The 129097-nt window shown below is 45.7% G+C and overlaps 5 protein-coding genes across 7 annotated transcripts; 3 read left to right on the top strand and 2 right to left on the bottom strand.

Moving 5' to 3' along the window:
* Positions 1–10462: 10462 nt before the first annotated feature.
* DHCR24 (24-dehydrocholesterol reductase) lies at positions 10463–19062 on the bottom strand (the record flags this gene model as incomplete). Its single annotated transcript, XM_080623350.1, has 9 exons — positions 10463–10886; positions 12991–13169; positions 13967–14164; positions 15126–15269; positions 16061–16324; positions 16415–16533; positions 16815–16920; positions 17436–17591; positions 18832–19062. 9 exons carry the CDS (start codon positions 19060–19062, stop codon positions 10733–10735), a joined length of 1551 nt encoding a protein of 516 aa, XP_080479476.1. The 3' UTR covers positions 10463–10732.
* A 17036-nt stretch (positions 19063–36098) lies between these two features.
* TMEM61 (transmembrane protein 61) lies at positions 36099–39277 on the top strand (the record flags this gene model as incomplete). The annotated part of the gene is made up of 2 exons (XM_080623269.1): positions 36099–36448; positions 38989–39277. 2 exons carry the CDS (start codon positions 36099–36101, stop codon positions 39275–39277), a joined length of 639 nt encoding a protein of 212 aa, XP_080479395.1.
* Positions 39278–41735: 2458 nt separating this feature from the next.
* Positions 41736–44627, top strand: BSND (barttin CLCNK type accessory subunit beta; the record flags this gene model as incomplete). Its single annotated transcript, XM_080623160.1, has 4 exons — positions 41736–41912; positions 42939–43018; positions 43417–43644; positions 44366–44627. 4 exons carry the CDS (start codon positions 41736–41738, stop codon positions 44625–44627), a joined length of 747 nt encoding a protein of 248 aa, XP_080479286.1.
* Positions 44628–48556: 3929 nt separating this feature from the next.
* On the top strand, positions 48557–52937 carry PCSK9 (proprotein convertase subtilisin/kexin type 9; the record flags this gene model as incomplete). The annotated part of the gene is made up of 12 exons (XM_080623026.1): positions 48557–48718; positions 48809–48997; positions 49089–49212; positions 49349–49482; positions 49984–50125; positions 50201–50397; positions 50547–50730; positions 50994–51164; positions 51447–51595; positions 51693–51858; positions 52082–52263; positions 52770–52937. 12 exons carry the CDS (start codon positions 48557–48559, stop codon positions 52935–52937), a joined length of 1968 nt encoding a protein of 655 aa, XP_080479152.1.
* Positions 52938–55030: 2093 nt separating this feature from the next.
* USP24 (ubiquitin specific peptidase 24) lies at positions 55031–122289 on the bottom strand. Of its 3 annotated transcripts, none has more exons than XM_080623325.1 (67): positions 121880–122289; positions 108922–109087; positions 107889–107956; positions 106269–106412; positions 105305–105427; positions 104401–104436; positions 103764–103829; positions 102224–102289; positions 101339–101413; positions 100434–100592; positions 99413–99527; positions 98789–98892; positions 97558–97665; positions 96401–96496; positions 96138–96299; positions 94203–94310; positions 93421–93570; positions 92590–92721; positions 91686–91797; positions 91357–91433; positions 90082–90222; positions 89876–89929; positions 89572–89687; positions 88859–88925; positions 88580–88690; positions 88079–88177; positions 87827–87997; positions 87119–87204; positions 86877–86970; positions 86466–86621; positions 84069–84166; positions 82555–82650; positions 82171–82399; positions 81134–81293; positions 80711–80866; positions 80111–80181; positions 79234–79394; positions 77992–78053; positions 77463–77654; positions 77054–77171; positions 75583–75727; positions 75075–75194; positions 74716–74841; positions 74408–74506; positions 74124–74206; positions 73786–73927; positions 73251–73370; positions 72644–72864; positions 72099–72223; positions 71319–71460; positions 70854–71004; positions 69031–69126; positions 68281–68384; positions 67563–67676; positions 66708–66804; positions 65884–66000; positions 65165–65257; positions 64728–64830; positions 63835–63956; positions 63210–63323; positions 62859–62924; positions 62519–62585; positions 60408–60486; positions 59737–59812; positions 58597–58683; positions 58166–58276; positions 55031–57997 (listed from the first exon to the last, which is right to left on the bottom strand). In XM_080623325.1, the coding sequence occupies exons 1-67, from the start codon at positions 122186–122188 to the stop codon at positions 57935–57937; spliced, it is 7797 nt and encodes a 2598-aa protein (XP_080479451.1). In that variant the 5' UTR covers positions 122189–122289; the 3' UTR covers positions 55031–57934. The 3 variants fall into 3 exon arrangements, with proteins under 3 accessions (XP_080479451.1, XP_080479452.1, XP_080479453.1); XM_080623326.1 differs by having other exon boundaries at positions 63835–63936; positions 64732–64830; XM_080623327.1 differs by lacking the exon at positions 88079–88177.
* Between the last annotated feature and the right edge of the window lie 6808 nt (positions 122290–129097).

Genomic DNA, 129097 nt, shown 5'->3' with positions numbered 1-129097 from the left:
CATAGAATCATATTGTGGTTAGGGTTGGAAAGGACCTTAAGATCACACCTTTGTAATTGTTAGGGAACTCACAGATTACATTCCAGTGGGGAGGTTGTGACAGGGCAGCCCTTCACTACAGCTGACTGGTGAGTGTGCAGAGCTTACAGACTTCTTTATGGACACCTGTGATGAGAAGAACTGTTTATGAAGGGGACTGGTTGGGCTGACACTGATTATAGCATCATAGAATCATAGAACAGTTTGGGTTGGAAAAGACCTGAAGATCATCCAGTTCGAACCCCCTGCCATGCATCTTCTCCTCGCTCCCCTTCAATATAAGCTCAGTTTGGGTAAGATATATCACATTGCTCTACCAGTCACCAAGGGGTGACAGAGCTGGTGCACAGGAGGGTTTCCCAAACCTGAGCACCCTCAGGGAGCCGGGAGAGCTGCCAGGAGCCATCAGCTTGTGCCACAGCATCTGATGGCACCTGGGCAGGGCAGCAGCAACGGCACCCCTGCACCTATAAAAGAAGCCCCCAGGGCACACCGGTGGCCAGGAGCCCCACCAACAGAGCGGGCAACCAGGGCGCGGTGCTGCGGTTGACACCAGCTCGACCGGGAGCCATGGTGCTCACCCAGCAGAAAGCCACGGCTGCTCCAAGCTCTGCACCCACCACAGCTGATGCAGCTGCCCTGGCAGAGGTCCAGTTGAAACGCGTTCGCATCACGGTGCCAAGGTGTGCCTGGCTCCTGTGCCAGGATCAGAGGGCAGCAGTGAGTGCTCCTATGGCAGGTGCACCCAGGAGAGGGGCTCCTCTGCTTTGGAATAGAGCTCTGGGAAAAGGAAGGCTGAGGAGTATCAAGGGAGTGCAAGAGAGAGATAAACATCACTGACAATGGTGATGTCTCTGTGATCACCCCACCTGCCCACATGCCCTCACATAGTAGCTACGAGGCTCTGTTAGTGGAACTGAACAAGGACAATGGTTTATCTAGCTTGGAGGTGCAAAACTGCTTCCATAGGGAAACAAAAGATGGGTTGTTGTCATAGGAGGCTCCTCTTCTGAAAGGAACAGAAGACCCAGTATGCAGACTGGACCTGCTCAGGGAAGTCTGCTGCCTCCCTGGGGCCCTGGTTAAGGGTGTGAGGAGAAGACTTCCCACCCTGGTATGGCCATTAGATTATTATCCATTATTGATCTGTGAGATAGACAGCTATGAAGTTGCAACACGAAGTCCAAAGGCAATCCAGAGACACTTCAGGGCCTTGGGATAACTGTTAAGGGATCCGAAGCTCAAGCAGTATTCTCATCTCTTTCCAGTTGCAGGGAATGACGAGGGAAGAAGCAGGAAGAGCCAGCAGATCAATACCTGACTCTGAGCATGGTGTCACCGGCAGAATTTTGGGGGTGTTTGATCATGGGTTGGTTTACACAACACCAGGCGTGCTGGTGATGGATGGGGTATCCCTGTTTGGAAGGGGAAGAAGGATCTTTGACAGCAGTTAGCAGGGCTTATTGGAAGAGCTTTAAACTAGGTTTGAAGGGGAAAGGGAGAAACCCAGGATCCTTATGGATAAGCGCAGGGGCAGCACATCAGTGCTTGAGGGACGGTGGGCTAGTGAAGTCCTTTAGTCTGCTGTCTCAGTGGAGGTACGGGACGGAGATCCATGTGGCAGCAAAGCCTCAAGGGTTACTGGTGTGTTAGAAACCATGGAAGCACCTGGGAGTGATCCCATAGGAATTAGGGCTTCTCCCCTGCAAAGAGGTAGTGGGATCAACAGCCCAGCTGAAGTGCATCTGCACCAATGCATGGGCAACAAACAGGAGGAGCTGGAGCCTTTTCCCTGAAAGGGTGGTCAGGCACTGGAACAGGCTGCACAGGGATGTGGTGGAGTCAGCATTCCTGGAAGTGTTCAAAAACCATGTAGATGAGGCCCTCAGTGACATGGGTTAGTGGTGGTCTTGGCAGTGCTGAGGAGCAGTTGGACTTGATGATATTAAATGTCTTTTCCAACCCAGATGATTCTGTGGTTCTATGATGTTTTGCAACTGAAGGCCTGGCCATGCCCAGGCACCACCTGGTTTTGCCCCGCTCACATCCCCTATGCTGCCTATGGATGGGGAAGCACATGAGACCTTTTCCTTTCAGAACCCTGTAGGCGTTGGTTGCTACGAGACCTCCAAGCATGAAAAATACCCTCAGAAGATAAGATACCAGTCCCTGTACCAGTGTGATGCCCAGCGGTACCTGAGCGACCTGAAGCAGGACGCCTACTTGCTGTAAGTCTGATAGACAAGGGGCTGTAAGTGGTTTCACATTGGCTTATAGGTAAATCATCTTGAGCAGCTCTGGGGAGACTCTCAGACAGTACAACTGATGTGAGATGGGATGATCATGTAGTTAAATCATGGATTGGGACTGAGAAATGCTCACCAGCCCCACCACAGGGTCCACCTGTGGACAGGGAGGTTGGTATTGCTGCACCTCTCCCCTCCCTTTGTGCTTCCTCATTGCATAGGGATTTGGGGAGGGTTAAAGAACTGGATCTTGAGACACTAGAGAGATGCTGAGGTGGTTTTTGTATCTTGTGAAATGCAATTTGCCTGTGGCAGAGGTGTACGCTAGTAGTTTTCATTGGGTTAGAGAAGGCAGCCTGGGAAGGACTGGATGGGCCCAAGTTAGTAGGCCAGGTCTACTGGGGGCTGGTGGAGCTGATCTGGCAAAGAAGAGGGAGAGTGGTTTTGGTAGGAGGCTTGCCAGGCTGGTCAAGGTTTCTTTAAACTAGATGTGTTGGGGGAGAGGAGCATCGTTTCATCCCATCACACCCAGTCAGTTGCCAGCACCTACAATAAATGCTTGGAGCGATACAGAGATATTCCAGCTGCTCCAGCCAATGAGCCGGCTTCATTTGGAGCTCGGCTCAGATGCCTCTATACAAACGCCCGTAGCATGGGAAACAAACAAGAGGAATTAGAGATGTGTGCATGACTACGGGAGTATGATATAGTAGGCATCACAGAAACATGGTGGGATGGCTCCTACGACTGGAGTGTTGGAATGGAAGGTTACAGGCTCTTTAGAAAAGACAGGCCTGGCAGGTAGGGAGGGGAAGTTGCTATTTATGTTAGGGATAGGCTGGAGAGTATGGAACTCTGTCTGGGGACGGGTGAGCAGTCGACAGAGAGTTTGTGGATCGGGGTTAAAGGGAGAACAGCGATGGGGGACATCACTGTGGGGATCTGTTACAGACCACCTGATCAAGAGGAATCTGTGGATGAAGTGCTCTATAGACAGATAGGAACAGCCTCATGCTCACAGGCCCTTGTTCTCATGGGGGACTTCAACCACCCTGACATCTGTGGGAGTGAAGGTACGGCCCGGCACAAGCAATCCAGGAGGTTCCTCGATTGTGTGGAAGACAACTTCCTTCTGCAAGTAATAGAGGAGCCGACAAGGAGAGGTGCCATGCTTGACCTCGTGCTCACCAACAGGGAAGGGCTGGTTGGAAATGTGATGCTCCAGGGCAGCCTTGGATGCAGCGACCACGAGATGGTCGAATTCGAGATCCTCAGGACAGTGAGAAGAGCGTGCAGCAAGGTCGCTGCCCTGGACTTCAAGAGAGCAGATTTTGGCCTCTTCAGGAGCCTGCTTAGTAAGGTTCCATGGGATACAGCCCTAGAGGGCAAGCGGGCCCAAGACTCTTGGTTGTTACTCAAGGATCACCTGCTCCAAGTTCAGGAGTGTTGCATCCCAACTAGAAGGGTCAGGAGACCTCCTTGGATGGATAAGGAGGAAAATTCAAAGGAAAAAAGAGGCTTATAGAAGGTGGAAGCAGGGACAGGCGGCCTGGGAAGAATACAGGGATGTTGTCCAGGAAGCTAGGGACCAGGTTAGGAAAGCTAAGGCCCAGTTAGAATTGAACTTGGCTAGGGATGTGAAGGATAACAGGAAGGGATTCTATAGGTACGTAGCGAATAAAAGACAGACTAGGGACAACGTAGGCCCCCTTCGGAAGCTATCAGGACAACTGGCTACCCTGGATTTGGAGAAGGCTGAGGTTCTTAATGACTTCTTTGCCTCAGTCTTCACTGGCAAAGGCTCTGACTGCACCACCCAAGTCTTGGAAGGCGGACGCAGGGACTGTAAGAATGAAGACCCTAGGCCCACTGTAGGAGAGGATCTGGTTCGAGACCATCTTAAAAACCTAAACGTACAAAAGTCCATGGGACCTGACGAAATCCATCTGCGGGTCCTGAAGGAGCTGGTGAATGAAGTTGCTAAGCCACTGTCCATCATATTTGAAAGATCATGGCAGTCAGGTGAAGTTCCCGACGACTGGAAAAAGGGAAATATAACCCCCATTTTCAAGGAGGGGAAAATGGATGACCCGGGGAATTACAGACCAGTCAGTCTCACCTCTGTGCCTGGCAAACTCTTGGAGCAGATTCTCCTGGAAGGCATGCTAAGGCACATGAAAAACAAGGAGGAGCTTGGTGACAGCCAGCATGGCTTCACTAAGGGGAAATCCTGCCTGACCAATTTGGTGGCCTTCTATGATGGGGCTACGAAACTGATGGACAGGGACAGAGCAGTTGATGTCATCTACCTGGACTTGTGCAAAGCGTTTGACACTGTCCCACATGACATCCTTGTCTCTAAATTGGAGAGACATCAATTTGATGGGTGGACCACTCGGTGGATAAAGAACTGGCTGGATGGCCGCACGCAAAGAGTTGTGGTCAATGGCTCGATGTCTGGCTGGAGACCGGTAACGAGTGGTGTCCCTCAGGGATCGGTGTTGGGACCGGTCTTGTTCAACATCTTTGTTGGTGACATGGACAGTGGGATTGAGTGCGCCCTCAGCAAGTTTGCCGATGACACCAAGCTGTGTGGTTCGGTTGATACGCCGGAGGGAAGGGATGCCATCCAGAGGGATCTCGACACGCTTGTGAGGTGGGCTGATGCCAACCTGATGAAGTTTAACCATGCCAAGTGCAAGGTCCTACACCTGGGTCAGAGCAATCCCAGGCACAGCTGCAGGTTGGGCAGAGAAGAGATTCAGAGCAGCCCTGCAGAGAAGGACTTGGAGGTGTTGGTCGATGAGAAAATGAACATGAGCCGGCTGCAGTGTGCACTCACAGCCCAGAAAGCAACCGTATCCTGGGCTGCATTAAAAGGAGCGTGACCAGCAGGTCAAAGGAGGTGATCCTGCCCCTCTACTCTGCTCTCGTGAGACCTCACTTGGAGCATTGTGTGCAGTTCTGGTGTCCTCAACATAAAAAGGACATGGAACTGTTGGAACAAGTGCAGAGGAGGCCAAGAGGATGATCAGGGGACTGGAGCACCTCCTGTATGAAGAGAGGCCGAGAAAGTTGGGGCTGTTCAGCCTGGAGAAGAGAAGCTGCGTGGAGACCTCAGAGCAGCTTCCAGTATCTGAAGGGGGCCTACAAGGATGCTGGGGAGGGACTCTTCATCAGGGACTGTAGTGACAGGACAAGGGGTAACGGGTTCAAACTGAAACAGGGGAAGTTTAGATTGGATCTAAGGAAGAAATTCTTTACTGAGAGGGTGGTGAGGCACTGGAATGGGTTGCCCAGGGAGGTTGTGAATGCTCCATCCTTGGCGGTGTTCAAGGCCAAGTTGGATGAGGCCTTGGGTGACATGGTTTAGTGTGAGGTGTCCCAGCCCATGGCAGGGGGGTTGGAACTGGATGATCTTAATGTCCTTTCCAACTCTAACTATTCTATGATTCTATGATTCTATAATTAGGCTGCCTGGACTCGTTCCCAGTGCAGGCACTGGACTGCTCCACAGCCCTGAACAGAAATCACCTTCTCAGGCTGTGCCTTGATTTACCCATGTGAGGAGGGAAGATAACACACCTCACTTGCACCACAAAGGACTTTGAAACTGCTAGTGTGATAGCCCGGTGAAGCAGGCAGGAAGGACACTAATGAGAGGCCTCAGGGTAGCCGTCTGCTCTCACCTTCACTTATGGCCAAGATCAGCAAGTTGCTTTGGTGGCACTGGCAGCTCTGCAGAGGTTTTTCTTCACCTCCAGAGAGTAGGTAGAAATCAGTCTTGGCTGAATATAACTTGACAGCTTTCAGTGGAGCAACCAGAAATCAGCTGTTCTGTGATGGAGGAGGCAGAATGGAGTCTAGCCTTCAATATTGCCCAGCTTTGTTCATCTTGCAGCTGGAATAAAAGAATATGTGAACAGTGAGCAGGACTTGGAATTCAACTGCATCTCTGACCAAATAGCACCAGCTTCAGAACCACTCTTCAGATTACATCAAGTTACAGCTGTGCTTTTAAGGGGGTAGTCAGACTTTTGAGAGCTCTGTTCATCCCTGTGCTCGTTAAGACTAATGAACCATGGACTGGTTTGGGTTGGAAGGGACCTTAAAGCTCATCCAGTTCCAACCCCCTGCCATGGGCAGGGACACCTTCCACTAGAGCAGCTTGCTCCAAGCCCTGTCCAACCTGGCCTTAAACACTGCCAGGGATGGGGCAGCCACAGCTTCTCTGGGCACCCTGTGCCAGCGCCTCAGCACCCTCACAGGGAGGAACTTCTGCCTAAGAGCTCATCTCAGTCTCCCCTCTGGCAGGTTAAAGCCATTGCCCTTGTCCTGTCCCTACAGGCCCTTGTCCCAAGCCCCTCTCCAGGTTTCCTGCAGCCCCTTTAGGCACTGGAGCTGCTCTAAGGTCTCCCCTTCAGGAGCCTTCTCTTCTCGAGGCTGACCCAGCCCAGCTCTCTCAGCCTGGCTCCAGAGCAGAGCTGCTCCAGCCCTCGCAGCATCTCCATGGCCTCCTCTGGCCTCAAGATAAATAAGATTAATCCAGCCAGTAATCTGAGCCCACTGAATCACATCTTCTTCCCACAGCAAGCGGCTCAAGCCTGTTGCTAAAATCAACTGGTGTGATTTGATTTCTGCTCCACGTTGTCCAGATACCTCTGAAGAAATCACTTTTCCAAAAGTAAGATGGTGCTGGAAAGCCCAAATCAGTGAGTAAACAGCAGACATGGCAGCAGGGGAGACAGGGTAGATGAAAATGCTTACAGCTGTTGGCACACAAGTCAAGAGATCGGAAACAGCTCAAGTTTTGCCCTGTGCTAATAAAACACTCAGACAAGGAACAGTCTTTTCTGTCAGTAATTATTTCCACCTTGGGCTTTGTAAAAGTGACAGGCTTCAGAAGAGGGTGACAGATACTGCCTGTCCTCTGAAGTATGGTCTGCTGGCACTTCACGGCTCATTGTGTTGAACACTTGTGCTCAAACGATGCTACTTAAAGAAGCCGCAGGTACCTGTGATACCACAGCTGGACCACCAACACAACTCGGGGGAGAGCTGTGGCTGCAAATGCACTGCTGTAGAGTAGCAGGGTAGTAACTGGCCCTTAGTAACTGCCTGTATGTTCTGTGCTGCCTTTAATGTGGCTGCATGCAGGGATCTTCATCCCAAGCTGCAATGTACAGCTTCACTTGAATTAACAATGCAAAGGTTTTATAGAGTCATGGGATTGTTTAGGTTGGATGGGACCTTAAAGCTCAGCCAGTTCCAACCCCCTGCCATGGGCAGGAACACCTTCCACTAGAGCAGGTTGCTCCAAGCCTCGTCCAATCTGGCCTTGAACACTGCCAGGGAGGGAACTGGGGGGAATTTAATGTCATCATTCCACATTTTTTGGGATATTAAATCCTAGACGTGATGGAGAAAGTAAAAGGAACAGAGTTGTGTCAGTGGCAAAGGAGGATGGCCATAAAAATGCACTGAGAGTATATTGGTTCACTTAAGAGTTAAGCTTTATGAAGTCTCACACTAGTGTTTAGACCAGACTGGAATAATTAAATTGAGGTGTAATTATATGTTAGTTGTGGCTAATTAAATATGCTAATTAACCTGCATTATCCTTTGGTGGGGGAAGATAACTGAGCACAGGTAGAACTGCACAGAGTTAAGGAAATCCTGATGATTGTTGTGGAGAGGCAGAGGAAGGAGGTCCCTGATAGGCAACGTCTGAGCAGGGATGTGGGTGAGTGCTTGCTCCAGAGATACTGCTGGGGCAGCAGAAGAGGCTTGTGACACACAGCGGGTCAAGGCCAGCATGGAATGTGATTAAACGAAGGTGGTTTCAGCTGGCCTGAGGCATTTAGCAGCCTGGATTTCAGAAAGAAGCCTGGAGCTGCCTTCTGGAAAGGGAATGAAAAGCTGTGACCACCAGAGGGGCAGAAACACCTCTGACAGCCCACACAGCTGCTGTGAGGGCATTTTCCAAGGCAAGAGATGTGGATATGAAACTCCTCAGGCTAAAGAGTGCCCTGAATCTTCATCCTCCCTTCTGTGGCTGCTCATTCAAACAAGGGATTAGATTTATTAGTGTGAAGGGAGAAGAATAAAGTAGCTATCAACAGCTGTAGCACCTAAATCCAACAGGGAAAGAATGAAGTGAAAGAAGGGGAGATCACGGTAACTGGAATCATGAGGCTACGTGGTGTTAGTGGGGCATCACTGAAGGGTTAAGGCTCAGCTGTATGGTGTTTGTTTTGTACAGTGTGTCTTGGGGCAGAGATAAGTGTTGACTCACAGACTTCAAAGCCATTCCTTCACTGTCTGCAGCACCAGGGTCCTCCCCTCCCCAGTAGCAATGCTTCCTCACCAGCAGCATTCCTCAGTGATGACCAACCATTTGAAACAGGACAGTAAGCAGGAAAAATGACCTTGGCAGCTGTTGAAAAGTAAGCGATTACGAAAGGACACCCCTGTGAGCGGTATGCTGGCTAGATCTTTATTTTAAACAGCCCAGACAACCAAAAAGTAAGAGCAATTATGCATGTGCATGTGTGGGACTGATAGAGTTACAGTACCCAGTATCATTCAAAGTTTGCCAATAAATTAAGGAGTGAAAACCCAAATACAGTGCATACCTAAAGATCATCAGCACGTAGGTGAGAGAAACACAGCCTAAAGAAAAGTATTTGCATATCCTCTAGCTGTTTTAACATGGCCCTTTAAAAGCTAACCAAACCCAATCTTGCTCTGTGCAGGTTATCTTACAAACACTGGGCTAAATGGTAGCTTTGCCCCAGGGACAAGGGGCAGGAAGGCTGGTTACACCCTGAGCATCAGCCTTTGCCTTCCCCTGCACCCCGGGACGGTGTAGCAGACACTCTTGGATCACTGACACAGCTCCTGCCCTGCTCTGCATGGGCTGTGTCTCCCCATGGAAGGCTGCCCCTGCTACCAGTCCCCTGCACTGGGTTTTGATCATAAGGGGTACCTTATCTGCACACAAGCTGCCCAGCACACAGTGTGAGTACCAGGCCAACCTGATTCTTGTTACTGCTTTATCATTGGTTTCATCTGGACAGTAAACATCCATCTATCAATAAATAAAATCATTGGTTTAGCACACATAGAAATTAAGCCTCCCACTGGTAACTGTTTAAGAAGTTCCTCATGTTACCCTCTACACAAGAAAATGACTTTCTTCTCCCTCAAGCTCAGTAAGGTTTCAAGTAATAAGTTTAAATACTGCTTGGGCAAGACACGGGCTTGGTTTGGAACCCAAAAGCAGCAGACGGGGGGACTGAGCAGTACTTGCTGCTGATTTCCTCTAAAGGTGACTGAAACAGTCCTTTTACAAAGCCTATCAACCTAATCCAGCTAAAACAAAAAGCAAAAATGGGACTCGAGTCAGAACCAAGGCCTGTGTGTGTCAAGACTCACAACCACAGTTGTTCTTATCCACAGCCACTTGCTCTAACAAACCTCATGTAAAGAAAGCCTGGACTTCCTCTTCCTACTGGCCAGGCCAGAATGGTCTGAAATAACCCACATCTTCCTCCAACCAAGTATTCATAAGGCACTAAAATAAAGCAATGACCAAAACCCCCCAAAAAACCCAAAACAACCCCAAAAAATCCACATAAAGTGACCCACAATGAATAAAACCTGAAATCAAAACCTGGCTATATGAAATAGCAGCAATTTCTTCAGTAGTCTGCAAAGCCAGAACACAGATACTCGTGGGGCAACCCCCCAATGCACTGTTAGCCAACTACAAAGCACCTAAACCCTACATCCACTTACGCTTTACAATCAAAACTGATCTGATAGGCACAAGTAAAAAGCGTTTTATTCACACCTCAACGCTTCGTTTTGAAACTGAAGCCCCTGCCAGAGAGTTTTCACTGCTCTGCTGACACGACAGCACAGTACAACCCATGTGGCACAGCACCACAGAGCAGCTGGAAGGTTATGGTACCACTGCTGAGGTGGTCTACCAGTTACCAACCGGGGGCAAACGGTTTTCAACATCATGATCAATGTGACAACGTGTTCAGCTTTGGCACCTCTTTCTGCACCCTCCCTACTGTTTTCAGAAGTCATGTTAAATCAAGCTATAGCACACAGCTGGTGTGACTCCAGCATCTTCATCCTTTCCAACTGTTCTTCTTATGCTCGGAAATAGGTGAATCCACCCATGTCACATTAGATACAAAGGCTAGCACTTGGAAGAGCTCTTCAAAACAATCACTTTGAATTTGGAAAATCCATTTGAAAACATACAAAGAAATACTAAACATAAAGTCATAAAGCAGGAATTCATATCTTTAAACATCAACAAGAATGAGCTTATTTGGACAGCAATAAAGCTTTTTTTGTTTTTAAAGGATATACTGACTAGCTATAGGTAAATTCATCTTTCCCTGATTGCTTGGTTAGACTATCCAGGCTCAGTGCCTTGCAGCCTTGCAGATTTTGTCATACACTTCTGGAAAGGCATCCTTGCAATTCATCTGCTCCCGGAGCTTGTGGTATAAGGAACCATCAAACATATCCCAGAACTCCTCACGGGTCATGTAGCAATCTGCATACAGCATCTGGAAACTGGAGAGGAGGGGAAAATAAACCAGGGACAATATTAATTGTGCCAGAAGATATATCAAGTATAAAGAAAAATGTCAGGGCAGCAAATATTCAACCAAAAAACCCCATTAAAAATACTTTTAAAAGGCAGGCAAATATAATTGCTCACATGGATTATGCTGCAACACTCAGCCAATTGTGTTTTGTGGATTTAACATTACCATGATCTCTTTTCCTTAAGGAAATAACATGTAATGGTGAAAACAGCAGAATACTGCTAGAGTCGTTTTAGTGAAGGGGAAGATGGGAAAAGAAAGCAGTTAAAATAACTGTTGCTTTTACAATATGGTTCAGAACCCTTCTTTAGCCATCAATGTACCGATGCTTGCATTAGTTTTGTTACTACAAAAAGAAGGACCAACAAATGTGTATAAAACAGTGGTTCACGTTAGAGATTCTGACCACGTGCAGCCAAATCTTCTGACAACTTGTATGCTAACAGCTTGTGTTCACAGAAACACAAGTCTGGAGAGAACCAGAAGTTCCCTCAAATCAAGAGTTTGGCCCCTTGCACTGAAACGCTCACATAACCTAAATTATCCCTGGCAGATACTTTTCTAACTGCTCTTGAAAGCCTGTTTGCCTTTTCTTCCATTCAAACCCTTTCAATCCCAGCTTCAGAAAAAGGAATTGCTTTTTCTGCACGCTTTCTTATGATCCATGGAGGTGCAATCATGGCATCTTGTATTAGTCTGTGTTACAAAATGCATTCAAGGCAGATGTAGCAACGTGTTCTTTGACTTTTTAGCTTCTCTGAACTGCACATTGAGAATATACCAGGCTGAGGAGACAAAGTTATAGTGTAAATGAAGCAGAGTGTAACAAAGGTTCATTTACAAAACTAAATGAAACGCTTCTTTAGCTGTGGGCAACTCCCCGCTTTCATCCTGTGCTCTCCAAAATGCAGCAGTAAAACACAAATTGTTACATGAAAGCTCTCTGGTTGTGTGTGATTATGAAACTGTGAGATTAAGCATTTATCCCTTGTTCGTTTCCCAGGGACAGGTAGAGAAAAGACAAAACTTTGTTAGTAAAGGGCTTTAAATTAAAAGCTTGATTTCCAGTTAATTAAAAAAAAGCTTAAAATTAGCTTTCAGTTGCTTTGTTCTCTGGCAGATCACTTAGAGCAGCTAAAAGTCATTTACACTCTTCAAATCATCTTGAAGCAGACTCACCACTGGTACTGAGCCACATGGGAGACAATCACTGTTAGACTGAGAAGTAGGTCAAAATAGAATTGGGGATAAATCATACTGATGGTGTAAAAATGCCATGTAGTTGTTTTTTGTTCCTGAGAAACAAGCCTGGAACTGCTTCTCCACTGACACTACTACAGCAAATGAGGCTGGCAGGAGTCTGTGACAGATGGTGGGCACGTATCTCACGCCTACTGTGGCCCTGTGTAATAGCAATCAGGGCAAGGAAAAGGAAGCTATGGAAGTACAAGTTGTGAGGGAGGAAAGGCTCCCACCACTGCACAAAGACGAGTCAAGGCTGGCCTCCCTCTGCAAGGACATGCCAGCACAAGGACGGGGCAGAGCCGCAGCATGACGCTGCAGGGAGCACAACAGTCCCAAGGGCAGGGAAGCAGGGAAGCTGCCCAAACCTTGACAGCCTCTGGCATTCCTGAAGGGACTGAAGCCAAAACAGCACTTGCTCTGCTCCCGCTCTGAACCAGCTGAAAGACATCAGCCCCCATACAGGCAGCTCAGTGGCTGGCTTCCTGAGGGCAGGGCTAACAGCTGTGCTGAGAGCTGCTTACGGGCAGCAACTGCTTTGTGTACAGTCAGTACAAATCTGCCAAGGCCTCTCTTCACCTGAGTGGCTGCATGGATGAGTTTTGTTGCAGCAGAGACTCCACTCCCAGCCAGTGGTTTGGTTTTGCAATAAAGTCATAAAAGTGAATCATATTTCCAAATCATAACATCAAAATTACTAATTAAAATCAGTTCTCTGGTGGTTAAATTATTGCAATATTTAAGTGCTGTGGGATTAAATAACTGTTTAAACCACAAGGGTGTAAATTCTATGGCATTATTACTATTCTAAGGAGTGGGATCCTTACCCATGCACACTTCTTACAAACTTTTCCATTTGCCTCATCGAAGCTCTGGCTTCAAATTGTTTCCTTTTGGGCTCTCCATAAGCTCCTATATCCACGTAGAGTTCCGCTTCATCACCTTTTGGATGGACCATACCAGGATTATTGGGCAGTATGAAAGGACATAGCCAAAGAGGGTACACCTGCAGAGGCAAGAAAACACTTTTTCGCTTATCTTTAACAAACAACCCTTTAAGCTATCTCTTAATAAAGGTGACAAATGAAGAGTTGCAGAATTCTTCCCAATTTGGGATTGAAACGTGCACAGCTCTTCCTTTCCAATTGTCTTGCTGTGGTTGTTAGCTGCACTTGCTAATGACCGCAACAGAAATAGACTGAGATGCTCAGAATACACACTGTGTCCTAGAATTACATCTCCTCCCCCTCAGATATGTGAAACGAAACAAAACCGAACCATCCCTCATCCCAAAGCAACAACTTGAATACACACTCTGAGCAAAGAGAATGAAGAGTTTTCGTTTCCAGGCCAGTGTAAAATTGAAATTGCTAGGTTTGTACTTCTTACACTAACTGAATTCAGCAATAAAAGCAAGAAAGGGAAATTAGTTCCTGCAGGTGGGGTTTAGTGAGACCACCAGTCATTTTAGAATCATAGAATGGTTTGGGTTGGCAAGGAACTTACGAACATCCAGTTCCAACTCCCTGCCTCACACTAGGCCATGTCACCCAAGGCTCAAAGTTCAAGTTTCACTAAGTGATAAAATCTTTCAGAAGTGCTGGCCTTCTGCTAAAGTTTGAACCTCGCTTGCTCACTGTGTTCATTTCTTCTGCAGCCTTGCAAAAAGGCAAAGCACAGCACTCCCTGGGATACAATCATGACCTTCTACACAAGCCCCCTATTGTGCCTTATGATCAACAGTCACAGCTCTTATCACAAACAGTCCGCGATTTGCTACATTTTAAACCCATGTGTTCTTACATTAAGGTCATCATGGAAGGTCTGGATAGATTTTTCAAGGCTCTTCATTGGCACCAGCATGTCCTGTACAACATGGTGTTGCTCATATAGCTTTCGAATAGCTTCTCCTTGGGTGAGTTTCAACAAGGAGATTTTGGGAGGAACCATCCAGCCAAACACATAACGGAAAACAGGGTTATTGCCAAAGGGGATGATATCCTTGAAAGAGGAAAGGAAAGAAGTTTTACTTAAGAATGTGTAAGTGAACCAAAAAACAATGCTTCAGAATCCTCACAGCAATATTAAACCAGATTTTCAATAAATTTAACTGATGATACTTTTGCTAAACTCCTGTAATGCAAATATGAACAAATAAGAGAGGCCTGGACTGAGCTTAGCTACACAGCCCAGCCTGAAGCCCTCTCTAATTACGATGATTGATTTTCAGTCATATGAATCACAACTTACTCAGCCCCAAATCTCTTCAGAGAATGAAGTTCAGAGAACAGTAAGAGATTATCTTAAAACATCTAAGGAAGGAGTGCATAAGAAGCTAAACTCATAGAACTCTTCCAAGAATAAACACACACAAGGTAAGTTCTTTAAAAGAATTCTAAAGCTATAAAATGTTAAGTACTTCCTGCATAGGCAGCTGCTGCTTTAACTTCTCCAGGAGCTGAAAAGATCCAGTATCTCACTCCAGAGATTCAAAAGGTAGCAATGGAACTCTTTCAAAATGCCACACAAAGTTTTGTGTAAATGCACATCTCAACAAAGTAATGACCAGTCAAAGTAACGGCCTTACTGCATAATTACTATTCATAGTTTAGACAGGGAAGATTTTCAGCCCTGATTTCAGTCATGTTTTTCCCACCGTGTGTCTTTGAAAATCACTTTGTAGGCATAAAAGTTTAATGCTGAGCTATGTACTTTAGGTCTAAATTCAGAAAAGCACTAAACAGAAATTAGGAGGTTATGATCTAACACCATATATATAAAAAAGTACCTTTGGATTTGTTTTGCCCAAATGCAGGACTTTTAAATTTGCCATAAACTTCATTACTTTTAATGCCATGAAAGGCAGAAGCGTTGCCAAGGAGAAGGTACATTGTACCCACACTGGGAAAGAGCATGGTACCTTCCTGCAGGTGTTATTTTTTAATTCTAGAACTGGTCTTACCTGCAGCTCCCAGAAGATACTGCGCGTATGTCTATGGTAATAATGTCTTGCAGGAACGTATTCTGTTCCAGTCGTATCATCTTTCAAATACTTCTCCACATGCTTAAAGAACCACGGCTTGTAGTAGTTGCCAATTCTGTTTATCTGCAAGAAAATACGCATTCCTTAGCAAACACCAACACAGAAAACAGTAACACCTTACTAGACAACATTAAGTATGTCCCCAAGTTCCTTTACTGTGACGAATCAATGCTACACCCTCTGTGACAGCGTGAACGAGACTGTCACCAAAGATCCAGGCAGCCTTCAGTTCTCCACACGCATGGCTGCTGCTTTCCTTTCTTGCCACTAAGGTTTAATTCAGATAAGGGTTGCTAAGGCTTGGCTGTTACCAGTTAATTAAGAGACCATGAATGTGACAGAACTGGATTCCTAAAATACCAGTCTCTCAACTCATTGTTAACTGAAAGTCTCATATAGCAGAGGAGAAAGATCCAGGTGGAGGACAGCAGTGAGCAGCTGGCATGTCCCTCCTGTAAACGTCCCTGATGTGTTTTACCAACATGAGCTGTATTAAAAGCTTGCTGAGGAAAGAATTACCCTGAATAACTGCACTATAAAGCAGCCTTGTTCTGCATATGAGAGAAGACACTTGTCTTCCTCCTTAGGTGCTGCAATGACAAGGCTGTAGATTAAATTATTAGCTGGAATAATGAAATGAGTGGATCATTTAATTCTCAGATGAAGAGATTTAGAGTAAAGACTGTTGTAGCAGCAAAGAGCTGTAGTTTAAAATATTATAATGGATGGATCTCACTTTTAGTCCCATGCTAAGAGAGTGTTCCTAATGATTCTGGGTTTATACTGGCATGTAGTACAGCTTCAGTTAAACTTTGGGGGTATTTTTATTCTGTGAGTAACTTCCCCTTACTTACCTTGCTCGGCTCAGCTTCATCAGTCAGGACTCCCGTCATGATGACTGCTTCTTCCAAAGAATATACAAGTCCTTCCACAAAACTATTCTCCTTTTTCTTAGACTCTTCAGTAAACTTCTCACAGATGTTCTGCAGTCCTCTCACAGGCTTATAATGAATTTTGACATATTTCTTGGCAGGAATCATTTTTATTTCCGCTGCAACCAGGAAACCCAGAGTACCACAAGACCAAGGCACTGCATAAAATAGGTCTGAGTTTTCAGTCTGCAAAAAGTATGTCATACTCAATCATATATCCACACTGAAAACTGTCAACGACATTGTAAATGATATCAAAAGAACAGTTTGTCTTACTGGTGAACATCTCACAAGGCTTCCATCAGCAAGAACAAGTTCATAGGCCACACAGGTGTGTTGAAAAAGTCCATAGATGTGGGATGAAGACTCAATGCCAGTTCCCATGATCAGGCCACCTTATCAAGAGAGCACATAACGAATCAAATGAAACACATTGAGAAATGAAGGTGATTTATGAGAACAAAACCCCACTGTCAAGCTCTGAGCATGCTTTGAAGACTATTTAAAAACTAAATATAACGGGAGTGCTTACAACATAAATACCACAACAGACATCAGGTTCAACAGAGTATTCTGGAACCTTCAAAATAATGCAACATGTTACTGCATAAAAAGCAGTGACATGTTGCATTATCAACAAAATCAGTGAGTCTCCTGTCGTCAAAACAACCCTTACCTACTGTAAGATCATCAAGCTCTGGTACCACAGGAATAGTCCAGCCCATGGGATTCAGGTATGCAGTCAACTGGCCCATGGTCACCAAAGGTTCCACACGAACAACCTAAAAAGCAAAAAAATCCCAATCCAATTGCCCCCACCAAACATGAATTAAGTGTTCAGCATTAAGGATGACAAAACACAGCCAACTAGATTGTGCTTCCATCTGTTATCAGAATTCAGAGACTTACTTTCCTAAGAGCACTACTAAAAATAGTTGAAACTGTTTAGTGATTCCTCCTCTGCCTCAACATCTTGTTGCTCAGTCCCCCAAACCACAAATCAATCTGGTCTTTTAGACTTCAGCACAGAAAAGCTAAGCAATTCCATATGCTGGGGTTTTTTTGATAGAATGATACAAGCACACACTGTAAAGCCTGGTGGATCTACTGCTATAAAAATCCTTTGTTCTTTATGGTGTCCCTGCTCATGGAAGGGGCGTTGGAACTAGATGATCTTAAGGTCCTTTCCAACCCCAACTATTCTATGATTCTATGAATCGAATCTCTTCAGCTACAAATGTAGTTTAAAAAACCTGCAAACTTCATTATTACAAAAGCTTTGTGATGAATTTGTTACCTGTCTTTCACTGTCCACTTCCAGAACATCCATTAAGTTGATCATGATGTTCTTATGAGTCTTCTTATATTTCCCAACACGCAGTGATACAGTCAACCAGCCAGGCCGGCCAGTGCACATATATCTTTTGCTGCCTTCATCTTTCCACTCCCGAACCTGCAAGAGGTAACAACTGAGGTGATGCTCTGAGGCATACATGTGCCATCAATAACGTGTACCAGAAACATTTTCCCTCTCTGTGGAATAGTGTTACTCCTCTACGTGCATGTTACCTGCAAGTAACAAAGCCTGGATGTCTCTATGTTGAGAAGGGATACTTTGGAAGTCTCTGCAGACCTCTGAACCTCTAAATAAAATACCACCATAAAAGTCAAGTTATGGAGAGAAAGCATTTCTCTACATGTATATACCCATACATATACTCCATAGCTTTGGGGGTTTGGAGAGGGGGGTCAGAAAACTTAGCAAAGAACTAACAAGGAGTTTTCAAACAGGAAACCTTATCCTCTGAGGGAGGTATTATCACTGCCATAAATAATCTAATCTTAGTTCTGTGAAGCTTAATGAAGCAATTCCTCCTCCTAAACACACCAAAAAATGGTCTGAGCCTGCAAATGAACAAGCAAAGGGAGAAAAGTTGAGAAGGGAAATGTGTAAACCACACATTTGATCCATGAATTCTGCAAACCCACAGTGGTTAACATCTGGAGAACAACCATCAAGAGTAGCATTCTCTTCAAAGCCCAACTGCTACTACAGCTGGTGATAGAAAACCCAGCCTCAAACTCTTCAAGAATAACTCCGTGCACATTAATATCGATCTGTATCTGCAATGAACATGAAAGTCAAGGGAGAAAACAGCAGCAGACGTGACAGAAATGCTAGAGAGCACAGACGCATTAGAGACATCTGCATTTATGGGTGGAAGAAGTTGTTTCCCCTTCAATCACCTCTTGGAACTAACAACATCGAGAAGCAGGATGAAGTGGTAATAAACCACAGCATTAAGGCAGCATTCAGAGACTGACATTTCCATGTTACACAAGTACGTGCCTAACCCATGTGAGCACACAGGGACACTACAGCACGTCTCTGAGGATGCCAGCGACAGCAGCCGGCCAGACACATCTGGACTTGCCAGATGTTGATGCCGCAACTTCACGAGGAGTTTCAGACAGGGGAAAACCCGTAACACAGGGGCAGAAACACCCCTGGCTGGCTTTTATTCCTCTGCTTTCTCCCTTCCGGCTGCCGCAACCGGATTCACGGCCCCGTTTAGGAGAGGAAACGGGAAGGGGAGGGCTGCTCGCCGTGGGGCCCCGGCCAGCGCCGGAGAGCAGAGGGCCGGGGATGGGGGGGGAAGCTCTCTCCTGTCAGAGCCCGGGGGGGTCCTCACCTGAGCCTGGATGTGGCGGACCCGCTGTGCGTGCAGCCTCGGGGCGCTGTGGAGGCGCCAGACGGCCCATGCGCGCAGCTGGTAGTAGACGTCGAAGAGGATGGAGAGCGGCAGGAGGAAGAGGCAGACGAAGATCCAGCGGTGGTGCACCAGCACGGCCTCCAGCCCGCGGTGCCTCACCCACAGCAGCAGCAGGAGCAGCCCGGCTCCCAGCGACCACACCGGCGACATGGCGGCCGCCGCTCTGCACGCGCTCCCTCACGGCCGCCGGGACCCCGCCATACCGCGCCCGCCGCTCGCGCCCTCGCCGCCCGGCCACGCCCCTCTCCCCCGCGCGCCCGCGCCCCATTGGCCGCCGCCGGCCTCCTCCGTGAGGAGAGGGGAGGAGAGCGGCCAATGAGAGAGCTCCGGGGAGATCGGACCAGGCGCTGAGGGCGCCGATTGGCTGAGCGCGGCGGGCCCCGCTCTGCCCTCATGGTTCGCGGCGGCCGCTGGCCCCGGCCCCGCTGTGGGGGATCCCCCCCGCCATGGGGCAGCGGGGACGGGGAGGCGGACCCGGACAGGGCTGGGAGCGGCGTAGAGCGGGATCGGAGCCCCGGTCTGAGGCCTGAGGCAGGGGCAGAGCTGGGGATAGGTCCTGAGGTGGGGACAGAGGCTCGGGGGTTGTGGGGAAGGGGATAGGGGCTGAGGCAGAGGGGACCTCCTCGCCAGTCAGGGCTGCGGGGTTCTGGCTCTGGGGACAGGCCTCTGGCAGCTCGGTGGTGGAGGTGCTGAGGTGGTCAGTGTACCTCGGGCAAGGGGCGCACCCTGGTGCCTTTGGGTTGGGGGACGGGAGTAAAACGCCTCCTGCACGCCTCTCATGCTCCTTTGTGGTGTTTTAGGTGTCAGTGCACCTGACAGTGCAGGAATCTCCCACAGAAAGAAGTGCTGTGCCATCCACTTCCTGGCAGGAAGAAGGAGATACCCCCCTCCGAAGCACTGCTTGCTCTCCAAACCCCTGGCAGAAAAATCCTCTCCGCGATGGAACAGGGAGGATATATAAAGTCTGTAAGGGAGATACAACCTGTTTATAAGCTAAACCCCATTACATCCCTCAATAGGTCTGCTGTTTGAGAGGGCAGTGGCAGATGCGCCCCAACAGCAGTGACCACCCCAGGACACGCAGCACAGACCCAAGAGAGCCAGAGGCGCCTTGCCACAGCACTGCTGGGTTCCAAGAGAGACGTGGCATGGAGGTGTTTGGTGAGGACACTGCCATGGTGACACAGCACACCAGCACGTCAGGCGTTTCCTCCTCTTTGCCAGCAGGACAAATACTCACTGTTACCTTTAGCTGCCACAGGAGATACTTGGGAGCACTGAACTGAGAGGGACAGCGGCATTGAGGCTCAGAGCTGTGCTATGGCAGGCAACCACACCTTACAGCCTCCTTCAGACAACTCAGAGGCTTTGCTTTGTCCCACTGCTCTTGTTGAAAGACTGCTCTGAACCTTCACAGCTCTGATATTTGGAAACGGTCTCCCAGTTCCAGCTTTAATTTATTCCCAGGCAAATTACAATCATTGCGCTTGTGCCTACTCTGCCCACTAGCTCTTTTCCTTCTTACATGCAAGCTGATGTTACCTGCTTTAATTTACCAATTCATCTGCTGACTGAAATTATGCGTGGAAAAGAAGTTTCCCATGCCCCAAGAGAGGTTATTGTAACCTCTCTGAAGGAGCTAAATAATTCTTCTCGGTCTGAATGTGATCAAGTGCAGGGCTTACTGGATAACAGCATCATTTATTCATAAGGGGATATTTATACCTGCAGAGCAAACAGCGTTTTGAATTTGTTTTTATGAAGACCTGTTAAAAGTCTTTACAATGTTTTCCATGTCCTGCTCTTCTTTTTGTGAAGCCCTAGGCAGCAAGTAGGTGAGCTCAGAGACCGCGATGTGAAACTGTGCTTTGAAAACAGAGGAGCAAGTGAATCACCATTAAGATGATGGTGAAATTGCCTGTGAACCTAGCAGTGCCAGTCATAGGAAACACAGGAGTCAGAAAGGAATGAGGGAAGGGGAGACGCATGTTTTAAATGCTCTCAGTTTTAGCTATTTTAGGTGTGAGCAAAACATCCTCCAACAATCTATGTGGGCTTAGAAAACATCATGTGTAAATCTGGTTGGAAAAGCTCAGATTCCCTCGGTACCTTTGCAAGGCTAAAATCCCTGCTCTCTTCAGTGAAATTATCATTTTAAGTGTGTTTAAGCTGTTGGTGCTTCTTAAAAAAGCAGCTCCCTTCCTCTTCTCCCTCTCCTGCCATCCCACCCACCCACTTGTGCTGTTCTGGGCACGCTGTGCGGTACAAGTGCTGCTGCTGTCACTCAGTGGAACAGGTTGGGAACTGATCTGACTGAAGAACTGAACTGGGGTTTAGAGCAGTGCTTGTTCCTGCCTGGATCAGCTCTCTGGTGGAATTCGTGTAGGTGCATGGAGTGGAGCAGGGGTCTCTCACTGACTGCCAGAGCTGCCCATCTCCTCATGAGATGCCAGTACTGTGCAGGACTCCATTCATCACCACTCAGGACTTTGTAATAAAGGCTTTTAGACAAGGAAAGAATGAAAAGATGCAGCTGTTTGCCTAAGGAGACAGCTAAAAGGGCAATGATAGTAACATACAGAGCATTTGACATGCAGACAAAAGTTAGCTACAGACTTCTGTCTCCATAAGAGACAGTGGAAGCAAAGGCAGGCGTTGAAAAGCATTAGAAAGCCCTTTTATTCACTCAGGCTCTCACAGCCTGGGCACTGGCTGCCACAGAGCCGCTGTTGAGTGGTACCAGGCTCTCACAAGCACAGGCCTTTTAATAGTAGTAGTTATGAAAACTAATAAGGAATTTGGGAAGGCTGCGAGCCGCCTTAATTCAATAACCAAACCAACACATGGTTACTAAGGGTTAGGACTACATTTCCCTAATCACCTACCTGCAGGTTTGCTTGGCACAGACGTGGTGCTGCCGGAAAAGGGACGTGGTTTCAGAGGGCTGGAGGAAGGTGGTGATCAAACTGATGGGTGAGAAGCTCCCTCTACTGAGGAAACCGAAGTATAATCTGTCGCCTTGAAGGAAAAGCCTGTTGGGGGATGTAGCATGGAGCAGGGCTTCAGTGGGACATCGGCAGATTGAGGCCTGTTGTTCTGGGTATGGGCTGAATGAATCTGGAGTGCTTTTGTGCATCTAGTGAGTGAGGACAAATGTCAGACTTCAGCTTAAGGGCTTCAAGGGAAAAATACAGGGGGATGTTATCAGCTGTTTCATAGAGTGACGGTATCAGAACCATTGACAGAATATTCCAGAGGGATAATACACACTTATCTGTTTCCTCTGAAAGGACAAAGTTGCTTTGTGACACAGCAAGATTCAAAGCCAGCCTGGTCTGGGGAGTGCTCTGTGCTCTCCAAAGCAGGGCTGCACCAGGAGAAGCCCAAACCCCACCTAACACCACATAACCACATGCAGGAATAGGGGGTTTGAAGGCAGCAGAACACTGCTAAATCCTTTAGATACTGTGAACTTAGAAGGAAAATAGCTGATGTGATGATCCTACTTGTCTGAAGAGCAGGAACTTTGGCAATGGAGTGGTTCTGTGTGGCCTTTCTCCACCTGGACGCACATTTGCAAGGCCCAGGAGGTTTCAAAAGACAGCAGAGACATTTCTACTGATGTTTGATTTGTCAAACCTGCTTTCTGCACCTTATAAAACATTCTCTTTGGAGGGTGATGGGAAGAATGTGGTTCGCCTTATGTTACTCAATTGCCTGGCTTCCAGATGGTGTTTTCTGAAAGGTATTTTATCAATAGAACATCCATTATCTAGGATCCACTTTTTGAGTTTCACAAATGTTTCATGTGATGGAGCAGAAATATGTGATGGCTTGAGGAGGAGGAAGGCAGAGGGTTTAGTACAACAGCAGGAGCTATGTTGGCTGTTGAAAAATGCATCCTAGAGGGACTACAGGATTATAGTTACTTTAGAAACTTCCAGGTAGCTCTCAGGGAAAGTGAACCACTGTCTGAAGGCTTAGACAAGGATTTTAGGATGATTAGGCTATTTTAGGTGTAGGTGGATCTAATCTAAAGAGGAAGGACTCGTTCAACTTCTGTGATTGGTCAGGGTCTCCACGTCTAATCCTCAGGGTGACTTTGCTTTTTCTTCCTTCCCTTCCCCTTGTCCTCTCAAGGCTGCAGTCACCCCATTTGCACTGGGAAGGGCTTCACCAAAGAAGGAGTAACTCTGGTGCTGCAAGATGGGACAAAGAACCAAGGATGCTTGGGCTCTACCCTATGTGCTTGCATACTGGCCATGTTGTGTGGCCCCACTCCTCCTAAAATGAGTTACTGCTAGGCGGCTGGTGGGACCCCAGTACATCAGCTTGGGAGGAAGCAGATGTAGGGTGTGAAGTGAAATCTGGAATTTTAGTGATGGCAGAATGGGACCCATCCTTTGGTGGCCATGCACTGCGTTAGGAGGCAAGGTCAGATTCTGGTCAGCACGTTCACAGAGCCACCAAAACCCCCCATGCTGCAGAACGTGCCAGAGCTTTCGTATATTCCCTGTGCCATGTATTAAATCCAGCTTTACAACTGCCTGTGAAAGGACATGCTGTCTGGGGTTTATAAAAAGAATCACTTGTCAAAACAGAGAGCCAGGCTGGGAAAGGAATTCAGCCCTCCCCTCATTGTCACTGGGGCAAGTGTCCTCAGCAGCAAAAATGAACTGACTGTGGCAAGGTTGTGGGCACGATGAGCTGGTTACTGAGGGACCTGGGCTTCCAGCAGTGAAACTACAAACTGAAGGAGGCTGCACTCTTCATGGGTGAGCAGTGAAGGAGAGCAAGCTCATGGGCAACCGTCAGTTGGCTTCATGGCTCTGCAGGGCATGAGGCTGCTTGAAGGTGCAGTTCGGGAAGCAGCAGTGGTCCTGTCTCCTTCTGTCAGTGAGATCCTGGGGACACCAACAGTGATGGGCATCAGAAAAGAGCTGCAATCACTGGAAGGCAATAAACACATTATTTTGGACTCATGGGATAATGGATATATGTACCAGTGGCCTCCAAGGTGCTCAGGGTGAACTTTGCTGTGAAGACAGCTGTGAAGGGACTCCAGGGTACCCTCTCCATCATTTGCCTCTGGCCTCCTCTCGCCTGGAGTGGCAGATGCTGTGGGAACATGCAAAGAGCATTCAGGGCTAATGTGATGGTGAAAGCTTGCCAATGTCACCAAAGGAGAGCACTGGAAGCTATTTTTCTGTACAGTCCAAATTTTCCCGCTGTTCTCAGCTCCCAGCAAATCCATGTGTGTGTGTTTGGCCTCCTGGTACCAGATGTACTCACAGGCCCTTTTCCTTGAAATAAAGCTAAGACTTTCACTGCCTTGGCCGTTGCCATTCTCTCCCCTGGTGCTGTCACTCTGTCACCTGTCTGCTTTCATTTAGTTCAACGTTTAGAACATTTCACTGGCCCAGTCCCAGATGATGTAAACTGATAAAACTCCAGGCCGTGCTCCAAAACCAGCAGTGTAACTGTAGGATCTAGCCCTTACCTACGCCAAAGAGAAACAGAAAAGCTGTAAGCATAGTGAAAAAGGGAAAGAACGACTGAAAAACCCGAAGTTTAATGTTGGTTATGTAAGAATCATACAGCTCTTACACCCAGCAAATCCTTTTCATAAGGGAAGCGATTGCAGCCAGATAAGTTAATAATTAAGGGTGACAAAAATACACCATTGTTGCAATCATAAGGAATCACATTGGTCTTATTGAAGATAAATGGAGGCGTATTTAATATGGTTCAGTGCCGTGCTGATAGGCTTTTTCACTAGAAAACTCAGTATAAAATCAGGTCAAAAGCTGACTGCTGCTGTCTGTTAAGCCAATTTACTTCCCTCTGAGCTTCTCGCCTCCTTCTCGTGGCAGATGTGCCTTGGTGACAATCCATGTTGGGAAGCGACTCCCACGTATATGGAGCTGAGCAGAAGGAAGCCGGAGGCTTTGAGAAGAGGTTCCTGCCCCTTTCTATGGAGAGTGACAAGACGTGCTCCTGCCTATGGAGCATCTCACGGAGATACGGAACCGTCTCAGGCTGAGGACTGAATAAATAGATTGGTCCTCACCCCTGCAAAGAAGTGATTGGCAAAGGTGCCTGTGAGGGAAGGTGATGAGGGTGTGATTGCTCAGTCTCCTTTGATACAAGAGATTCCTGTCAAATTCATTTTGGCAGCCTTGGTTGTAGCAGTACCTGGTAAAACAAGACAGCAATTTCAGTACCTCCTGGCACAACAACCCCAAACTTCTTCATACCTCTAGCACAGAAATGTGATGGCTGCAAAACTGTGCTGACAGGGAGCAGTGGCCTTTCTGTACCCACACACAGGAATCCTGTGACTCTCAGAATAGATTGGAGAAGGGGTAAACACACAGATCCTGTCTCACGTTGAAACCTAGGCACGCTTCCCAACACTTTCTGTCTCCTTCTGCCCTCCCCATCCTCAGCGCTTTACAAAATGCTTAAGGAAAGCATCTGGAGATCAGCCAGCTATAAACCATTGTCATCCCAGGGTGATTAATTACCATTATCTCCAGGATCAGCCAAGAGCCTGTAATAAGCTCTGAACTTCTGTTTCACTGAGGTGTCCATTCTCATCCAGACTAATGCAGATTATAGGGGTGGGATGAGCTCTCCGTCACGCTGGAAGTGGTGCAGTGAGTCACGGAGGGAGGAGAGTTCCATCTCTCTGCATGGAAAGAGTCACCCGCCAGTGCGAGTTGTCAGTTTTCTAGCACAGGAGTCTTCACACCTCCAGAGAAGTGAAACTACGCTCGTTCAGATGAGTAGCCAGACTAGCTCCTAGCTATGGGAAGGAGAGGGTGTATTTTGGGGAGAAAGATTAACTCTCTGGGTCCTGGGTGACTTTAGTGGGAGGTCAAGCAAGGGAAGCCTGTGCTCTCCATCAGGGGTGCCAGGTCTCTGTTTCAGGGGTGAGATGCTGACAGTAACTGGATATGGGAGATAGAGACCTGTTTTTCAGTCTGAAGGTAAGTGATTTAGGTGATGTCTTCCATCTGTTTCTTCACATGAATCTTGTTAAATGTCTGTTACTCACTTTCACATCCTTCCCCTGCTTGCAGACCAGTATGAGGTCTGTTTCTCTGACTCACTGAGGGAACAGATAGGAGCAACCTGCTCTGACACCTCCATAGGAGAAACCATCCACTACTGCTGTTTCTTTCAGGAGTAAACGAGGAGAACACGTTGGGAGTGGAGTCTCCAGAAAGCCTGGAACTACAGAGCTAACCAGAGTGTGAGCCGAATTCACCTCTGAGAGAGCTGGGGCATTGCCCTTGGCTTCACTGGAGATCGGTGATATCCTCAGCCTGACACTTTTCATGCCATTAAGGAGAAGTCACAGCCCGTTATTTCCCAAACTCACCTCTGTCATTGTTTCAGGACTTTGTCTCCAGCTATCTACAAACTCAGGTAGGAAGATGCAAATGTCCCGGGTTAGAAGTGCGGCAAGATGTGCAGGCAGAAATAACAGCTTTACTTGGTCAGCAGACAACATTGCAGGCGAGCTTTGCAGAGAGCAGGCAAGCCTTTGGGCACAGCTGTACAGCCAGAGCAACATCACTGCTGCTGGAAGGAAGAGAAAGACGTTTGCTGTTTGAAATAGGATCATAGAATAGTTAGGGTTGGAAAGGACCTTGAGATCATCCAGTTCCAACCCCCCTGCCATGGGCAGGGACACCTCACACTAAACCATGTCACCCAAGGCCTCATCCAACCTGGCCTTGAACACCGCCAAGGATGGAGCATTCACAACCTCCCTGGGCAACCCATTCCAGTGCCTCACCACCCTCACAGTAAAGAATTTCTTCCTTAGATCCAATCTAAACTTCCCCTGTTTCAGTTTGAACCCGTTACCCCTTGTCCTGTCACTACAGTCCCTGATGAAGAGTCCATCCCCAGCATCCTTGTAGGCCCCCTTCAGATACTGGAAGGCTGCTCTGAGGTCTCCACGCAGCCTTCTCTTCTCCAGGCTGAACAGCCCCAACTTTCTCAGCCTGTCTCCATACGGGAGGTGCTCCAGTCCCCTGATCATCCTCGTGGCCTCCTCTGGACTTGTTCCAACAGTTCCATGTCCTTTTTATGATGAGGACACCAGAACTGCACACAATGCTCCAAGTGAGGTCTCACGAGAGCAGAGTAGATACCCCATGGCATGAAGTAAAGAGAACCAAGCTAAATAACATTACTCCTAAGCTGATCAAGTAACACAGCACCTTTCCCACCACCTATAACCTTCAGAGACCAGATATTCTGACCTGCAAAGGGATTTTGTGCCTGAAAGTGTGTTTGCTTTTTCCCAGCTATATATCTCTTGGGATAACAAAAGGTGCTCCCTTTCCTTTCAGCCGTACCTTGCGTATCTCCTCATGGTTCCAACAGAAGTTTCGCAAGGTTTGCTGGCAGCATAATACCCATCAGCAACCTCCCAGCACAGCACACTGATGTAACCAAGTGCTCATGGGCAGCCCAATGCCAAGCCAGACAGTGAGATAATACAGAGGCACTGGGAGAGGAAACCAGCTGGATCATCTGGATCGGGGTGTGTTGGACACTTGGGCTTCTTTGTGGCTCCACACATGAGCTCCTGAGACAAGCAGGATGGCTGCTCCATCCTTTTCCTAGAAATCATCATTAATGCTGCTTTTAAGCTTCTCTTTTGCATTTCTGTGCTGAAAAAAGCCCCAAACCAACCCATTATCTACTCCCTTGAGACCACTGTAGTAGCTGAGTGCTGCAGAGACATGAAGACTGCACAGGGGCTCGGGGATGTCGGGGTAGTTCATCCTATGTGCAATGCTGAGTTCACTGGAAAGCAAATTAGCCAGTTTTGTCTTTGATTATAAGCTTTTTGAGCACCAGCATTTGGAATCATGGATACACAAAGAGCTTCAGCCTTAGATATTCAATGCATGGAGTGAAGCTGTGTTTCAGCAAGCCAGTGCACATCTTGGCTCGCTCGCTGTGCTCAGGTGTGATGGATGCACTCATGACCAGCATCGAGCTTGACTGGGGAGCCTGCAGGGCTGAAAATCAATGTTCCTTCACCGCGAGCCAAGCGGCAGCTCATGCTCAAGCAGAGCAGCAACATCTGCAGCATGTAAAACACACGGGTGGTGGGGTACGCACGTGTTAGCACAGCGGCAGTGCCTCTTCCCTGAGAGAGGAGCTCACATCTGAGACACACACAGCACATGGGGCCTCCCTGAGCCTAAAACCTCCAGGAGAGCAAGAGAAGTTGTGCCTGACTGAAGACTGAGAGGAGGGAGACTCCTTCATTCCACGCTCCTTCGTAGGCCAGTTCCGAATCCTTTGCAGATTCTGGAGGAAAGCTCTTAGGAACCTCTTCCTGCCCCCATTTGCAACACAGAAACTCCCCTTATAGGGAACTCACAGCTTTATCTTGCCCATTTATCTACATGACAGCCTCAATGGGAGGTGTCACATCAGTCTGAAGCTCCTGTACTAACACAAGTCCTGAATGGAGAGCAGAAGGTGCTTGAAATCACTGCTCCTCCATAAAGCTCTCTGTGGACAAGTCCACTCTCTGTGGACTTCTCTATTTCCAGGACTTTCCACCATAGCCATGCTCGTCAGCATGGTGCAGCTTTGCAAACTGCTGGTTAGGACACTTATTTAAGCTTTAAAACACTCAAGAGGTTTTGGTTCCAGAGGTTTGTTAGATGGTGGCTATAGCCAGTGCAGAAACCACTTCAGAAACTGATATTAAGCAGTGACTGAGATGAATGTGGTTTACACACCTCTTGCTCTTCTGTTACCATTCAAATCCACTAAAAGCCACTGGAACTAAATAATAAGATATATTATGTGCAGAATGTTCCTCTGCAGTTAGTAAAGGCTCAGGGCAAAACCATAGTATAGGAAGAGTACTTTGTGGTGAGTTTGACCAAACCAAGCAAACACCACTTGTGGTCATGGGAATGATCCCTTCTCACATCCAAACATGAGGCTTTTCCTGCTGGAGAGAAAGAATGAGGAGTCCCAAACCCCATACAGCAGAACCACCAATAGGGATCTATGGCCAGCTGCAGGTTCAACCCCAAATAAGCCCTCTGGTGAACATTGCATCACTTGAAGATGTAGGACAAATGTTTCCAAAGCCTGGATTTACCGCTTGGATTAGGCAGGAGTGCCTGAGCCAGTATGTCAACTAACACAACTAATTAGGCATTTTAAGCAGATGCAAATGAAGGCACAGATAAACAGGAGGAGGTTTTCCCCTTGCTTTACATTGCTGGGTGCAGGAATTCCTTCCCATCTACACATCCCAGATGCGCTGCAGCCCCTTAGCAGGCTGCACACACCTCTGCTCTGCCCAATGGCCTGTGCCAAGGGGAAATCCAAAGTGTGCTGGCCCCTTGGGAATGGCTTCTCTATGGATCTAGACAACGTGGGCACCTTCTGCCTGCAGAGATGTGTCCGCTAAAGCCTCTTCAGTGGCTCTTTAGTGGCTCCATCGTGGTGGCAGCACCCTGCTGAGTGCTTGCTGGTGGCAATGGGGCATGGGAGTGTGGCCTGGATACCACATCACCAATGGAGACCTGTGACCTGTCCCAGTGTGCAGGTATGAGGGCCCTGGAAGGGAGCCTGGGCTCCTCACCGTGCCCTGGTGCACCCAGATTCACTCTTGGTGCTCTGCTATCAACCACCTTGTGATGGGGCAGAAAGTGCATGTGCACACACACACAGAGAGGTATGGAGAAAGCTGACTTATTTAGCCTGATTATACAGTGAAATACACTATTTTACATGTGGTTTGCTGCAGCAGCAAAATGAGGTGAACAGTGAATCAAAAAGCAGCACTTCTCCGTGCCAGCAGCGTTGATCAGGCAGCATCCTTACCTGGGGGAGGCAATTACTGGAACAATCTCTTTGCACGTTCCTCCTTTGTTCCTGTTCTTGCAGGGGCTGTAACTGTCTTTTATATCTTCTGGTTTTCCTTGCTGCAGTTTCACTGTGCATGGGATGTTTTACACATGTTGCACAGATATTCTGTCTTTATTCTGGAGAAGCCCTTTCCCTGTGCCCTGTGTGTTGCTGCTCCTTGTGCACCAGCAGGCAAGTTCCCAGAGGGGGATAATGCCCTTTGGCCAAGGTGCTGCTAAGCAGAGGTGCTGGCACCACTCAGCACTTACAGCCTTTGCCTTGATGTGAGATATCTGCCAGGGGTTTGTGGCCACCTAAAGGCCACCACTCTGGGGAGAACAAAAGATTGCACATGGTTGGGGGGCTGGAGGACCCAATGCATCGGCATGGAGCCACCTCACTCTGCAGCCCTGTACTAGGATGAGCACACACAGGCTAACACCACCTACAAGTGCTTTAGGAGCCATTTGACAAGCAAATTTCAGTCAAGTATAATATCAGAACAGGTAATGAGCAGAAGAAGATGTCTCATTGTCCCTTAATAGGGGAGCTGGTGATTCACATCACTGCCTGCATCACTCGTGGATGATAATGTGAGTGCCCTGCAATGGCGTATCTGCGACAGAGGAATGCAGGTGTTCACCCCTGGCATCTCGGGGGACAAATTCCATCCTGCCAAGGAGTAAGGACCATAGTGTTTGGATATATTGTCAGGGATTGCTGCATCCCAGCCCAGTGGGGTGAAACCATGCTGGGGATGAGTGGCGTGAGTGAGGCTGAGTGACCCCTACCCCATGGTGTCTGTGGTGGAGACTCAAACCTGCTGCATGTGAACCAGCCCTCCTCATGCCTCAGTTTACCATTTGTAAACCTCCACAGTGTCTGCAGGTGAAAGGGGCTGCCCCTCAGCTGTGCTGGGTGGCTGCTGAGCACACATGAAGCAGATATGAATCCCATGATGAGGCTTTGCATCAGTCCCTGCAAGCCTGTGCAGATAAACCCTGAGCTGTTTTGGATCCAGCAAGGTGAGGAGCTGCAAGCAGCACAGGAGGAGTAGCCCAGCATTCAGCTACTTTGTCTGTGATGCTCAGCTGTAGCTCGAGAGCATTGCAACAGACCCGTGAGGGTGCACAGCAGTAGCACAGCGTGGCGTGACTGTTGATCAAACAGGTCTGTGATGAGGAAGTGTGCCTGAATCCAGATGCCAGTCACACGAACCACCCTGAACCACGGATCAGAGCGTTCTCAGGTTGTTTGTTATCCAGGTACTCTCATGAGTGCTGCAGGGTGAAAAGATCCAGCTGGAATAGCGAAAGGAGCAATACTGGTGTTCGACAGAGAGGTGAGGAGAACTGAAGTGGTCACAAAACAAGCTTGTGGCTGAGATTATTCAATCCCAGACAGGTTTGTGTTGGAAGGGACCTTAAAGCTCCTCCAGTTCCAACCCCCTGCCACGGGCAGGGACACCTTCCACTGGAGCAGCTTGCTCCAAGCCCCTGTGTCCAACCTGGCCTTGGACACTGCCAGGGATGGGGCAGCCACAGCTTCTCTGGGCACCCTGTGCCAGCGCCTCAGCACCCTCACAGGGAAGACTTTCACAGTAAAGAATTCCTTCCCCCTGTGCTGCAGCATGGGCTCAGAGCAGCAGTGTCCCACCTATGGGGTAGTGATGACCACCACGCAGTGGTGTCCTACCCGTGTGGTGGTGGCGTCCACCGGGTACAAGTGTCCCATGCACGGGATACCTCTCATGGGCTCTGAACCTGATGGTCTCTCCAGGCCCCTTGTCCTCTGGGCCCCGAGTGACCTGGCTCTGGGCTGCCCGACCCTGAGGAGTCCCCACCTGAATCCACCCAGCCGGGGCACGTCCGTGCTCACAGACCCGCTCCCGGCGCTCGCACCGGGAAGCCGCCTCCCGCACAAGCCGCCGGCAGCCGCACGCTGCCTGCGGGGCGGGGAGGGAGCTGCCTTTGACTTCTTCTCCCTCTCTATTCACTACCTTTGTATTCCCCCAGGACCGGCAGCGGGACGGGACCGCGACCGCGCTCCGACGAGCCGGGAGCAACGCGGGGCCGCCGCCCCGACGGGACCGATGGGCGCATCCCGCCTCCCGCCCCGCACCGCCTCCGGCTCCGCCCGCCCCGCGGGCCGGGCTCCGCGGGAGCCGCCGCTCGGCCGGAGCGGGGCTGGCGGCGGCGGGTGAGTACGGCGGCGGGTCCGCGGGTGACCGGACACGGACACGGGCAGCCCCCGATGGCTTTGCCCGAGGGGAGGGAGGTGGCGGGGGCAGCGCAGCCCCGGGCCCGGGGGTGACACCGGATGATGGGCACGGCTCTAGAGGGGATGCGGGGTTCACATCGCCGCCGTCGGGGCGGGAGAGGCGGGGACTGGACCTGATGGAGCACGGGGTGGGGTGCATGTGCTTTGTCCTGCGAGGGGTCCCTTCCATCAGAACCTGCCTTTGGGAGGTGGTGGCACAGTGCGTCTCGGATGCTCCTCTGAAAGCATCGTTATTACTGTGGTCTGGATGGGTACCAATCCCCTGATTAATAATAGTAATATAGTAGTAGTAGTAGTAATAATAACAACAATAATACCACCAAATTTAGGTAGAGGCAGGAAGGAATCTCCTTAATGACACCCTCATGCTTCTCTGTGTCTCTCCCTGGTGTTCCTTTTGGCACACTTCATGTCTTCATCCACATGGCGTGCGGCAGGACAGGCTGTCAGCGCCGTGGAGGGACACGGGCTATGGAGGTGGGTTTTGTCTTGGTGGCACTGGGGGAGATTCAAAACTCTTTTCGTTTTCTCTTGTAGCTGGAGAAGAGTGTTTTTCTGAGTAATGCTTAGTAGACCCTATGAATCACCATCTGCATAACTTTATATGGGGGATGCTATTCTCAGCATCTTAGTAGAACTATGTAAACTATTAACATACGTAGTTGTTTGTACATGCAACACACAAGTCTATTTCCTTGGAAAGGCTATTCCAAAGCAGGTCAAAGGAGGAGACAGGAGAGAACAAAACGTTGGAGTGGCTCAGCAGGTAGAGATGGGTGTTTGGGAGCTGTCTTTGGAGGGGCAGCCCCTCCTCGGAAACCTCACTGGGATGCTGAGTGTCCCAGGAGTGGAGCCAGGGTCAGGCTCAGGGAGCAGAAACTCAGGTCCTGCCTTGGTCTCACATCTCGCTTCCTGCTCTTTTGCCCTGTTCTCCCAAAGGCTGTTGTGCTAAGGAAAAACGTGATGGCTCTTGGAAGGAGGCTCAGGAGAGCTGTGCCAGCCCTGGCAAGGGGCAATGTCACCCTGCACGGAGGAGCCACCTCTGCACACGCATGGTGGGAACAGGAGTAGGCTGGGGGAGCGTTCAGCGCTGCTCCCCGCGGCGCTGGGCTTGTCAAGAGAGAGGAGTTTATTCTCTGGAGCTGTCAATCCGTCACTCCCAGAGCTCCCCGCCTTCCCTCCACATCCGCCTCCCCCTCACTGCCACCGCTCCCAGATGTGCGCAGCGCCGGGGATGCAGAATTCCCTGTGCTCAGGCAGAAGCTCCCAAAGCTCGCCAGGAGAATCGCAGCATCTCCCAGAGCTCGCCAGGCTGACCCCAAAACATTCCAACTCTTGGTGCTGCTCCAGTCCACGCTTGCAGTTTGGGTTGACCTGTCGTTTCCATGCAGCTGGAGCGAGAGATGTGCCGTAGGGGTGTTTCAGATTGTGGGTTACTGGGCCTTGAGCAACCTGCTCTAGTGGAAGGTGTCCCTGCCCACGGCAGGGGGTTGGAACTGGATGAGCTTTAAGGTCCCTTCCAACCCAAATCAGTCTGGGATTCTGTGAACATTGGCTGAAAACGTGCCAGGAAGATGTGATGCTCTCAAAAGGAGTGGGATTCATGGGTCAGTTGAGTCCTTGCGCTCTCCTGAGCATCTACTGCTGCAAGGCAGTGTAAGCCCAGCTTGTCTGCTGCGTCCTGCTCACATCAGGAGGTGAGTTGGAGGATGCTGATCCCTGACAGCACCTAACAGCATCTCTGATAGTCTCTTCTCTGTCTCAGCTCAGCCAAGCCCCAGCCATTCAGGAGGGAGCATCTAAACGTGTTCCCTCCTCATGGGGGGAAGCTCTGCCTCCTCCCAGCCCAGGAACACCACCTCCTTCCCTGTGGGTCAGTGCGGATGCTGCTGGGGACCACTGGCTGGGCAGCAATTTGGGCTCATGACCACAGGACGAGAGGGTTCCGGAGGACTCAGAGGACACAGGGCTCCCAGTCTTGCAGCCTTCCTGCAGGTCTCCTAAATCCCACTTCTCATGGGATTCCTTCATTAAAGGTAGATTAGATCAGCTGGTGTGTCTTTCACTACAAAGTAATTTGTCCTTTCCATTTCGTGGGCCCATCTGATAAACAATAGCTTGACATAATGTAATCCCACATGCCCTTGATCACAGTGCATGTGTGCCGGGCTCTGCTCCCTGCCTGCTCCAGCTGGGTGCTTCCAGATCTCAAGGTGCAGCTTAAGTCCCTGCTGCAGGAGGTGAGCCCTGCCTGGAGGAATGGAAACCAAAGCCACCAGGTTATCCCCGTTTCACTGGCATGCAGGCAAAGTGATGAAGGCAGAGGAGGGGATGGAGCATGGATCCTCCAGCTTTTCATCCACCTTTGTGCTTGAGCCCCATCTCCATCCTGGCTGTGCCCTGGTGTGCAGGCTCTCCCCTGGCACTGCCACCGTGATAAGCCCTTACAGAGGAGTCATCCAGGACTGGATCTCAAAGGGGATGCTGGTGCTTAATTCCCACCTGGTCCAAAGCTTTTTGTCCATCAAGAAGTGGGAGCTGAACCCGCACCTTCTTGCTGGGCAGTGAGCAGGGCCAGAGGGGATGTGGTGGGTCCTCTTTTCTGTCTGGTTAGCTGGGAGCTGAGGATCCCCGAGCCCAGATGCTTGTTGTTTGCTGGAGAAGGCAAAGGGGAGCGAGAGCCCCACAGAGATCAGCTCCACCTCCCCACATTTCCCTGCTCCAGGGAAGCATGGTTGTGACACTGAACTGAGGAGTGCCAACCAGCAGGAACACGTGGCGCTGCCTCATCTCTTTGCTTGTCAAACCAACCCCAAACCACCCTGATAGGGATAATGAAGGTGGTGATGACACCTATGGGACCGATCGTACCAGGGAGCTCAGGTGTGTGCTGGAGCTGACCTGCAGGAGCGAGACTTCGTGTACGGAGGCAAACCTGGATGAAGACTGAGCAGCTTTGACAGCATCAGGGTGTTTATCCCACCTTCAGAATAAGCCTCCCTGCTTGTGGGGTGTCTCAAAGTGGGTTACTAAGAGCCTCATGGATCTTGGTGCTCTGCTGCCTCAGCCACCCCAACCAGCACAGCACAAACACCTCCTTCAGTGGTGTCATACCCTCTCCAAGGGTTTAGCTTGCATGCAGCACACTCCTGACTTTTAAGGGAGATACGGATGGATTCCTGCTCCCATCCTTGCCCTGAGCGTGGCTGGGCAGGGAGTGCAGCTATAGCAGGCCCCATCAGTGATGGGAATGCTCACTGGGGTCCCTGCTCACTGGGTGTCTCAGGAGCCATCCCTAAGTGAGGTCCCTCTGCCTTGTCAGCATGTGAGGGGGTTTTTCCCTCCTGAAACAGCAGCTCTGTGGCTTTCAGAGATGTGCTTGGCTCTTTTCCCTGAGAAAGCCCCAAGTCCCCTGGGCTGTGGGCTTTGGAGCAGGGATGCCAGACACCTCCTGTCACCGCAGCACTGATTTACCTCCAGTTTCAGAGGAGAAGCCATGTGCATGGATAATGCGGGAGTGATCACATCTGAAATTTATGTCCCTCTCCTTAACCTCTTCCATAAGCCTTGCTTCGATCAGAAACCCTGCTGGCGTTCCTCCAAGCTCCGGAGGAAGTCTGGAATGGAACCCAAAGGCAAGAGCTATGCAGGTCCCTGGAGCTGCCTCCATAGCTCCCCTGGCTGGGGCTTCCATCCTGCCTCTGTGGAGCATTGCCTTGTTATTGAAAATGAGGATGTTGGGAAGTTTATGCATCCAAACTGGCATCCGACTTCGCTCTGCACAAGGGCTTCCCACTGAGATGTGGAAATGCCTTTTCTGATGGCCAGTAAATAGCTGAAGTGTCTGCAACCTGCAGAGAGGTCCTAACTCAGCCCTTTTCTCCTCTAGCAGGTCTTCCATGACCTTATCCTGCTCAACCCCTTTCCTGTCTTGCAGGACGTGGGCTCTCTCATGCCTTGCCTCACTCTTCCCCCCTGCTAAAACCTGCTTCCCAAGGATGGCAGCCGCCTCATTCCGCTATGGCATGACCATCACCGGGGCCGTGCTGCTGGTGACGGGGACGCTGTGCTTTGCCTGGTGGAGCGATGGGGAGGTGGGATCATCAGCCAGCGCCGGCGCTCACCTCCTGCCTCCCCGGGAGGCCGAGGCCGTTCCCAGCTCCTCCTCCAGCGCCCTGCTCCGCTCCATCAGCTTCTTCTGCTGCGGCATCGGTGGCATCCTGCTCCTCTTCGGGCTCCTCTGGTCCGTGAAAGCCAACGCCAGGGTGGTGTCCCGGCGATACCAGTACCATTTCCCCAGGGACCTGCAGTACTTCACCGCGGAGCCTCCGGAGAAGTGGAACTGCAGGTGGGTGCCTGCATAGTGGTGGTGGTGGGAAGAAGGCGAGGGTGGGTTTGACCCAGCACTGCCATGTACCAAAGCCTGCTCACGAGCTCAGATGAGCAGTAATGCCACTGTGCTGCTGGTTGTGACTCAGACCCCATTCTGGGCTCTCCTCCTGCTCCATGAGCAGATGCTCTTGGGGTGATGGTTTTAAACTGAAAGAGGGGAGATTTAGGCTGGACAGTCTTTACAACGAGGGTGGTGAAGCGCTGGCACCGGTTGCCCAGAGAGGTGGTGGATGCACCATCCCTGGCAGTGTTCAAGGCCAGGCTGGATGCAGTTCTTCATCCAGTTAGAGATGTCCCTGCTCTTTGCAGAGAGTTGGAACAGATGAGCTTTGAAGGTCCCTTCCAACCCTAACTATTCTATGATTCTATGATCCTCCCCTCCCCGCAGGCACTCTCCATGCCCACACTGGCTGCTCCCACATCCAGCTCAGCTGCAGATGGCTCTCCTTGCCCTGCAGGGCCATCACCAGCCGAGGCAGCATCTCCTTAGCAGAGCCACCAAGCAGAAAACTACATTGGTTTTCTGGCAGAAGGTCTGGATTTGAGGGTGTGCGGGGGTTATCCAGACCTCCAGCTTTGAAACCTTCCCCAGTGCCACAGTTCTGCAGTGCTCTGTGAGGATGAGGGGGTTTATGGCACCTTTAATGGAGCAAAGCCTATGTTAAAAGGGAGTTAAAAGGGAAAAAAGCAGGACAATAATCCTTGGATTGGCATTAAACTGGGAGCACAGGCAAAGAGTCCTTCTACAAAGCCTCTTTTGGGGTGTGGAAAGACCCCTCAGTGCTTGTTGTGTCCCCAGACTCCCCCTACGTGAGCCTGGGCTTTATTCCCACTTCTCCATGTAAAAGCTTTCTGATCGGAAGGGTTTCTTTTCCAGAGCCTGCTGTGGAAGCGGAGCCAGCCGGCCCTTCCCAGTGCTGCCCTATGGGGTCACAGCAGAGATCTTGGCTCCGGCATGAATCGGGCTCTGGGGACAAGCAGCACGAAAAGAAACTCTTAAGAACATAAATCCATAAGAATTCATTGGGAGCGGGAAGCACGTTCCTGGTTCTCCAGGGGTTTCAGTGCCCATCAGAGCATCCGGGGGTGAGAGCCTGAGCCGGGCTGATGGTCTGGGGAGGTTTCCTCCTCCCATGGCAGGCTTTGCTGTGCCTCCCATGAGGATTGTCCCCTTCCCAGAGCTCCCATGCTAATGGGAAGGCAGCTTCCTGGCACTGCTGGTGCTGCTGCAGCTCCTCCAGCCCCAGCTGTGCTGGCATTCACTCAGCAAAGCATCCTGTGCTGGGAGAAACCCTTCTCATTGCCAAGGCAGCATTCCTCTGTGAGCTGAGTCTGTCTGGCAAAGGCCACTGTGCGGATGCTTGGAGTGGTAGGTGTGGGATATGCGACTGCCAGTTTGGGATGGAGGCATCCCAGTGGAGCATCACAGCTTTCCCTTTGGACCAGCTGTGCCTCTCCAATACCCACAGCCTCCCTGAGCACACAGCACTGGGTTTCTATGTGTGAAAGCAAGAGGATGCTGGGTTGCTTTCAGAGCCTCCCTGTCTTTGGGGCTGCACCCAGGGTGCTGAGCAGGACCTGGTGCAGGGCAAAGGTTGATGGAGGTTTTCCCTGTACACAAGCTGTGTTTGCTCAGCAAAGCACTGCTGAATTGGCTCCAGGCTATGCATGGAGGGCTCTGGTGAGTGGGACTATATTGAATTGGGATGCCTGGTGCCAAAGTGCTCCTTTGGCAGCCTCTGTGCTTTGGGGGTGGCTCTGGGGTTGGCTCTGGGGTTAGGCAGGTGATGAGGATGCTCTCTTGCCCAGTGCAGTGCACAATGGAGGGGCAGATGTCTCAAAAGCCTTCACCTCTGCTGCTTTGTGAACATTACACCTGCAGCTGTAGCCCTTAATGCTGGAGGAAGCAGCTCTTCAAGGCTGTCTTGCCAGGCTGCCCTTCCTCGTGTTGGGTCAGGGGTTACAAACACAGTGGGAACTGGGTGACGCTGCCTTGTCACAAGGTCTGATGGACGGCCCCTTCCTCCTGTGTGTTTCCCTACCCTTCTGGTACTGGGAAGTGGCTGACATGGGCTTGCCTTGACCCTGGCCATGCAAAACCTGCCCATGTGCCATCCCCAAAACACGTGTCTACCATGCTCAGGGATGCTTCAGCTGATGGGGGGATGATGGTTGAGAGGCTCCAGTTTATGGGACACAGGGATGCTCTGATTGATAGTGCTCTGGGATACTCCAGTTAATGAGCACCAGGATGCTCCAGCTGATGGGACATGGGGATGTTCTTGTTGACAGGGCTCTGAATTACTCCAGTTTATGGGTGCTGGGCTGCTCCAGTTGACAGGTGCCAAGGAACTCCAGCTGATGGGGCACTGGGCTGTCTCTGCTTGATGGGGTACAAGGATGCTCTGGTTGACAAGAACTGGGATGCTCCAGTTGATGGGTGCTGGGATGCACCAATTGACGCGGTGCACTGCTGTGTTTTGTCTTCCCTTGCAGCTCCTGGGACGCCAGCGCCATCCCCACCTATGAGGAGGCTCTGACCTGCAGACCTGCTCACGACACCGCAGCCTACATCCACCCGCCGGGGAGGAAGGAGGAGGAGCTCACTCCGCCCCTGTACCACTACCTGGAGGAGGACGAGGGCTGGCAGTGCGGCCGCCGCCGCAGCTCCTCCGACAGCGCCTTGTTCCGCCCCAGCCCGTCCTGGCTGGAGACCCAGGACCCGGGGGAGCCGCAGGCGACGCCTCCCCCCAGCTATGAAAACATCAGCGTCCGGGGGGTCTGAGCTGGCGGCTCTAAACCCAGCCCCTTCCTTTGCTTGTGGGTGAGGAGGGGAAAGGGTCTGCGGCTTCCCGGGATTGCGGGTCCCTTGGGAATGCGTTCGGAGCGGGGGGGGGGGTCACGGGCGTGTTTGAAAGCCTCGGTGTTTGTAATAAAACCACTGCTTGTTGCACATGCTTTGCACCCCCTGCTCTGAGCCTCCCTGGGGCTGCCCGCCCGGAGCAAGAGCAAGACCTGCAGTAAAACACAAGGAATCTGGCAGAGAAAAAGCAGCTCCGTGCTGCCCCGTTTGCTCCTGCGCCTTTGCAATGCCCCTTCCAGCCATATCCATCCCTTCCACCTCGCTTTCCCTGCACGCTGACTTCCCATGCATCGCTTCATTTGGTTTGGAGATGTTCAGTGGCTTGTGTGCATGTTCAGAGCATCCAAGCGCACTTGGTGTTTCAGGCAGCACCCCATGAAGACACCCTGAGTACAGGGCACAGCCCCCTCCGTGCTCACCATGGACGGGTGTGTAGCATTCATAGGATCATAGAATAGTTAGGGTTGGAAAGGGCCTTGAGATCATCCAGTTCCAACCCCCCTGCCATGGGCAGGGACACCTCACACTAAACCATGTCACCCAAGGCCTCATCCAACCTGGCCTTGAACACCGCCAGGGATGGAGCATTCACAACCTCCCTGGGCAACCCATTCCAGTGCCTCACCACCCTCTCAGTAAAGAATTTCTTCCTTAGATCCAATCTAAACTTCCCCTGTTTCAGTTTGAACCCGTTACCCCTTGTCCTGTCACTACAGTCCCTGATGAAGAGTCCATCCCCAGCATCCTTGTAGGCCCCCTTCAGATACTGGAAGGCTGCTCTGAGGTCTCCACGCAGCCTTCTCTTCTCCAGGATGAACAGCCCCAACTTTCTCAGCCTATCTTCATACAGGAGGTGCTCCATTCCCCTGATCATCCTCGTGGCCTCCTCTGGACTTGTTCCAACAGTTCCATGTCCCTTTTATGTTGAGGACACCAGAACTGCACACAGTGCTCCAAGTGAGGTCTCACGAGAGCAGAGTAGAGGGGCAGGATCACCTCCTTCGACCTGCTGGTCACGCTCCTTTTAATGCAGCCCAGGATACGGTTGCTTTCTGGGCTGCGAGCGCACACTGAAGCCGGCTCATGTTCATTTTCTCATCGACCAACACCCCCAAGTCCTTCTCTGCAGGGCTGCTCTGAATCTCTTCTCTGCCCAACCTGTAGCTGTGCCTGGGATTGCTCCGACATTGCTCAGAGGAAACGTTGTTTCTCCTCATTTTGGTGATTAAAATACAAATAACTGGGATAGGACAGGGGCAATGGGCTCAGAGTTAAATGGGAGATTGAGATGAGCTCTTAGGCAGAAGCTCTTCCCTGTGAGGGTGCTGAGGCGCTGGCACAGGGTGCCCAGAGAAGCTGTGGCTGCCCCATCCCTGGCAGTGTTCAAGGCCAGGTTGGACACAGGGGCTTGGAGCAAGCTGCTCTAGTGGAAGGTGTCCCTGCCCGTGGCAGGGGTTGGAACTGGATGAGCTCTAAGGTCCCTTCCAACCCAAACCAGTCTGGGATTCTATGAATGAACAACTGCACCAGGGGCTGCTGCTGGTTGCTCCATCCCACCAGAGTAACGAGCTGCCACAGCCAACATAAAACTTTCTTTATGATACAATAGATTGCTTTTCACAAGCCAGGTACATGTGCTCCCATGTGGGCAGCAAGCAAAGGATCAAAATGAAGGGGAATTAAAGCCACCACCGCTGTCGGGTGTTGGATGTGTGGTGTGAAGGGGACACCCTTTAACGCCCCAGCTCCATCTTAAGCAAACACAGGGCATGCGGACCCTCTGCTCTCACAGAACAGGTGGGCCAAACCCATTCCATCCTTCCCTGGCTTTAGCCTCCCCTTCACAGCCCCACTGCTGGCTCCCCAGCACCTGGTCCCAACCCACCAGCCTCCACACAGACCCCGGAGCACTCCCTGCTTCCCTGCTGCAGCCCCGCCGCCCTGGAGTACGTGCTGCATCCCTTTATTTGGGGCCCTGCCAGCTCCCATTACTTGGGACTCTGCCAGCTCTGATTTATGCCCGAGCCCAGCTCCAGCCCCCAGAGCTGGGAAACTCCCATTGGGCTCAGCCACCCTCCATGCCCCCCTCTCCCTCCCCATCCCTTCCCGAGGCGCAGGGTCCATCCACGTGTGCCCGCAGGGAAGGTTACCCGGACACGTGCCGGGCGGCTCCACTGGAGTGTGAACGGCGGCTCCGTGTTTGCATTCATTACAAACCCGTTAAGAACTGGCTGGCTCAGCCCTGGGCAGGACCCGGCTCAGCCCGCAGCCGATCCACAGCCTCCGGAGCAGGAAACCTCTCCTTGCCTTCCCCCCGGAGGTGTGCTCAGCACCCGCAGCTGAACGGGCTTCCCGGCATCTCTCCTCGCCTGCTTCGCCCATGGCCGAGGAGAAGACCTTTCGCTACGGGTTCATCATCCTGGGGTTCTTCCTGGTCATGACGGGGATGTTCATCATGAGCATAGAGAAGCCCCAGATCTACATCACCTTCTGCGCCCTGGGCGTGCTGCTCGTGGCTGTGGGCATCATCTGGAGCATGTGCCAGTGCTACCCGAAGGTAGGGTCCATCCTGTCTCCGTGCGCATCGGGGGCTCGAGGGCTCAGCTGGGTTTGAGGTTTGGGTTTGTAGCCTTGGGCTGTGCTTTGGTTTTTCCATCCATTGGCTGGGATAGAGGCGGATCCCAGGGGAAATCCGAGTGATCCAGAAAGGAAAGTGTTGGTATTGGAGGCTTGTGCACCTCCCTCCTGATGCCTGCAGGATGCGGCCCCGCTCCCTCACCCCCTGTACCCCTGCACCTCCCCAGGCCTGCGGCTTCAATACCAAGCAGGCAGTAGCAAACAAGCCCAAGGAAATCATCTCATGTTCATCTCTCCCATGCAACCCCCAAAATGCTGCTCCCCCCATGGGGATCAGGGCCTTGGTGGGCTCCCAGAGAAGGGTCAATGGTGGCCATTGAGGGTCCCGTCCCCCTAGCACAGCCCTCACCTGCAGGTCTCCTTGGCAGAGGGCACAGCAGGGCAGCCAAGCATCCCTGCCCTGGGACATGGGGCTGGCAGGAAAGGCTTTTCCAAGGAGAGGCTGTGGCACTCACCTGGGAGCTGCTGGGTGGCCCATGGCTGTACCCCAAAGTGTGGGGTGGCACAGGGGACCCCAGGACCAGATGGGACCCCTGAGACTGGCTGGGTCCCCATGGACCAGGGTGAAGCTGACCCCAGCTCCCCCCAAAGCCAAGCTCAGCCCCAGTGAGGAGGGAGATGTGGCTTTGTCACCGTGCTCAGGGCTCAAGGACAGGGCACCCTTGATGCTGTGCCCTATGTGCCCCAGGACCCCCCTTGGCTCAGGGACACGCATGACCCCGCTGGGGACAAGGTGCTGAGAGCGGGGCCGTGCTGGGTTCATTCAGTCCTCGTTGATTTCCTGCAAAAAACCCATTTCCAAGCAGGTGTGCTGGGAAAAGAGCAAATTCCAGCAGAAGGGACACTGTCCTCAAGGAACATGGTCCCTTTCAGTGCTAACAAGGGCCGAGGGTCCCCCTGATGCCTACCGCAGCCCCCTGGGCAATGCATTTCTTTCCCCCCCCAGATAACATTCATCCCTGTGGACCTCGAGGCTGAGCGGTTCCTGGAGCACAAACCCATTGTGCTGCTGGACAAGGACACCTGGTAGGTCCCAGCACCCTGCCCCGGGTTTCCTTTTGGCGGGGGTTTCCATCGGTACACCCCGCTACCTGTGCGCCCTCGGGGACAAGGGCAGTGTCCGAGCTCACTGGCACTGGGGACAACTACACCTATTGCAGCAAAGGATGACAAGCAGGGGCCTGGGTGGGGGAGGCAAGGGATGGATGAACCCCCCAGGCCTGGAGCCTGAGTGATGCTGAGGGGTTCAAAGCATCCGGATGTGTTCTCGTTGGTACCACCTGCAAGGACTCACTGGCTCTGCTGCTGTGATGTGGCCTCGGTGGCCCCTAAAGCACTTGATGGTGTCCTGTGCACATGTCCCTGAGCATCTCCATAGGGGTCCATGTCCTGCTCATCACCCCCTGTCCCTCCTTCACCCGCAGCTTGCTCGCACCCTGCGCCAAGCAAGAGGCCAGCAGCGCCTATGAGAAAAGCCTGCCCTCCTATGAGCAGGTCCAGAGGCAGGGGGTGGGCTCGGTCCTGCTCCCCCCTGCCCAGCACACAGCCCACGCCTGCTCCCAGCCAGCCCTGCAGGCCAGAGCAGAGGTGCACCGGGAGCTGGGGGGCACTGGGGACCCCCCCAAAGAGCTGGAAGCGGCATGCAGCAGCTGGTATGTGATGCTCATGGGATCGGGATGCAGAGGTGGGATTGTGAGGTGAAACTGGGGGGGTTGGACCTCTGGTAAGGAGGGAGGGAGAGGAGGAAGAGGGGTCTTTGCTGCTTGCACAGCAGTGATCCCCTTGGAATTCCAGCCCTGCCTGGATGGTGCCTCAGCCCATGGGGAGCCTCAGCACCAAGTGATTTACTGGGAGGAAATCTGGGTTGTATTTGGTTGTAGATTGCATTTTGCTTTTATTTCAATTTATAAATATAAATCACAAGCAATGCCCCTCACTGGAATAAATCCCAAGTTCCTGATCAGACATAGACAGAAATGAGATGCTCACTACATGTCCTTCAGATCAGATGTCACATATGATGCCCATGCATTGGGGTAGGAAGTCCCAAAAGTGCTTCGCAGGCGATGGGGGCCACCATTCAGCATTGGGATCTAAGACTTGGGCACCTCCTCTACCAAAGCGCAGCTACAGCTGGGATGGGAGGCTCTGCTTTCTCCCTGGCACAGCACACGAGGGGAATCACTGCTTCATCCCATGGGGAGAGGGAGGAACCTGCAGGCAGGTTGTCCCCATAAAGGCAGGCACTGGGGGCTGACATAGGGCCCCAGCCACCCATTAAGGGGACTGGTGATGCTAGGACCATGCTGCTGGTCCAGCAGCCCCTGTCTTCAGATGTGTTTAATGCAACCCCTCATCCCCCTGCTCCCGCAGCCCGGCCCGGCCGGCGCTGGGGGCTGCGCCGCTGGCATCCCTCCTGGAGGACATGGACACGCCATCGCTGGAGGGCTCCGTGCCCAGCAGCCCCGTGCCACGGGGCCGGACCCCACCATCCGCCCGCTCCGGCTGCACCCCAGCAGGGGGACAGCACCCCCATAAAGGCACCGCAGAAGAGGATGACCTCTATTATGGGCTCCAGGAGGGGCCGGATGCTCTGCTCAAGGACAACGACTGCCTTTTTGAGCCTGAAAACTGATTTCCTGGAGGGAACGGATGCTTGGCATGGACTCAGCTCATGGAGAGGACGCAAATGTCACAGCCTGGAAGAAATGGGCTTGGGTTGCCCCCCAGAAGAGCAGTACCTGCAGTGTGGAGGAGCCCACAGAAGTCTTGTGCCCACCTGGCCGCTTGGGAGGATGCCACCCTTCAGAGCCTAAGGGGAGCATGACCACATCCTTACTGGAACCCATTGGGTGGACATGGGGCAGGATCTAGGCTAAATAATGTGCTTGGGAAGGGAAAGGATCAGCTTTGCTGTTTGAAACAGGATCTGTGTGCAGGTGGGTAAAGGTGTGCTCACCCCAGGCAGGCTTTATGAGGCAGAGATGTCCTAAAAGACCTTTTCCCACCCATTAAAGCCTCCTGGAATTAAAATGAGATCCTGAGACCCCTGCAGCAGCAGCCTTCATGCTGGGAGAGCGTGATGGGGGGGGCAGCCTGTTGGCAGCACGCAGTCGGCAGTGAGAGCTGTGACCTCTGCCTGCCCTTCTGCTGCTTGGGGCCGTGGGGACCTGCCTGGCTGAGCCTCTGCAGAGCGGCTGCGCTCGGATCAAAGCATCAGCGGATCCAACAGTGCAGGGATGCTGAGTCCCTCGCCCTGTTCTGGGAGAGCTGGGGTGAATGCTGCAGCCCCAGGAGGTTTGGGAGCACATATCTGATGGTAGAGCAGTGCTTCAGTGCCTCAAATCCTGTGTTCAGTTCTGGGCTCCTCATTATAAGAGAGACATTGAGTGGATCCAGAGAAGGGCAATGGAGCTGGGGCAGGGCCTGGAGCACAGTGTGATGAGGAACAGATGACGGACCTGGGGGGTTCAGTCTGGAGAAGAGAAGGCTCAGAGAGACCTTATTGCTCCCTACAACTGCCTGACAGGAGGATGGAGCCAGGAGGGGCTGGGCTCTGCTCCCAAGGAACAAGGGATGGGACAAGAGGAAACGGCCTCAAGCTGCATCAGGGGAGGTTTAGATGGAGATGAGGAACAATTCCTTCCCCAAAGGGTGCCCAGGGCACTGCTGCAGTCACCGTCCCTGGCAGTGTTCACACACCGTGGAGATGAGGCCTCAGTGCCATGGGTCAGTGGTGGCCTTGGCAGTGCTGGGGTAATGGTTGGACTGGATGAGCTTAAAGGGCTTCTCCAACCCTGCTGATTCCATGATTCAGCAAATTTATGTGGGTTGATGAGCCCAAAGGCAGGGACAAAGCTGTCCCCTGGCACCTGATGGGGATGGAGGATGGGAGCTGTGGAAACAACACCTCGCTCCTTCCTGGTGCTCCTGCAGCTCTCCTCCACGTCACTGCAGTGCCAAGGGGAAAAGGACAGGCAGCACCCCACACTCTCAGGTGTTTATGGGCAACAGGAGGGTGGGGAGCGGAGGTGTTTGCTAAACATTGCCGGCTGGATTGGGAGCAGCTGCCCAAGAGGAAGCATTGCCCAATTGTTTACACTTGCTTATTCCTAACTGTCCTTCCCAGCATGGGGGGAGCATGACGGCGGCAGGGAGGTTATTGGGATGGGGTCACGTCTCACGGAGGTCTGGAGGGTGCCTGGGGCAGGATGCTGCTCTGGCTCATGTTGAGGGTGAAAGTCATGTATAGAGCTTCTGCTCATCTCCTATCCTGGGACTGTACCACTTACGGCCAAAGAAACTTCATTTTCCAAGGCTTTTAATTGGGGAGGAGCAGGGGAGAGGGCTGGGATGGGGACCGGAGCGTCTCCAACCCCCTGAATCCCCCTGGATTTGGGTCCCCGCATCCCCCGTGAAGCATCCCTACCGTGCCTACGGCTGGGATGACCCCAGTGCAGAGGTTGCCGGAGCCAAAGTGTTCAGCTCGGATGGAGGTTAAACATTGTGAGAGGCGGGACATTCCTGCATGGCATTAGAGCTCCGAGAAGCGCAGGGCCCCGCCGCCCGCCTGCTGCAGCCCCATGCGGGTCACGGTCACGACATGGGCAGGAACGGGCCACGCAACCCCCAGGATCGCCGCTGTCGCGGGGACCTCACTGGGGGACGGGACGGGAAGGGGATGGGGAGGGGACAGGGACAGGATGGGGACGGGACGGGAAAGGAAAGGAGTTCCGCTGCTGCTGCTGCTGAGCGCTGCTGTCGCTGTTGATGCTGCTCATCCGAGACCAGCGAGTCGCCACCGCAGCGCACCAGTGGTGTAGTGGTATCATGCAAGATTCCCATTCTTGCGACTCGGGTTCGATTCCCGGCTGGTGCAAAACTGCGCGAGTCACCTCTTTGAGCAGTATCTAAGTAATCAAATTGGGCTGAACAGTCCCAAACATGTGCAAGCGCTGTGCTTTTTGCCTCGAGGTCTGTCCCCATCCCAAGCAGGGGATGCGCCCACCCTGCCCTCTGCAAGGACCCCTCTGATGTTCTCCCCGTGGGGGAGGGCAGGAGGGGATTTAGAGGCCTTTTTGCCTTTGTTGGGATCTCCTCCGTTGCCTTTTCTGCTCTCTTCTTCCTCCCTCTTCAACAACACAGGCACAGCCGGAGGGTACCGCTGCTCTCTGCAGCAGCAGGAATTGCTTCGAGTAGCGACCCTGTGTGCCAGGATGGCAATCAATCAGATCTCTTCTCTACAGGGGGCAAGTTTGGGGATATTTCTGAATATATTTTCATTAAAAATGTAATAGTTCTGCCGATATCCACTCCTTCCAGAGGGCTGCGGGGCTGGACATCCCTCACAGCCCCTGCACAGGCATTGAGGCTGGGTATTCATGCCAAGACCTCCCCAGGTTGCTCAGCATGTGAGGGTATGTGCAGGGCTGGGGGGGGCTTTGCCACCTTCACCCACCTCCTGGGCTCTCTCCATCCATCCCTTGGAAACTGCTTGATCCCTGTGCAAAAAGAAAGAGAGCAACTCTGGAGGGAGCAGGAGACTGTCCCCCTCGAAATGGGGCTCCCCAGTGTGCAGCTGCCCTGAAGGTGTCATCGAACCAGAGAATGGGTTGGGTTGGAAGGGACCTTAAAGCTCATCCAGTTCCAACCCCTGCCACGGGCAGGGACACCTTCCACTAGAGCAGATTGCTCCAAGCCCCTGTGTCCAACCTGGCCTTGAACACTGCCAGGGATGGGGCAGCCACAGCTTCTCTGGGCACCCTGTGCCAGCGCCTCGGCACCCTCACAGGGAAGTGCTTCTGCCTTATATCTAACCGAATTCTGTCCTCTATCAGTTTAAAGCCATACACATCCATACAAAACATATACATCCATATAAACCATACACATCATTATAAAACGTATGCATCCATGTAAAGCATATACATCCATGTAAAACATTTACATTTATATACATCCGTATAAAACACGTACATCCATACAAAGCTTATACATCCATAAAACCCACATAACCTTTGAGGAGCTTATAAATAGCTAATAAACCCCACTAAATCCCCATTTCCCTCGAAAGCAGGGAGGGGGAAGGGCTTTGCTGAAGGTCACCAGGGATATCGGAGCCCCATGAGAGCCCGGCACTGCGGGAGGGCAGAGGTGGAAAGCAGTGCTGAAGAGCCATGGAAAAGCACCAACCTCACCCTCAGTGCTTGCTCTGCGCGACGAGTGTGTAAAAAATGCCCAAACGGGATTAGAGGCTTCCATGGAAATTTACCCCTGAAGTAACCCAGCGAGAGGCACATAAAAGCCTTCTGAAAATAGTCCCTGGGTGCCTGCGCTGAGCTCCCTTCGGGGCACTGCGGCCCCGGGGGACCCCTCACCCCCGGGTGAAGAGCCCCCCCTTCCCGTTAATGGTTAACCCGCCCGGGTGGGCCGATGGGGCCGGCGGCTGTGGCGTGATCCCCGCCCCGCCGCGCCGAGCCGAGCCGAGCCGCGCTGGGCAAAGCGGCGGCCGCGCTGGGACCGCGGGGCTCCGCGGCTCTGCGGGCGTCGGGCCGGGCTGCGGGCATGGCCCCGAGGGCGCTGGCGCTGCTGCTGGCGCTGCTGCTGGCGCGGACGGCGGCGGAGCTGGCGGAGGAGCTGGTGCGGGCGCTGGGGGAGGCCGAGGAGGAGGCAGCGGCCGTCGGGGCCGCCCCGCCGGGACCCGCCGCTTTCCACCGCGCCGCTAAGGTGAAGCGACAGCGGCGGGAAAGGGGAGGGAGGGGGGAAGCGGCTGCGCGCGTGTGTGTGAGCCCAAACCGAAGCGCGGTGTCCCCGCAGGCGGCGTGGCGGCTGCCCGGGCGGTACGTGGTGGTGCTGCGGGCCGGCAGCGGAGGGGCCGAGGTGCGGGACGCTGCGCGGAGGCTGCAGGCGCGGGCGGCTCGGCGAGGGTACCTGAGCGAGCTGCTGCACGTCTTCCACCTCCTGCCCGCCTTCCTGGTGAAGATGAGCAGCGATGTGCTGGACATGGTGCGTGGGGCGGCGGGGCGGGTGGAAGCTCCAGTATAGGGGGGGTATAGGAGTGTGGTCACCACGCCGGGCGCTGGGTCTCCTCCCGCAGGCGCTGAAGCTGCCGCATGTGGAGTACGTCGAGGAGGATGCGTACGTCTTTGCACAGAGCATCCCCTGGAACCTGGGCAGGATCGTGCCACCGCAACCCGGCTCGAGTGCCTACAGCCCTCCCAGTAAGCATGGGGAGGAGAACCGTGGGGATATCCCCCTGCGGGTCCGGAGCTGTGTTTTGGGAGCATCCCAACTAGACTGGGCTGACCGTGGTGGTGGTTTCCTTCCTCTCCCCTCGCTGGGCTGTGCGCCTGGTAGATAAAGGTGACCTGGTGGAGATTTACCTGCTGGACACCAGTGTGCAGAGCAGCCACCGGGAGATCGAGGGCAGGGTGCTGGTGACTGACTTCGAGAATGTCCCCGAGGAGGATGGCACCCGCTTCCATAGGCAGGTGAGCACCGAGGTGCCACAGCCCAGCAAGAGCATTCCCCTGCACCCACTAAATCCTTGTCGGGCTTCCCAGGACAAGAGAGACACTTGGCTTGTGGCAAAATGCAGGACCAGGAGCTGTGGTCCTGGGGGATGCTGGGACCTCAGTTTGGAGCTGTGGCTGAGTCTGGGGAAAGCAGTTTTGGGGTGCATGGGTGCACGTCAGGGTGTCTTTGCAAGAGGGAACCGAGGTTCATCCCACACCTCGGGCCAGGGCCTGTGCCCTGCAGTGGATGCTAGTGCTGCGTTGCATGGCTTTATCACTGCTTGCATGAAGGAGCCCAGTGGGAGCCCAGCCCTGAGGAAGGCTCCCTGCGTCCCTGGCCATAAGGATTTATTCTACAGCAGGACTTAGCTGGTGCAAAGCACAAGGGGTGGGATGGGGCTGGGGAGGACGCTGCGGGGTTACAAACCTGCTTTGATGCAATGAGCGGAGGTGTTAAACCCTTGTGGCCTGCCCCAGGCCGGCAAGTGTGACAGCCACGGGACACACATGGCCGGGGTGCTGAGCGGGCGCGACGCCGGCGTGGCCACGGGCGCCAACATCCACAGCCTCCGTGTGCTGAACTGCCAGGGGAAGGGCACGGTCAGCGGGACCCTCATCGGTGAGTGACGGGTGCGCTCCCTCCTCCTCATCCCCATCCTGTGATGGGTCCCATCCCTCCTCTTGTCCCTCCCAGGCCTGGAGTTCATCAAGGCAGCGATGGAGGCTCAGCACTATGCACCGCTGGTGGTGGTGCTGCCCTTCGCCGGTGCCTACAGCCGCGTGCTCAATGCCGGCTGCCGGCGGATGGCGCGGATCGGGGTGGTGCTGATTGCGGCTGCCGGTAACTACAAGGATGATGCCTGCCTGTACTCACCAGCATCCGAGCCAGAGGTAGGGACTGTGGGGGTACCCGGGCTTGTCCACGTGGGCTGGGATTGGAAGGCACCTTAAAGCTCATCCAGCTCCAGCCCCTTGCCACGGGCAGGGACACCTTCCACTAGAGCAGGTTGCTCCAAGCCCCTCTGTCACTGCCCTGGCAGGTCATCACGGTCGGTGCCACCAACAGCGAGGACCAACCCGCCTCCATCGGCACCCTGGGCACCAACTTCGGCCGCTGCGTGGACCTGTTTGCACCGGGGGACGACATCATCGGTGCCTCCAGCGACTGCAGCACGTGCTTCACGGCGCAGAGTGGGACGTCACAGGCGGCTGCGCACGTGGCGGGTGAGCTGGGCTGCAGGGTGGCAGCAGGGCTGGCCCTCCACTTGCTGGTCCTGGGCACGTGTCCCTGCCTGTGCCAGAGACACCTTTGGGTGTTATAGTGCCTTGGGTTTGGCGGGATGGGTGCTGCAACCTGCACAGAGCTCCCACATCCCATGTGTGCGGGTAATGCGTGGCAGTGATTCCTTCTCCTGTCCCTCTTGAGTTGTGTTGCTCAGGGGTATTGTGGCCCCTTGTGCTCACTGTGACCCCCGGGCTCTCTGCAGGCATCGCTGCCATGCTGCTCAGCGCCGAGCCCCAGCTGAGCCTCGCCGAGCTCCGGCAGCGCCTCCTGCACTTCGCCACCAAGAACGTCATGGATGTGGCCTGGTTCCCTGAGGAGCAGCAGCTCCAGACGCCCAACAGCGTGGCTGGGCTGCCCACCCGTCTGGGTGCAGGTAAAGACCTCACTGCCTGCTGGGTGCTCGGCAGGAAAAGAAGCACGTGGGTGAAAGCAGGGTAATATGGTTTAATGCAAGGTGTCCCTGCCCATGGCAGGGGGCTGGAACTGGATGACCTTAAGGTCCTTTCCAACCCAAACCACTCTATGATTCTATGGCAGGGCACCTTCCTCGCTGAGCAGCTCCCTGCAGAGGGCAGGGGTAGACCTGGCAGCCCGGCTGGGTGCTGAGTGCTGCTAGGGGTGCCCCCCCTTCACTGCCCCCATGTTCCCATTGCAGATGAGCAGCTGTACTGCCGCTCGGTGTGGTCGGCGCGCTCGGGGCTCACCCGGCACGCCACGGCCGTGGCTCGCTGCACCGGCACCGAGGAGATGCTCAGCTGCTCCAGCTTCTCCCGCAGCGGCAGGAGGCTGGGCGAGCACATGGAGGTGAGCAGAGCGTGTGGCCCTGGGATGGCCACCGGTGTCAGAAGGGTGTCCTCAGGCCCCTGAGCACCCCGGTGATGCTGCGCTACCACTGCCATAGGAGAAGGACGGGCAGAAGCAGTGCGTGGCACACAATGCTTTCCGCGGCCAGGGTGTCTATGCCATCGCCCGGTGCTGCACATGGCCTAGGGACAAGTGCCAAATCAACGCCAGCTCCATGGTGGCTGAAGGGGCCGGCTGCTCCCCGAGGGACCAAGTGCTGACCGGTAACACAGACCGTCGAGCCTACAGCCTGATGGCCAAGGGAGTTCTTCCTGAGGAGCTTTGGGACCTGGGTGGCTCTGAGCGCCGGGATGACAGGGAAGGGGGATGTGTGCTGCATGCATGGAGGTAGAGAAGGCTCAGGGGTCAGTGGGAACATCCTTTAGTGATGCAGCACTGGGATGCTGCCACGGCCACCCGGTGCCGACAGCCCCTCTGGTCTCACAGGGTGCAGTTTCCACTCGCCCGTTGCAGCACTGGGTGACAGTGGCAGACCCGTTGCAGGGCTGGAGAGTGAGCCCAGTCACTGCACCAGCAGGATGGAGGTGACGGCGCATGCCTTGTGCTGCCCTGCTGCCAGCCTTGAGTGCCGAGTGAAGGAGCACACATCCCTGGATGCTGTGGAGAAGGTAGGGATAGAATCATGGAACCTTGGAATGGTTTGGGTTGGAAGGGACCTTAAAGCTCATCCAGTTCCAACCCCTACCACGGGCAGGGACACCTTCCACTAGAGCAGGTTGCTCCAAGCCCCTGTGTCCAACCTGGCCTTGAACACTGCCAGGGATGGGGCAGCCACAGCTTCTCTGGGCACCCTGTGCCAGCGCCTCAGCACCCTCACAGGGAAGAACTTCCTTATATCTAACCTGTACTTCCCCTGTTTAAGGGTGGTGCATGCTCCTCTCTAATGGTGTCCTCATCTCTGCTTGTCCTTCTGCTGCCCTAATGGGGGTTTGGGTTGGCTTTGGCATCTCATTGCGGCCACCCCAACCAGTGTCCCCAGTTGCTGACCTGTACTAGGACAACCCCAGCTGGGATTGCTCAGTGTGACACTGGCTACATCACCCTGAGGACCACGACGGACGGGCAGACCCTGCTCCCTTGCTGACCATGGAGACAACCTCTTCTCCCCCATTAGGTGACTGTGTCCTGTGATGCCGGCTGGACGCTGACGGGCTGCAACGCCCATTCCCAGAGCCCGGGCACCATGGGAGCCTACGCCGTGGATGATACCTGCGTGGCAGCCGGTGTCCCTGGCAGCAGCACCGCTGTGGTCATTGCCATTTGCTGCCGCAGCCGGCAGTAGGGATGGGCTGAGCTGGAGACACGTGCCCAGCAGGCCAGGGCTGGACCATCAGCGCCCAGCTCAGAGCCTTCCCAGGGCTGAGCTGCTGGCAACCTGCACGCTTGGGCTGCTGTGATGGTGGGGTACAAGCTCATCACCCTCCTGCATAGCAGGGCTGAAGCCCAGGGTGGCTTTGTAAGAGGTCTCCGAGCAGCCCCTTTGCAGCCCTGCTGCATCCCAGGAGTGATTCCAGCATCCTTCCCAGGTCACCCCGACTGTATGAGCCATCTCAAAGCTGTTTGCATTACCACCCAGCATGACAAACCCCTCTAGCTTTAACACAACCCCGTGGTGAGGATCGCTCCTTTCTTTCATCCTTAGTTGCTCATTACATGTCAGTCAATGCCACTTTGCACCTGGACAATCATAGTTTGGCTATTTTGAGGCAGTTTTGCAATTGCTTACCCATCTATCTAGGAGAATTGATTGCTTTTTAGTCAAGTGTAAGGGCTCTAGTTTAACCAGTCTGCTTGTTTGATTAGATTTTAATCTGCATTGCTACAATCAGCTCCTGCTTTGGTAGTGGGGTTTTTTGTTCTTAAGGCAATGATCTGTTGGTGTTCTGCTTTGCTTCCACGGTTTCCCTTTCAGGTCTTCCCGAGACACCCAGAAGCGGCTGTAATTCCTTTAAAAGACAAGCAAGAACAAAAAGCTCTCACAGTAGCGTGGTTTTTACGTTTGTACCTTCAATATTTATTTGGAATTTTATAAATAAACATTTTATAAACGTCTTTTTAAAATAAAATTCAGAGACCAGTGCGCAGTAGATCCGATCCGTTGTGTGGCTTCATGTACACCCCATGGGGAAGCAGCGTGCAAGGGGGAGATGACACCACCAGGCAGGGATGCTGCTCCCCCAAACGAGCCCTGATCCCTGCCTGGGGTATAAAGCGCCCCTGGGTGACCAATGGCCCCCCCGAGGTCAGTGCAGACAGCATGGGCAACCTCCTGTTGGCTCTAGGACTGGTGCAGAGCCCAGGGGCTGAGCCGTGTTGCCCCATGCGCATGCAAGAAGAGGAGTTTGTTTTTAAAACAGTGGGAAGAGCTTCCAGTTATGTAAACAAACCATGACCCAGCTTTCGGGAACGTGCCCTTGTGCTTCTTGTTGCTGTTGCTTAACGTTGGGCTTCACTCGACAAGCATCAAAGCCCCATGAAGAAGATAACGCACAGAAGCTCCGAGAGATGCACAGCAGCAGAGACAGGCTCAGAAGTAGCAGAAGCCACCAAAGCTGGGCTCATTTTGTTTTCAGTGATTAGCAGCCTCCTGGTACTGCAATATATAATTAGCGTGGTGTTACCTAAGGAGAGATGTAAAACTAAAGCACCAGGTTAACCTGTCAAACTATGGCTATTCGGGGGTGGGCATTTTCCCCCCATCAAAAACACCCTTACAGGTCATTACTCCAGCTTTAACTGGCAGGAGGAGACAGAGACCCAGTAGGAAGCACCACTCTTTGAAAGGTTGCAATGATTTCTAACTTGTTACCTCAAGATGGCAAGAGCCCAGCCCTAATCTAATCATGTAATTATATAATGTGCATATAATTACAGCCCATAATTTCATCAGCTATAATCTGAATCCTGCACAAAGAGGTGGAAAAGAATAAGGGATGTTACAAGAGCTCCTGAAGAGCATTGACACAGCTGGTAATTTCTCAACAGACTTAACTAGTGCTTAAACCTCTCAAAACACACATCAGGTATTTCACCTCCGCTGACATCCCTGCGAGAGGGGAGGATGCTGCTGCCTGCTTCCAGCACAAGCCGTGAGCACATTCCACATACCATAAGCCAGGCAGAGCTTTTGCAGCTTACCTCAAGCATGCGTAAGCCTGATGGAAGAAAACATTATTAGAAGATCAGCCCTTGCTTAGTATCGTGCATGTGGGTAGGCAGAAAAGCCTCTCCAGTCAGGAGAAGGCAGACCTAAGCCCAGGGATGTTGCAGATAGTCCTGTCAGCACAGTTCGCAATACCCAGTCCATGCTCCCGTGACTGGAGAGGACAGGCTGGGTTGTGCTTGAAACACAGAAGTCTTTGCCCTTAGGGTGGAAGACAAAGGCAGAGCCTTGATGTCAGCCCTGTCTGAGCTCCTAGCTCTGCTTATGAAGGCGGCATAGGTGAGCAGGGCACTGTGGCACTGCTGCGTGTCCAGCGTTCTGCACCTCACAACACGAGGCAGCATTAATTCAAGCCCAGCTCACCTGCAAATCTTGCCGTCTGACACACAAAAGCCAGTCTAATCCATGACAGCAAGTGTGGGTAAATCACTCTGCTAAGAAGGTCAGGAGGAGAAACTGCACACAGATACAAATCTGACAGGGCACCTGAACATGCCATGGCATAAGGATGTCCGGGGGCCACTCAGCTGCTTTGATTTACTCTGGACAGGAACCAAACGGGAATCACAGCAACCTCTCAGAGCTTATCATCTGCAGGACTGGCTTAAGAGGTTTCAAGATAAGAAGATCACCAAGACAACAGCGTAGCAGTGTGTGCGCAGTCTAAAGATTACACTAGTTTTCTGTGAAAGGAATAACTTTATTCCATTGACCAGGAATCCCAAGACTGTTCATCAAGACTGCCTATTTTTTCCAGTGCCAAATGTCTATACGTATGAATTGGACAGTATCTCCCAAACGCTCACAGGCAGGCTGTGGCTGCTCTTCACTGAACATTGTGTAAGCTGTATAAAAACATTTTCATCCAAAAAGATTGGCAGTAAAAATTACAACATAGAAATGCATCACAGTTTACACAAAAACTAGTTTTGTTGAACTCTATTTTCCAAAAAATAATCTTCAGCAGGTTCAAATGACAGCAGCTGGAAACAAAAATAATGGACCAAGTATCATCTTATTGCAAATTATAACCATTGACTTTGTACAAGCGTGAGCAGAACCATGAAAAAGTTTGTATTGGTTTCAAGTATACAGTGGTGATGAGCCATCCTGATGCAATTCTCTTCGCAATGCTTCTCTGGGGCCCGTGGTGAATCGAGGACGTTGTTTCCATAGGAAATAACAGGAACCTGAAGTGACAAGTGGTGCCAACCCTTAGGAACGTGACCAGCTTCTTCCATCACCGCTGTGTACTCACTTCTCGTGATGACCCATTAACACAGTATTAGGGGTAGGGAGGGAAGGAAGAAGGGGTATCTGTTGAGAAATGAGTTATCCAAAATTAACTGAAAACATCACATTTAAAATGTCCCAGCACATGATCAGAAACATTTATAAAACACTAACTCTGCCACGTGTCTATGAAGACATGGTTTGGAAAAAGAAAGTGAGAGGTTCACTACAATGCCACCCTTCCTTCTTTTGCACGCGCAATTGATGACACCGGCTCCCTTGACCCGCAATAAGTTATAAAGCTGTACAGCTGGAATCAGATCCAATGGTTACTTCCAACAGTGAAATGACTGGTTAATTTCAGTATTAGTGCACAGGAGTGAAAAGCTGTCTGCTGCTGCTGCTGGTTTCAGCAGCGGTAAGTAAAAAGGAAAAGAAAAAGGCACTTTTTGGCTGGTTGTGCCTTTAAACTTGGCAAATTTCTCTATTCTGGAGGTACCCAGGCACTCCTTAGGATGTCCCCCATTTCTGTGCATGTTTGTTCCTAGAATTTTTCTTTTAAAGTAAGGCAGAATCCATAAATAAAGGCAAAAAGCAGTGCAGAAAATGTGACAAACGCAAAATGTACAACAGATGAAGAGCTATATGGCACAAAAAGAAGCTTATATCCAGAGCCAGAAATCACTGAACTGCACTTGACATGGAAAACAAAACTGTGCTCAAATCATCCCAACTGGTTTCCAGTTGCTTCTGAGCAAACGAAAAGAGCTGTGGTACTTTAAACGTTGCCTGGTCAAGTGAGAAATATACAAAGAAAGCCAAATCATTCTTTCCCCGTGTTAAAATTGCTGTAAAACCTGCACAACAGTGTCTCCAACTCACTCAAGGAATTATTCATCATATACAACCAATACCAACTTTCTCAGTGATTTCAAAGCACAAGCAAGTGATTGCAGATCCATGACCCAGACTGTGTTTTATTCAATATGTCTCCAAAGGGTAAAAAAATCTAATGAGTAAAACTGCAACAGAATTCCATCTTAAAGTGCTTTTTTTTTCTTTTGAAGTACTCATTCACTTTTTTCTTCTTCTTTAAATTGACCTTTAATAATAAAGACTTGTACACCTACAGCACAAAGCTTTGCTTTTATGGCCCTTCCCAATTGCCTGTGGCTTTGGAAGGGTACCAGAAAAACACGACCCATTCCAGAGCTCCTTGACCAAGCCATTCTGTTCGCATCACTCTCCTTACAGAGCAATCTTGCTGAGCCTTCTCATCACGAGCTTTGCAAATTAGCAGGGAGACATATTAAATAGAGAAGTCCTTATGTAAACCCATTCTTCAACTAATATTTTACAATGAAATGTAAGTCATCACACATCTTTACAGAAATTGGAATATTCCTATTCAATATCATCAGAAAGATTAAAAATCTGCCCTCCATACATAAGGGCAACCTGTTTGTTTTTGTTCTTTTTCTTGTTTTCCTGTATAAAAACCAAAAGAAGGATTTTGTTTTGCAGCATCACAGAAAAGCAACAGTTTTACATTCACTCATTTAATGTTCACATAAAAATTCAACCACTAGCGTTTGTGTATTTGAGAAAATCTTCTTGACAAACTGTTTTCGGTGTCTGGACTGTCATAAAGCTACTGCAGGCGAAGATGCAGTTTTCTAGAGCATTTATTGATCTGAAGCCTTCGTGGCTAAAGAATGCTTTTAGCTTTCAGGGAAACCACCTCCTCCAGCATTGCCTCCGATCCTACAAAGCCACATCTCTTCCAGACTGTTCTAATGGCATAAGCAACAGGACTCCAGTTTCAGTAGGTACCAGGCATTAAATGTTTTGAGTGGAGCTGTTCTTGTGTTCATAGGTATCCTCTATGGGTCAACATCATCAAGGTCACTTTTAGGCTCACCAATCATCATAGGAGACTCTGAGCCCTTTCAATACACACAAGGGATGGGGAGAGAAAGATATGGCATGTTACTTTCGAAAGGTACATGGTTACTGTGTCTATATTCAGTGATGGTTCTGACCCAATCCCCAGGATCAAGCTGTCTAACAAAGCAATGCAACAGAAGATAAACATGCCTTTATTTGATTGTTACCTGCTGCAGATGCCTCTCCCCGTTCTCATTGGCTGGACTACTTTCTGACCCATTACTGCTTCCAGACTGATCCTTCTCATTTAGCAAGGCTGTGGCATAGGCCAGGGTGTCCTGGGTTGGAAAAAGTCCAAAAGAGTGTAATGAGCCACGGTCACACCTTCATTTCATATATTTTGTTCTTAAAGTTGATTCTGAAACAATATAGCTGCTGTATGAGATGGCTGAGTCACTATGGGTAATTGGGAGGTATTGACTAACATCATTCAGCAGTTATGTTTTTCAAGCAATAAGCCCAGGGTCTGGGCTTCTAAAGGAAGAATGGTCTTAAGTGCACTGGAATATGCTAGAGTTGCCAAAACCAAAGATGCTGACTGAAAAGCAAAAAAGGAAATAAACCAAGTTCAACATCATCTCCTCAGAGTGACACATACCTGTGCTGAAATAGTGCGCTGGAAGGTTTTTGCAGTTGAGGTTTCATTGGATATGTTACTCTGTGGAGCCCAATAATGCTCAGACATCTGCATAAAAAGGCAAGAAAACCACAAAATTGCTATATGAGTTCTACATGTGTAAAGCCTCATCCACTTGTGATGGTAGGAGAACTAACAAGTCTGGAGCAAGCTTTCTGAATCCATTAGCAATGAGCTGGAGATCTGGGGCAAGAACAAGCATGCACTTTTAATGCATGCCAGAATGGTCAGAGAGGCTATTGCCCCTCAGCTGAAAACTAGCAACCAACTCCCTTTAGTTGGCAACTGTACATGTGTGCAAGTTACTGGACACCAAGCTGAGAAGTGATGGATTCAGGGTTTATATGAGCCAGTACGAAGTAAAAATGGGTACAGCAGGACTACCCAGCCACTGTGTTTCAAGAGTGGCAACAGGTTGTGCCAGCTGCACTGCAAGCATCCCACTAATTCTGCTTCCTGTGTTAGTAGAGTAGGTGTTCATGTATCCAACATCTGCCTGCTGGCAGCTGTCAGGACAGAAATCAGCCTGGAGCTGGGATGTTATAGTGTTGTACATGCAGTGCTGTGAGACCAAGCATGGCCCTGCTTGACTGCAGGCACGTCTGAGCTTTATGTTTCCAAAGTGTCCTTGGGTACTTATTAGAGATGTGTTGGCCAAGAACAAAAACTACACGTGTGGGAGGAAAAAGCTGTATGTGTCAACAGCTGTTTTGTGCAAAGCTGCAATGATTCCGTAAGGAATCCACTCATTTACGCATTCTCTTGCATCAACACACAGGCAAAGGAAAACTGCTTTGAAGTGAAACCTTCCAGCATGAATACAGTGGCACTGAAAGCTTCCCCACATGGTAAGGAATAATCATTACGACCATTCACACTTGGTTTTATGCACGATACATGCTTTTATGTCTGAAACACGTGGGGGCTTACTGAGGTTCTTACACGCCATCAGATTTAACTGCATCCAGACTATCCTTGTAAATAACGAAGAGACTTGTATTTTGCCTTTAGAGTCATCTCAGAAACATATAGAGGATGGAGATTTCCTAATTCTCATTGCAAACAAGTGACAGTTTCTCTGTAAAGTGACAGCCAAATTACCTTCTTCTGTAGCCACTGCACAGCCCAACTCCAATGGTGGGAATTCTCCTTGAAGTAATCTTTCGCCGTAGGGCACCTTGGAAATGGAAATGGTATTCATTAGTCATGAACAAGGCATTCTGGCAAACCTAAAAAGAAATGCAAAGACTTCTTTGTCTTTGTGCTGCTGCCCTCTGGATGTGCTATCACTGCAAACTCTGACTTGAACTGCACAGCCCTGTTACTAACTGAGTTAGCAAGAGCAAGAATGCCCAGTGAAGTTTACACTAAGCAGTATGCGACAAAGATTCACATATTTCAGTACTACGCATTACTGGGGCATAAGCCAAGTTCTAAACAGAGAATTTAGGAATCTTGGTATTTCAAAATATGGGACAGTTACCTTACATTTATCTTGGCCTTAATGCTAGGCTCCTGCTCTATAGAATGCAGCTGACCTTTGCCTTTATAAACAGCAATTATCAGTTGTTATATGAGAAGTCCATCTCAGGTACTAATCAGCACAGATTCCACTTCATACTGACACATGTACTATCAAGACCTTTGAGCACCACTTATATCACAGTAACACAAGATAAAGCTGATAAAAGGCAGAAAGAGTAGCAGCCTAAATAGTCACAGAGAGGGCTAAGGTAGGGATGAGGTTAAACTCCAAAACTCGTATTACTCACTTCTGAGCCAAAGTAACAAGGAACTTGACACACTGGTAACAACGGCTGCTGTCTATGTGGTTGCTGTGGTGCATCAAGGCTGTGGGGGGAGAAGAAACACACAGATTAGAAGCCACAATTCAGATTCCTGTGTACCAGCCAGGCTGAAAACATAACAAAGATGAAGCCAGAATTTTAACTTGGGTGGCAGAAGTTACTTTACAGATGTTAGCATGAGTATCTGTGTTAAACACTGCTGTATTGCTGCCAGTTTTCAGTACTTCCACAACTCTATGGGATTAAAAATAGATCAAAGTGAAAATGCAGTAATTCTTTCAAATGCAGTACCTGAATTTTAAACAGTTCTCTCCTAATGCAGTTCTTCCCCTATAATCCATTCTATGTTAGATAATCACTATGGTTACATCTATCTGAAGGGAAAAAATACTGTCTGAAACCCCCCTAAATGGACCAGATCACCAGCTTCCACCTGGATCAGAATTTGCATAGCTAGAAGAATGTTTACAGCTTCCTCACACAAACAAGCATAGCAGCATTCAAAAGCCATGAAACTCTTCCATGGAGACTCGGGCAAAACCCCAGGCCATTCCTACCAGGAAGTTTTCTATACCATGAATTCCCACATCTTTTAACAGAACTGAGTGAGGAGAAGCACAAAGGTTTCCACACAGTTGCCACAATCAGATTTGCTATGCAAAAGGTGCTCTGTCCATAGCACTCAGGGAAGAACATTGTAGTGAAACCTCTAAAGTGGGCAAATAATTGCTAGGGAACTGCCAAGTGTCAGTTTTATTTACTGCTGAAGCACAGCAGACAGTTAAAATGACAGCACTGGTGTACAGCAAATTATGCACAAATACTCGGTTGAGGACCACGGAAAACTATTGTTTGCTGATTTCCTTTCTGGAAGTAAAACTAGCCAATGTGATGGATAGGTTACAGTCCATTGTGAGTGCAGGGAGACTGGATGCTGTTCATTGCTGTTGCAAGGGAACTGCAAGGTAAAAGTGCAACTTCCACACCCAAAACTCCTGTCAGTTCTTGAAGCCTTCAACATAAAATCCCAATTGAATAATTGCATCTTTCCTCTGCAGAGGGAAAAGTGGTCACGCGTGGCCCAAGGTACAGAACAGAATTGGTCCAAGTGGGACCAATTTACCTAGAAATAAAATAACCACTGAGCTATTCTCTTACATTGCTGCATATTCTATCAGTTATACATAGAAACTACTAAACAGAAGACTATAGGAGTATAAGAAAGAAATAAAGAACAAAGCTAAATATTCCTTCTCAGTGAAACAGAATCCAAAATAAGGTGAAAGCCACAATCAAGCAGCTCCTCATCCAAACAGCTTTGAAAAAGGTGTTCATGCTGCACTACTTCATCAGAGGTGCTCTTTGGAGCACCTTGTGGCCACTCCACCTTTCTCTGGCACACAAAAGCCTTTTCTCCAGATTCACATGAAATAAGACCTCATCACTTCTGGGACTTTTCTGTTGCTTTTGAATGCTTTAGTAACTTCAGTAAAGTCGCTGTATCGAATAGAGAGACAGCACTTTGTATGAGCAGCAACAAATGGGAGCCACCCTGCATTTAGTAGTATTACCATCCTTCCGTGCTGAACTAGTTTCTTTTAATAGTAATGAGGATGCTGACAAAACAAAAAAAGATTGGTAATTTCTTGAGATATGTAGAAAATAAAAACTAAATGTTAAGGGTGACAGGATTCATAAAGCTACTCTGTTATGTTAATCCAAGGCACGTCCCCCCACCCCTTATCTGTACACCCTGACCGGCTTCTTGCTCAGAAGAGTTCTGTTGCTAACCTCTTTTAAGTACATAAGTACCACTCCTCTCTGGGTTCACTGACTGCTGTTGTTGGAGAGAATTCATTTTTCCTAGTTAAATTCCTTTCCACTTTGCCATTATTACCATATTCTAATGCTTATTTTGGATTTTCTCAGAGCGGCGGTGGCTAAATCAAACATGTCGAGTTGTTTTCTCTGAGAAGTAAAACAGTTTAGAAGGATTAGAAACTAGGAGATGGTATAAACCATCACCACCACAAGGTCAGGAGGAGATAAGAGTGTTCACCCACTGGCTTACTTGCCTATTAATCCATTTTCAGTTTCAAAGGCAAATTTGATGCGCTCTACTTGTAATGGGTCTTCAATAACCTGTTAGGAAAGAAAAGATCAAAGTAAGTTGTGTGTGACCCCTGTATTTATTCTATGGAATGGTTTTAACCACCTCAATATGAAAAAATCAAGAAAGATTTGTGAAATTTCATTTACCACTGAATTATCAAGACATTAATTTAAAAGTACTAAAAACTCCAAATGGAAGAATTAAGAGATATGTGGATGCTGAAATGACCAGTGCAGTCCCGACTCTTTTCACTTTGCACTGATACAATACCTATTCTAAACAAGTCTTTCCCCTTCACCTACCAGTATCTCATGGAGTAACTGGAATATGTTTTTCAGCTCATGAGGTGGAGCAGTTTCCAGCTGAGTCTGCATGTAAAATATATAAAGTTACTTAGATTGTAAAGTATGTTGATGACACAAAGAATTACAAGATAGCTTTACAGATTATAAAGAAATTAGTTGTTTTAAGCAGTAAAAGCCTAAAAACCCCCAAATCCACCAACACCCTCCCCCCCTCCATCCAACAAACTGTACTGATTCCAGTGTCATTATAACCCACAAGACACAGCATGATGAAAGCCTAGAAGAAATACTTGGAATGGGCTGAGCAAAAATGGATAAGCAAAAAGCTTATCTTGATTATTTCCCTACCTTGATGAAGTGTAGCACAGTAAAGGAAAAGTGCTCATTACAGAAGCAGCAATATACCACCATCTCAATGAGAACTGACAGAGATCCAGTTAGCTCTCGTAACGCATACATCACCTAAGGGAAAAGTGCAAACCATTTCAGACACAGCCATACAATTAAAGTAAGTTTGCAATAGAATGTTAGTCTTTTCCAGGAAGGATGCAGCTTCTTCTCCTAGCACCGCATGGTGCAGTGAGCTGAAGCACTGCCCTCAGAGCACTGCATTCAGCTCCTGCTGCTCACCTCCAAGGGCCTGGGTTAAGCATGATCCAGTAAGTCAGAACAATTCAAGTTAATTCCTCAGGGTGAGATGGTAACTGAGGGCATGGGCACTTGCAAAACGTGTTCAGCTGCCTTTGCTGTCTTTGTAAACTCTCAAACCAGACCCCTAAGCTTAGGGATATATTAGAATAAGAAGGAGTCAGGAAGAAACCAGAAGTGCCTTCTTGTTTAGGCTCAAAATAATAACCACACACTCTTCAGCTGGCTGCTTTTTAATATTCAGTGTTTTCATGTAAGGATACTTCAAACAAATCACATCAGACCAACTTTTAGGTTCAAGCTGGGCAGAATTTAGAACAGCTACCTCCATTAAGTAGGGTTTTCCCTCAGACAGGAATAACAAGGCTTCCACTTCTTCATGGAGCGTCAACAGCGGACCTGAAGCGGTGATGCTTAGAGGTGGACGCTGCTTAAAGAGACCAGGAGCTATAATAGCAAATACAAAAACAATCCACTAATAAATTAGTTTGTTCTACACACCTTAAAGACACTGCTGCTCATCTGGCATCATTATGGGCTCTAACAACATTCACCTCAACCACCTTACAGCTCGTACAATACTAAGTAATCTCTAACACACCTGAAGTGTCATTTACTTCAGTGACAACATCAGTAAATGAACTGCAAGAAGGTCAAAGCAAAAGGTTCCTATCAGTACTTTGAGCTGTAGTTTCACTCCCTATCACTGTTGCACAACCAGATTCAGAATGTTTTATCATTCTTCTTTTACTTTATGACTGCCTCCAACTATAGAAACTTTTAACCCTAGAGAGAAATTAAGTTATTCTTTACAAAAGTCAACTTGAAATTCCTCCTTCAGGAAACTGGAGATTTCAACTTATTCCTTCATTATCTTTATCTGGAAACTTCCGCCTCTGGAGAGGTATCTAGGAGAGTATTTCATGTCTTGCTATTCATCAGCTCAGTCTGAGGAAAGAGCTTTTAGGCATATAGGGGAGAGGAGAAGGCACACTAATGTCACTATCAGGATTTCCACAAGCCTCCCTTCCCGAGTGCCTGTAATACTATCTGTTTGCCACAGCCTCTTGGTACATTTACAGCAAAATGAAAAGTAATTAAACACATGCTAGCCATTACTGCCTTCATTCAAGGTTATTGTATTTTCTTCACTAAGTTATTCCCAGTCAAAGGAACTGAAATGCAAAGCCACCAGAAGGCAAAAGTCATAGTTCTTACCAACGTTTCTTTGTGAGGAGACGTCAGAGTGCAAAACAAGAAGTGCTACAGTATTGTGAAGATATCCAAACTCACGTGCTTGTGCTGAACTCCACCTGCGATTCTGTTTAAGACAAAAGAGACATTTCATTAACTGTTTATCGGTCGGTTTAGTCATCTTCTGCTAAGTTAAAGCAAAGCAACGTCCTTAGCAGTCCATCACCATGTTCTAATACTTGGAAGCTGGTGAAAATTTTGTTATTATCAGAAACATGATGCTCACTTCTGCCAAAATGGCTATTTCCATGCTATCTACACATAGGTAGACTAACACTTGCACGAAGTTTACAGAATAATCCAAGGATTAGTCCACCTGAAAACCATTTATCCCTAATTTAAGCATCATAAAAACATGGAAATGACAAACCACAGCACAACAGATGCTACATAAACTTTACCTGATTACTCTGCCGGTTGGGGCCAAGGAGGAAGTTGATCATGTGCCTCAAAGCAGAGTGTCTGAGAAGAAGACTGCTAGCCCTTATACCCTGCTGTATGGACAATAATGAGAAGTTACATTCCTGTGCAGCTCGAGAATTAGTGCTCTGGGGAACGAGAGCAAATTGCATGGGCTAAACACTGCATTTTCCACTCTAAGAAATAAAATAGATTATCATACAGATCAATAAGGCACACCTTTGAAAAGCCGTCTCATTATATAGAGCACATTGCACAAACTGCATAGAGCACATTGCATAAATTGTGCAAGAATGAGTACATGCAAGATAAACATTACATTAAAGAGGAAAAAAGAACAGGGGAATAGAGAGAAGCCATACCAGGGTAAACAGTCCTGTCTACGCAGTTGTTCTGCCTCCTACAGGACAAAACCCATGAACACTAGATTTCATTTTCTATTCAGATTCTGGAAATGACATCTCGAATTAGTACACTCCACTGGTATATTTTTGTGTGATTTTATTCTAATCTTGTGTTCAAAGCCATTTCCTTTTCAAAAAAAGAACAAAAAGAGAATACTCTACTAAAGTTCTGGGAGAGTTTCACTGTGCTGCTTAAACCTGCTACGAATATGGATGACTAACTGCTTTGCTATTGTCCTTTAAATTTAAACATTAAATTTAAATTAAAACAGCATGAAAAAGCAACGGTTTCTTACCTTCTGTACAAAGTTATTGAATAGCAAAAAGTACTGAGCACAGTTTTTACAGTTTTCAGGTACATCTTTATCCAGTAGAGCAAGTAGCACCTCCAATAACTGATGTAGAGTTTTTAACTGTGGAAAGAAATGATTAATTTGAATGTAAAGAGTTGTCCAAGCCCTTACTGACTACCTATAGGCACATGCCAGAACACAGGTAACACTTCTGAGTTCTCTTCATGCATAGTATTTGGTTCAGGAATCCCAAGGGAAATAGGTAAACCTCTAACATTCTACAAATGACGTCTACAAATGATGGTTTCCCGAGAATATTAAGATCAGCAAAATTGAACAAAACTGCACTTCCCAAACTTACTTGCCAAGATTTTCTAATAGAAAAATAAACCTTTAAAAACAATCCTACTTCTGAGATAACTCAGTTTCTACTGCTATAGGCTTCCAAGTGAGGAAGGAGAACTGGTTAAAAATCAAGCTGATTTCTGGAATCAGAAAGAAAACACCGTTTCCAAACTAATAGAAGAATATGAGAATAGAAGGATAGAAGAATATGCGATACCAGTTTATAAGACAATCTGAAATCAGGCAGAATAGTTTAAGTAATACTTTGAACTTAAATTCTGAGAATGACAGCAGCATGTTACCACCTAGGACAGGAATAGACAAGCATTAACCTATTAAAGAAATGAAGATCAAGAAAGCATGGTCAAGACAAGAGCCTTTCACCATGCCATTTACAAATCACGCAGCACTGTCTGCAAACACAGCAAGAGCCATGAGGTAGAGACAGCCAAAAGGATCACTGGTGATGAGGTGACACTGACCTTCTCCTGATAAAGCAAGGCACTGTCGAGGGTTTTTTCAAGGATAGTGGCTACAGCAACTCGCACCTCTCTCACACTGCATTCCAGGAGGAAAGTTCTGGAAGATAAAAGGCGAAGCTGCAAAGAGAACTGGAATCAACGTGCAGACACAGTTACTATGATTAAATGCCCTGTTTGTCGTTTTAAAAAGGAGAACAGCCCAGATACGTCTTGTATTGTACTCCTGTGGATAAGCTTGAAGTTATTTTCCTGTCCTCCTGCTTGTCACTAATGAGGTCTATAATATTCCTTTATACATATTTATTCAAGTAACAAAAAAGCTATCACAGGATCCTGTCTTTCAATGCAACTTCTAAGATAGAATTTTCTTTACACTGACACACCTCTAAGTATATCAGATCTTCAGTAATTTGTCTTCAGTGTTTTCAAGACATGTATTAGCTGATCTTGGGCTTGGTGAGACAAAACTACTTCCAGTTTATCTGATCTTTGTCAGGTAAGTGTTTAACTTACCCCGAACACTTTCACCATGCTCTCCTTTCCTACCACTTCCAGGAGTGACTAGGCATAAACTATACTAGACATAAACACGCTCCAAGACATTCCACTGAATAAAACATCTGCATCCTCCTCCACATAATGCTGCCCTATTTTATTAGGTTTTCAGTTACTCAGAAAGCTGCACAATCAGAAAATGGTAGAAATAAACCCCTAAGTGATTATCTAGAGTGATGTTTAAAGAATGAACACAGACAGCTCTGTGGGAACACGTCAGTATAGGCCAGATCATGTTATAAGGAAGCTTTATCCATACATGAGACACAAACCACCTAAGACAGAACTAACAGTACTTACTTTACAAGCTCCCGGCCCTCCGGCCCGACGAAATATTCAACTAACCACTGACAAGCATCAATGCTTTTGGAGAGCAGTGCATCTATGGTGGCAATCCATTCTTCTGTATCAGCCCTTGAATAAAAGAGGGATAACTGTCAGAAATGAAAGAGAAAAAACCCCTCCAAAACGGAAGCCATGTTTCTTGATTGCCAGATAGAAAGAATTTTTACATTACTTGAATGTACATTTGATGCCTTGAGACAAAAACACTTAGGGAAGTATTTGGGAACAACTTGCTGCCTTTAAATCCGTTAAAGCCTTTCCATGCCCAATCCACTACCACCAAAAAAACAGACAGCTGGGAGAGTCAGCAAACTGTCAGGTTATACATGACCCTCCTTCCTCTCTCAGATTTCTTTGTGATGGGATTCCAATGCAAAGCAGAAATCACAGAATCATAGAATCCTAGAATGGTTTGGGTTGGAGAGGACCGTAAAATCATCCAGTTCCAATCCCCTGCCATGGGCAGGGATGCCTCTCACTAGATCAGGTTGCTCAAGGCTCTGTCCAACCTGACCTTGAACACTGCCAGGGATGGAGCATTCACAAATTCCCTGAGCAAATGTATTGCTACTTCTGTAAGTGCCTATCTACCCTTGGTATTTCAAGATGCTGCAGATACAACAAGCATGAAAACCTCATAGTCTTTTATTACAGTACAAAAACAAGAGCTTACCTGAGTTTCTTCTTGGTTCGGAGATAGGTTTGGAAGAGGAATTGGACTGCCAGCTGTAAGCTCACCTTTGCCATGCATGGATAATAAGGATGCTTTACCTTAGTCTGAAAGAAACGTCAAGTTCACTTTAGCAGAAGTATGCCTGCAGCACAAACACTGTCTCTTAAACACATCAACGTATTCTATTGAGGTAATTGACTTCATTTGCAAAAACAAACCAAAGCATTTTTCTGTGCTAAAAACAGTCTCCAGTGCTGACTATGCTAGTTAGCAAATACACTAAAACAGGAACAAACTTGCTGTAAAACCCACTAGATCTGTAGATTTAATAAATATAATAAATGCAGGTTTATTTATTACTCCATTTAGGAGAACTTAACTAGCAAATGGTATTTCCTATGTAAGTCTATCAACTTTGAGGTGACTAACACCAACTTCTGGATTTTCCATACAGAGAGGAATTTCTGCCTCCAGAGCTCAGTTTGCATCATCAAAAAAGGTGCGTGTTGATAACTTTTCCTATGGCACAATGTTTCTCCCACTACTAGAACAGGAGGCCGGAGTCTGCTTTGAGACAGATGCTGTTAGCAGCATGAAGAATTACCGGAGATAATGAATTGCTCAGCTGGAAAAGCAAAACCATGTCAGTCTTTCTCTTCTAGTTTTTCTGGTTGTGCCCCAGATGGCTGCTGTGGCCCTTTCTACCCAACATGTTCTGAATACTCTTAAGATGAAAATCTAGGTACTTACAGCATTCAGAGAAGCTAATGACAGCACAAAACTGAAGTAGTCACTACTGTATACATCTCTGTTTTTCATAAATTTCAAGTTTTCATCTCTCACCATCTGTAAAAGAAGACAAAAAAGCCTAAAATGCTGTCAAAGTACATTTCTCTAACTAAAATTGCGTATTTTATGTAAATACATGTGGTGTTTAAAAACCAGTGTCAGACCTGTCCTGTTCATGTTCTGAATCGCTGCTTTGGTGGAGGGGAAAATACACAGAATCACAGAATAGTTAGGGTTGGAAAGGACCTTAAGATCATTCAGTCCCAACCCCCCTGCAATGGGCAGGGACACCCCACACTAAACCATGCCCTCAAGGCTTTGTCCAACCTGGCCTTGAACACTGCCAAGGATGGAGCATTCACAACCTCCCTGGGCAACCCATTCCAGTGCCTCACCACCTTCACAGTAAAGAATTTCTTCCTTAGATCCAATCTAAACTTCCCCTGTTTCAGTTTGAACCCGTTACCCCTTGTCCTGTCACTACAGTCCCTAACGAATAGTCCATCCCCAGCATCCCTAGAGCTCCCCTTCAGATACTGGAAGGCTGCTATGAGGTCTCCATGCAGCCTCGTCTTCTCCAAGCTGAAAAGTCCCAATTTTCTCAGCCTGTCTTCATATGGAATATAGGAAACTTACAAGATTTGTCCATCTAAGGACATTACAAAACATAAGAGAACAGATGAGTGACTTAATAAGCATTTGGCCATTAAGGGAAAAGAAAAAGCAAGAAGTTGCTGATAAGTTCCATTTTTTTGCTTGCTTTTAATAAAAGAGCTGAGAACATCCTTCAAACCTGAAAGGCTTGTTTAGCAAATTTACGTGCGCAGAGCAGGGAGCCCGGTGTAATTATAAGCTGCATCCACAATAATATATTTAAATGATATTAATATTTGTCATTTTTCAAAAGAGACTTTGCTGAAAGACTCTCAATAAATCTGAGCCAAGTTCTGTTCACTGTAACAATACAATGCTGGATACAAGAATACCTAAAGTAGTTACTAATGCCTGATACAGCCCTACTGGAGGGCCATACATAGCCAGCAGTTTATTGTGACTGTGTATGCGATGTGGGCTCTCTTGTGTATGTGCAGATCAGCAGGATTGCGTGTGGTTCAGAAAGCCAAGTATATGGAAGACTGTCCCCCTTCCTGTATGGGCCAGAACTGCAGGCCTGCTGACTGAGATGTTCCCCTTATGACAGAGGATACTCAGGCTCCGTCATTCTCTCATTGCTCTGCCAATGCCATCACACCTCTATTTTCAGTCCTGACTTGCAAAGTTGCCTTCAATATCTGTGTTTTCCCCTTTGAGATCATATTCAGTATTACATAAACTAACAGACGTGAATGGAATTGAAGCTGCTTTTTGTTTCTCTTACTTCCCCACTTTCTACATTCTCGTTAACTCAAGAACTTAAGGATGACTGTAATTTGCCATCAACTCCATTACTGTTCAAGTGTACTTCAAATGAAGCATCTTCTCTGCTCTTATCTCTCCCTGCTTCCATGCTGACTGCTGCCATATCTCATGTTTGAATAACTTGCCTGCAGTTTCTTCAAAGCAAAGAATGATGGCTCAGTTTTATAAGAAGGGACTGCAAAACTTAACAATAACATACCACTGAGCAGCTTATTAATAACTATGTGAAAACCTGAATTCTTTCCCAGCTTTGCTTGCAATGGAATTACTTCAAGGCCACCTTCAAAGTTCCTGTGTTCCTCTTACTGTGTGCTTAAATTTCCTAGCAGCAGGATTCAGTTGCCACTTGCAACTGATATATCTACCTGATATATCCTCACAGGCATTTTCTCTACAAAAAGCCCTTTTTTCTCTCCTTTTCGAACCAGCTTGGTCAAGATGGAGAGGCGGTCACTGTTGGGCCTATGGGGTCGAGGTGATGACTGGGGTGAGATTTCTGGTGAAGATGGAGCAGATCTGAAATATATACAAGCTCAGAGTGAATAACAAAATCCTATGACAAATCTACAGTTCAAGTTTAAAGTGCCAGTACAGTCAGTGTAATCTTAAGGCAAATATAGGTGAGTCTAAATACTTCTTGAGGCTGTCAGCTTGAATGTCTTAACTGCAATAGCGACAGCAGCATGGAAAAGGAAATTATAAAGGCAAAAAAAGAGGCTATTCATTAAGCAGCTTAAAAACCAAAACAACAGAAGGGTCAGTTGAACAGGAACTCTCAATTTCTTAGACTAGATATAAGAGAAACCTTCATAGACACAAGAAGAACTTACAATGAGAGGTCCTCAGCTTCCTGACGCACAACACTCACTCGGCTTTTCTTTGGTAAGACTGGAGAGTTCTGGTCAGACACTCTCTGGTAAAACAGCATATAGGCATTCCAGTAGCGTCGACGCACATCAGGGTATGGGTTAGCTGGTGGGAGAAAAGGCATTCAATGAAGGCCTTTCAAGGCTTAGTATCTTTTTCATTTCTATGGGGAAGTGAAACTGGGTGTGTAAGTAGTGTATATTGTGGCATTATAAGGCTGTTTGTCAGATCAAAACATCAGTCTATGCTAGCAAATAACAAAAACCTGAATTAAAAAGTACTTTTTGCAAAAAGCAGATGTATTTTTAAAAGATAATTGTCAGAATCATGAAACAAATGAATACTGGTGGAGAAATATTTGGAATTAATTCCTTAAAGTGCTGAGAAGTTTAGCTATATGATGCCACACCATGTTCTATGCACCATCATTTTCACTAATCTAAAAGAAGGCCTTTTTGGGGTTTTTTAGACTATTTTAACAAAGTGCCATTTTACTTCTGGATCTCCTTTGCTACCAAGTCTACAAAGTGCTGAACAACAGTGAATAAGGTTCAATCAATATTAAGCTGTATACAAGCTGTTATGTCCTTCAGTAAAGAGAAGACTTAGGGGAAAAAACCCCTGCTTCATAAAGATTATTAGACCAAGCAACTCAAAGTAGATACAATGAACTGAGCTCTACCTCTACTGAGAATCAGTATGAAACATAAAGCTACTGTCAATCAACCTGTAGTACTGCTTACATTGATCATAGACTTTAGGTCTATACTCTCCACCAAAACATTCATACTCCAGGGTTTCATCAGTTAAATCAAATTCTTCAACAACGGTGTCATTAAATTTATACCACTTTCCTTTTCCACAGCCCCTGTGATCCAAACAGAACAGAAACAAAGTTACCTGATTGTCTAGTAAAAAACCAAACCACCTTGGATACCCTAGAAATGACAAACCTGAACCCACATTTGCTTTAACAGTTAACAGAAAGCTTAGTTCAATCAGTATCAAAGTTGCATTAAACAAATAAGTGTGATTAAAAATAGAAGCGCATCACCTGCAACTATGTGTCACAGGAAGCCCTCAAACCGCAATACAAGGAACATAAGAATTGCTGAGACTTTTATAATATGGTGTCCTGTACCATTGTGCTATTAACACTCATGATATCGGGTATTAAGAAAGGGAACAGTGCTTCCCATAGAGCTCTGGATGGCTTACTATACCTTCCCGAAACAAGCAGTCTCTATACCACTTTCAATGCTCCCAAGCAAATCTTCTTGTCCATTACCTCCTGTCCTTTATAAAGGAGTAGTAGTGCCCTGCATGTGCCTGGCCACTGTGAACAATCACACCAACAAGCTCATAGTTTTCTGTGGGGGCAACTTTCTTCCTTGGGGAACCTCCGCCTCCTTGATCTGTGTTTCTGCCATTGTCTCCCACTTCTGAGGACGAGTCCTGGCGAGCCATTCCTGACACAGTGTAAGGTTCCATGTTCAGCATCCAGGGAAACTGTTGAAAGAGATTGTTTCAGATTAACTCAGAGATCATATCATGTACATGCTTAGTGGAACCTCATGAGAATTGTATTAATACTTCCCACACTGGGAAGTCCGAAGAAAAATATGGTACTTCAACACTTCAACCTTATGACACAGAAATTAAATGTATTTATGGTTTACGGAGGGTTTTGATCTTGCTTTCTGAAAGGACCCCAAGAATGCTGCAAACAACGAAAGCTCTAAGGAAAACTACCTGTTTTCTGTAGCATGATCATGTTTTTAGTGTACTCAAAATCCTTGTATCAAAACGTGGGCAAAAGAAAGAAGAATGAATAGGAAGAGTGACAGTCCACTCCACAAAGCAGCAGGGGTGTGCCATAAGAAATGTTTTCTTACCCTTATTTGCTCATCATATTTAATAGAACGTCCACTCTCCCAGTCAAAGCCAAATCTCATCAGGTGAATCACCAACAGGCTAGGTAAGACCTTAATGCATGTGCGCTTCACTGTAGTTCTCTTAAAAATAAAACAAGATATCACCTCTATCTATATACCTCAAACATTCTGAAGTACTCTTTTACAGATGCACAATTCCAGCCATCTGGAACAAATGTACAACACAGCCACAGGAGGCAAGGTGACCATAGGATGACTGTAATACATACAGACAAAATATGAACACAGGTATTACAGTTTGTGCAGTGGGCTGGTATGTTAGAGAACATTTTACCACCATGCCATCCCCCTCAATGTTCAGTCCACAATATGAGTTAAAAGGAACAAAGAATGCTGTCTGCATGCATTTATGGAGTTAATGTTCTCATTATGTCTTCAACGTGAAAGAGTAAGCAGGGCCTAAGCATGGCTTTTATGCTGAAGAAAATACCATGCTGCAGCTGAATCTTCTTTCACATACACAAAGAACTAATACCTTTTCTTTGCACTTTTCACAGTAGTATGCATTGCTTCCTTCCAGAACCTCTCCTCTAACAAACTGATCCAATGATATTTCCAGACTTTGACATGAAGTCACACCTAGGTTGAGAGCCATGAAGGCTTCCTCGCGCTCATACCTAAATTCAAGAAGAAAACCAGTCATAGAGTCAAGGCATTGACAGAGTAAAACTTGAATTAACAAGACTTATGCTTAGGAAAGAATACCGCATTTGCCCCATAGCTATCAACAGCTGTGATGCTATTTTGGTCTACTTATTTTAATAGTTATAGGAGCACATTGCTGTGTAACTAATGCACCGAACTGAACGTTACCTGTGAGGACAGTCCTTGCAGATCTTCTGATCAGAGAAGATCCCTTGAAAAGTATTCTTAAATATTTGGTCTCTTCCTATTTTCTGTTGGAGATGTAAAGTTAGACATCAGTTGGATGCATTGCGGGGAAAGACCAAGAAAGCAATAGGAATTTTAAACTTCTGAATACTATGGGTGCTAGCTGAATGGCTCTCTACCTTCTTTTCTGAAGAACAAAGGAGAAAGAGAGGAAAAGCACTAAGGAGATGCATATAAACAAGGAAAAAAATTCCTGAGGATTTTACCTTGAGGTACTCATCCATTTGATCTATAAGACTGGTGAAGAACTCATAAGCATCCTGTTGCTCTCTAACGTATAGTTCCTTATTCCACATCTTGAAAATCTATATGAAGTATAAATATATATATGAAAAGGTGGTTCCTCCATATACATATCACTGAAAAAAGTGAGTTTTTTGGAAGAAAGTTATTATTACATGTTTTGACTTTTTGAAGTAGAACTGACCTTATACATAGATATTCTACAGTGAGAAAAGGCTGAATAAATAACTTATGTGGAATGCTATATAACCTAAACAAGAGGACACAATACCTTCCAGAAGTTCTCAGGTACATAATACTGTAGCTTGCTTTCCATCAAATGACCAAAAAGAGATTGAACTTGATAGAACACATTGTCATCTGGATTGTCTGTATCATCATCTATGGAAAGGAAAGCCTGGAAGGAAATAAATAACCTTATGAAGTTGGTTCTTGGCAAAATTATTACTTTAAGTCACGACACACAGCACAACAACATATAATTTATGTATTTATCATGTGTATATATTTATGCACACATACATACACAGTTTTGGGTTTATTTAAACAATTCATTTATAAATGGTGCTAAATTGAACTTGCAGTCCTTCATTCCAAAACAAGGACTTTAATGGATGTTGAACCAATTACCTCTGGAAGACCCGGTTGCATATATAGCTGCTGGAAGACGGCATTCATGTAACAAGTAGCACCACCATTCTTCAGGCCCACAAATCCTGAAATGGAACGACTATCCACTGGTGGAAGATACTAGAATGACAAACAGTTTTTGTTCCAGTAAGTTATAAAAAGCATGAGACTCCAACAACACACTATAGCTTTTATAATCACCATCATATAAGCTGTTAAGAGCAGTTTAATGGAAAACCAGGAATATAAATTCTGAAAGATTGCAAGAGCACTATATTTGGTGCTTTAATTACTTAACACTTTGCACAAAACCCTTAAAAATAGCTTAAAACAGATTCACTGGAGCATTTGCTTCAGAGGAAGATCACATGGGTCTGCATTTAATCTAATCTGTGTTTTGTCATTTTAAACTGAAGACCATAGAAATATCGTGAATGCACTAGTTAAGTGGATCTTACACAGTACTCCAACCCATGCTAAAACACATCAAAAAAGGCTTCTTGCTTACATCAAACTCCTTGGTAAGTGCAGGGTCACACTGGTGATGCATAGAAAGCAGCTCTTTCGTAATAAGCTGGAGATTGGAAGGTGAGCTATCAGCCAGCATTACTAACACTTCATAAGCAGCTAATCGGCTATCTGCTGTGCTGCACCTAAAAAGAAAACCACATTTGAGATCTATTTTGTAGATGACTCAATTATTTCTAATTCCAGAAAGCCACATTACTCAGAACAAGTGACAATTAATGTTCAAAAGGAACACTTCAAGTGATAAAACACTCCTGAGAGACTGCAGAGTGCTTTTTTTCTTCTTGGGGAAGGGGAATGGGGAAGAATCAAATCACAAGAGCAGCACTAGGAACATTCCTTCAAATAAGCCTCCCTTACTGACATGGAGACACTTGTTAACATTCAGTAGCAAGGAAGAGTAGATGCCCTAAAGACACAGAACTGGTTGTACATTGAAGGAGAGAGACAGATACTCTCTATCACTGTTAACACTGATACAGACATAATGACTTATTTACAGGGATACAAGCTTTGAAAGAGCTAAACCGGACAACTTGCTACAAGAGATGACCTTAGACCTAAGCTGTGCTTAGAGCAGTACAAAACACTTCTACTTAGCTCTTTTCTGTGCATCAAACATCCTAGCCCTTTCTTCTAAGAGCCAAAGAAAAGGCTTTATTTACTTTAAGCAAACAACAGAGCGTGCTTGAGATTAACTGCAATGGAGCAAAGCGGGAGCAAAACACTAAGGTGCAGCAAAGTCCCATTCAGTTCAGGGGCTGCTAAATGCTCCACTGGAACCTTCTTTAGGGTATGTGGAAAGGCAGTGTGAATATGCCTGATTCAACTCGAACACCAACCAGTCAGTGTAATGCAAGCAACCCAGCTGCAGCAGCACAAAACTGCACATGAGGTAATTTACCCACCCCTTCAGATACTGTATGGCAGTAACAGAAGGCAAGTGTGACAGGAAAGAGAAGCCCACTCTTCTTCCCACGCCCATTTGATTTATTCTGGACTATTATCAGCTATGTCAGGTGCAAGGAGTCTTGCTTGGCATTAGCTTTTTGCAGAAGACATTTCTTTTGAAGGCAAAAAGAAAACAGTGGAACTTCAGAGATTCTCATTTACAAGGGGCTTGGACAGTTAATTTTCTGCTCATGCTCCCATTTAGCCAACTTCCCAAGTGAGGATGAGCTAAAGGAGTACTCTTTGAAGTTAGTGCTCAGTTGTGCTTGCAGTTCATCACTGATGCCTTAACAGTACACAGACTTTGGTAGTATAGAAAAGCAAAGATTTTGGGTCGCACAAAACTTATTAAAATGCTATTTGGACACTTACGTAGGAAATGTAGAGAAAAAGAGAAACACTCCAACACTGATATTAAATCCTAGCATCTGTAGCCCAAGTGCAACATTTGTATTTGTGAGGACAAAACCCAACATAAAGAAAAACCAAACAGTTTTTACTTTGGATGGAAGTCTTGCTGGCTGATTGCAGCACTGCCTGCTGGAGAATGGCTATTCAGAATGATCCTGGATGCTCGGAAGAGGAAATCATCCAACAATGGCTTAATCAAAGATGAACCTGTAACACAGTAACCCACACATACTGTTAAATACTTTTATTATCACTGCAAATGTCAAAAGGTGTTCTATAACAGCAAAATCACTTAATAGCATCGTATCAACAATAAAAGATCCAAATATTTCATCAGATGTCAAAGGTACAACAAAGGTACTGCCAAAACTACTCCTTAACGGTCTGCATCACTTTTACCGATGTGTTACATCCTCACACACACTGTCTACTACAGTCATCAGTCAGTGCTGATGCAGAATTCACACTAGTCACTTTAGATTAAAAAGGAATACTTACCAACCATTTCCTTTTCTGCCCCACAGAGTGAAAGAAGAGTCTTGATGAGCCTCAAGTGTCCTGCTAACAGGATGTTATCAGCTTCGGTGGTCTCACACTCAGCTGTGCGGTTGGGTTCGAAGTTGTCTAGCCAGGTGATCTCATCTTCTAACATGGCAGCTGGGCTTATCTTTAGCTGTTCCATTTCTGATGCTGCAAGAGGAAGAGAAAAATCAAAAGCTCTTTAAACACAGAATACAAAGAATTTCAAGCAGTTTGGTAATGGTCTAGTTTGCCCCACAATGTGTACAAAGTGTAACTTCCACAAAGGAACTCGGTTCATTTTCTGAAAGGAGTGAGCTGCCTTGCTGTAACTCAATGCAAGAACAGTCCATGACAGGCATTAACACAGGACAGCCAGCACACCGGCAGGTCACACTGAGTTCGTGGTGTAGTTATCCCTCTGGAAAGGCAATTGTACATCTTGTCTACAGAAGGAAGACAAGTGGAAGCTGCCATTAGAACGACACGTGTGCCTGTACATACTTACATGTGAGGTCATCCAGTAACTGACATCTCAGGTCAAAATATTCTGTACACTGGGACAGAAGTCTGAAACAGGTACAAACAGAAGAAAGGCTTAATTTAAAAGCAGAAACTTCTTTCTAAGCAGTTGCCTTTAAGGCCTGTGTGCTCTGTCCATCTGTCCTGGGTTCCAGACTAGCACAGCTATCTAGGTATGCTTCTGCATACGCTTTATGCTGCAGCTTTAAAACAAACTCCTCCCCAACAGCTACTTCTGAATGTTAAGAATAACATTTAATCCTGATTTCTTCCTTCACCTCTTAACAATTTTAGTTAATCATCATATGAAGATAAAACAGGTTTTAACTTCTCAGTTACTCCTCCATACAGATTCCTTTAGAAACTGCTGTTTAAAATTCATGTTAAATTCCACAACCTTTGGCTGGTCAGGGACAAGTTAACAGACTGACACCTACAGGCTTTAAAGGTGCAATGGGTAACATGAAGAAGAAGAAAACAGGTGAAGTCATGAGTCCAGACACCACTGAAAAGACCAGATCCTTTAGGACTGGTTTCTGGTCCGGACCTACGCGATACTATCAAATAAATTCAATGTTACTGTCATACATCCCATTGCCACTCTGCCTCAACAAGGATTTAAGGATGCTGGGGAGGGACTCTTCATTAGGGACTGTAGTGACAGGACAAGGGGTAATGGGTTAAAACTTAAAACAGGAGAAGTTTAGATTGGATCTAAGGAAGAAATTCTTTACTGCAAGGGTGGTGAGGCACTGGAATGGGTTGCCCAGGGAGGTTGTGAATGCTCCATCCCTGGTAGTGTTCAAGGCCAGGTTGGACAGAGCCTTGGGTGGCATGGTTTAGTGGGAGGTGCCCCTGACCATGGCAGGGGGGTTGGAACTGGATGATCTTAAGGTCCCTTCCGACCCTAACTATTCTATGATTCTATGATTCTATTCCAGCCAGGTTCTGACTACCATGACCACACCTGAGAAAGAGCAGACCAGTTTAATTTGGTAAGTCCAAACAAGCTGAACTATAAGAGTTCACAGAGGAAGAGTTGTACTTTGAGAATTCAGCTTTATTTCCCTTCAATTTACATTCTTCCAAAACTATGTGGGGTGTGAAGGGATGTCTACTTTCAACAGGCTTGCAAAACCTTAATCCCTTGTGCCTCAGAGCTCCCAAAGCATTCCTTACTTAAAAAGGTGACAGATTTGCTTCCTCAATAAACAAGCTGCTGACTTACCTCTGGTTGATTCCTCTCATGATGCTGGTTGGTGACCAAAGAGGCAGCTGGGCACCAAGAACAACACTCAGGAGAAACTGATTTGGCTTTTGTACATCTGGGTGAGCTGACGTATCTGTCTGACTAAGGGTGTACAACTGGTCACAGGCAACACGACGAATCTGAAGCAGTGTCAAACATTAGCAGCTGCTCAAAGGTTGCAAAAAATACACTTATGTTTTGGTAGAGACATTGAAAAGCTTGTGGAAACCAGACCTATGAGCTTTGCAGCCAGGGCTTCTCTATAGGGATGTAGGAATCCACTTTCATCCCTGAGCTAAAAGCTCTGATGTTTTATTAAACGCAGATTATAAATTCGGATAAGGGGGAAAAGATGCAAAGACTTCATGTAAAGTACATGAGATGCAATGAAATAAAGTAAGCATGACTTGAAATCTCTAGATTTTAAAATATTCAGAATAATCTTAAATCAGAAAGAATGAATTTTAGGAGGGATCCAGCATTTGGAAGAACTTTTCAGAAGTTTAGAAAAGTCCATTAAAACTTCCCTAAATCTTTTGGGATGAAAAGTTACTTGGAACTTTTCCTGAAGTTTTACAGAATTTGCCTTACTAAATTGAGAGTGTTTTTAAGATTAACCACACAGCACAGTCCTGGGTACCCCATGGATTAAACAAGCCTAAGGAACGCAATACTTCAGCATTTTCTATCAACACATCACTAGATACTGGAATTTCTAACAGTTATACAAAGCTTATTCATTCAAATACAAAAACCTTTGGCAGTGCCTGTTATGAACAATTTCATCTTCAGGCTATATTAAATGATCAAAGTTTAAACATTTCAGAAGTATAACAAGAAGCTTTCAGACCCTCACCTCAGCACTTGGTGATCCCAGCAGTATGTCAATGATGAAATCAGCAACACAAGGCAAATTGTAAAAGGATCCTAGAACAGAAATAATTTAAATAACTGAAAATATTTAAATAATTAAAAATAAGCCAGATACAGTCTTACATTAATACACTACAGCACCCAGAGGACATCACCCCCATCGACACTGAAAAGCAGTGATGGCTATTAGGGTATTTCCCCATCTCTTCCTTCTGGCACCATATTACAACAGCATTTTCCTTCACCTTCCACCACCACCAGTATCTACAATTCCTGTACAGAAAGGTTCAAGTACTAAGCACTAGCTATGCAAACAGCAGCAATTACATACTTCAAAGCCAGTGCAAATATTTACATACTGGCAGCAAGTCAGCTTTCCCAAAACATGCCTTGTTCCATGCCACCTATTCTTCAGTCCTGTAAAGAAATCCCTGTATTTTTCAACGAGGTTTTGTTTTCAACCTGAGCTGTCTCAGCTTACAAAGCCAGAAGTTTCTCATGATTTTTTGTACTTGTCTGCCTTCAAAAGCCTCCCCCCTTTACTTATATTCCAAATAGTGAGTAATCCAATTCTATTTCATACCTAGTTGCTGACTGCGTAGCTGAAGGCAGGTTACTAAGAGGGACAAGGCTTCTCCAGCAATCAGAGCATCTTTGGTGGATACAGACTGCTGTCGCACACAGATACCAGCGTGCAGTGCAGTCGGCTCTCCTTCGCTTCCTGAACTGCAATTACTTCCTGCATTAAGAGATGAACAAGTGCTGTATTCCATTACATTCTTCAGATGTTTTCAGCTTCTGGTCAGTTCTCTGCAATTTCAAAAACTTCTCCAAATGCCATATGAATGTACAGCATTTTGCTCAGATTTGTGTCATTCAATCGTATAATACCCTGAATTGGAAGGGACCCAAGAGGATCACTGAGTCCAACTCCAACAAATTCGGCTTCAATTAAACATAAGCCAAATGCTTTCTTCAGGTTGGTTTAGAGACACAGTTAACTTACCTGAGCTGCTAAGTCTATTTCGAATCCCAGCAGGAAATAAACTGTTGCTCTCTTTTATTGGCTGACTACTTCCCACAAGATCCAGTCGTCCTGCAGCAGCAGCCCAAGAGAGCCTCATGAAGCAAGCCACTGTGGAAGTGAAATCATTCACCTCCATAGTCTGAAGGAACAAGAAACAGCAGTTATTTCTACAATCAATATTCAATAGCCTTTATTAATCACAAGGATAAGAGGAATGTATCTTCTGAATCATGTCAAATAGACATTTGGTTTTGTTTTCCTCCCTCTTTTCTAAGCAGGCTCAAGGATACAAGAGTCTTTTTGCTTGCAAGGAGAGATTAGTATTGCTGTCTTAATAGGAAGTAGTTAGTTTTAAAGTTCTTCGCTAGGGTAGGTATCCTTTTCTCCTATCTGGAGTTAGGCATGCTGATTTCAATCACATAGATCCATCTGGAAACAATCACATAGGTTCATCTGGGAAGTGCTGCCCAAGAACCTAACATAGCATGCTCTTTACATGAACTATGAAGTTTCTATACATGCCTATAAAGGGGAAAATAGCATTTTCCTAAGGTATTGAAAATAAAAATTTCATTTTTCCCCCGGGGTACCATCAAGCTCATTAAAAATCAACTCTGTTATTTGAAACAAAAAACTTGCCTGAAATTTGGAATTCAAAGAACCATGGACTATAAGCAACAAGTTCAAACAGGAACCTTCTTCCTATTCACAGAAAATTACTAAGATCTTAGAGTTAAGCATAACTAAAAATAAATCACAAGTAAGATTTAAGTGTAGATCCACTTCTGGGGTATTGCTTCCCTTTGTACTGCCAAAATGATTCCTGAGGCTATGTTAAAATCTGGATCCAAGATTGGGGTAAGAGACTGATGGTCAGGATTTTCAGAGGCTTTTAAATGAAGCCTGGGAAAGAACCTGTGTAAAAGGTGGAGTTTTGATTAAAAATCCAAGAGTTATACAGCTGTCACTGGAGATGACACTGCTACATGACCATAAATCATCAAACACTTCCTTACTTGTATGGCAACTCTTGCTGCTGGTATGATTTCTTCTACCCTAATGGAGGATCTATCAGACACAGAGAGCTGTCGGTAGGATGACTTCTCAGGTGTTCCACAAATGGACATCTGCCTACTTGCTTGTCGGCTGACATTACGGAAGGGGCGTGAGGACAATGCTTCTACCCCATCTTTAATGAAATCCTCATCCAGTAAGGTAGGCATTGTCTGGCCAACAAGCAAGAACCTACATTCACAGAGCAAAAACGTCAGGCTTGTTTTGGAATGTCCACAGCAAGTGAATGAAACAGAACTCAAAGTACCAATTAATCTTAAATATTACAAGCTGCACTCTAAAAGCCAAGAAAGCAGCACTTTCGCTAATGAAAGGCAATTACATACCTGGCAAGTTGCAGGCAGATGGAATAGACTCCCTGTCTTGTTTCATAGTCTACTTCTGATGGGATGGAATCTCTCTGCATCACATTCACCACCAAACTTAAAAACAAATCAATAAAACAGACTCCATTTAAAAGTGTTTTACATTAGGAGAGAACTGCAATTAATTTCTCTCTATCCTCCCCTCCTCCTCAGTCAGCTGAGCGCCAGTTAAAACTTCCGATCTGGCATCTTTGAAAACTAACATCCCCATTTTCCCCTCTTATATAGAATCATAGAATAGTTAGGGTTGGAAAGGACCTTGAGATCATCCAGTTCCAACCCCCCTGCCATGGGCAGGGACACCTCACACTAAACCGTGCCACCCAAGGCCTCATCCAACCTGGCCTTGAACACTGCCAAGGATGGAGCATTCACAACCTCCCTGGGCAACCCATTCCAGTGCCTCACCACCCTCACAGTAAAGAATTTCTTCCTTAGATCCAATCTAAACTTCCCCTGTTTCAGTTTGAACCCGTTACCCCTTGTCCTGTCACTACAGTCCCTGATGAAGAGTCCCTCCCCAGCATCCTTGTAGGCCCCCTTCAGATACTGGAAGGCTGCTCTGAGGTCTCCACGCAGCCTTCTCTTCTCCAGGCTGAACAGCCCCAACTTTCTCAGCCTGTCTCCATACGGGAGGTGCTCCAGTCCCCTGATCATCCTCGTGGCCTCCTCTGGACTTGTTCCAACAGTTCCATGTCCTTTTGATGTTGAGGACACCAGAACTGCACACAATGCTCCAAGTGAGGTCTCACGAGAGCAGAGTAGAGGGGCAGGGTCACGCCCTTTGACCTGCTGGTCACGCTCCTCTTGATGCAGCCCAGGATATGGTTGGCTTTCTGGGCTGCGAGCTTCTATCTACAGATAGAAGCTTTCTTTTCCTGCTAGAAAATGCTTCAGGATCTATGGGACGCCAGGAAGGGGGGATGGATAGAATTACTAAGAGCAACAAACACCTGATGGATCTGATACAAGCACAAGCAGTGTTGTAGGTATTCCAAAGCACTCACAGTGTGCCTCAAGTGTTATCTGAAGGGTCTGAATTTTGAAGACTGCAAAATTTAATCTGGTTCCTACTGCAGTGTCTACGCTTTGACTGCTTAAAATGTCCATTAGGATCTCTGCAGGTCGTAGTACGATGTACAGGCTTGCAAAGTTGAACCGAAGCACTTAAATGCTAACTGTCCAAACATCAACTACCTTATTAAAAGCTACACTTCACAAGCTTATCCTAACTTTATTCTGGGTTTAACAACATGTACTATGGCAGTAGCTTTACAGACACTGGATAATGAAAAACAAAGCAGTAGCTTTACAGACACTGGATAATGAAAAATAACAGCTTTGGGTGGATTTCTTTTTCTCCGAAGAACAAGCCTACAGGTGTACTCGTGTGCTACAGCGTGGAAAGCAGAAACCACATGGAACTGGTAACTAAATGAAGTGTCAGAAACTGAGTCAAGGTTTTGCCATCTAACCTCAACCCTCCTGCTCTGAGGAAGTTTTCACAGAAGGACTTGGCACAGTTTCTTGCCATTTCATCATCTGCAGTTGGCATCAGCTTGGAGCTCAGTACCTAGAATAAATGAATAAATAAGCATACAGACACTCTCCCCCTTTAGTATTCTTAATCTGCTGAAGGTTAAAAGTGTAACAGGAAAAAAAACCACTACAAATGAAGCAATTAACAATACACTTATGTGAAGCTGCAGTCAGTAAAGAGAAATCACATTAAAATATTCAGGAGAACTATGGCTATTACAGATATTTACTTTGTATCAAATGGCATTTTTTTCTCATTGCAGTTTACTCATTAAGGGAAAGCATGAAATGCATATTCTAGTACATGAAATGTCTTCAGGCTCAGTCCAGCCTGAAACCTGAAGCTCCTTAAGATCCCAAATGCTTCTTAGGCTTTCACTTGACAGTACCCCATAGAACACCATACAGGCGGCTCACTCATTGCTCTGAAAACTGCTTTTACTATTTTTTTTCTCTTTGGTAAAAAATGGTCCAGGTAATTCTATGGACCTTATCACCACTGTATCATCCCTCCTGTTTTAAGTTAGCACTAAACTTCACACAATGCAATTACACGCAGAAACATGGCCATAAGGAAGTCTGTGGTCTCTGTGGGCCAGATTTCACGTGCAATTATTATCAATTTCACTTCATTTTACATCCAAACCCCTCAAAACACCACCCAAACAACTCCCCAGCCCCTCCCAAACCCCCAGAAGATCCCCAGAACTTATTTACTTTCTTGGGAACTCTTTGGCATGTACAGCCAACAGTACTGCATATAGGAAAACAAAGCACATCTTTTCCAGGTTCACAGGTCAGAAGAATGGCTTACAGAGAGCCACACATGAAATCTTATCACAGCACTGCATGATGCAACTCTGAACATCTGCACCATTTCATTTTCATCTCTTTCATGTGCTCTGCAAATTTCCTGTGCACGTTTTGTCTGAGAGCAGTTCAGACTGGTTCCCATATTTCCAATAGATCAACAGTAGAGGGATAAGTAAAGCACATCCTCCTCTTCCTTACAGAAATCATCTTCCAATTGGCTTAAATGGACTTGATGAATAAGTCCACTCCTATGATCTACACACCTAATCCAATTTTCTACTTCTCATCCTTTGCCAGAAAAGCAATTTATTACTTGTGTTTATTATTTGCTCTGGCATAGCAGCAGCAGCAGATAACTGTCTCATCACACTGTAATATAACCTGCCAGTTCAACAAGATACCCTTGCTGTGACATGCTGAGCCACTTGCTTTCAGTTGCAGGACTTGTCAACATATTTCACAGGCATCATCAAGGATCTTTCTTCCCAGCTGTACAGCAAAAGGGGAATCCTAATGCTGCAATGTGATGACAGAGTAGGAAGATTAAGAGCTAGCATTAGCTTGCAGAGAACCAAAGGAAAGCAACTACGAGAGAATTCCTAAACCAATCTTGGCACACACCGGGAATGAAAGAGAATAACTTTGTCTATTGTTTTTTAAGCTGCTGGCAACTGGCCCTCCAACTTCAAGTTGTTCAATCCATATTTGTAATAGGTCCTTATAAACAGTGGGACCTTTGAGTAGAACTACAAACTGTTCAGCTTCCTAGAGTGTGCAGACTACAGTGCTATAACACCAACAGCTGAACTCTCATACACTTTAAAAACTGTGCACTAAACAGCTGGAAAGAGCCTTTTAACAGGGTCCAATCCAGCATTTTGGCTGCAGAACTTCCTCAGCAGAATACTTAGTGTTAAAAAATAGCATGTATTCCACTCACTTTACATGCACAGCTAGAACAGGCCAGAAGCTTCTGGGTAAAAGCCCTGCATATTTGGATACTGAAAATTCTTCAGAGTTAAATGCTTCCCAAAAATAATTCCTCCTGAGTCTCCACAGATTATGATAGACTTGTATAGAAAGCAAGTTAGCGTTCTTTTCCTTTCGAATTCAATCAAGCAAAACCAATTAAACTAAACAGCTCCCATTGATTTTTATAACACCCAACTTTTTTTTTTTTAATACATACTAAAAATCCCATATTCTGAGTTTCTGGAGATTCAAGCAGAGATTTTACCTAAACAGTAAAGACCTTGATGTTTCTTTGCTCCTCTCTGCTTACTTCAGAACACTCCTTCCACAAGAAGAGGGGCCTGGCTTCACAGTAAAGTCTCTAAAGGGAAACTTTTTACCTCTTTCTTCTGTGCAGGATTTGTTACATACATAGAAGCAGACTATGACATGACATTTGTATTCTGCACAATGACCTTGTCTGGTGCACTCCTGTCCAAGAAACTTAGAACTGCTTCAATTTCAGTGCTCAGAAACACAAGTAGAAAGAAATAGATTTGTTTTCTTACCTCTAAATTATAGAGCACTCTGAAGGTGGACATGCCTGGAGCAAAGGACCTGAAAAGACTTTCTAGTATTGAACTAGCACTGGGCTGATGTTGGTGTTTTGAAGACAAGGATGGTGATTTTGAAGACTGAGAACTTGATTCTGATAGGAGTGTTTTCTAGGAGGAGAGAGCCACAGAAGAGGTATTTTGAGATACTACATTTTGTTGCAACTGGCAAAACATTTACTATGATCTCCGTAGTAACACTGTTGCCTCCAGCTGCTTGGAAATAAGTCCATAATCCTTAACATAAGCATTATCTTGTAGTAGAGCTTCAAATCCATCACAGATTATAATCTGACACGGAATTTAAGAGACCTGGTAGTAAAATCCTTTTTAAATCACCAAGATCAATTATTGTATAATCCATACCTTCCTTCCCAGGGAATCAAGCTGATCAAGAGCCTCCTGAATAGCTGGGTCAGTGGGAATCAAGAGCAGAAGTTTCCTCACTCGTAATGTTATCCTGAAAAGTTATCAGAAGTTACTTGTGCAAAACAGGGCTCAGCCACACTGTGGCCAGGTGGATGCCTACACACTGCAAAGTAAGTAGCTATTACAACTTTGCAGTGTGAGCATTGCTTCAATATTTAATAAGCATTTAGTTTGCTTACCTTGGCTCCTCTAGATTGGCAAGCTGGTAAAGCATATCAAACACATTACACACGAGAGCCATGACTACTCCAGGGAGGGATTTCTCCTGAGAATTAAGAAGAAATACAGAGGGTTTTTTTCTCTCTACTCTCTTGCAAGTAGCTTTAAGAGAGCTCTTCACTCAAGCAATTAACCCAGAGGCCAACCTGGCCTTTAGAAATCCCAGCTGCTTTCTAGACTGAGAAACATTTCGTTTTTACATTACCCCACTTCCCTTTTAAAAATCAATTTCTAAGTCAACTATTACGGTTGACATACAAAGCAGACCAGGAATGGTCCAAACATGCTAGTTGATCCTTCTTGGTTTATTCTCATACTGCTGCTTTATTAATAGTGGAAATCTCTCCCCTAGACAAATACACAACCTCAAAGTTCAATCATAGGCATCTTGATTGTTTAAAAGACCCTGCAGAAAATAATAAACACCAAAGAGGCTACAAAAGGTGAGAGAATACATTACAAAATCCAATCTGCATGCATAAGGCAAATACGTATTTAAATGCTTTGTTTCAATTGCAGTTTGAAAGCAATACCAGACTACTGAAGGTTGAATACTGAAGCTGATATGAACAGCTAAGTCTCTAAGTCTTCCACCCCAGCAGTGTCTTCCCCAACTACCCTGCCTCCAGGAAAAATCTTAGGAAAGGCTTCAGGCTATTACACTGTACCTGTTCCATTGCATAGGAAGAACTAAACACACTGCTGGTGTTGCTGGAACTGGCTGAGGAATCTGCAGAGCTCCCTGATGGAGTCCCGCTTCCTGATGTTTTTACTGTAAGGACTTGTTCATCAGAGAAGCCCAGTTGGTGGAGTAGTTTCTGATCTTTGTTTACAGTTAGCTGCAAGAAAACATTAATCATTTAGTTCTGGAAAAGAAACTCAATTTCACAAAGAGTAAGAATTGTTTGTAGTTAACATACCAGGCTGTCATTGGCAAATATCTGTATATTATCCACAGGTGAATTCAACATCTTTGCTATCTTCCACCTGACGCTCCCTACAGTTTCATTGCTATGTGCCTGAAAAATGAAACAGCACTAGAGTTCAGGAAGTCTGCTGAAGCACTAAATTCCAAGAGAAAAAAATCTTCCATTAAAGTCTTCCTGCTCCTCTGCATAGGGTGGTAAAGGTACTGTCCACAAGAGAGGCTGACAGGGTAGGACAGCAGTAGAAATGCCCATCACTGACAGCAAGCAAACAAATTCTTTTTCCCACTCCAGCATGATGATCAAAATACATTCAGTCTACAGACACTTCTGTTACAGTAGCATTATACAGACTTTTAACATTTTCAAAGAGTTTTCAAAGTTGACCAAGTCCCTCAAACCAGCTTACTCTGTTCAATCCAGGCACCCAAAAACCCAAGAGTAGCTACATGATCCAAACTGCACACATAACACACATAACCTGCGCACACCTACCTCTATGGTGAAGGTATCTTTGGTAGACTCATACGTAACATTAAGTGTTAAAAGATGTCCATGGAAAGAAGCACCATGAGGTAGAATAGTTCGGGGAACAGAGTAAAGGTCCTACAGGAAGAAAAGGTTGACAATAAATATCACCCTTGAAAACAAAGACATTCCTATGATGGTACGTAGCAAAGTTACCAGAGATGCGTAGGTTTAAGTAACTTTTACTGTTTTTAATACTAGGAATTATGTTCTTAGCCTTGCCTAGTAAGAAATGCTGTATCTTACCTCTATTGTTATCACATAACGCTCTGCCAACAGCAGCAGTCTCTCAATTATTACAAGTTTAGTTGACCTAGAGACAAACATTGAAAACAAGCGTAACTTGTCTCAGAAATTCATCTTCAGCACGCACAGATAACTACCATGAATTAACTCTTTTCAAATACAACTCCTTAAAATTAGAGTTAATTCAGTTGAAACTAACTAGGAAAACAGGCCAAGAAGCTTGTGTTATACTGCTTGAGATGTAGCCAGCTTCAGAAGAAGCTTCGTATTTCTTAAGGTCCCACCCTGTGCTCATCTACTTAAGCTACACACATTTAGGTATTCATTAGAGCTAGAGGAGGAAAACCCATCCTTTTCTTTCCCAGTTAAAACAACCCAAACAAAACCAAACCCTTCTGCCCCAGAAATATTATATGACTAATAGGCTGGTTGGTAATAGTTTATGAGGGTTTTTGTGGTTTTGGGGTTTGGGTTTTTTTATTTGGGTTTTGGCAGACTGAAGGGGGAAGTGTTGGCTTTATTATTTTTGTTAAAAACCGGTTTTTCAAAGTCTCTTTGGAACTTAGACTGCACTATAATTGGAATATTCAGCTGAGAAACCACCAGAATATACAACTACCAATACTGAGACTTAATTAGTGCTCAAAATCATGTGGGAAGCAGCTGGAAGCAAATGTCTACTGCTGTATTTATTCTTTTAAAGGCACACCTACCTATAAGGAGACTGAACTGATGTTGCTACTGTAGGCATAGCAGTTGCTGTAAGCATTTTTGTAGCTCTTGTAACAGCATGTGTTAACGTTGGACCTCCAAGTGCAGAGCTGGCTGCCTAGAATACAAAGCAGAGTTGTAAGTGCTGGTTTACATGGATGATAAGCATGTCCTGCAGAGCTAAGAGAACAAGAAGTATCTGCACAAGTAATGTTTTTGTTTAAAAGTAGAGTTATAGTCAATTATTCTAAAATACAAAACTGAAAAAGGATGTAGGTACAAGAGCAATTAAAATGTGTCCTTTACCTCTAATCGCGTGTAGCAATCAGCAATGAATTTCTTGTGCAGTGATACTGAATCCTAAAGATAAAACATACAAACGAATTAGAATTTAAAAGCAAGATCATGGGAATTATTTAAACAGGCAGAATCCAACAAAGCACACATTTTAGCATGCAGCGTATCAAGACTCTATAAACATCAAGGCACTTCACATATAAATACATGCCTACCTTTTTCAATCTAGGAGTCAGATTGATATAGCTGTAATTTATTATCAATTGAATAGCTTCATTGGCAATTTCTTCATCAGGTGACTCCATTGCAATTTTCCAAATGAAATCCATTCCTATTAATTCCAGTTTTTCCACACTCTATGCAAGGAAGAACAACAATAAAACACAAGTGGATTCCTCACACAAGGGTGAGTTGAACCGCAGGAACAAAACAAGTCTTCCATCTGTTAGAAAAGCATCTTTCGACTGAATCTGTAGAATCTTCTTTTCCAACATGCTGCCAAGCTTTGGCACAGTGCGAAGGAAAATCAACAGGTGCATATTTGTATACTTACACTAGAAAAAAATCATTTGATTGCAGGTGGATAAACAAGTTCCGAAGACTACTCTGTTAAGCCAACTAAAAAACCAGACACCTCAAATGCACGGAGAAATTTAATTGGGAATGGAATTTGTTTCACAAAGGTCAACATGGTAACTAACCACACAATAAACCATCACAAAACCTACTATGATACTTGGCAAAAAATTATGCACTTCAAGTTAGGTTTCTGTGATAAAGATCTAAAATGCCTATGGAAAACTACTTAACACACAGCCATTAATTTAATGGAAACATTTAAAGATTGTAGAGTAAAAAATTACTGTAGGTTGGGATTTGAATGTGATATATGGTTGGATATAAGGAAGAAGCTCTTTACTGTGAGGGTGTTGAGGCACTGGAATGGGATGCCCAGAGAAGTGGTATATGTTCCATCCCTGGCAGTGTTCAAGGCCAGGCTGGACAGAGCCTTGGGCAACATGGTCTAGGGTGAGATGTCCCCGCCCATGGCAGGGGGTTGGAACTGGATAAAGTCCTTTCCATCCCAAACCGTTCTGAGATTCTAAACCTAAATCTCTTGTAAAGAAGAAAGAAAATAATTTAAAAGACTAAATAAAGGAGAGAAAGGAATTTTTCCCTGCTAGGGACAAGTAAAAAATGTGTATTAGAATTCATGATTATTAATAAAAAGGTATTAATAACCACCCATTCCTCCTGCAAAGTTTTAGAAGCTACACACCAGCTTCCAGCTATCAATTGCCGAATTTTAATTGTCATAATTGTGGAGTTTAAATCTTCAGAATTTCACAGTGTCAATACTAGAAGGATGACCTGGATATTAATTCAAACATGACCATGTCAAACAGCTGCTAAAGAATCCTTGTCTCAGTTCCTCCCGTCCCCAAGATGCCACAGGCAGTATACAAGAACGAACTTGCCAGAACACGCACCAGCTGAGTTCCTTGCCTCTTCAGTCGATGGTCACATAGGTTCACATTTTCAAAGAAAGTCTTAAATAAACTAAAACCTGAAAGTGAAAAGAGGTGCAAGGTTTTTATTCAGGTCAGGCTAAGTTCCTATGCTTTCCTGAAAAAACAAAGCTCTCAAATATAGGAGATGACCTTTTCCCCTGCAGCCATTAGAACTCAAAATGATAGAAGTAGGCCCCTTTCTTATCCTGAATTACCAAACTGGTTACGTATTTAATGTAAAGGCTCAGAAAGCAAATTTCTGGTATGTATTTCAAAACCAAATCTGTTGACAAAAGCCATTGTCTTACCATTCATAGTAATTTCATATGACTCCAGTTTAAGAATTTTCTCTTTGAAGAGCTGTTGCTGTACATCACTCTCTAGATCATGCTGTCCTTTTGTAAACCACTCAAAGCACATCTGTGAAAGAAAGGCGGATGTATTTTTACCCCATTGTCATGGCAAGTACTTTAGTTCTGTACAACATTGGCAAACTGTATCAGCTAGTACAGTAACTTATCTTACAGAAATTTTATCCACAGCAAGAGGTTCAAAATCTAATCTCCCAGTAACCTCACACGTTATACAGGCTGTATAGCAGCGTTAGGGTACTTCATAGAATCATGTGAATGGTTTGGGTTGGAAAGGACCTTAAGATCATCCAGTTCCAACCTCTTGCCATGGGCAGGGATGCCTCACACTAGACCATGTCACCCAAGGCTCTGTCCAACCTGGCCTTGAACACTGCCAGGAATGGAGCATTCACAACTTCTCTGGGCAACCCATTCCAGTGCCTCATCACCCTCGAAGTAAAGAATTTCTTCCTTATATCTAACCTGAACTTCCCTTGTTAAAGTTTGAACCCATTACCTCTTGTCCTATCACTACAATCACAGTCATTTTTCACCCAAACAATGCTGAAGATCTCTTATGACTGTGAAATTACACATACCCCTTTTCAAACCAGTATCCATAAACCTGCAACTAGTCTCCTGGCCAACGTTCCTCCCTCAGTCAAATTAGTGTTAAAAAAGCATCCTAGTCATAACTGAACATGTAACAGTGGCTGCATTAGCTTTCATAAAGAATATAAAATGCATTATTAGTGCTTACTGCTTATGTCTGGCATGTCTCAACAAACACACGTGCTCTTCATGATCCATTAAGACCCACTCTGCAACCACAGGTACCAACTTCTCAAGTACTTCTTACCTCTCGATCTAACTCACAAACATCCTGGCCAGTTACAAGGCACTCCCAGATCTCCCTGGCACGATTCCAGCCCAAGTAAAGGGTGGCTTCTTGCAGAAAAAATGCCAAAAATTTTAGATGTGCTTCCAAATACTGAGAAAGAAGAAACAAAAACTCAAGCTTAAGACTTTTTTTTCCCCTGAAACAAGAACTCTGAGCATTCTTTTTAGCAAACTTAGCTGTCAAACAACAGCACACTTTGCAAAGCCTGGAAAACACAAATTGCTACTGCAGTTTTATTTCTATTTTATACAATTTTAAGCATTACTTCTTTTTTATTACCTTTCCAAAAAGGATCATAAATCCCCTTGGATTTGCTATTAATTTTCTGATATTGACATTATTTGATACTAGTTACTAAATCACAGCTAGCAATAAGCTAGTATCATGCGGCTTCCATTCCCTAACAAGCAAATCTGTTTCAAGAGCTTCACACCAAATTCAAGGGTATAGTCTCTAGAAGGGTAGTTGAATTGGAAGGTGGAAGCTGCACAAGCCTGGAGACACAAAGTCCTGGGGTGAGGAGATCCAGCTCTTGACCAATTAAAGACTTTGCTAAGGAATTTGGATTGTGATGTTTGCCCACCCTTGTTCTATAATATAACAAGGCTACATCAAGCCCCAATAGTAAGTATCAGAACTGTAACTAAAAACCAGTGTAATTACTCAGAGCTAACACACATACCAGTGAATTCCAAAATGAAACATCACCTAATCTTACACAACTTGGTCAGTGACAGACTACATCATGGTTTCAAAACTTAAGGTAGTAAGAAATCCAGGGTTCAGTACCTCCCGGTAAGTGTATCGGCCATCCACTAATGTTGCTCCAACAAGCCCTCCTGGACCTGCCACAGATGCAGCCAAACGGTGGCATGATATTAAGCTTCCTGTCACCAGCTTCACTATTTCGAAGTTTTTCTTTAAATCTTGAATAATGCTCTTGGCAAAAAAAAACAAACCACAAATCAAAACAAAACATTAAGAGGTTTTAAAGAAAACAGGTAAACAGGCACATGTCTTATTGGAAGGAATAATGTTCCCCCCTCACCAGTCAGCTGTATCCCATCCAAGCATCCAAAGCCCCTTTACATTAGTGTTTTCAGGATGTGCTGAAACACACGTGCTGCAGATGGCAAACAAAGTCCCACCCCTCTGCTCAGCCACTGTGTAGCACATGTGACTTGCTGGTACTTTAGTCCCTTTTCTAATAGTCAATGTCAATTCAATTACAAAGCAGTTGCTCTAAACATTAGCCACTGTTCATTTCTTAACAGCATGTTAATTATTCTACAGGAAGCTGAGAATACAATGAATTAATCCTGACACAGCAAACAGATTTATACATACATATATATGCATACATGCACACACAAATGGATGGTACACCATACGGCATCTCTACTTGAACAGTTTATGCTACATCACTAAACACTACTCATCAAAGTATGTTTTAGTCTGCTGATTTTTCTCCCCCCTCCCTCACTTCTGAATTCAATTTCCACATTCTATAGAAGCAAAGCCACACAGACATAACAAGGGCTTCAAAAATCATCTCAGCATCATAGTCTTACCTTGTCTTGCTTTTGGTAAGTCTGCTTAATAAATGAACGTGTGATTTCATGGAGCTGACGTAATGCTGGCACCACCCACACAAACTGAGGATTATTGTGCTGGGATGACTAGTAGTAGGAAAGGTAAAAACAATTACACATGTGTACATGCTCAACAACAGTCTAACTTTCCTCTTAAGACTCCTAGAAGCCTAGTGATGTCTATTAATGCCACTGTTTCAAAACAACATCTACTACCTCTGAAGGCTTCAGTTACTTGTTCCTGGTCCCCTTCTGAACACACTCAATGTGCCCTTCTTCACTTTCTACAAGAAATCCTTAGACACATATATGCCATTTTGCTGTTCTTATTATTAAGCCCAAAGTACCACCTCCTTGCTAGGGAACATGCAAATTAAGCAGACAAAAAGTCACATTAGGGAGAGAGAACCACCACCTTCCTTAGTTACAGGAGATGAAGCAGGCCTGTTAGGGCATAAAAGGGCAAATCCAGTCAAATGATGTTACTTATTGCTAAAAGAAGAATAACAGAAGAAACAATCTGAAACACTACTGAGGGTTGAGAGCCAAGAAGAAACTTCTGATTGGTGCTGCAAGGAGCCTCTGATAGGAAGCAAAGGATACTTAAGCTGCATTTCGAAAGAGATCCTGTGAAGAATTACCCTCCTACCTCATTGTTAGAACTGCTCATCACTTTTCTGGGAGGCTTCATTTTCTGTAAAGTTTGACCACACAAACCAGTACTGAGGTTGCTTATTCAGAGAAGTGATGTCTGGTTTAAATACTGACAACAACCGCTACCACCTACACACTCAGGGAGATTAAAGTAGCCTACCCATAGCAGAGATGTCTCTACTGAAGACTCCCTCATGTATTTGAGAATGCTGACTTAATATTACATTCCCTCCCAGTTTATGCCTTCATTTCCCCTAATAAAGGGCAGTAAAAAAAAGGATGTATTTTTAAAAGTCTGCTGTATGGTTACCCCAATCCCTTCTAGCTTACAATTACAGCTTTCCCTTAGTGTTTCCCACTGCAGCACCTCTATAAAGGCCCTTGCCAGAATGTAATTAAAAAGAATGGAAGAATAGGAAAGCACAAGAGAAGATCCAAAACCAAAAACTTCCAAGTTTCACAGACATTGAGAATCCAAAGTTTGAAATCCATATTCATAAACACAAACACACAAAAACCTGTGATCAATATCAAGAAGCAACAAACTTTGCTTCCGGAACAACCAAAATCCTCTACATATGCTGCAACACAGACAAAACCTGATTTATCATGGAAAAAAAAGGGATGAAAAAAGAACAAGCCTTTTTCTTTATTTACAGTATTCTTCAGACTGAAAAAAGACAGGAGCATTCCTGCAGACCTCAAGAAAAACTGCCTGCAGTGCAGGAGAGACTATATGCAGTCTTTTAAGCCATGCACATCTCTGCTGCTGCTGCCAGGAAACATCTTAGCACAGGCAGCTGCGGGAATGGCTTCTTTATGATAGCTGAAAAGAGTTTAAGTATTTTATTAAAATACAAAACTCTCAGGATTTAAGTATCAATTTGTATTTTGAGACTTAATGGTCATGCCAGAACACATGCTCAAAGAGAACTAATCTAGATTTGCACATGAAAGGGACAGTTAAAATACTGACATACCTTTATAGTGGTTCCATTTGCAAATTCTAACCTTGGGCCCATCCTGGTAGTTTCCCATAAACTGATCACTCCTTGTGCTGAAAATTTGCTTAAAACAAAGGCAAGAGACTTACTTTGAGTCTCATGGTCAACAAACGGGCTCACACAAAGCCTACCCCTCTTGCGGACTCCCCAAGGTAAGAACTTACAGATGGGACACGCAATTTGAGCATCTTGAAAGGAAGGGCAACATCAAGACTAGATAACATTTCAGTTTGGGAAAGATAAATAATAAACCAACCCTCTTAATATCCTCTATGCATTTGATGATGTAGCTTCTTTTGATTGCCTCTTTCACCGCATAGGCATCACTGAGGATTGTCAGATGTTCCTCCAAAGCCTGCTGAATAAGACTACATGGTAACGTTGGAAGATGAGCCAGCTCCCAAAGCACCTCCAGAACCTAGAGGAAGAAGTGCAAGACTAGTCAGGACCTGGGAAGTACAGAGTCCAGCAACCTGATGTTTAATAAAGAAAAACCCCAAACAAAGAACATTCACATGCCTTTCCAGTGGTTGTCTCCACCCGTGCTTCTCGACCAATGCGTCCTATCAGGCTCAACAGCTTCTGCCGCACTCTATCACTCTCTGTTTCCCAGCTCTGTATAGCAAAGAAATAATATTCACTGTTAAAGCAGCAAGCACTGTTTGTCTGCTGTCTAACAAAAAGATAATTCACAATTGTTTTACTGCAGGAAAATCAAAATACAACCAAGAATGTTTCCACCAGGCATATTTCCTTAGTTTTGTTACTGGGAACTACAATATTTATTTGCCCAATGATTTTTTTCAAATATAAACTATATGAGATTAAATACAACAATAAAATCTCACTTTAAGTACCTTAGCACTGCCTATATGTGTCCTGGTTTTGGCTGGGATAGAGTTAATTTTCTTCCTAGTAGCTGTGTTTTGGCTTTAGTTTGAGAACAAAGCTGGTAACAAACCAATGTTTTAGTTGTTGCTCAGTAGTGCTTACTCTAAGTCAAGACCTTTTCAGTCTCTCATGTTCTGCCAGCAAGGAGGAGTGCAAGAGGCCAGGAGGGAGCACAGCCAGGACAGCTGACCTGAATGAGCCAAAGGGATATTCTGTCCCATAGAACATTATGCTCAATATATAAACCAGGGGGAGTTGGCCGGGAGGAGCTGATCGCTGCTCAGGGACTGGCTGGGCATTGGTCAGTGGGAGGTTAGTAATTGTGTTGTGCATCACTTGTCTGTCTTGGGTTTTATTTCTCTCTCTGTTGTCTCTCTTTTCATTACTATTATTAAATGGTTATATTTTACCTATTAAACTGTTTTTATCTCAACCCATGGGTTTTACCTTTTTCCAGTTCTCCTTCCCATCCCTCCACAGGGTGGTGAGCAAGCAGCTGCATGGTGCTTAGTTGCCAGCTGGGATTAAACCCTGACAACAACGTACTTAAAATCTAAGTCAATCAGCAATACAGTAGCAGATCAGACTTCAGGTTAACACACAAACCCCGCAGTATTGAAAGTGTTATTTTTTTTATAGCCAATTTTATGATTCTAAAATATAAATGTATTGAAGGTATTTGCCTCTTGGTAGGCTGGATGCAAAAGTACATCTTATCAATTCCTTTCCTAAGGAAACTGAATTCCCTAAGGAGGGAATTGAAAAAAATTCATGTGAAAACTTACCTTTTGGATTAGAACAAATAAATGATTAAGCTGATCAGAGCTAAACTTCACAGCAGCTGCAGCAATAATGGTATGTATGTTTTCTATCACAGTGGAGGATTGTCCCGACTGAAAAGAGGAAGGAAAACACAAGAAAGAAGGTCTTTATCCCAAATGAGATAAAAAAAAATCTTTGTGTAAGCATTACCCTGCTATTCACACTAATGACAAAAGGTAACAGGTTATGACATGTTAGAAACACAAGGTAAGAGTAACTGTTTCTGCTCCCCATTTCACTGACTGTCTTTGGAAGTAATTCTAACGCAGAAAAGACCAAGTTTATCTGCCATTATTACAGCAGCTTCAAGATGCTGCAGTGGCATGCACCACTATAAGGTGTGGTGCCAGGAACACAGATATGACCATTTTTATTTCTTGGTTAAGTTTATGTGTGGGGTGCTCCATCTCTGACACTCTTTAAGGCTTTACTCAAAAGCAAGCAATACAAAATCTCCTCCCACACTGATGAGAGCACCATGGTAACAACAGCCAGAAGAACAAAAGTGAGCTAGAATTATACTTCAGCTCTACCAAGCTTGCAAAACTTGCTACCATGCCTGCATATACCACAGATCTGACAGATTCAGGTGAGTTTAGTCTAAAACTTCAACATTTGCACAGAGAAGAAAACCATTTCCTGCAGCACATTATGGCTCTGGTCAAAATTTCCATGTGGTGTTTGCATTAAGCAGTCAAACCACCTTTCCTACACAGCAGTAAGCTGAATACACATAAACTGAATATGAAAAGATGACTTGTCAGTCAATTCTATGTATGTAAAGTGAGTTAAACAGGAATTCGTGAGCCTACTCTTTAAAGTCACACTGAGTTGCATTCAAATGCATACCTCCAGTCATAAAAATTAACATCCTCAGGCACAGTCTTTGGTCTAGACAAACACTCTATCGCCTGTTTCAGGCTGGAAACATCTTATTTCAAGTCAAATATTTTCACAGCCCTTTAACACTTGTTGCAAAGAACTGAACTTCATGGTAAGATTTAACAGCTGTATTACAAGAAATTGTGTTAAAGGAAGAAGCAGAAGAAAGCCTTTGCATTAATTATACTGTTAACATCTCAACACCTCCACTTTGCAGTAGATGCATATATTATCAGCTAAAAAAATCCCACCATTAGAACGTTTGCTTCTGTAAGACAGTCTAAAACCACCTGCCTAGTCTCAGTTGCTCACCTGAATTCTCCAGATTTTAGTGAGCTCATCTAGAGATAATTTACTGCCCAGCAGTTCAATAATTCCCTTTATACGATCACAGTATTGTGCTTGGTCTATATTACCTATGAAACAAAGAAAGGTAACTAAGTTAATAGATTTAAAACAGTATTAGAGTCATTAAAAGCCTAAGAATAAACAAGTTCTTTTAAAAGGGAGAAGAACAAAGCTCTACCTTCACTGGAAAATTCTCTCTACTGTATCAAGGAAATTTATCAGTCCAAAGAAAAAGAACAAGGCTTCTTCTATTTTTATTTTGTCTTACTTCATACATCTATAGCAGTTCACACCTATGGGACATAACTACCTGGAAAAAAATACCCCTCCTTTTCTCTTTCCTACAGCCTAACAATATACAAAGATACACAAAGAGAATAAAAACCCCAGGTACGGCAGAAGACATCTGCAGATGTCAAATACAGAACTAGATGACAGCAGGAGAATTTGCAGGGTTTTCCTTACTCCAATTTGAAGATGACAAAAACCTTCAACTCCTTTGCTAATTAAGATGCATTGAAAGGGACAGATGAAATTGTTATAAATACACTCAAAGCTGATGCTGAAAGTCTCTGTGAAAGTGCTTACCTTCTAGAGCAATGGACAGGACAGAGTTTTCTACCAGCCAGTTTAGTAACCGGTCTGTATCTATTGCGTTCTTCACCGACTTGGATACAGTGCTGTCTTCTATTAATTTTGTTACCTAGAAATTGCAAAATGGGAGATTCTAACCATGATTCCCACAGGTGTTCTACAGACACACAAGGAAATCTATTCAAGAGGCTGTCTGTTAAGCTTTAGTGTGAAACTTGACATACTTTGAGCACAGGAGGTGTTTGGGCTTTTTTTGGTTGGTTGGGGTCTTATTGTGTGGTTTGAGTTTTTTACCTATTTCGTGTGTGTGTGTATTTGGTTTTGTTTTTTAATAAGCTGTTTAAAGACAAACTCCTACCCAGAAACACCTCCTTGTCATCAGCCTCTGATGCAGCAGATTCTTATTCACATTCTGACACAGAAAAGGTATATTTCTGCAAGGTATAGTTCTACAGATATACCAGAAGTAGGTTATTTCAGGCTTCTGCTTCTAACACTCAAATCAGTGTCCTCTTTTTTTATCCAATACAGGCTCCTCACTCCAGGGAGAAAGAGCACATTTCTGCTAAAGCCTTCAAAAGCTGCACTTTTAGAACTTCACCAAGGATACACAGCATTTATGACTAAGAATCAAACAGCAATGAGGTTTAACGTCTCAGTTTTCCCATAAATAGAAGCACAAAAGAGGGACTCTAAAACACCTTACAATGGCTGCATACTAAACCAATGCATTTTTTTTGGGGACAATTAAATTATACAAATTCTTGAAGGAAGAGATGAATGAACAACACTATACTTAAACCACAACTGATATCAAAAAGAAACTGTTTTCTTCTACTTTGATATAAGATTTTAGCACAAAGAGCTCTGGTCCATAAACCCCAGCTCCTAGGTGCTCCTACAGTGTCCATGCACCATTTCATTTTTTAGGGTTGCAGCTTCAATGGCTTCTTAACAACCCATCCCACCTCACACATGCACAGACACACACCCCCCCCCCCAAAAGCAAACCTACTTCTTTGAGGGAATTCATTTTTGCACTGAAGTGAGGAGATTTCAGCATGCGCAACAGAATGTCCAGCCGTAAGTCATCTACCGCCGTTACCAAATCGGGTTGGAAGCGCATACACAGCAGTTTGATACCAGACAAGAGCTCAGGGATACTGACTAGTCTCTATTTAAAACAAAACACAAAAGGACAAATAGAGGCACTGCTATTTTTGCTATTCTGTTCCAGACTTCAATGATTCATAAAGAGGAGGGTTAGTGACCCAAAACAGACTGTTTAACCTATGAAATGCAGTATCGTGTACATCTGAAAGTATAACTTATACACTAGAAACCTTAAGACAACAAAAGCATTGGTTAAATTGGACTTTCTTGCTACAGACTTGGTACACTAAATTGCTCCTATGTAGTTATACCACTACGCATACTTCACAATTTACAATTAACAATTTAAGTCTAAGTAAAAAGTCAGCACTTAAAAACTTAATAGACCTGAATGCCAAATTCAGGGTAACACAGGAAGTAGTCACAAGTTACATGGACATAAAATATCAGCAGTTACTGAATTCTCAGAAGCAAACAGCTAACAGTCAAAGTCTTATAACTTGTGTGCATACAACAGACTGCAAGATAGTAAGCACCTTCAAATCCATTAGAGAAGTGAGCGTTCAGCTTGCTGCAGAAGTGGACCAACAAAACATATTTGACAGTAACAGAGGTAAAATACTTCAAGGGTCGTAACATGAGGTATTTACTGGAAAGGGGACTGAAAGGAATTGGGTAGATGTATTTTGTTCTGTGTCATTCAGAATAGGCTGTATTTTTGCTTAGGAAAATAAAGCTATTGTTCTAGTCTACATTGCCAAGACACACAGTAAGTTCTTCTTAAATATTTAATGTATAAAACATTACCTTGTCTTTCAAGTCCTTCTCTTCTACATTCTGCACATACTTAATCATTTTATGAATGACTGGATCCAGCATGGGCTAAAGAATGTGAGAAAAGGCATGCCAATCATTTTGTGTTTCCTGAAATCAATCACAATACTCACAAGATCTGGCTTCAGCAAAATGAAATACTTAGCTGAAAGGTGACAATTATCTTAGACAGAAAGCAACACCTACAACATACATAACACAATCCTGCTGGCTATGTCCAGAAAAAGAAGCAATTAGAGTAAAAAGCCATTTCAGACCACTGTAATATGGGTTTGCAAAAAAAGGTGGACAGATCAACCTTTTTAAACATATCAGTAATTAGATGCACATGCCTCTCTGACTCCCAGTGGCTTCTAAACTACCTCCCCTTCAAATAAAGCCTTTCAGTCACTTATTAAATCAATACTTTTTGTCAGTGAGCACAGGTGTGAAGCCTGGAGTACATTTACATGTACAAATATATCACGGTGATATTTTCCCCCTGTGTTACCAGTTTCCCAGTGTAAACTCTCATATCCATGTACTTGATTTCAGCCAGAAAATTAAAACTAAACCCCAAATTCACCCATCAGGCTAAATTCTTTTCCCACATGCTTTACACTGACAAAGTTTACTAATGGCAGAGGTAAAGCTTCTCACTGTTGCAGATGTAGATACATGACTACAGATCACTGTGCTTAGAAAATGAACCTGAACGCTATAGGTGTCCCCTATCCATCACCCTCAGGATGCTCAAAATGGTTCTTGCACTTCACGCAAAGTGAGTTGAAGGCTCTTTGAATTAGTCACCAGTTTCACACCAAAACAGTTGTAAACTGATTTTCAGTCCCCTCATAACTCATAACAAAGACATTTTACCTGTACTACAGAAGAGTTGAGATATTCTGCACAAACTCCAAATGGCTGAACTAATGCAGAGACTGCCTGAAAAAAAAAATACAGCAAGTATTTAGGTGCACATACAAGAGACCTTTTCAGAGCTAGTGATCTATAACAAAAAGCAAATTAAGGTCAATAAGTATCATTTATCTCAGACAATAGTTTCCAGTCATTTGCTACAAATTCATTTTGGTAGGCAAGTCCTTTACAACAACATATGGCTCAGGAAACAGATTTACTCTATGGCATGCAGTAGGTATTATGTATCTTTGCCTGAAATAAAAAATGCCTTCCCAGTTTGCACTAATCTTGGTCCTCTCATCATTCTGTTCAGTCTTCTCTGTCTGATTCTGTTTCAGTCACAGAAATAAACAGATGGAAACGGACACATCACATTTTCGTTGCTCTCTACAGCAATAAGAAGTGTGAATCCAAGCCTTAAGGTTAAAGCCATACAGCAGATTTCTTTCCCAAAGCATTAAGTGGGAGAAAGCTTTTGTAAATGTGTCAGATACATGTCAAGATCTCTTCCATGCATGACTTTCAAGTGATATTTATCATCCAGAAATTAAACATATAAAGGCATTTGTTTGCCAATAAATTACATCAAAATTTGCTTCTTCTCACACTGGATCAAGAGTTGCGAAATTGAGTGTGCACCACTGCAATCAAAGGCCTGAATTGAGTGATGCTGACCCAAGACTTCCTCCCTAAGCAAGCAGTTATTAACGGGTCAACAAAGCCAAAGTTCCTATTGCAGGATCAGGACTTAAATAGAGTTGCCTTATTCTTCTGTCAGGCTCACATATAAGCCTATCTCTTTATAAAGCAGCAAATATCAATACCCCCAGGAAAAGAAGTTGAATTCTTGCCAAATGGTACTTGACTGAAAGCAGGCTGATTTTATACTGTGGGACAAAATTCTAAATGACATCTTTTCCCTTAACCTCCTTGCTCTTCAAAGCTTGAAAGATTCTGAAGTCTCCTGAATATAGGTTAGAAAGCTAAAAAATGAACCAGTTAGGCTTTGTCACCAAAAATAGATCAGCTCTGCTGAACCAGTCAGTTTTTAGACACAGCTCTTGAACAGTTGCTCAGGATTAGACAGTGTCTGTCTTCCTAAGGATTTTTTTTCCTTTAACAATGATTTCTATAATAAATGATAGAAGTCAATTCACTTGAAGCTAAATGCAGCTACAGCTAAATTAAACAGAAGACCAGGGACAAGCTGGTGAAAGACATCAATCAATCTAGTTTCATTGTACAAACTGGAAGGCTGACTGTTAGCCAGAGGTACACTAACCCCTCCTCTTTTCTGTGGTATCTCAAAAGCTCTTGTGTCAGGATTCTTATGCACAACCTCATTTAACTTCCAGTCTGACAGCAGTTCTCTAGGGCTCTGTGGGAGTGTTGCTCTGGTACCAAAGCAAAGGTAAGAGCACTGGCAAAAGGGGCATCTCTGGTTCTACATGAATGTGCAATGGAAAGGAAGAAGTCTTGTGATAGAAGATTAACTTACCCCAAGTTCAATATCTTCTGAATTCAGTTTGGACTGAATTGCTGAAAATCCACCCAACTCTGCAAACTGAAATAAAATCATCAGTATTATGTTAGTGAACTACAGTATCTTATCTTTAAAATCAGCTATTATAGGAAATATGGGATTGACAGTTCCTGGGATGCCAACAAGTATTCTTTACTGTGAAACATCACATTCAACACAAGCTTTATGTTCCCATGGGAATTAGAAGCACACTGGGGAATGCAATGCAGTTATACCCAGTACCAGTTCAAACAACAAGCTAGAAACTCTCTTTTGGTTAAAAATGGATATAGGGAAGAAAGCCAGACCACATACAGCAACTGGCCTGGCACGTTTGACTGGGAAACAGCGCTGCAGCCTAAGCTGAGCTCTCAACTTCCTCCAGTCACAGCTCTTGTGCTAGATGAGGTGCTCAAGGGAGAAGGCAGCAACTCAACAAGATGTATTTAGCAAGGCTCCTTCTCTATATGTAGGAAGGATAAAAAACCCTGTTTTTTTTGTGGTTGTCAGAAAAGTGAAGAGTGAAAAAACAAGCTGGGGGGAGAAGAAATTACCTCTGAAACAGCATTGAATTCAAGTGACAAATTATAAGTCTCAGTTTACATTTACCTACCCTGTTTACCAGATCCACCAGCCAGCCATGAGGTTCCTTGAACAATTAAAACATTAACAAATTAGTAGCTGAAACATCAACGCTATACATTTGTCTTCTGAAACAGAGATTTGGACAGATGTATTCAGCCCACTAACACCTCAAATACATGCACTATGATTTCAAAGAAACCAGCAATGTGTTTGTAACAGCTCCTTTACCAAGCATGTAGCTGCAGCTCTGGCTAGTTCTTGTTAGCATCATCCTTTTTTGGACTCTGCTTGACATCACTGACCACGTGCTGTGGCAACAGTACACACTGTGGCTGCTGACTCACATCAACTATATTTATAGCACATTAGCAGTGTGGAGCATTACTAAAGGACCTTTCCCAAAGCATCAGAGGTAGAATTTTCTTTCTATGGCCACAACCTTGTTTCCTGAAGGAGATATCAATTCCACTGATGCTTTTTTAGAACCCACCCATCTGGATCAACTACGACAAGACAGTGCAAACCTCAAGAACTGCCTCCTTGATAGTGTGTCTGACTTGGAGATATCCTATCCTTGCCTGTCAGAAAAGCATAAATTCTCTGCTAGAACCGTACACTTTGAGTTATCCTGGTCATTTCACACTCAACAGCCAAACAGATGTCAGTCCTTTGATACAACAGATCTACCCATCTGATTGTTGTGCTACTTTAGACATGAAAGTACACCAATTTCTAAATCCAGCCTCTTAGAGAGAACTAGAACAATTTAAGAGGACAAATACATTGCTGCAGACCAACATAATCTGAAGATCTACTACCTATAATTCTTGGGGACACATTTAAGCTTTCTTGTGTTATAAATACCAACTAATCAAACAATCTTTCCTGGAACAAACACATCTAACTTAAAAACAGGTCATGACCATACTCACCTTCTGAAAAGTGGATATGGGCGAGACAGCATGCATGTTCCCCTCTCCGAAGACTTCCGCCCAGTTTCTCTGACACACCTTCATTCGGTTCTTGAAATGATATTCATTGTCTGGATTAAATGCCTTGAAAGAGAAGCCCATGGCAATGAACAGCATGGCTTATGCCAGTCTCAAAGAATATCTTGATACTATCTGACTTTTGCAGTTGAGTATTCTCCTGGCTGACAGTTAAAGATCTAGCAAAACAATCAAGTTTAACAGAAGACTCCTGATCCTGCCTCTTGGTTCTGACTGTATAAAGCATCCTGAAGCTTCCACTCTATAGAAGACATTCAATACACATGAGCCAGAGATCTGTAAAAGGGGGAGATGAACTCAAAATACCAGTTCTAAAAACAAACAGTGAAGTGAGAGTGACAGCACTTCTAATATCTGAAGGGGGCCTACAAGGATGCTAAAGAGGGACTCCTCATCAGGGACTGTAACAATAGGACAAGAGGGACTGGGATTAAACTTAAACAGGGGAAGTTCAGATTTAAGGAGGAAGTTCTTTACTGTGAGGGTGGTGAGGCACTGGAATGGGTTGCCCAAAGAAATGGTGAATGCTCCATTCCTGGCAGTGCTCAAGACCAGGCTGGACAGAGCCTTGGGCGACATGGTCTAGGGTGAGGCATCCCTGTCAATGGCAGGAGGTTGGAACTAGACGAAGGTCCTTTCCAACCCAAACCATTCTATGATTCCATGACAGCAGATGTTATTTTTCTTTTTAAGAGCATTGGTTTAAGGAGTTTTGAACAGCACCCCTTTATGAATTGCATACTGGATGCTAAAAATCTGCAGCAAGCAACAGCTGCAGGTTGTAAGACAATACACTAAAACTTAAATAGTTAGAAAAAGCATCAGCAGCATAAATATGAAATGATAAATATCCAAATAGTAGAAATGGCATCAGAGAGTCAAATACCATTGTAAGTACACCGAGCAGGCCCACAGGAATAGGATCTTGTTTTACTCTTTCTGCAACCAGGTCCACTAACAGCATAAGCATGTTGTATATTCCTTCATGGATTTCTGTTCCCCATTTGTGAACAGCACTGGATGTCAACAACTAAGAAGAAAATAAAACAGAAGTAATTTTCTGAAGTTTGAGCACAATCACAAAACAGAAGAAATTTATCAGCCCCCGACCCCAGAGACTGTTTTCAGAGCAAACGTTTCCTTAGTGCATACTAATCACAGTCTGGTGTGGCTTTCAGATGCTCTAACAGCTTAAGAGTTAATAAAATCTGTAATTTCCTTGAAGAACACCTTAAATCACAGTTTATGACAGAAAATAAAATGTGTCAAACTGTTTTCCATTTCCACGCACTAGTAAAGACTGTAACCTTTGCAAAGAACAACTAATATGGAAGCAATTTGTTTGCAGATTGAACATGCAACTATTAAATCTTCAAGGAGATGTGCCACAAAGCTGCACTGATTCAGCTGTAATAACCATTTACCAAGTCACACTTTCTGAGCAGTTTCTATTGGAAAACAAAGAACATGTACCATGAAGAGAGAGGTATTTAATGCTGCCTTCACACTTACTGCAACATGTTTTTTATGTCTGGTCTAATGTGGTTGTTTATAAAGGACATTAAGCTTCCATCTGCAAAGTTAATTTAATTCCTGCTAGCTGTGTCAGAATGTAAGCAGTTAAAAAGCTTAATACTTCAAATACAATTACTTTTTGTACCATTAGTAGAGTTTCTTGCAAGTATTGCGGCAAACTGTAATTCAGCACATTTTGAACTTAGATTTCTGCAGATAATCCTTCTGAAGGAGCAATCTACACTTTAATGTAGTTTTAGTTTAGTTAATATGCAAAAAAGAGAGTTAAAAGCATTGTATGTAAGGTTATTACTCTAACAGCCAAATATGAAAAGAATTTTTCCCTTAAATTCTTATCTTCCTTAAATATACTTATATTCTCAGCATTTTAAGATTATGACTAAGTTTATAAGGGTGTACATATGTTTTTATATATATGGTCTAAAAACTGGGCAAGAAATTATGGCAGTATCCAAAGTGAACGGAATAGTGGGAAGTAAATTAGTTTGGGGAGCTCTGCAGAGAAAATTCACAACAAGGTAGAGAACAACAGCCATGGGGTACATCACGCATTAAGCACTGAGGAGAAAGATAAATTCTAAACAGAAGGTGAAAAGAGGTAAGAAAGAATCTGGCAACCCTCCAAAGAAGGAGCAGAAAGAAAGAAGTTAAAGGAAATCTGATTCTGACTTGCCTCTAATGTATCCAAGGGTCTTTAAACCTGTCTTTAGGCTCTGCAAATTATTATAGAGCTCTTAATTTTAAAAAGGACAAACCAAACAAAAACCCAACACAAGCTATGTGCAGAATAGGCCAGAACTGCAGAACTGGAACTCTCTGTGATTGCTATCTAGGAAAGTAATTTGAGCATGATTTTAATCTACGAACATACTCACTAGTTACTGTAGTTTCTGATGTCTTGATTACAAGCCACTATTTCAGACATGAACAATGCAAAGAAACACTGAATTGGTCTACTGTATCTACTTACCTTTTTAAATGCTTCAGGCATGCATCTGTCCATAAATCTCTTGCAATTCTCATCAGAATCAGAAAGACCTTTACAGAAAGGAGAATGCTTTTTAAAGTATAATATATGTACATACATACAAACATATATTAAAGATTACCTTAAGGAGTTCATTGCAAGTTTTTGGGAACACCAACCAAACCCAGCAGTAATAAATATGCTATGGTTCATTCATAACTAGGTTTATCAGCCACAAAAAAGCGTGACTTAAAAGAACTTGCCTTTTAGAAACAAGTTTTGCAATGTTACACCTTTTACAACGTCTTCAAGCATTAGTACCAGATGTATTTCTCCCAAGTTTACAATTTGTACTAATTTCAGATCACTGCTGATGCTTCACAGTCTCCAGCCAAACCCAAATCTAAGCACAGCCTTTTGACACATACAAAAACCAAAGAAGCAAACTAGAACTACCTAACAACTTCCATTCTTTCAACAGATTATAACATCCCTTTAGTCTGCTATCAGGCATGATGGAAAAACTATCTTGCAGTCATTATATATCAGTTGTTGGGCATGATGCCTCCATAACACTTGTAACTCCAGCCAAAGTGTTGAATACAGAGAAGCCACATTCAGGTCTAATGCAGTATAAGCATTTCACTAGGGAAAAACAACCAGTTACACAAGCGTGGTACAGCACGGATTTAGATGACAGCTTGTTTTTATGACTGGAAAATAACCAGCACAAAGGGAAAAAGAGCCAGTAATTCAGCTCTGAAAAACAGTAATTCCTACAATCATTAGAACATAAAGAAACATGTGCTCCACTTCTTTCAAAAGCCTAAGCAAACAAATCACTTTAGAGAAAAAGAGACCAATGTTCATTGGGTAGAACAGTTCACTGTTAACCAGTGATGTTAACAGAGATGTGATCATTCTGCAGGGTGCCAAGTAAACAACTGTGAGATTAATACAAAAGACATAACTGCCCCCCATACTGTCTGTGAAATCCTCTGAGCAGATAGGCTATACGTGTAGGAAGAGGACTTACCTAGTCTTGCCAGGTAGGTGGATGCAATCAGGCACTTGCCTAGAGACTCCTCCCGCTTATAGGGTATGGACCAGTGATCTGTTAGAACTCTGCTCTCCAATTCATACAAGTTAGTTGTTGGAAACTCAATACCTTCACCAGAGCAATTCCCATTTTCATCGTTTTTCTGTGAATAAAAAGGAAGTTCAAGTGAAACAGCTTAATCTCTCTCTCTATCCTAGATGCTTTAAAGGACTTAGTAGCTTCAGCAAAGCAACTGTGCTTTCAACAAGCATGTCAAATTCGCAACAGCCCTGGGGCTGCTTGTGCTTTTCGAAGTAGAATTTAAGATTTCAATGTTAATTAAAGGGATTTCATACCTCTGTGTATTTAATGTAGGTGATAACTACTGTGTTTATAAAGTAATTGCTAACCAATTTCTATTTAGGTGGCAAATCTTGTTCCTCAGTGTATCAGCCCAGTGATAAATACTTCCAGTCCAAGCGAGACAGTAGAGTACAAGCCTTGATCTTCAGAGATCTGCATATTAATCCTCTGCTCAACAACTGCTGTAGAATATGGAATAGTTTATTCTAAAGGAAGACAATTTCATCGCCCTCTCACCCCTTCACATTAAGAAACACAAGTCAGAATCCAGTATATCAAGGTTCTTTTTACTAACTGATTATTGAAAGAATAATTTACATCTCAAATACAGTTTTCCAACAAGGAAACTCCAATTGTCCTTCTCCTAAATCAAACTATGTTACTGGAAAATGTTTTGGAAGGCAGAGGGGAAAAAGCAAGCAGATGCCTGCAGCTAAGCTTTACTGGTTTCTTTGCTAGCGCCACTGAACAGCAGCTATTTCTGCGTACAGGCAGAACCCAGAATTAGCCCCGTGTTCTTTGCTCAGTGCCACATGAGGTAACTGCCTCAGCTGAAAAGAGCAGACAAGTTATCCATTTATTTCCTTTTGTTTATTTTTTAACCTCACGTAGACGCTAGCTACCCAAGGTGTCAAACAGTTCACATGGCCTCATTTTCCCTGCTCTCACAAGAGCTGACAACTCAGGCAAGAGAAAGGACAGAATGGCTGGATCAGGCCTGGGAGCAACCAGGAGCAACTGTCAGAGACACAGATAAAAACCAGAAGCACAGTGATGGTAACAAGATCACCCTGAGAGAGAAGCCAGGGACGTGTTGGAGCAAGTCCAGAGGAGGCCACGAGGATGATCAGGGGACTGGAGCACCTCCCATATGAAGAGAGGCTGAGAAAGTTGGGGCTGTTCAGCCTGGAGAAGAGAAGGCTGCGTGGAGACCTCAGAGCAGCTTCCAGTGTCTGAAGGGGGCCTACAAGGATGCTGGGGAGGGACTCTTCATCAGGGACTGTAGTGACAGGACAAGGGGTAACGGGTTCAAACCGAAACAGGGGAAGTTTAGATTGGATATAAGGCAGAAATTCTTTACTGTGAAGGTGGTGAGGCACTGGAATGGGTTGCCCAGGGAAGTTGTGAATGCTCCATCCCTGGCGGTGTTCAAGGCCAGGTTGGAAAGAGCCTTGGGTGGCATGGTTTAGTGTGAGGTGTCCCTGCCCATGGCAGGGAGGTTGGAACTGGATGTTCTTATGGTCCATTCTAACCCAAACCATTCTTTGATTCTATGCAGGGAGGAAGGACAAGCAGGAAGTATGTTCAAGACTGAAAAAAACCCAAACAGGCAGTGTCAAGAAAGTGAACAAATAGAAAGGAGTAAAGCAAAAGGAAGAACTGAACTCATGAGAACATGATATAAAGAATGAAATCAGTGTAGGCAGACAAGTATGCTTCCAGCTCTCTCAACACACTTGCTCTTGGCAGGATTAGACCTGTTTATTGAAAGGTAAATGTGTCACATTCACTTTCATAATGGTTCAAAAATATTAAACCAAGGAAGCAGCAATTGTATAGAGCTTACCCTTTAAAGTTCAGTGGTGCACGTGATGATAGCACACAGCGGCTGGACTTACTAACAGGTTCTGGAGAACAGCAGTAAAACTTATAGCAATGGAACACAAAATAGTGCTCAGGAAAATAAACAACGTGTCAGTGCTTGGGAAGTAAGGTGCCACCTTTCCCAATCCTCTGCTAAACATTTAGTCCCAAGTCTGTCATTATGGGAAGTTGTACTTTAACAGACCTGAGTATCAGCTTCTGAAACTGCAGTCACCTGATCCAGTACTGTACACAGAAGCCTAATGTCATTCATGCTTAGCAAATCATGCCCTGTTTAAATACTTCCAAGTTCTGGAGAAGAAATGTTTTATGGTTTAAATGAAAAAGCACTGAAAGTGCTTAAAAGCAAAAGTTTTCAAGGAACTATCCTGTTGTTTCGATTAACTAAACAATAGTTATGTTTACAGCTTTTGTAAAGAACACCCATCCGGAACACAAAACCATTTCCTGCAGAAATTAGATGTGCAGTTATAAAGAAAGACCTTACAGTGACAGTGTAGGATACAATGATTAGAGTAATGAAGGTAGACCGAGTATAATATAAACCCCCAATTACAAGATGTTCAGCAATTTTGGTTCAGCCTAGACCTGCAGTAAAGGACAGCAACATTTCAAGAAATGATTACAGTAGCTATGTTTGCTCCATTCCTGGAGGAAAGTGTCCCCATTAAGTAATAATATTACTAACCAGTAATAGCAATGGATAGTTTAAGAGATGCAGTCTAATAGCAGTGCAGACCTTCAACTGCTGCTGAAAAACTTAACCTGTTGCTCTGCTTCCCCAGCTGCATCTAAGCACTGCTGCTCTTTATCTACCTCTTTCTACACAAGTGATTGCCAGTGGCTGTAATATGGAAACTCATCAGGAAAGAGTGAAATGAGGCATGTTCTTCACTGTACATCCAGGTCCCAGAAATAGGGGCACCATCATGAACTGTGCTAAGGACACATCTGGTCTACTGCTGGATTGAGTCTACAAACAATGTAACGAAAAGATATTTTATTACACAAGAAATAACATGTGAGATACCCGAATACTGCCTTAACAAAAATAGGAGCTATTTGCATTGAAGGAGCACATCTTTGGCACATTCCGCTACTTGGAGGCAACAAGTCTTCTTGCTTGTTTGTGTTCAGCTACTAAAAACCCTCCCCAGCAACTATCAAGTTTAAATATTTCTTAACTTTAGAAAGTATCACATACAAGTAGCTTCACAGCTACTGTGAAGCCTACAGCAATCTCAAATAAATACCTTATTTATTTATATAGTTTAAATAGTTTAAACCTCAACTTCCCCTGCAAACCATTAATACATTTAATACCCTGATTTTCATGGAGACTACTGCAATGTTCAGATTATGTTACTGCAGATTGAGTTTTGTTTCTTACAACATACCTAGTATGAGTCTCTTTGAAGAGCTGCTCTTTCATATTTAACATCCTTTTGTACAAGATAAACCCCACACTGTTCACCATCCAACTCTGAAATCGATTTGTGTAGTGCTCTTTCAAGCACTTGCTGTAGCAAGGTGCAATGTCAGCTCAGCTCTTGCATAATTTCATGTTGGTTCACTAACCAACACAGGCTGATGATCCCTCTTGCCCTGTTGACATTCACAAATGCAACACAGCTCGGAACAGATAGCCACAATTCACACTTCGTAACTGAGGAGCCAGGAATTGTCACTACAGACTCTACTGACACAGGTGAAATACAAGCTTTTAATGAAAGAGTATGCTGTGCATGAAAATAAATCCCAACAGCCTCCCAGAAAGTGGTTTTCTGTGTCTCTTATTTGGGGAATTACATGTTTGGTTTGGTTGGTTTTTAATATATATTTAGAAATTACCTCCCTCTTCTCAAATAGATGACCTCAGAATGGTGTCTGCCAGTGGATGATGACCTAAATCATTGACTATGCAATTCTGGCTGAACAGACTCAACACTGGACTGACATGTTAAGGACTTCAACAAGAGAATAGTGAAAAGCAAAAAACTCCAGCCTATTCCTGGCAGGCAATGGGTCATCCAAAGATTAACTGCCTAGAAGTCTGTAAGAATCCACTGTGTTCTGAAACAGGGAATCCTGGTGCACATCACGCAGCCCGTGACTATTCTCCCTTCTGCAGCTGAAGTCTTGAGACCAGAAAACATTTGCTGACAAACCTTTAACATCATTTCCTATGCCTTTTGATATCTCTTATTACACAAAAGCCCTGAAGATCCTGCCACTCTTGCAGTCTTGACTTTTTTGGCTTATTTTCAAGGTGTGAAAACACTGTTATGTCTAAACAAACACACACAGGCACTCAAGAGTCCTGTACTCCCATGAAGTCTCAAGCACTGAGTCAAGATTCTCACACTGGGGACCTGGCACCTCCCATAGTTTTCTGCAAGGCCGAATAAACAAAAAGGGTTAGATATCTGACCAAAAAAGCATTGCTTAAATCTGTAGTACAAAACCTTCCATGGAGGACTAACACAGAACAAAGATTAGCCCTTACACAAAAAGAGAAATATAAATTAACTTTAATTGTCAAAAAGGTCACAATTCAAAGCTTCCAAATGTATTCCTGCAGTATTCACTAATGAACCTGTCAAACACTGTTTAACTAAAGCCACTGACTTTTACTATAGCAGGCACTTGACATTAAATAACAAGGAGTTTAAGAGAGTGTTTTGATGCTAACTGTCAGTCTTAGTAATGAAATTACAGTCAAATTATCATTTAAATTTGTGAATTTGATTCTGATAGAAGGCTACCAGCAGACTTTATTATCACCAGAGCTAAGTCCCATTGTCTGCTCTTGAATGCAGTATAACTTATGAAACAGAAACCCCAATGTCAGGTTTCTTTCAACAAGCAACGAAATCAGACTTTCTAAGAGACAGACCAAGCAGTTCCCTTCTCCCTCATGTCTCTCATAAGCGATTTTCACAAACTGACTACCATTTTTTAAGCCAAGAAAACAGATTTTTGATGCTTCACTGTATTGTTAGGAAAAAAAAAAACCCAACTGTATTTTGTTACTCTGTACCTGTATCAGGACCTAATTTAAGTGTTCTGAAAAGCAGCAATAAAAAAAATAAATGCTTAAAGACAGAAACAGAAGCTGAAAATTCTAGGGATACCTTTCAGGTTTTAGCCCAGACATACTGAGCAATAAGGAGAAAATGAACTTCTTAATGCTTCAGCTTCCCCAGCTGTAAAGTGTCAGTAGTGATGCTTCCCTCTGCCACAGCATGCTGATGACCCATACACTGGTGTCTGCAAAGTACCGCAAGATGCTCAGGTGGAGGCAAGGTAAGAGAAATACATCAAATACCCATAAAAACTGGCAGAGCATTTCTCTGCTCTCTGATCTATTAGGTCCATCAATTTGTGGGAGAATCCTGAAGTCACGACTTGACAGCCCCTCCATCTGCAGACTGCTGATTAAAGCAGCTTCTACTTTCACGCCTTGCTACCAAGTCTTTTAACTCCTAGCAGAAGGATACCCTCTTACCTACAACTAAATCACAGGGTAAGAATTAAAAGGCTTTCAAATAAATCAAAGCTACCACCTTGCACTTATACTTCAAGACACTTAGAATGTTGAGGAAAAACTGGTACATTTTCATACCTTTAACCTATGTGCTTTTTTAAACTGGTCCTCCAGGAGCTTAGAGAACTTCTTTAAACTCATGTTAAGTGGCAGGTGTGGGAACAAAACTGAAGAGTATTTCCCAGTTGCCTGTTCTTGCCATCACATCAAACTCACTCAACCCACATTGCAAAGAACAAGCTTGGTATTCTGTTATGAGCATGACAGCATCAGTAAGCCTCAGAAAATGGTGTCATATATGGAATTTCTATATTATGTTTCTTATTTGGCAATCAGAAACCCACTGTGATTTCCTAAACATTTTACAGTCAAAGAGACATTTATTTGTAAAGTACAGTAACAGTTTAAGTGTTTTAAGTGCTAAACAGGTACAGCATCTTGCCCTTGCATTTTCACCTACAGGAAAAGATCTGTATGCAACATTTCCAAGTACAGCAATAGACAGGAATGCTTTTTGTTATTTCTGGTCGGCTAAGAAAAAGTAAGCTTGTTGGGGAAATATATGGATGGTTTATTCTTTTTGCACAGAACTTAAAACTATTTAGTTCAAAGTTTTACTACGCACTACTTCACACAAGCAAATGCAGTCTTGTCATAAGAAAAATACTAGTATTTCATCATGTTAATATAAAGGAATGGTACCAGTCTATCACTAAAGGAAAATAAATCCTATGGTACAGATTCCACCTAACTGAAGCTGATTTTGACACTCACTTGACCATAAAGATGCCCTAAGAAAACTGATTTATTCAGCAAATGTTCTCAACAGAGAGTTTTGGGCACTGACCTTAACTGAGAGTAGCACAAGTGCACTATGGAGAATGCATGGCTAGACTAAATGCTTCTCAGTAGCCGTGAGGGATTATATTATCAACCACAAAAACCTCACGGCTCCCCTTTCCTGCCCCCCTTCCCTCATCTCTCACAACTGAGAACTGTGTAAGACTGGGAATAAGAACACAGTATGAATTTGAGACTCAAAAACTAACTCAGCAAAGCTAGAAATTAGCTAGGGATTTTCTAAAGCCATTGTGTGCACTGGTGCCCCCGGCTTCCAGGGTGATCGTGCGATGTTACTAAGCAATATTCCCCTATGCACTTGCCTAGTTGCTCCGAGATAAATACAGTACTAAGCATTACAGCAGCACAAAGTAACTGAGGCTCTAAAAATCAGATTTGAATTAAAAGATCTATTTAACTTGAAAAAGGAATATCTTTGCCTGTTTATAGTGCTATTACCATTATAGTGCTATTACCATTGCACCCAGTAAAATCTGAGACAGATTTGTTACAACCGCTTTTGGCAACGTATTTTAGAGGTTGATAATGAGTTGTAGGTGAGGGAGAGGTCATGGAAAGCACTGTTGAGAATGCCATTCATAAGGAACCAACGAAAACATACTTATCTCCATGTGTTTTCAGTATTGTCTGTGGATATATTTTAAAAACCTAATCCATCAGGATTAACTACAAACAGCCAGACTCTGATACTACAGCTCCTTCCAACCCTTGATTTTTTCTAAGCACAAATCCCTGTGCTTATTTCCAAGTAACTCAATCTTGTGTGGTATCAGATAAACATTGTGCTTTAATACAATAAAACAATGAATCACAAATGCTTAGCATTTAGTACTTCAAATTAAGTCAGTACTTCCAGCTCCCTCTGCCAAAGCACAGGCATTAATAGAGAAGTGCTGCAGAAACAATAAAGTAGTTATTATAACATTTTAGTGACCAAAGGTCAGGCTCTGGAAGGGATAATTAATTCAATAACACTGCTGAACACTCATCTATACTTCTGTTCTATGGATACTGATTTACAGAGAGACAGAAACCAGAACGGACAAAGCAGCTGTCAATGAGTTTGAAATCAACTTCTACAACGTGTAATTACAAAACTGTGATTAACTAAGATGAAAAACCTTTACATGCCTCTCCAGACTGCTCTGCTGGGCATCAGAACAAGAGAAGCCAGAGCTGCTGTGAAGCGGTGAGCCGGAAGATCAAGTGGCAAGAAACACTGAGCACATTGGCTTTATTTTAATTAATATTAAATTGGCCCATGAAGCATAACTGAAACATACACACCAAAGAGCATTCCTACTGCTGCACAAATACATGGGTTTTTCCAAGTAAGAGCTTACAAAAGAATCAGGCAGTTCCTTTGCATCTTTGCCCTCCTCATACAAAGAGCTACTTGTTCCTTAATCCAAAAGCAATCCAAATGATTTGCTGGAATTAACTTCTAACACTGGCTAATTTGTTTTTATTCTCATTCTTCCTCAGTATTTCACTTCCTTATTAAACAGCTGCCACAGAATAGCACTGTAAACTGGGAAGATGACCAGAAAATGCCTCCAGAGAACATTGTACCAAAGACACTTCCTGCCCAGCTGAATGCTGGCTATACAGAGTTGTCTCCTACCTCCACCGACCCCAAAGGCATCACCTTCACTGATGAACCTGTAATTACAGAGTAAAGACAGAGTACTTGTCTCAACCTGAAGAGCACTCTTATCACATTATCTGATAACAAGTTATTTGAAACAAAGCTTACAGTTAAACTTAACACACTGCACCTCTCAGTATTACCCCTATTATCCCTAACTTCCTGTAGCGTCTTTATTAGCCTGGGTTACACCAATAATGAAACCCAGGGTATTTTCTTTCAAAATCCAAGAAAGCATTAACATAACCAGACTCTAAAAAGAGGTTCCACACCAGGACCACTGAGTTTTGAAAACAGTGATGCTTGAAAACCAGCAGTGTTAAAATACTCATTCCACTTGACATTCTGATGGCACCCAGCCAGGGATTCAATGCCAGAATCCACCACAGAGCTTTATTTGATTGCTTAATTGTTTCACAAGGCCAATTCCTAGACAAGCGACGCTGTAAAACTTCCACATGAGAATGACAGGAATATTCCCTTTTGCAATGCTCAACACTACTTACAAAACAGGAGGCTGGCTTTCAATTTATAACATTATAGTGTGAAATCCATCTCATTTGCTTTAAGGCTAAATACCATTTTTGTCTTTATATAAATCCCGCTCCTTTCATTCAAGGATCAAAGAACTTCACAAGTCCGTGGTATTTGTAATAAAGCCCACACCATTATCCCAGTTTTACACACTAAAAGGTAAACCAGAGGTTGTTGCACACCCACCGTGATGCAGCACATCTGTGGCAGAATCGCTTTTAGTACTGAGCTCTAATAATGAGGAAAGGGTTTTGAGCACAGTAGTTCTGCAGCATGACTAGTGAGAATGTTCCTGGCACCGTTACTTACTACAGTTGCTGGACTATTTCTTTTACAAAACCCCCTTCTCTTCAAATCAAAACACCACCTCAAAAACAATCTTGGACAAGTTTTATTATAAGCTTTATCTTGTAAAATCTGGTCTATAAGAGCCTTTTGAGCCAGTTTATCTTAAAAAAATAAATCAAAACAGCATAAGCTAAAGGAGACAGGAATAGCTGGAAGGTAATACAATCCATACATCACAATTTACCCAAAAGGTCATAGTAATGACTCTCAGAAGCTGTTTAAAAACCGGTCAAGATTATTTCAGTAAAGGGTATACAAACCACTGTTATATGTTCAGTATTTTAGCATAAGTGCGTTCCTACCCCTTACCCCAGTTCTAGGTTCTCTGGTCACAATCCCCACATTCATTTAGCCTGCTCTTCTCCATCCCATTCCTCCCCAACTGGTAAAAGCCAGCACTTACGGCACTCATGGCAATTCTTGGACACACTGACAGACACTGTCATCACATTCATTTATAGCCTTAAATTATAAGGAATTAGCAGCAGTTCATAAACCAGCTTATCTGTCAGTCACAGGACAAGATGAGCACACACCACCCTTCCACAGCCCCTACTCGTCAAAGCATCACACTGTAAAAGTCTCTGTTGACCAAGGAAAAATATAAAAATCACAGATTCTTGCCAAAATGCATGTACCGGATTCACCTCAGCTGACAGACATAAGCACAGAAGTTATGTGGAACAAGCAAAGGTGCCTCTTGTCAGAGCAGGTGATCTCAGCCTGTCAAAGCAGTTCGGCACTATGGAGGGTAAGACTTTAAACCTACTGTAAACCTAAAGCTGAACTTGCTGGTATTTGATACAAATGTGAAGCCCCCTTTGTGTTTCCAAGTTTGCCTGGCCATTTCCTTTGAGTGAGTTAAGCATGGTCATGCCAGCATCAACACCAGAGGCACAGCACAGCTATTAACTTAAAACTGCATCAATTACACACTCTTTTGAAGACATCAGCTTGCTGAAACTGAAGTTTTAGCCCTCATGAAAATCAATTCATGTATGTGCTCATCTCAAGTCTCGCAGAGAAAGCACAGAGTGTGTGTCAGACCAGCTCATAGAAGCTCTCTTGCTTCTGGGCCAGTTACTTCAAATTCAGGCTTCGGTAACACTCCAAGACTCCCCTGAAGATCAGTAGTCTGGATCATTGAAAGAGGATTCACACTGATCTTACTGCGTCATCTAAAGAAAACATGGTTTTACTAGTATGATATGCATCTAGTCGCTGTGCTGTTCTCAAAGGAAACCAACAGACAAGCCTTTCTTAAATCAACACGCTTACTGAACAGAACAGATTCTAGCATTATATAATAGAAACCAAATAAACATAATCAGACATAACGGCTTCATTACTGATTAGAGAAAACGTAAAGTGTTTAATCATTCGCCTATCTATTCTTATACAGATGGTAAACTGTACTCGGCCAAAAAAAGAATGTAAATACAAAGTTCAGACCTGTTACACACGTCTTGAGAATGACTAAAGCTTTCTTGTTATTTTTAACTTAAATGTGATCCTAACTTCGGTTCATGAAGAAAATTAATAGACCGGAAAAATTATTTAGGGGAAAATATTCTAATAATTTCTAATAATTGTGTTATTTTTATTAATATCATAGAATCCCAGACTGGTTTGGGTTGGAAGGGACCTTACAGCTCATCTAGTTCCAACCCCCTGCCATGGGCAGGGCTCACATTCATGTGGATTGTTCACATATAAAACCCAAACCCCAAAGCAAAAATCTAACACATCCCCCCACAGACTAAAAGTTAAAACTGGTACTATGTTGAGAAGGAGGAATACACGCTGTAAGAGCTGTTAGAAAAAAGAGAGATGATACTGAGAGGGAGAAAACCAGAAATAACATCTGAATTCTCACAGGCTAGTACGGGGTACAATATGTTTCAACATAATGTGTGTGACTACAATGAATAATACAGCTATTTGTGCTTTCTGTACCACTTCATCTGCCATAAGCTTCTGTGGAATGGAAAACTACTTACTGTTTAACCACCTCAATAATAGCTGTAGTTTATTAAATTAGTTCTAGATTTATTTGCAGAATAAACCCCCCAAGAATATTTAATTTTTCTCCCTTTTAGACATCAAAAGCTGCTGTCTTGTACTGCAATATTAAGCCAAAAAAAGGCCAGGCAGCAACCCCAGGTCTTAAGATTTTTACAGGTATAACTCTTACAAAAATACCGTTCCGCGTACATGTGCAGGAGTTGACAGATGCTCACATGCAATGAATCCAATCACTAAATTGAGGCCTGAATTTATATAGCTTCATGTAGCAAGACAGAATCATAGAATCACAGAACAGTTTCGGTTGGAAGGGACCTTAAAGCTCATCCAGTTCCAACCTCCTGTCACGGGCAGGGACACCTTCCACTAGACCAGGCTGTCTAAAGCCCCATCCAACCTGGCTTTCAACACTCAGTCCTTCTGAAATGCCAACTTTGTGCAGTCATTTGCCTCTACTGAGATGTTTTGGTTTCCCTCCCATGGGTTAACGAGAACATGAGTCAAAGCAAAAAAGAACATGAGTGGCAAAGGAAACTATAAAGCCTAAATTTGATCAGACATACCAGCTGAAATAATAGGGGGAAAAAAATTCCTCTTACAGCTGTCAAAGTGTCATTTGTAATAGGAAAAGGGAGAAGAAAGCTCTTCTTTGAAGTTTACACTGACAGCTTCTCTTGAAATATCACACTGACAACCCAGATTGTCCCAATCATAACTAGATCTGATAGGAATTCCACCCTCTTGGTGGGTACAGAGATCTGAATGCAAACAAGCAGAAGTCTCACTCACTTCCAGCCCTTCCCTGGAAAGGTTAGAAACCAGCTCCCCATTGCTTCTATCAGTGAAGTTAAACAGCGATTCCTCTTCTGCACAGCACGCATGCCATCCCGATCACCTTACTCCACAAGCACACAGCAGCTTCTATGAGCTAAGAGACTAACCCAGTTAATTCAGTAAACAGGATCATGGATCTTTATTCTGCAAGACCGTACTTCAATACAATGAGGCTATGGATGATCTGTGCATGTGTAGCTACGAAGAAGATACGTGCATGTATTCTTCATATCCATGTTTGCAGATACGCACACAGATGTACACAGAAAGATGACATTTCTAGCACAGGAAATCATCAGGATACTGTTCACTGAAGCCTGGAAGGGTACATGAGTATCCCTGGTTATAAGACACATGCTTAGGCATTCGCTATTACTGACCACTTCTTGAGACAGAGCCTATGCAAGGCGGCCCTTCGGTACAGCACAGCAGGGCTGCTCCTGTGTTCTCATCCCCATGAGCTCCATAGACTGCACACTATTAATTAGCTCTTTCCATATGAGCACTCTGGGAAGTTTTGGAAAAGGCCTGGAAGAGGAAAAGGCTTTACAGCTAAGTGCCCCAACACTGTTCCAGGCAGCAGGGAAAGCCCTGAGAGTCTATCTGCTGGCTGAGCAGGTCAGAGTTCTGCAAGAGGATGGAAGAGAGAATAGAGAAATGCAGACAAGGAAAAAGGAGAGAAACTAGGAAATGCTGGTGTTCTGCAGCATTTCTGTCTACTTCACATCTTTCTACTGTGTTTAGAACAGAGCTACAATCTAAGTTATGAGTTAAAGCCTGTATTTTGGCAACATTTGAACTGGCTGCACCCGTACTGCAGAATTTATACTCAGCTTACCCAAATAAAACGGTACGGAAAGTGACACCCAGGCTGTGCAAACAGTCCCAAAAAATTAGACAGTCATTAGTCACTCGGATTATGCAAGACAGCACAAGACAAGGGGGGGGGGGGGGAGGGAACCGTGATCCTTACGGTAGCCACACATTCCTGGGATGCCAAGGAAAAGCCCGGGTGCTCTTCACCTTGCAGCGGTCGCAAGGAGCGGGCGCAGCCCCGAGGCGGGACAGCGCTCGGAGGGGACACCCCAGGGACTCACACGTGTCCGCAGCCCCCCTGAGGCAGGCAGGATCCCGGGGGGGGCTCCCGCAGGGCTGACAGGAGGCCGGCCCCGGGGCAGGCCGCAGCTCACCTCGGTCTCCACCACTTCGTGGTAAGCGGGCGGCGGGTCGAAGCCGCCTCCACCGCCGCCGCCGCTGTCCCCGTCGCCGCCGCGGGGGCCCTGCCCGCCGGCGGGGGAGCCATGCCCGCCTGGAGGGCCCTGCCCGCTCTCCATGGGCTCATAGCCGCCGTAGTGGAGGCCGGGCCGCTCGTTGGTGAGCAGAGCCACGGCCTCGTTGATGTCGTTCTTGGCCAAGCGCAGGGCCTTGCGGATGGCGGCCGCGTCCGAGAAGCCCATGCAGAGCAACGTGGTCATGTGCTGCTCCTCCTCGCTCTCCATGGCCGCGCCGGGCCGGGGGGGCAGGACGGGGCCGCGAACCGAGGGTGGCCGGGCTCAGGCGCTGCCCGCCCCGCGCACCGCCATGTTGACGGGAGCGCCGCGCCTCTCCCCTCAGCCGCCGCCGCCGCGGCCGGCCCCCCCCCCCGAACGCGCCCCCTCCGCCCCGCCCTCAGCCCCGGAAGCGGCGGCGAAGCCCGGCTGGGGGAGCGCACGCCGGGCCCGCGTCACGTGACAGGGGCGGGGCAGGAGGCGCAGTGAGGGCATGAATGGACTGGCAAGGGGGGGGTGGATGTAGGGGGGGTGTAGCGGCCGTAGTCATAGCAACTAGGGTCACGTGAAGGGGGGCGGTGTTGCCAGGGGAACCGGACCCTCGCTGCTGTCTGTGGTGGTGCCTCAGTGGCCGGCCCGGGCCTGTGCGGCGGAGCCCGCCCAGACGGAACGGCGAGCGGGCAGCCCCGCCGGCCTCGTGCCCGCTGCCGGTAGTTCCTCCTTTAATTGCGGTCTTTACTAGTGAATAATCCCCGCAGGGGCACGACCGGCGGGGCGGTGACTGGTTTTCACGGCGAATCACGACAGGCCCTTGAGGGGCGGGAGGAGGGGTTGGTGAGGGGAGGCCGGGCAAGGCGGGAAGGCGGGAAGGCAGAGGCTGGCGTAGCCGGAGGTGTCTGTGGGCAGGCGGTGAGCAGGTGTCTTCTGAGGTGATGAGGGTGGGGTTTAATGAGAAACCAAGGGCTGGCTGCTGCTTAAGGCATCCTGGGGTGGGGATGGAGGAAGCAAGTGGCAGCCTATGGGGCTGACCTGAGTGGAGGATGCGTTTCACAGTGGTACAATGAGAAGTTGGGTTCTGGCTGCAGTCCAAGTGCTGCTGTCACTGCCTGCTTCCAGGTTGTTTCTTTGTGTAAATGTGACTTTTAAATGTATAATACAGTCGAGATGCAGATCTCCAGAGGGGGACCATGAAGATGCTGTGAGGGCTGGAGCAGCTCTGCTCTGGAGCCAGGCTGAGAGAGCTGGGCTGGGTCAGCCTGGAGAAGAGAGGGCTCCTGAAGGGGAGACCTTAGAGCAGCTCCAGTGCCTAAAGGGGCTGCAGGAAACCTGGAGAGGGGCTTGGGACAAGGGATGTAGGGACAGGACAAGGGGAATGGCTTTAACCTGCCCGAGGGGAGACTGAGATGAGCTCTTAGGCAGAAGCTCTTCCCTGTGAGGGTGCTGAGGTGCTGGCCCAGGGTGCCCAGAGAAGCTGTGGCTGCCCCATCCCTGGCAGTGTTCAAGGCCAGGTTGGACACAGGGGCTTGGAGCAAGCTGCTCTAGTGGAAGGTGTCCCTGCCTGTGGCAGGGGTTGCAGCTGGATGAGCTTTAAGGTCCCTTCAACTCGAACTAGTCTGGGATTCTATGATTGTAAATCCATGCAAAGTGGAGTGCAACCAGATATTATAAAAAAAATAAAAAAATAAATTGATAGTGCCCATTGCAGAACATAAGTTGTGTATTTCTTAAATACTCCTGTACTGCACGGAAGCTGGTAGATTTGGATCTCTGTCAACCTCCCTGGCAAAATTTAGCACCTCATTTTAACAATGTGTTTGCTATGTCCAGAGAAGAGGAGGAAGGAGGAGACATGCCAGATTTGTCAAGGTCAGGGCTGGTTATTTGCACGGATGCATTTGTCTTCAGAGGTTCATGTTTTCTGGTAAATTATTTTGTGTTAACAGTGGCTGACAACACTAAAAGCACTGGGGTTAGGAGTCTAGAAAGTGCTGTCTGAAGTCTTAGATACAAATCACATTCAGCATAAAGGAAACACTCAAGCGTAGGCGACCCCAATAGTATTTAGGTGTCTAACCTACGTTAACTGTCAGAGCTCAGTGTCTGTCTATCTCTGCTCCTGAATTTTTCTGTGGAAAGAGGAAAAACTGATGGATCACTTTGGACTGGCAGGGTTTTGGGTTAACTTTCAGATTGTAGTATGCCACTGGTGGTCTCATATTCCTTATATAATGACCCCCAAAATAATCAGAGTTCCTTCATCTTCTTCATTCGTCTCTCTTTTTCTGTTTTGTTTTTTGGTAGGCTGGCATTCAGTGGAATGGATGTAATGCACACCTGACTCTGAACTTCAGCTTCTGGATCTACAGAAGGCCTTTCATTCACGCTGATCTCCAGTTATAAAAGAAACAAGAATCTGTTATGGCTCAAGCTTGGCATGCTTCAGCAAAATTCCAGCCCTTCAAATGCATTCAGTTAACGTGCTGAATATTGACTCACTGCTTACCCACGTGACCCACATTTAAATTACACTTTCTCATTTTTGTAGCATATCATAAATAATAGTTTAATCCTCACAGCCTGATGAAGTCAGTTGGCATCGTTTTTCCTTGCTAATGGAAGAAAAGTTTGTAGGGAAAAGTAAGATATTTTATTAGATGTTATTATTGCTTTCAGCTTTATTTCAAGGAAGTGCTCCTGTAAATTTGAGCTGAGCTAACTAATGAAAACATACCAAAAGTAATGGAGGAACTGATTGTAATCCCAGGTGGCTAAGAAAGAAGAGTGCTATAACATCGAGTTACCTGTGCTTTATAGTCCAGCTGTTCTGAAGGAAGTTTGAAGGGAATTTGAATTTACCAATACTTAAGGGTAACACTTGGACTCAACAGCTCAACATAACTGACAGTGAGGGGTACTGGTCCTAAAATTAGCCTGTGCCAACTTCACTGACAGCATCTCTCTTGAGACTGCTTAAAGGACAAGATTGTATGTTCCAGCTTAGTGGTGGAATGAAGGTGCACCTTTTCCACAAGTTATTCAGTCTGGAAGTCCCAGTTTTCAAATGTTTTTCCTGCATTGTCACTTCAAGAAAAGTTGCAGGGAGGAGCACAGCTTCTCTAACTGAGAACAAGAAAAGCAGTAAGTGAGTCTTTCCTTATGGGGCACCAGGAGGCGTAAGGCCGTAAGGGAAGGACAGAAAGTGGAGAACAAAGATCCTCAAGATCTGCTGTTGGAGTCTGTGCTGTGTGGTTGCCAGTTTGATATGACACATAGTCCTGGGTTCACTAGTTACTCGGTGGTGTCACTTCATGGAAAGTAGTGACTTTCTGCAGAACGCATCATATATGTATCCTGACTCGTGTCTGGACACAAGAAACCCCCGTGTTACAGAAAAGAGACATTTTGGAACAGAAACAACTGTTTTGGTAAGTGGTCATGCTGGGACATCAAACCTGGCTCTTTGGGTTGACCGTTGTGTTGTCAGCTTAAAAATATGGTTTGGTGGAGGATTGCAGTGATGTTTTTGCAGGGATGTTACAGTAAGACTGTTCAGTTAATTTGTCTTTTTAGCTGAAAATGCTTTCATGCTTCTCTTCCTAAGCCTGTTTTAAAGCCAGACCTGTGTTTATAGTGCTCTCACTATTTAAACAGCAAATAACAGCATTTTCTCTCAAAGAGAAACAGCTGTATTATTCTAGTGGAACATACAGATGCAGACAAACTAAGAGGTGACTCTGTGGCTTGTTGAACTTGGAGGCTTCCCTTGTTGTTTACAGCTGTTGGGGAATTCCAACCATAATCTCAGATATAATTGGAAAACATCCTTTGCCACCCTGATTTTGTTTCCTCCTTGGTTGTAACTTTGCAGCCATAATTGTTACATATATACCCTGAGAGTTTGATAGAAGAGAATGTAGTTTATTATGTTGCCACCGAAACTTTAATTTATATATTTTACTCAAGGAGTATCTTTATCATATCTTTCCCTTTTTTGTTAGAAGTGCCATAGGTATATATTATCAAGGAAAGGTTAGTAGGAGCTAAAAGTTACTGTTCGTAAATCTTTTATAAATAATCACTAAATAGGGGAAATCAGGACAAAATTTAATGACAGGGCTCCACCACTATATGGTACATAAACACAGAAGGAGTTGTGTGAAAACTGGTGTTGCAGTAGCTAGAATAAACTCCTTCACAGTTTCTGAATGAAAGAGGAGTGGGTGTGAGCCTGTGTGAAACCCTGCTCCTTCATTTGGAAGCAAGAGCACTCTCACTGATGTCAATAGTTTGGGATTAGGCACCTGATATAGTTAGATCTCAGGTCCCTGCCCACCTAAGCATGCCAAGCACAGAGGAACAAGTTTATGAAAGTTTCCCTAATTGTATGGTTTGGATGGGCAAGGCACTTCTTACTTTTTGGTATAGCAGGCTGTTGGGGCACAGGAATTCTTTACTACCTGAGGAGTATCTGAGATGTCACACAATCCAGCTTTTGTATAGTATTGGGAAGAATTAATTTAGGTTTTCTGGAATGAATTTATCTTCCCTTCCTTCCTTCCTTCCTTTTATTCCTTGTCCCACCCAGTCTCTTCCAGTTTCCTGCTTCTGATTTATTTATAGCTAAATGTAATAGGTGGGTTTTAAGAAAGTGCATATCCCCCTGAATTACTGAAAATCATGTTTCTTACCTGTGCCTATTGATGGATGGTGTTTGGTTGCCTTTAGCAGAGGGGTTGAAAGTATTTGTGTGTAAAGAACTATGTAACCCACCTGAAAAGCACAGCTGCAATGGACTGATAACTAAGTAGATGCACTGATGCATTCAACTCCTCAGGTAGCTGTGCAGCTTCACACCAAACAAAGATTTTAGCAGGCACAAGAAGTGTGTGAGTTTATTCACAAGCACCAGCTAAACAGATTTATGCAACAGACCTTTAGACTTTGTCTACGCTAGGAGTTTTTGCTGCCTTCACAGCTTTTGGCTTGCTAGAAAGGAGATCTGTGCTGGGGTAACCGCCAAGGCAAAGCCTGCTGTCAGCAGTGATTTGCAAAGAGGCAGTTTACCTTAGTTTCAAGCTGGGATTCATGTACACTAGTAATCATAATTATAATATTTAGCTCTAATTCAGTGCTTATGAGATGAATATCTAACAAGCCTTCTCGGAGGATGGAGGAGTATCATTAGCTCCTCAACATTAATTTTTACAACTGCTTCAAACTGTAGCAGGGCTGAAAGGGAAAGAAGAAAGGTGAACAGATCTCGTGGTGTTGATGTGCCTCCTCCAGAAAGTCTGTCCCTGTTGTTATTCTTGTGCCCAAAGGGAACAGGAGCTGAACCACAACTGTTTTTTCTGTGGCAGGAGCTGGGTATCCGCTAGCCTCCTGAATACAAAAATGGAGTTTCATGCTGTTTCCCTTGAATGGAACAGCATGATGTGAGTGTGAAAGAGTGGAACAGTATGTTAAGGGAAACAGGACTGAAAGGAGAGAGCAGCTGACTCCAGGGGCTAAGCAGATCTGCTCCCTCTGCTTCACTGTATGGGTTTGTTTTCAGCTCTTCAACTCAGACTGTTTCATGGGTCTCACAACACATCTCCTCAGCTCTGGCCTGGGAAATGAAACAATTGGAAGAAGGTTGTTCATTCTTCCTGAAACAAGCTGTGGAAAATGAAAGCTAGGGCTGAACTTCAGAACAAGCTGAAAGCACTAAGATGAAGAAATGCAGAGTGAAGCCATTCAATTGAATCAGTTTTGGAACAGAGCCCTGAAAAAACCTGCAGTTATGACTAATCCATTTTAAATGTCTGTGGTTGTAAGTAAAATCACTTCTTTTAAAGATCTTTTCTCTTCCTATGTTGATTACAGTTCTTTACTGTCATTTTGGACGAATGACGTGTTGACATGTGAGTTCAGTATCAGATGAACTGCACTGACAGAATTATTTCTGGTGCTGGAGTGGCTTAGCTGCTGTTGAAGGGGAGAAACAATACAAACAGGATATTCAGCACCCTGAGACCCACCCAGGGGCAAGCACGTGAATGCTTCCTTCAGCCAAGTTAGCTTAGGAAACTTGACTGCAAAGCTCAGTTTGTGCAGGGACATGCTCTTGCAGTGACATTTTTGAAGTGAAACAACCTGAAATGGAAAATTCTGGTGTTCTTGTTGCACTTAACAAGTCTGTGAGGCACCACACAGTTTTACAAGGTAGCCTTTGGATGCTTTTATTTTGTCCTCAAATTGTCCCAGCCTCTCTTGCTGATCCCTTCTCAGGGAACCCTCTGATGCTGTGATACAGAGCCACTGATGTTAACACACTGCAGTAAGGCGGGGAGATGTTGTGTGACACGGTGTTTGAGTGTCACAGCTGTGGGGATACTAATCCAACATGTATAGACTTTGCAGTCTTATCAGTAGAGCTGTCAATAGGTGTATGAATTCAGTGCAAACAAGCAAGAGACCATGGAGGGGAACAGCATGGAGACTGTTCTGGCAGGTGGGAAACAGTACAGTGAATCCAGTGCTCTTGGGATATGCTCAACTTACAGACCACACCAGTCTAACTAAGGGCAGTGCAGTGTGGTGGCCGTGCTTGTAGTAATACGCAGGGTGAAGGCTGTTTTCTGTGGAGTGTGTGTGTGTGTATATCTGATATCCAGGAACAAAAGCAGTTGGCGTTTCGCTGGTGTGGGATGAAATGTGGTGCAGTGTGATAGAACAACAGGGAACTCCTGGCTGGCTTTTTGCCCTGCGCAGATTCCTTTTGAATTAGGTTTTGACCTTTAAAGCAAGACCTGTGTCTTCAGTTTCTCATTGTCTAAATTATGTGTTGAAGCTTGAGAAACAAGTCTGTGAAGCTGGAGGATTTTTAAGCTCTAATTAGAGAAAAAAAAGAACAGATAGGAAAGAGACTGCTGAGGGAGAGAACCAAATGGAAAACATTTTACAGATCTGGTGCCTTTTATTTCACTGTTCCACAGGAATGCAGTGGAAGCCCAGCCTGTGTGGTGCGGGGCTTAGATCAGCACAAACTCCTGGTTTCTATTAAAGACTAGTCTACAACTGTCCTGGGTTAAGAGACACCTCTAGCTCCTGATCAAAGCACCACCTTGTTTGCCCTCTGTGGTGTGGAAACCCAAGGTT

The sequence above is a fragment of the Psittacula echo genome (assembly GCF_963264785.1).
Source record: "Psittacula echo genome assembly, chromosome: 7".
Classification (NCBI taxonomy): domain Eukaryota; kingdom Metazoa; phylum Chordata; class Aves; order Psittaciformes; family Psittacidae; genus Psittacula; species Psittacula echo.
The sequence above is the reverse complement of the archived record's forward strand: the minus strand, read 5'-3'. Positions and strand labels throughout refer to the sequence as shown.

Coding starts and splice junctions, on each gene's coding strand:
- USP24 (XM_080623325.1), bottom strand. CDS start 122,188: ATGGAGAGCGAGGAGGAGCAGCACATGACCACGTTGCTCTGCATGGGC. Junction 89,930..90,081: donor TGACTCCTAGATTGAAAAAG/GTAGGCATGTAT, acceptor TTTTATCTTTAG/GATTCAGTATCACTGCACAA. Junction 81,294..82,170: donor CAGCAAGAGTTGCCATACAA/GTAAGGAAGTGT, acceptor TTGTTCCTTCAG/ACTATGGAGGTGAATGATTT.